The sequence below is a fragment of the Hydra vulgaris genome, chromosome 08 (genome assembly GCF_038396675.1).
Source record: "Hydra vulgaris chromosome 08, alternate assembly HydraT2T_AEP".
NCBI lineage: Eukaryota > Metazoa > Cnidaria > Hydrozoa > Anthoathecata > Hydridae > Hydra > Hydra vulgaris.
This window is the reverse complement of record NC_088927.1, coordinates 34,970,078-35,114,256: the sequence shown is the minus strand read 5'-3', so window position 1 is coordinate 35,114,256 and position 144,179 is coordinate 34,970,078. Positions and strand designations below refer to the sequence as shown.

Genomic DNA, 144,179 nt, shown 5'->3' with positions numbered 1-144,179 from the left:
GCCGTTGCGCAGTGGTTAACGCGCCTCAGAAGCTCAAGAGATCTGAAGAGATCCGTGGTTCAACGCCACCTCTGGGCAAGTTTTATAATATTGGCAAGGAAGGAGAAGTGAACTTCTTTTCAAATGCTCTTCCACAGTACTCTGTGATAAGACCGTAAGGACTTCTTGAGGCACCTAAAGTGAAAATTTAAAAAAAAAATGATAGTATTTTTGAAAATCACAAGGATAGAACAGTGGGTCAGATTATAATAAAAAATGGAAAACGTCTAAATATAATTATTTTATACATCTAATTATATGCTTTTGGGGTCTGGGAATCCATTTCTAACATCAAAATTAGGTTTTGACCACTCTGAACGACGGGCTAATTAATGGGGCAGTTTTGATTTTTTAGTTTTACAGAGTTGACATTTTAAGACGTCGCAAAAACACCAAATTTAAGTATGTTTATAGTATATTTAGTATATTTAGTTTATGTAGTATATATTATGTTTATAGTATATTAAGTATGTTTATAGTATAGTATAAGTATGTATAAGTATAGTTATGTAAAATGATAACGTTTCGCAAAAATTCCAGTGATTGGAGCCTGAGAACAAAATACCCCAAAAAGTTATCCCCCTAACCCCAAAAGTGAGGGCAATGAGTTAATGATATAGTTTTGTTACAATTTTATACTAAATTTAACTTAATTAGCAGGATTTAATAAAAAGGGTTTAAAAACGTATTTTAGACATCTATTATAGGATTGTAATACGTAGAGCATTTAGATTTGATCTAATTTATGTTTAAATCTAGTTTAATTAACGTATATAAAGTGTTTAGCTTTAGTCTAAGTAAACTTGTATTAAACTTTTAAATCTTGTCTAATAGTTTCTTTAATTTAGTTGACGTAATTTTAATTTATATAAGTTTAAAAACTTATATAAATTAAAACTACTTTAAAACTTTTTAAATTTGTGTAAGCAATATGAGCTATATAGGTCTTAAAATTTATAAATAAGATATAGTTATAAAAGCAATGAACTTTATGAACAAGATATACAGTAGTGTGAAAAATATTAAGACCACCGAGAAAAAAGGCTTTTTTATTAGTTGATACCACTTTTTAGATTCTAAAAAAGTGGCAGCACTGCTTTATTTTATCATCAACATCCTGTGGGTGTGGCTGAGTATTGAAATTATTGATTTGAATTTGAATCTGTTAACTTTTATTGTAGAATTATGTGTTTTAGAGAACATTTGGCATATTTTGCCTTGTGAAATGTAAGTTGCGGACAAGTGAATATGTATGGTTCAAACAACCTTTAAGTGAATATTTGTTAGATTATTGCTGTTGATAGTGATACAGTTTAATATTTTTCTGATTTTAAATATGTGATTTTGATTATTTAAGAATTTTTTGTTGTCAGATTATATTTTCAAAGTAAGGGTAATGTTGCTGACTCTTGTCCCGGAAAGCGAGGCAAAGTTGAAGCATTATTAAAGTTAGAAACATTTTCAAAACGGGAAATCGCCAAGAAATATGGACTAAGTAAAACAGCAGTTTTTACCATCAAGAAACGATTGGACTTTAGTTTTACGTCCTCTCCAAGACGTTCCACTTCAGGATGAAAACCAGTCATGACGCCACGCGCAAGACTTTGGTTTTACTTGCAAACTGTCGAAAAAACAGAAGAATGACCAGCAAGCAGCTCCAGGGTGTGCTGCAGGAGCACTATATCAATGTCTAAACAACTTGTGTTCGGAGATGTCTGATACAAGATGGATTTTGTAGCACGTTGACCACGCAAAAAACCGCTCTTGACCAATGCTCAACAAACGCGACGGTTGCAGTGGGCCATGAATCACAAAGATTGGTGCAATTGTTTTATGTCCATAGGTATCGAGCATTGTAGCAATGCTTATGTTTATTGCATGAATGAAAAATGAAGTGAATATGTAACCAGTGATTACAGAATGTTAATCTAATGTATGCTCAAGTCTTTTACAGGGTGTCTGTATTTTTTGGTTTGCTTCAGTGACGAGTGTATGTTTGAAATACTCGACGATAAATGTCAGTGTACGTGCGCCATCGTTCTGGGGAATTTCAACCGCAATATCTGATGAAGAATGACAAGCTTCCTACCTTAGTAATGGTATGGTTGATGATAAGTTCTCATGGTGCAGAACCCCTTAGAACTGTTGAAGGCAGAATGAATTAACATCAATACATCAACATATTGGAGAAAAAACTTCTACGTCAACTTCCAATTCATTTTCCTGATGTGGTTTCATCTTCCAACAAGACGGCGCACCGTGTCATATGGCACGCTCTGTTACAAACTTTTTGACCCGTAATAATGTTCCTATCCTACCATGGACTGGTAATTCAACTGATATGAACCCGATTGAAAACTTGTGGATGATAGTCAAAAAGAGAATTGCCGACAGAAAGCCAGCAACAAAAGTCGCATTGATTGAGGCGCTCATAGAGGTTTGGACACATGATCCAGAAATACAAGACATGTGTCCAAGACCAATTGATGAGATGTCTAAGAGGGTTGAAAAACTTATTGCAGCTAGAGGAGCATCCACAAAATACTGAACTAGGCTCATTTTATGACATTGTGTGTATGTCTTTATAAGAAATATTAGAAAAATTCACTTTTTTGACAATGGTCGAACTGACCAATAAGATTCCAATGACGCAAGCTATATTTAGTGATTTTCTAGTATCGATGAATGAAAACAAAGCATTGAAAACTTTTTATCATTTGAAGAGTTTGAAATAGCGTTTAAAACTCTGAAGAAAAAAAAAGCTACTGGAGCAGATGACATTAATGGAGCAGATGACATTAATGGAGCAGATGACATTAATGGTAATACAATTCTAAACTGTTTTAAACAGTTAAAAGATATTATGTTTAAAGTTTTTAGAGCGTCAATTGATCAAGGAATTTTTCCTGAACAACTAAAAATTGCAAAAATTACCCCATTTTTTAAAGAAGACGATAGGGCTAGTATTAGCAACTACCAACCCATTTCTATCTTACCTATATTTTCAAAAATAATAGCAAGAATTATGAATAATAGAGTCTATGATTATTTTCAATGCAATAATCTACCATATAACAACCAATTTGGCATTTAAAAACACAACTTCACTGAACATGCAATTATTCAATTTGTACGCAAAATTTCAGTTTCCTTTGAAAATTCCCAATACACACTAGGTATCTTTATTGACCTATCTAAGGCTTTTGATACAGTAGATTACACTATCTTACTCCATAAGCTTAAATATTATAGTATAAACGGAAAAACTCAAAAGTGATTTGAAAGTTACATGTCAAACCGTAAACAATTTGTTTCTTGTAATGATGATTATCAATAAGATTTATTAGATATATCTTGCGGTGATCCTCAAGGCTCTATATTGGGGCCCCTCTTATTCTTGATTTACATTAATAACTTATATAAAGCTTCAAACCTACTTGGTATTATGTTCGCTGATGATACTAACCTATTCCTTTCTAATACTGACATCTGCAAATTGTTTTGTAATATGAATGACGAACGTAAAAAAATAAATATAGCTAGTTCAAGTATAGAAAATTAACTCTAAATGTTAATAAAACAAAATGAATCATTTTCCAGCCGCTTCAAAAAAAACTTTATCTACCCATAAATCTGTCTAAAATATTTATTAACCAAATTGAGATTAAGAGGGACTCTTTCATAAAGTTTTTATGAGTTTACCTTGATGAGCACATTACATGGAAACAGCATATTGATTACGTATGTACCGAGATTTCTAAAATAATTGGAATTTAATATAAATCTAGAGATTATCTAAGTAAAAACTCAGTGGCGGATCCAGTACTTTTTGATCTTTGAGATAGCTAACTTCCAGACATGAAGCTAACTCCAAACATTTATATGTTTATACTTATGTCAAATAATGAGGGTTTGCAAAAAATTGCGATGATTGGAGGCTAGGAATAAATAAGCCCCAAAATTTTTGCAACACCTGCCCCAAAAGTGAGAGCAACAAGTTGATGAAATATTTTTTTTACTATTCTCAACTAGACTTATATTCATTGATAATTTTTAAGTTTCATAGTATTATCTCTAAGCGTTCAAAAATGATGACCATATAAAGTTTAAACCTCCTCAATTTTAGGGGGTTGTAATTTTTATATGATCATAACTTTTGAACGCTGAGAGATAATGCTATGAAACTTAAAAATTATCGATGAATATAAGTCTAGTTGAGAATAGTACAAAAAATATTTCATCAACTTGTTGCTCTCACGTTTGGGGCAGGTGTTGCAAAAATTTGGGGGCCTATTTGTTCCCAGCCTCCAATCATCACAATTTTTTGCAAAGCATCCTTATTTCAAAGATTAAAAAATGCTGGATCCGCCACTGCAACTCTATCATTTGTTTATTTATAATTATACATAAATTACATAAAATATATATAATAATTATATAACTATATAAAAACAGATCCTTGTGGCACACCGCTAGAGACTGATTCCCAATCGGATTTATTGTTTCCAATGGTTACGCGTTGTTGGCGTTCAGTCAGCCAGCTCTCGATCCATTTGTAAAGTTGTCGGACACTCCGTAAGATTTCAGCTTGTGTAGCAGGCGTCGATGCGGAACTTTGTCGAATGTTTTTGCAAAATCTGTAAATATGATGTCGGTTGGGTAACTTTTGTGGGCAGCTTCGGTCAGGATGTCGTAAGTTTCGAGTAGGTTTGTGACGCAACCTTTTCCATTTTGGAACCCGTGTTGAGCAGAGCTGATGAATTTATTTTTGTTCAAGTGTTCAGTTTTGTTTTTGTGTACAAGGCTTTCCATGACCTTGCAAGGAACAGAAGTACGTGAGATAGGTCGATAGTTTGAGGGGTTCAACTTGCAGCCTTTTTTGAAGATGGGAGTTATTTCAGCTTTCTTCCACTGAAACGGTACTTCGCCAGCTTCAAGCGATTCAGAGAATATAATTGTTAGTGGGGTAGCAAAACCTGAAGCACAGTACTTACAGAACGCGAGGGTGAATTCCGTCAAAGCCGATTGATTTGGTTTTGTTCAGGTCTGAAAGTTTTTCTTAACGGATTCGTATGATGCGGGTGTGGTCGGTTGGTGTAGCCTTGTGGAACGAAGGTTGAATGCTGGAAGAGGTCCTAGCGGCTCGATTTCGAAAACTGATTGAAAATAATTGTTAAGTGTGTTGCATATTACTTTAGGATCTGTTGTAGTTTGATTATTAGTTGTTTTAAGTTGACGGATGCGGTCGTGTGTATCTTGTTTGCTTTTGACGTATAAGTGGATGATTTTTGGGTCACGTCTGCTGTTATTTACCAGTTCTTCTTCGTAAGCAAGAACAACTGATTTGACTAGTTTTTTCACTACTTTGCTTGCATTTTTATGCTGTTCGTGTAGAGTTGGCTTGTTTGTTCGGCTAGCAGCGATAAATTTGCCCCAGAGTTCACTTTTCAGTTTGACAGCGTTTGCAACATCTTGGTCATCCATGTTTTGTGCTTATTAGTGTAAGGAGTAGTCGTTGGCGGGACGTTTAACGAGGTTGCTTTGTTGTATTTGTTGATAAATATTTGATATTTTTCGGAAATTGTTAAACCTTCAAAAGCCGAATGCCAGTCGAATGTTTCAATATGCGTAGAAATAAGGTTGTAGTCGGCTTTGCACCAGATGAGACGTTTCTTATAGAGGTTAGAGGAGTCGTTTGTTTCGGGTTCTCTAATTTTTAGGCCAGAGAGAGCTATACTTCCCTCGATAAAACAGTGTGATTGACCTTTGGCTGTAAAGTCGAGAGGACTAGCTTCTTTTATTTCGATTGATCGGTCTGGTTTGTTTGGTCAGGATCAAGTCTAGTGTATTTTTTGGAGGTTCCTCACGAGTGCTGCGATAGGTTGGAAAAGTTATTAGCTGATTCAGATGATACATTATGTTTATAGAATTGGCCTAAATACCTAAACTCGAATAATAAAACAATGGACAATAATATACTAACAGAAACAGAATTGCTTGATGCCATGTGCTTACTTAAACCAAATAAAGGTAATGGAGTTGATGATGTAAGCAGTATTGTAGTAATTAAATCAATGCCTTATTTAAAAATTCCGCTTTTGCATATATTTACATTCTCTTTAAACTAAGGAATCTTTCCCGATAAACTTAAAATTGAAAGGTTAATACCTATACTAAATTCAGGAGAGGAGACCAGTGTCTCCAATTAAAGGCCTCAATACTATCATACTTTTCAAAGTTATTAGAACGCATTATGTATAAAAGATTGTATTACTTTTTAGATGTAAACAAAATTCTCTGTAGTAAGCAATTTGAGTTTAAAAAGAGCCACTCTACTTATCAGGCTATTGTTCATCTTGTTTATGATATCTTAAATCATTTGATGAAAATAAATATACATTTGATGTATTTATTGATCTCAGTAAGGCTTTTGACACTGTCGATCATTACATTTTATTAACAAAATTAGAAAACTATGGTATTAAACATATAGATATTGCGTGGTTTAAAAGCTATTTGTTAAATAGAAAACAATACATTTCTTATAATGAAGGTAAATATGAACATAACATGTGGGGTTCCTCAGGGATCTATATTAGCGCCACTCCTATTTCTCATTTTTATTAATGATTTAAGCAAAGCTTGTACTGAACTAGATACAATTTTATTTGCAAATGACACAAATCTATTTTATGCACATAATGATACAATTATTCTGTTTAAGTCAGTAAACAAAGACCTATTAAATCTTACTGAATGGTTTAATGCAAACAAATTATCTCTAAATGTAACCAAAACAAAATATACTTTTTTCCATCGTTTTCATGACCGAGATAAAATTCCTTTGAAACTTCCAAAATTTTGTATTGCCAATCAGAACATAAAAAGAGAAACCACTTTAAAATTTCTCGGCGTGCTTCTTGATGAAAATGTGACGTGGAGAGATCACATACAATATCTCGAAAATACAATCTCAAGGAACATAGGCCTGTTATGCAGAGCTAAGCCTTTTTTTAAATCCAACTTGCTTAAAGCTTTTATATTTCTCGTTCATTCATTGCCATCTTAATTATGCAAATATTGCTTGGTGCAGTACAAATAAAAATAAAATAAAAAAACTATTTGATAAACAAAAGCATGCAATCAGAATCATTTCCAATGTGGGCCGTTATACACACTTCCAAACATTATTTGTTAATTCAAATATAATGGATGTTTATCAATTAAATGTCTATCAAATTCTTATATTTATCTTCAAAATTAATAAAAATATATCTCCTAAAATATTTTACCGATTATTCAAAATAAATCAGAATAGATATCTCACCAGATTTTCAAATAACAGTTATATTAAACCCAAAAGTTGTTTTGCGGCGACCAAATTTTCAATTTCTACTAGAGAGCCGAAATTATGGAATAAAATATCAACTAATGAACTTAAAACAATTGCTACGCTTAATGAGTTTAAGAACAAATTGAAGCAAAAACTACTGATGAACGACGTAACGCTCAGCTTTTTCTGAAGTTTTAATGATTGCTGTTGTTAAACTTACCCAACAATTAGAGGTTTGTCATTATGGGCTTGACGATCTTAGAAAAGGATTGTGCCACTTGTTATTGCTTAAATTCTTCTTTTTTTAAAAAAAAAAAAAAATATATATATATATAAAAAATTATGGTTTATAAGAATTATTCACATATTTCAAGGAATATGCTTAATGTGTTAAAGGAAAGGTTCAGGATAATGCGTATTTGCTTGCTTGCTTTTTAGTAATATACAGTGGCGGCACAAAGTAAGGACGAATCCAACAGAATCTAGCATTTTTTACATTTAAGAGGTTCTAACGAAAGAGATTTTAAGAGATGTATGTTTTCTTATCTAAATTATTGAACACTACATACAGAGTGAACACATATGTAAAATAAACATTGTTTTATTAATATTTGGTATGGTATCCACGAGCTTTAATCACACACCTCATACGGCTAGGCATTGAGGCAAAAAGACCATCGATTGTTGTCTGTGGGATATTGTTCCACGCGCTTTGTAACAATACCCACAGGTCATCCAAATTGGATGGTTTCTTTTCCTAAATACTCTTAGACATGACACTCCATAAATTCTCGATGGGGTTCATGTCTAGACTCTGAGCAGGCCAGTCGAGCACGTCCACTCCATTTTGACGAAGGAAATTGGTTATCTTCTTTGCTTTATGACATGGCGCATTGTCATGCTGGAAGATAAACCGATTTCCTTGTCCAAACAGAGTATCAGCAGATGGTAGCATTGAGTCCTGAAGCACCCCAATGTATTGGCCTTGGTTCATGGACCCAATGCACTGATACAACTGCCCTACCCCATGTCCAGACATGCACCCCCAAATCATAACACTACCACCGCCATGCTTCACAGTTGGTGCAATACAGTCTTTTTTAAACTTTTCACCAACTCTTTTTCTAACAATCAGTCTCTTTGCCCCACAGAATAGTTGAAATAAACTTTCATCGGAAAAAATAACGTTTTTCCAGTCCTCGACATTGGCAGCAGATAGCAAAGGTTTCTTTGCTGCCACACACACTCTTAATCCGGCTTTTTGTAGTCTCTTCCGCACAGTTCTGGAGGCCAAATTAACTCCATGTTCCTCCGACAGTCTCTGGCTTAGTTGTGGTGCAGTCAGGCGATGATCCTGAAGTGACATGCGGACCAGCACCAGATCGGTATGAGCCGTCGTCTTCTTTTGCCTTCCGGAACGTGCCTTGTCTGCTGTAGAACCTGAATTCTGATACTTCTTAACAATTTTCCTGATGCCGCTTGCAGTAGAACCTAGAATTGTTGCAATTTTACTATAATTTTCATCATTTTCTGCCTTGAAAACAGCACGGAGGCGCTCTTCCTGGGACAAGCGACAATATTTTACCATTTTTTCTACAACGAAAAATACTGATATCAGATCATTAAATTAAACTAAAACAGACAAAATAATATTAATACTGATAGTGAAGCTGTCAAAATGGAAGCAGATGCTAGTAGTTTCTTAATGCTAACTCATTTTTTTCTTTTTTTTAAATTTTTCTAAATACAAAATACAATACCAATACAAAAACAAAAAGTTAAAGTAGAACTTTAGGACCGATGATTTTTATTTTATTAAGTCTATAGAAAAACGTTTTATACTATATAGTGTTTTATAGTGTTACGTTTTTTAATTTTTGTTGTCTTATATTTACGGTTTAGACTAAGGGGCTTAGTGATAAGACCAATTATGTCTTCTTCTTGCCCCTGCTATTTGTATTTATATTATGCTTTACGACTTTAATAAATTTATATGGCAAAAAAAAAAAAAAAGAAAAAAAGAAAATCAATACAGTCAATAATAACTTTTGTTTTAGGATAAGCCTCTCTGAAACATTACGGCATATTAAGTTTTAGGTGATTTAAATTAGGTCAAAATAGTATTGCACCAAGTTTAAGGTATATCAAATTTGACCAAATAATGAGATCTTGACACAGTAGATTTTGGTGTCTTAAATAAAAAGGAAGTAAAATTTAAATAAAAGTCTAAGTCATCTTAAAAACATGAATAGTCAGTTGATTTTATCTTTGACCTATAACCAGATTCTTGTGTAAAGTATGAAGGATATGTAAACAATTCTTTGAATAACTTTTCCTCAGATCAGTAATAATACTTCATATTTTCGCGTTCTTTTCTAGGATTTAAATATTCAAATGAAATGTCAATTTTTTTTTCTTGTGCCAATGAACGAGTTAAAACATTTATTATCTTTTTCGTAGCTAAAAATATTACTTTTCAATTGGTTGTTGATTTTTTTTGAAGTTTTATTTTCTTCAAGCAAGCTTGAAGAAAATAAAACTTTAAAAAAAAGCTTTCAAAAACTAATCTTTTACATGATTATTTTTTCGGATGGTAACAGCTTACCATCCGAAAAAATATGGTAACTTACAGCTTACAGTTTTCACTATTTGTGAAATCCAGTAATGTATCTAAGTTCTTTATCGATTCACTTAGTTGTGAACTCTGAATATTTTGACTTTTTACATGATTTTCTATGTAACTTTTTTTATGTTGTTTTGAATGAATACAAGTTTGGAATTTCATTTCCTTTTTTTAAAATTTTTTTACCGCAATCTGAACTAATTTTTATCTCCTCAAGCCTAAAGTGAAACTTATAAAATAAATTTCAACACCATGATATCAATATTTTTCTCTTCCACCTTTTTTCATCGTTTTCGGTCTGATAATGCTAGAGTTATAATGAGACATTTTTATTTAGGAGCAAAACTACTAACTTAGTTTGTTCCATACTGGCCTCTTTTTTAAGCTGAGAAATTAATTGCGCAATTTTTGAGAAACCAATTGCACAATATTTTTGAGAAACCAATTTTTGAGAAACCAATTGCACATACATTTTTGAGTTTTTGAGAAACTTTTTTGAATTTTTGAGAAACCAATTGCACATACATTGTGCAATTTTTGAGAAATTAATTGCGCATTTTGAAGCTGAGAAACCAATTGCGCAATTGAATTGAAGAAATGTCTATTAAATGGTTAATTGTTAAGTGTTAATGAATTAATTATACAGGGCCCTGTTTAATTAATTCGTAACCCTTTACGCTGAAATATAAACTAAATTATGCGGAAACATTAAGTTATGCGGTAATATGTAAATTAAAACAAGAAAATCAAAATAAGAAAATATGAAATTAAAAAAAAACCCTGCAATTTATCAATTTTCTGTTTTTAAATGCATAATACAGTTTAGATTACGGTTACAAATTTTCACATCAAATAAACTTCAGTAACTTTTTGAAAATAAAAAAATAGAAACATATCTGTAAAATCAAAAAGGTACCAACTCTTATTTAAATACAAAATTTTGTATTTTCTTTTTGTTTGGAGCAAACTGAAACTATTTTTAGCATTTTATTTATATGTCCAACTTGTTTGTAGTAACAACATGTGGACGGCTTTCTTTTAACCGGAGGCAAACCAAATCTAGATTGCCAACCGTTTCTTGAACTGTTTTGCGAACATTTGCTGCTTTGACCTTGAAATAAAAAATAATTTAAGATAGTTAGTGATGTTTTCATTGTTCAAAGTCTAAATATTAAGTCAAATTTATCCGTATTTTAATTCTCGTAATGATGGTAGGTTAAAAAATAAAAAACCTGAGCAAACGTTATCCTGTTAACTTTTTATTTGTGTTTTAACTGTAATATTTGTGGGATGGTAATTTTTGAGATGATTTGGTGTTGCCATATTTTGAATTCTACCTCCGCACTGTCCGAATCAATCTTACAAGTAATCACTCCAGGTTTATCAAATTGAAATGTGAAAGAGTACCATTGCTTGATGTTAGGAATCGTTTTAAAATTAGGTGAAAGCTGTTCTTGCCAATCATATGTTGGAAAAAAAGTTGAACCATTCTCGTCACCGACAATGACTGATTTATTCAATTTTGAAATTAGAGTATTTGCACTTGGAAACTTGGATTTCAGAATCCCAAATCCTGCATCTGGAGAAAATTTCGTGTGACCGAAAGGCAAAAACATAATAGTTATTTTTTGGTTTAACCTAATAGCTACTCTCTAAGAAAAATACTGCATTACAATGTTGTTTTTATTTTTCCCGACGCAGTTGTCAGCGTGGCAATACAGGGCATCTTTGATACAACATTTATGTTCAGCAAGGTAGTGATGAATCATACTCAAAATACAGTTTGCACCTTTTCCGATTAACATGTTTTCAGGTATCACATAATTGTGCTGAACACAGGCCAATTCATTTGTAATACCAAAAATCCCAACTTTAAACGGAGTTAAAAAATAGATAGGTCCAGGTTGATCTGGTAAGTTTGGTAGAAAGATTTGCAGTGCATAGTCAAAAGAAATGTGTGAAATTTCATTTTTTTTGCCAGTTTGATACAATCATGATAAACGGAACGCTCTTTCTCAACTGACTTTAGATGTTTTAACATCTCAGTTATACGCTCTTTTTTGACTACTAGATAAACCATTTTAGACATTTTTATAGTGTTATTCTGACGCACACTGCATATGTCTGAGCGCGGACGTTAGATAACAATAAAAGGAAAGGTCATTCTCCAAATCTTTGAGAAAGCTATAATTTGCAGCGAATGTATTCCAGACAATTCACATGCGGATTTATATTTTTCATGTACGCTTTTCTTTGTCTCCCACGACGGAAGAAGCATCATCCGATGATCTCATATTCCTCGAGTTTTTCCGGGTAGAACTAGTGCATTGTTTTCAGCATAATTCATTATAAATTGAACAACTGCTGTGGCATCTACTTTTGTACAAGTATTTTTGGGTTGTCTTCCAGTATTGCCATGTCTACGAGGAGCAATTCCAAACTTAATTACTCGCCTGCGTAGTAGACGGAGACGTTTACGGCCAATCCCATGCAAAAACAGAAATGTTTTCAAACATATCTTGTATCCGTGAAACCGATAATCCATCATTGTCTTTGATCGAACTTCATTTTGATCTTAATAGCGATTACAACACATTAGCCTTTCACTCGTGTGAAGCAGAGCACTTAACTGGGCAACAATATTGTCATTCAGTTTATTTTCATGATCAAACATCCCATAAATCTCAAAACATTGTAGTCTGTGTTCGCGTATTTCTGAATGTGAGAAGCACGCCATACAGTTTTTATTTTTTACTCCTTGATTACATCCACAACCAGATTTTATAAGTTTTTGTATTTTTTCCTCATCTTTATTTTCAAATAACTGTGAGTAAAGTGAACTGAGAGGAATTGTTGTTATTGATGTTATCAAGAACAATAATGTCATTTTGGATCGTCAGTTTATCCTGTGAAGTTGAAGCCAAAGGTGCATTCTCACTCATTGGTTCATCGTGCAGAGTCGAGGTTAAAGGTTGATTTTTATCTATCGCCGCTAGATGCTTGGTTATCAGATGAATCAGACATTAAAAAATCATCATCGAAATCATTTTCACGATCTCTATATTCAAAGAAATCGTGCAGGGCATCGTTGACTTCTAATGGATCTAAACCATCAGTTCCACAACTATTCTAAAGCTTTGCTATATCAGCATTTTTAGAATTACTGGATTCCGCTTCATAAAAACTAAAAACCATCAATATTAAACGAGTCATTAAAATTAAACTTAAAGTTTAATTTTATCTGAACTTTTTCAATCAATCAGTAATTGTTGGTACTACGATTAAAAACATAACAAAAAATTTAATAAAGTATTTGGTCAACATACTCGGTTTAAAGGGTTAATAAATAACATACAAATAAGTTATATTTTCAATAACCTCTTAGGATTTTTAACGATTATTGATCAAAAATAAAAAGTATTGTATACTGGCACGCTAAAACGTTAATAATACAGCATAAAAAAATAATTAACAAAGAGTTCTTTACTTCTAGAGGAGAGAACATTATCTAAACAGTTCTGATGAAGAGTTGGTACCTTTTCCACATTTAAAAAAAATCCTTTTTTGCAACTACCAAAAAATTTTTTTCACAAAAAAACACCTAATATGTATTGTATTATGATAAAACTATAAAAAAAAACAATAATCTCGTTTTTGAATTTTTCGACCTGACTAACTATTATGTCAAATATCTCTGTAACTAGAAACTAAGACCTTTTCCTGTGAGGCGCCTCATTTATATATACTTTTTGATTTTCTCATTTTAATTTGTATTTCCGCATATTTTAATTTATATTTCCGCATAACTTAATTTATATTGATGCATAAACTAATTTATACTTTTGCATAATTTAATATATATTTCCACTTAACCCTGTAATATCTCTAAAAATATGAAGAAGTGGGATCTTAATTAAAACTAAATTATCTTTTTGCAATTAATACAAACACAACCAATAAATAATAATAATCCAATGAATGATTATTTAAAAATAGTTCATTATAAACAAAGTCAAACATATACCAAAAAGTCAATAAAAAAACCATTTTTTTTTTTGTTATTTCACCTCCCCAAGGCCCAGAAGGCCACTACAGATAAGGAGGCTACTTAATTGTGGTTATAACCCTCTCTCAACTCTATAACTCCGAAACACGAACCTTGACGAACAAGGCCGCTGCGCGGAGAAACAAGTTGAGCGCGGTGCTACCAGGGACGTGGTGGGGATCGAACTCGGAACCTCTCGCTTATAAAGCGAGCGCTCTACCACTACACCACTACCGCATGACATTTACATGTTAAAAAAAAAATATATATATATATAAATACTTTTTGATTTTCTCATTTTAATTTATATTTCCGCATATTTTATTTATATTTCTCATAACTTAATTTATATTGATGCATAAACTAATTTATACTTTTGCATAATTTAATATATATTTCCACATAACCCTATAATATCTCTAAAAATATGAAGTAGTGGGATCTTAATTAAAACTAAATTATCTTTTTGCATTTAATACAAACACAACCAATAAATAATAATAATCCAATGAATGATTATTTAAAAATAGTTCATATAAACAAAGTCAAACATATAAAAGTCAATAAAAACAACCATTTACATGTTAAAAAAATAAAAAAAATAAAAAATCACAGAGTCTGTATGTATGTATGTATATATGTATGTATGCATGTATGTATGTATGTATGTATGTATGTATGTATGTATGTATGTATGTATGTATGTATGTATGTATGTATGTATGTATGTATGTATGTATGTATGTATGTATGTATGTATGTATGTATGAATGTATATATGTATGTATATACAAATACACAGAGTATTTATACATTTAAAAAGTGTAAAAAATTCTAAATCAAAAGTATTGTAGAAATTCTGAGTAAAAATGGCTTTTAAAAAACCTTTAAAATGGGTATTTAACAAAAATTATGTAGCTAAACATAAAGGTATTTTGTCAAACTTTGAACCTCGCACAATTTGAGTAATATGACTGTCTGGAACAACTCCAAGCGGATTTTTTGTAGAATGGTCTTCATACCATATAGACACCTTACTTGTGACTATACGAATATATTGCCTATAAGTTTTATTAGACAACGGCAACGATTCATGAGGAGTGCAATCTGTTATCCAGTACAATGCATTTTCTTTCATAACTTCAGATTCAGGCAAAAACTCTCTTAAATGTTCTATATCTCCTAATTCACTAATTACACATTTTCCATCTTCACCTGGAAGTATTTGACAGTTCCAAACTTTGCAAGAACCAGCAATGTTTGAAGCCATATATATACCACCTGAAAAAACATCCTCAAAATTTACTCCACCACCCCATTCAATAAAGTAAGGAGAAATTTCAGAATGACCTCCTCCAATTTGAACTTTTTTATTACATGCTTTTTCATTTTCCAAAATGTCTTTACTACTTGACAGACTGTCATTTTTAATATAAACAAATCCAGGGCTTTCAGTGTGAAGCCCCGGTCTCCGTTGGGAAGTACCTTGATCAACAATACTCTCTTGAATTGTCAAAAACCATATTTTTCCTATTTCATCTTTAGAATTTCTAGATTGCTCATCAATACATAATTTAATAATATCCCAATAGCGCTTTGTATTTTTAGGTAATTTACAATTGCGGAAACTGGAACTCATCACAAATGGCATCATATTAATATTTAAGTTATTTGGTGAAGGAAATTTCAAACTATCTTGTATAAGTGAATATGGTAGTGAATCAATTTCAATCTCATTATTTCCATTAATAAAAGAATTCTTATTTATTCCAACTTTTATATGTTCTTTCCAGAATGCTTTAATATTGTTCCATATAAAAATAAGAATATGTGGCATGCCATGTAGTAATGATAATGGGCTTTCAACATCGTATACACCTTGTAAAACAACACATATAATAGGATTCAATCGATTTTCTGCTGCTAAGTCATTGCATTGTGTAGCCATCTGAAAATTATTTACATATATTTATATTTATATTTGTATCAAAAACAAACAATAAGATTTATTTTTATTAACAATATAACAACAACAACAACAACAACAACAACAACAGTAATAAGAATAAGAATAAGAGGAAGATAAGAAAAAGAAGAGAGAAAAAAAAAAAGAGAAGAAAATGAAAAAGGTAAAGAAGAAAGAGAAGAAATCAAGAGTAATAATAACAATTATAGTTGTATCAATATAATTAACTTTAATAATTTATTATTAATGAATATAATAACTCAATAATGTTAAAGGAGGTGTCACTCATAGAAAATTCTGATCTGTTGATGTGATATCTCCAAGTAATTGTGATAGAATATCACAATTACTTGGAGATATCACATCAACCATAGAAAAAAAAAGAGAGAGATTGCGTTTTTTAGTCGCATTTTATTGTATTTAAGCGTATTTAATACAGCCAAAATATTCTTGTACATAAACAATATAAAAACAAGATATGTATTACATATCTTATTTTTATATTGCTTATGTACAAGAATATTATTATTTAATTTATTTAATTATTTAGTACATATGTAATACATATCTTGTTTTTATATTATGTACAAGAATATTTTGGATTATTATTTAATTATTTAGTAGAGCACTTAACATATATTACCGTGTTATGCATACTATGTTTAGAGTATATTTATTTATAATTTATAAATAAATATACTCTAAACATGGTATGCATAACACGGTAATATATGTTAAGTGCTCTACTGCCCCCTTCTCCACCCAATCCCTCTTTAAATTATTATTATGGTAGAAAGTTTTATTCTGATTAAGAATCGTTACAAAAACAAAGGTCTAAAAATCAAGAGGAAGTGCTCTAATTTGATGTTGAAGTTTAAAAAATTACATTAAAAAACGTTAATACTCGTCAATTTTAAAAACTTTAATTACCTATAGTCTGGACGCTACGTGTAATTTTTTCTTGGAAATGAAGTGGACATTACAAAAACTAATTAAATAGTTTAAGATTGATGTCTTGAGTAAGAAAAACTTTACGTGCCTTTCTGAAAGTGCTTAAAGGGTCAAATTTGGGCCCTTATTTAAGACTGATGACGTCACGCTCATACGTATATTTTTTTATCAAAGTAAAAAATACAGATTTACGTTAAAAGTTAGATAACCTCTTGAGAAAACCTTATAATAAATAACAACATCTTAAGAAAAACTTACGAGCAATTCTAAAAGTGCTTAAAGGGTCAAATTTGGGCCCTCTTTTGGTACTGATGACGCCACACTAATCGTTTTTTCAAATATATATATATATATATATATATATATTTACGTTAAACGAAAGGTAATTTCTTCCTAAAAAAACATTTCGTGAACAGGTTTTTAAGAGAGAAAATATTACAAGAGGCGAAGTTCTTGATTGATGACTTCATTTACATCAAGGATAAATACATTTTCGATTTTTTTGCATGCGTGTGTGTTTGTGTGCGTATATATATATATATATAGGGCTACCACAGTTCTGATTTTAACGGAGGAACGCCCAGCGCTATACTAATTAAAATTAAAACTTTTATCGCGTTCTCCAGCAAAAAGATCAGGGCAATGGCTATATATATATATATATATATATATATATATATATATATATATATATATATATATATATATATATATATATATATATATATATATATATATATATATATATATATATATATATATATATATATATATATATATATATGTATATGTATATATATGTATATATATATATACATATATATGTTTGTGTAACACACACACACACATATATATATATATATATATATATATATATATATATATATATATATATATATATGAAGAAATTTTTGTACAAATATCAGAAAAATAAAAAAAAAAATGAGAGAGAGAAAAAGGCAGTTATATAAGCCCCCCTCACGAATAAAGAGTATGAGGCCCCCCTCCCCTTCATTATAACGATGACATGACGTCAACGGCATCACGGCAACGGCAACGGTGCGATGGCATCGGTGCGATGGCATCAGTGCGATGGCATCAGAGCGATGGCATGAGAGCAGTGCGGTGACAGCACAGCGGTTACGTCATAGCGGTTACGTCATAGCGGCGGTGCCATGTCAGTGGCACCATATGGGAGGGCACTTTAACGGCGATAAATGGACAATAACGGTAATGGGTAATTAATTAGACCGTTTTTAGTGCTTTATATTGTAGTGCCTAAACGTTTACTGTTGGGCGCTATATAATATAGGAAGATATGCGTATAATAGGATTGAGGCGTATCGTTCACATATATATTTAAATCATATATGAAAAAATATTAAGAAACGAAACATATAATAATATAAAGTGATATTATATAGAATGGCCATAACAAAACAAACAAAAAGACGCCTAGATTCCGATATTGATTTTCAAATCGAACGGTCCTCTGTAGATAGAAAGTACGGATATATGTGCAAAAGAAAAACCAAACAACGTTATAAACGAAACAAAGTGAATATAAGAAAAAAGCGAGTCGGAAAACATATTATAAAATGGGTTCTAACAAAAGGATCAAAAATGCGGTAAGTAATATAAATAGATATATTATAGTGATATTCATATTATGTAATAAAAAAGAAAAAAAAAAAAATGGTCAGAAGTAAAAAAATAACGAGAACTAATATAAAAAAGAATAACGGCAAGGCTAAATATAACGCTTATACAATGAAGTTATTAAATGATCTAGGTCCTCAGCCTAAAGTAGTAGTTAATAAAATGCCATGTGTGCGGGTTACATACGAGAAAAAGGCAACCCGTCAAAAATATAAAAATATACCAAAAAATATTAAAAAAAGAATAGTAGGCAATGTCGTGCATAGATGGGTATTAATAAAAAGGTAATATATACTAAGGTAATATAAACTCTATATATGTTGTTATATAATAATTGTAATAGTGCAATATATTATTTATTTAGAACCGCAATAGAACTGCCATAATATGACCTCAACGTAACGCCACGTCCATATATGACACCAGTGACGTTATATATATATATCCGCCTTTTTATTTTTTTTTATCGCTGCAGCATATTTATTGGTTGCGGTCATTTATCGCCGCTCCTGGGGGTGTCCCTTTTATCGCCGTTAAAGTGCCCTCCCATATGGTGCCACTGACATGGCACCGCCGCTATGACGTAACCGCTATGACGTAACCGCTGTGCTGTCACCGCACTGCTCTCATGCCATCGCTCTGATGCCATCGCACTGATGCCATCGCACCGATGCCATCGCACCGTTGCCGTTGCCGTGATGCCGTTGACGTCATGTCATCGTTATAATGAAGGGGAGGGGGGCCTCATACTCTTTATTCGTGAGGGGGGCTTATATAACTGCCTTTTTCTCTTACTTATTTTTTTTTTTATTATTATCAAATGTGTACCAACATGTCATCATATATATATATATATATATATATATATATATATATATATATATATATATATATATATACAGAGGCATATACAGTATATGCACACAAACACACATATATATATATGTCTTTGTGTGCGTATATATATATATATATATATATATATATATATATATATATATATATATATATATTATATACATAGAGAGGGAGAAAAAGTATCTGAATATATACATATACAGGGGCGCACAGTGTGTGGGTCAGTTTCCCTTAGGCAGCACGTTTATGGGGCATCATTAGTGGACAAAAAATACTAGAAGTGTTTTATTATTTTTAATTTAGTGATGCTAAGGTAGAGGCATTCAGTAAATTAATAATGACCTACCCCGGGCATCATGAAGTCTTATGAGCCCCTGTACATATACATATACATACATATATATATATATATATATATATATATATATATATATATATATATATATATATATATATATATATATATATATATATATATATATTTATATATATATATCATAAATAGATATTCAATCAGTTTCAGTAAATCCTGAAACTGCATCGGAATCAGTCAAATAATATTCTATTAAAGTGCCGTCCCAATCATTTGTGTTTTCACAGTTTCAACAGTTGCACAAAACCGTACAATTCAATCAGTGCTATCGACAAAGACAAACCCGTGTTTCACATTTTGACTTTTTACATGCACAGGAAATTAACTGTAAAGCATTATCAACTTGAGGTTGAATGGAATGAGCATCCATTCAACCTCAAGTTGATAAGCTCCTTCAGATGTACTATAACCTTTTATTCCTTCTTGGCATTTCTGATCTCGATTTATAGTTTGTTCAATGCATTGGTCATATGGAACTTTGTTTAACGTACCGCTTGTTCTTCTTACGGAGAAGTTTCCATCCCTTCAAAAAGATAATAAATTATAAAGATTTAATTTGAAGCTAATTTTAAAACTAAAACTTGTTGAAATCCACATAAAATATTTTGGAGTACAAGCTTACATAACCTATTGATAAATACTTGGATGAGTTTTAGGAGTTTGCATCATTTCGGTCCAATAGAAAGTTAAAAAGCGAGAATAATTCGGACAACCATATGCAAAAAACTACGGTAGCATTTGGTGTGTTGTCTCCAAATGAAGTGTCCAGTTACTAACCTTCGTTGAACGGAACAAAGCAAAAAAAAAATTTAATATTTCAATAAAGAAAAACCAAAAGGCGGATGTTGGTCCGGAAATATCAATATCATTTAACATATTTGAGTAATCATCTAAAGTTTTGAAGAAATCATTATCAAACAAGGATTTTAAATTGTCATAATACGTCTTGAAATAATCAAAGTGTAATTTTAATATCATCATTAAATTGAATGAACTATATAAACTGAATGCGGTAGTGGTGTAGTGGTAGAGCACTCGCCTCATAAGCGAGAAGTTTCGAGTTCGATCCCCACCACGTTCCTAGTAGTACCGCGCTCAATTTGTTTCTCCGCGCAGTGGCCTTGTTCGTCGAGGTTCGTGTTTCGGAGTTATAGAGTTGAGAGAGGGTTATAACTACAAAAAGTAGCCTTCCCGACTGTAGTGGTCATCTCGGCCTTGAGGAGGTGAACAAAAAAAAAAAACAGTTCACAGACTTGAGGCATATTAAGGCAAACTTATTTACTTCCGTTAAACGGTTAACGAAATCAGGTGAGGAATATGATTTAAACGGCAAAGAAACCACCCACTGGCTATATCAGCTTCAGTTATCCAGTCTTGTAATCTGGCATCATGGGTGAAATGCATCCATTCGGAGGACAACAAATCTTTTAAGATCAATATGTTTAGGTTCATCAGGATTTCAATCGCTTTTGCATATATAGCTTGATCCATTGCAACGTCAGTTTCTGAGAGACCAAGATTCTCGGCTTAGGCTTTTGACTGGAGCAGAACTTCAAGCAGTGTGATCAAGTTTGTAGGCGATGAGTTAATAGCAGGAAGATAGCTAATAGTGCGGACATCTTTTGAAAATATTCTGGAAATATTCTGGTATCCTTTTTTGGTAACAAAACCAATGATAATATATGATTAAGGAAATTATGGTTTGCCATTCTGTGCCCGATATACTAGCCATGAGTCAAGGGATGTCAGCTTTACTTACAGTGTTTCCTTTCAACATGTTTGATGCACTTTCCGTAGCGCATTTTGCAAGCGTTTCACATCCGTTCCTATCTTTATTAGTCTTTTTGCGATAGCAAACGCAACATTCTTTATCCGCATTAATTTTTCCTGAAACACTGGAGTTATTTTAAGTTTGAAGTTGCTCATAAAACAATAAAAAAACGTGAAAACCAATTAAAAAAACGTGAAAACTGAGGGTAATTTTCTTTGGTTTGCATTTCCCACCCAAGGGATTTTAATTTACTTGATCTATCTCTTTTCCGAGCTGAGATTCTGCGCTCAGATGAGGATGCATCATCCACGCTTACACTCTCTTTTTCTGCTCTATTTTTCCGATATTGTAGAATGTTTAATGTTTTTATATTCAAATACTTATCGTAACATCTGTAATGAAACAAGAGACCTGTTGGGCACGTATCAGGTAGAATGTTTATGATTTTAAAGTCATTTCGAGTTTGACAAAAGTAAAAAAAATATTATTATCAAATCCATGCTATTTATTGTTTTTTCTGTACCATTGTTTTAGGCATATATAAAGAAATAAATTGAGTTGGACATGAAGGTTGTGGCTTACCAAGCATTCTTTACTTTCGCAAGCGCATTTTCAGTAAAACACACAGTTTGTTATTATTACGACCAACTTCTCCTTGATGAAGTATGCAAGCATTTTTAATTTCTTTTTTTAGAACTAGATTAAGATGCTGCGTTTTTTTGCTACTCGTCATTATTTACTTTAATAATAATAAATAAAATACATTTCTTTAGTAAACATGTAAAATTCCGCACGTATATTCCGCGCTAAATTTTTCATAATGGTTTATTAATGAATCGAGTAGTAGTCGCTTTTGTTTTTTATCTTCATTTCTGTTACAGTCTGTTTCTTTCCACTTGTTATTCTGTAATTGTCATCACGTGTAAGAAACTCTCTGATCAAATCCTGTGTTTCAGCATCAAGCGATGCATTACCATGATGGCATTCGCTACTTGGAGTTGTACTTTTGATGAAAAAGAAAAGTTTGGGGTTTTATTACCTGCTAATAAATTTGACATTCTGCTTGTTTCATTTGTAAGAAAACCGTTTTCTATAGAAGAAGTACATGATCTATCAGTGGTTGTAGGTGAATTTGCTTGTAAACCAGGCAGGAAACTTTTAAGCCTTAACCAACGTTTTTTGTATTTTTGGGTTGAATAATTAGCCATTTCCAACTCGTCCGTTAATGTTTGTATTTTTCTATGCGCCTTTGTTTTTCGGTAAGCAACCTTTGCTCTACCTCTTTGTTTGCGTTCGTTATTCCTACTTAACTCGCGTTCCGGTGACTCTGATTACGATGTTTCCATCTTTCTTTTTGCAGCTCTAAATTTTGCTTTCTGGACGCCCCAACAGCGACGATCAATTCGATTTTTTTTTCTGATAATTCTGATATCACTTTAACCTTCTTCAGCTCACGCCGCATATGCCAACGTTTGCGTTCTTTTTCACGAAATATGTCTGCATTTTTTTTTAATTGTCTGTCCCGAAACGCTTTCTGAATTTCGGCACGAGATTTTTGACAAGAGCTACAACAGGATAAGGTGTAAAATAATACATGTGTTAAAATACCATATATTAGCATGTCTAAAGCACCAAATTATGTCCCCGACTAGCCTTAATACAAAAGAAAAAAAATTATTGAGTATAACAATATAGTCCTAGATGCAGGACATCTACGGAGTGGACATTTTTGATTAACAATTGTGCACACAAAATTTTAAATTTTAGTTGGAAATATCCGATAAAACGCTATTTTATATTAACGATAAGTATTACTACCCACGGTGCTGTTTTTTATGTTACTTGTACAAGAATTGCGTTTTTACAGCTGTAGGACAAAATTTCAGTAACAGAGTTGACGGAATGAGAAAATGACTCTTATATTCATTTTCTTATAATAATTTGCGATAGATAAAAGTTTAATATGTTTATTATATTTTTAATATATTGTAGAAAATTTGTTATAACTTTTCTCTATTAAAAACGAATCCGATATTCAAGCAATATTATATTCGGGTCAGGATTTTATAAAAAACTCTTAACCTGGATTTGCTCATTGGAATTTAGTTTCAACTGTTTGTTGTCATTTCGTGTATAAGAATCATAAAAAAATAATAACTCTCATTAAAATGATATTTGTTTTTGTTTTGTTTTTAATTTTATTTAGGTGCCCCAAGAAGTCCTTACGGTCTTGTCACAGAACACCGCGAATGAGCATTCAATTGGAAGTTTACAACCTCCTTCCTAACTGATGTCGCAAAACTTGCCCAGAGGTGGGGTTTGAACCACAGGGATCTTTTGTTTCTGATGCAAGTACGCTACCACTGCGTCTTGGCTGCTAAACGAGAATTTTAAAATTATGCCTAACATTGAAATGTAAAACATGCAAAGTATTGAATAAAATGATTAAATTTAGCACGAGTATTATTAAGAGTCACTAAGTTATTTGAAAAAAAAAGTTTTTGATTTGCAACCCACTAAACATTCTATAGTGAAATTTCAGTGGACCTATATAGGTCCACGGAAATTCTATACTATTACCTAATATATTCAATATATTACCTATATAGGCATTTTGAGCGGACCACTGCTCATCGATTACTTAGCTGACCATTTAGTAACCGTTTAAATAATACCTATATAGGTCCACTGCAAATCCGCAAAAATAATGTTTGATGGAAAATTCTAAGTAGGGTTTTTTTTTAAAAAATTAGTAAAATTTTTATATACTATAACTTCGGTCACTTATGCGCAACGCGTCACTAAAACAATAAAAACAACAATTATCAGGAATGTTGTGAAATTGTTGATTATAAAAAATATGACTTTACTAAACGGTGTGGCAAAATAGTGTCGCAAAATTTTGATTGTCACAAATTTTTATTGTCGCAAATTTGATTGTCGAAAATGTGAAAAAGGAAAAGTGTCGTGAGTTGTCGCATGATTGATTGTCGAATAACAGAATAAGGAATAATGTCGCAAATGAATTTAAGGAATAGTATCGAAAATAGAAAAAATAATAATGTCGCAAAGAAGTTTAATGAATAGTGTCGAAAACAAAAAAATGGAATAGTGTCGCAAATGAATTTAAGGAATAGTGTCGAAAACAAAAAAATGGAGAATACTGTCACAAATGAATTTCAGGAATAATATTTATTAGAAGCCTCTTAATCTATACCGTAATACAAAATAATAAAAAATAGAAGTTGTAAAACTACAACATATAAAACGTTTTTATATAAAAAAACAATCAAAAAAAGATAAAAGCCGTAAGTCCTTAATGATGAAAAAGAATCCATTTAGTTTTATCAATATTTAATAATAGTTTGTTTAATCTAAACCATTCGGAAATTTTGGCTAGTTCAATGTTTATGTTCTCAACGCGGTTAATGCATGTACTGGAAAATACACGAATTTTGCGTTTTTATAATAAGGTTATGTTTCGCTGCATTTTTTTAACCCGAATAATTTTTAGAAAAAAAAGTTTTTTTTTCTCCTAGCGCTTTAGTTTGTCTAAAATCAAACAAAGTTAAATTTTTTTTTAATTACTCAAGTTCAGATATAAAATTTTGCTTTATAGTTGATGGACCATATCTTGGTATAAAATAGTGCTGCTCTCAATGAAGATAAATCATTAAACTGAGTAAACAACTTTTTCAAACAAGTTTTAAGTTATATGTTTAATTTCTAACCAGTCATATGTCTGCAAACATATTAAAGGTCGAAAAAAATTAGTTATTTCAAGTTTAAAATCTGTTTTTTCCATTTTATATGAAAGTTTTTATTAGTATGAGTGTGAAGAACACACAAATTGACATACGACTAGTTAGACTTTTAAAGTTAAACCTCTTAAGGTTTATTTAAAAGTCTAAGCTCAAAATTCAAACATTACTGTGATATGAGCCATCCCTATTTTATAATGCCATAAAACTATTTAACTAAAATTCCGGTCTTTAAATTATCATAGATTAATATATATTTTTTATTTGAATATACATATTTTTTATTTTTTTGTAAAAAATATATATACATATTTTCATACTCCATCGCAAAAGATATGTTAAGTTTTAAACAATATATATAGATATTGCTTAAACTTAACATATCTTTTAAAACTTAACATATCATATTGTTTAAAAAACAAATGTTGCAGACCGGAAAAAAAATATGTTTGTTATCACCGAGAACAAACAAGACAAAAAAGTTTGAGAACTTGCATTAACGGCGTTGAGTTGCTAAAAAGTGTAAAAAATTTTTTATGAGAAAGAAATAAGTTAGAATCATCAGCAAACATAATTGTCATTAGGTTAGAAGCTTTTGGTAGATCATTAATATATATTAGAAATAGGAGGGTTCCTAATATGGATCCTTGAGGAATTCCACATGAAATATTTAACAAATTAGATGATACGTTATCATCCGCATAAACAAATTGTTTCCGATTATTTAGGTAACTTTTAAGCCAAATTAATATATTTCCATTAATTCCGTACCACTCCAACTTTTTAAAAAGAATTTTGTGATCAATAGTATCAAAATCTTTTGCCAAGTCAATAAAAACACCTAAAGTAAATTGAGAATTTTCAAATGAGTCAAATATATTTCTTGTAAATTGTAAAATGGCATGTTCAGTGGAATTGTTTTTTTGGAATTCATATTGATTGCTGTATAATAAATTGTTTGTAGAATGATGATTATAAATTTTATTGTACAAAAATCTTTCTAAGACTTTAGAGAATACAGAAAGTAGTGAAATTGGACGATAGTTACTTATATTCTCAATGTCACCACCTTTTAATATTGGTATGACTTTTGCTAATTTTAGAGCTTGCGGAAAATTTCCACAATTCAATTGTTTAATTGATATTGAAAAAATCTTAAAGAGTATATCTTTTAAAAAATCAAATGAACTTATAATAATGTTGCCGTTAATACCATCAGGGCCTACTGCTTTGTTAGATTTCAACATTTTAAATACAATTTTAAACTTTTCAAAAGATAATTCAAAAGAGTTCAAGTAAGAGTTTAGAGGGAAACATAGATCATTCATTAAACTGTTTGCTATAGGAATGTTTTTGCAAGATTTGGTCCTACAGATACAAAACATTTATTAAACTCTTCCATAATTTGATAAAATCATATAAAAATTCATTATTATGTTTAACCATGTTTGGCAAAGGGTGAGATGTACTTTTTTTGCTGCCAGTAATTTCTCTTATTATAAACTTTTACATTTTCCTATAATGGTAAAACTTGTTGTATACATATCGGAGTACAGGTTTTGTATCGAAAATTAAGTAAAATTGTATATAAATATGTAATTATCTAATTTATGTAAATTTAAAAATTAATTTTTATATAACGTCATACAAAAAGAATTTTTTGATTAACATAATGTTAAATTTACATAACTAGATAATTACATTTTTATGTAAATTTTCAATAAATTACCGATACGACACTCGTATTCAAAGCTGAAGATATATATGCGCGTGTGTAATCAATTACACACACATGGGCCATGTTTGAATAAAAAACATTTATTTTATACAATGTTATTTATTTCATATAATTTTATTTATTGGATGAACTTAAACACGATTTTAAAATTATATCTGACAAAACTTGGCATTAATGCGGTGAAACAAATTAAGGAACTTGATTTGCTTGAGTTTAATGCAGCGCGCTTTCATCCAAAATTTATATTTATTTGGTCGGGGATTAGAAAACATATTTATTTAGTCGGGGATTTTAGTATCAACCTGATCAATAATGCTTCAAATAAGATTTAATAATACGATGTGATTTCCTTGAGATATTTGTATAAAAAAAAAAAAAAAAAAGCTTGATACAATTTATTTATTAGAGAAACTGAATCAATTTTACAGCTTTAAAACATCTATAAAACTGATATTTAAAGCCAATCAAAAGAATTAATGGATTATGTCAAACATCAGCCTTCTAGTCCTTTGTTTGTCTGATTCCATAAACAGCAGTAAAATAAAAAAATGTAAACAGCACTATGTGACAATGTTTTTTGACTCTTTTTAAAAATGGTGTAATAAGTTATCAAAAATTAAGCCAATTACGAGCTCTTTTTTATAATTGTTATCACTGACAACACAATTATAAAAAAAAACCTCTTAAGTTGTTCATTCTTTGTATACAATTAATTTGTATCCTAAAACTCTAAACGACATCATGACATGAACCGATTTTGACAATTTTATTAAATAAATTGAAAAGATTTTTCATAATTATTTATAAAAAAATATTATATAAAAAATTCCTAAAAATTATCTTATATCCGTTATTAACTGCAGTAATTCAGGAAATCCTGAAAAGTCTCGTAATGCACGAAATTCTATTGTTTTTCGCAATCGTTTCTATAAAATAAAACAAAATAAGTATATAAAATATCTATTAAGAGAACATTTTATTTATTACTGCAAAATATAAATTCTAATTTTAGGGCTTTAATTTTTTGTATATTCGACTCACATTACTCACATTATTCACAAAAAGAACTTTAATCGAATATATTTAATCGACTTTTTTTTTCAACATCTTCGCTTTTAACAAGGCTGGAAGCAACCATTATTAGAGTTGAAAGTTACTTAACGAGAAAATATTAAGTTTATAGAGCAGCACAACGATTAACAGACAACTTAAAAGATTACAAATTTTATGAATCAGGAAAGCCAGATAGAGGAAGCGAATTCCAAAGAACTGATATTCGAGGAAAAAAACTAGACGAATAAGAGTTCTTTGAGCACTTCGAAACAGCCACAGAAAAAGGATGAGATTTAACTGAATGACGAGTAACACGAGAATGAATTTTAGTAGATGGCACAAGAGACACTAGCTCTTCAGAGCAGTGCCCATTATAGTGGTGATAGAGGTTGGCTGCAAGAGCAGGTCCAACTATGTTTACAACATGCGTTTTTGCACATTGTCTAAAAGAAAAAAGACAACATTCGAAGATCCGCCCCAGATATGGCAACAGTATTCCATACAAAGACGGATTTGAGATTTATAGAGATAAAGAATAGAATCTGGAGTAAAAAAGTGTTGAACTTGATAAAGAGATGCAACCTTAGCAGATGCTAGTTTTGTTACGGATTTGATATATGGTTTCCAAGAAATATCGGAAGTAAGAATAAATCCTAGAAGATCAAGGGTAGATGACTAATCGAGTACATTACCGTTCATAATGCTGTAGCAGAAGTGAGATCTTTTTCAAGCTCAAATGCCCCCTCCAAGCAATCAGAGAGTGTTGGCTTCTTGTCAAGACAAGAATAAATGGTAGTATTATCAGCGAACAATGCCACCTTACATGTGAGAATATCTGGAAAATCGTTAATGTAAAATTAAAAAGAGTATACTCTTTTTAATTTTACATTAACGGCCAAGGACAGAACCTTGGGTAACCCCTGAAGTTACAGTATATGAAAAAGAGTGCTGTCCATAGAGGATAACTTTTACACTAAGATTAGAAAGGAAGGATTCAATAATCTCAAAGATGTTACCTGATTCACTGTAAAAAGAAAGCTTATGGAGAAGACCAGCATACCAAACTTTATCAAAAGCTTTAGAAATATCAAGAGAATAGCCTTAACCTCTCCACCTCTCTCTAATGCACAATAAAACCTATCGATTATAACTGTTAGCAAATCAGCTGTAGAACGAGAAGATTGAAATCCATATTGATGATCAGAAAATAAGTTATTAGATTCAAGATGAGAGATTAGGTGTTTGCTAATTAAAGATTCAAAAACCTTGCTTATGATAGAAAGAAGACTAATGGGACGATAATTAGACGAGTCAAATTTTTAACAGTATTTATTTTATTTAAAAGTCTTTTTTCTACTTCATCTCTGTTTTTTAAGCTATATTTTCTTTTATTTTCAAGCTTTATTTTAATTTATGTGTTTTCAATTTCTACTAATCTACTATTAACTTCCAAATGATTAACAAATAGTAAAAACTAGAATGACTTATAAAAAAGATGTCAAGTATTCAGTCAGTCGAAAAATTGTAATAAACTATTAAAGGTAATAAAAAATTGTTATGCATAAAAAATACTTCATAGCAAGATATTACTACAAATGCAGTAGTTAAGTCTTATAACATTCAGAGTATTAGCACATAACAATGAAAATAAAACTTCATAGCAGTCAAACTAACATACCATTAAAATCAACACCTCATAGTATAGTTAATAGCACCTAATAACATTGAAAATTATTCAAGTCAAATAGAACATACCATAAAATTTTGATCAACATTAGTGTTTTTAATAGCCAGTAACCACAGATTTTGAGCAAATTTACACATTGATATAGATGATAAATCCCCATGAGCTACGATTCTACCAAAAGAAATAAATAAATGTAAATTTTTTAATTCTCTTTGAACTAAACAATTTAAACAGGCGAAAAAAAAAAAAAAAGTTAAAACCTATTCAAAGATGCTGCACAAATAAAATATTGTAACTTTTTGTTCTAAATAAAATAAAAAACTTAAATATTGAAATTTTAAAAATATAGAAATATAGAATAACAAATTGTTTAAGAAAAATAATGCACTTAAAAAAAAAACGAATATATACATGGAAGATAAACATGTATATCATACTAATACAAGTTTACTTTTTATTCAGTCATTTTTTTTAAGTCGTAAAATATAAGGTATTTATAAGGTATACTTTATACACAAAATATAAGGTATTTATAAGGTATACTTTATACACAAAATATAAGGTATTTATAAGGTATACTTTATACACAAAATAGTATGAAAAATAAAAACATGTTATCCTACTGAAGCATAAGGTAAAACAATTTTAAATAGTTATACTAAACATTTAACATAACTTCTTTGGAGAATATTGTGTTTTTCACCTAAATGCTAAATATTTAAATATTTAGGTTATAAATGTTTAGTATAACTATTTAAAATTGTTTTACCTTATGCTTCAGTAGGATAACATGTTTTTATTTTTCATATTATTTTGTGTATAAAGTATACCTTATAAATACCTTATATTTTGTGTATAAAGTATACCTTAAGTTATACCTTATAAGTATGATTATAATTATTAAAGGTTTAATTTCATATTATTTGTTATTATTAATGAATACCAGCAATTTTAACTTTCAGATTTATAATATATTCAAAAAAGAATAAAGAACATTATTAGTTGTTTTATAAACACTATGCAAATTTATAAACACTAAACAAATTGAGTTTCTTGGAGTTCCTAGAAAGTTCCTCCAGACCGAATTTTATTAACAAAGCTGCCAATGCCTTTGTCAGATTTCGTCATTGACTGATACTGCTTTTGATGCGTCATTGACCACTTACTGCTTAATGGTCTACTAAAAGATATAATGAAGACATAAAAAGGTGTTGAAGATGAAAACAATCTTATTTGTAATAGGATGTTTCTTTTTGTGTCAAAGAGTGTGTTTTGAAGTATTCTGGAGTTGTGAATGAGTGCAATGATAAAGTATAAAAGTATAATAACATTTATATAATAACACAAAGTATAATAACATTGAAATATGGTATAATTGCCAGATGTATATGTTAAAAAAAGACTTGTTATTCATGCATATATTTTTTCTTGCGTGCTTAGTACAAGGAAAAGGGAGTAGTAAGAAAAGGGTGGGTGGGAATTTTTTATAGAATACACAATAAACAATTTTTTACAGAACACGCATGAAGCAATTTAGTTCAAGTGTCAATAAAGATTTACAAGATTTTTTATAGGTTGATGATTATTAAAGCCTAAAAGTTTTATTTTTATCAGTGACTGATATACTTTCTAATTTTTATGACCAGTTTACACTGACTTTTTTTTAGTTCTGATATATCATTTTTTTGTTGATAATAACTAAAAATTAGAAAACCGTAGGGTAAGGGAGGGTCTTAATAAGTTTGGTGGGTGAGAAAATTTTTCTGAAAATTAATAAACACCCCATCCCATGTATTAAGTACACAAGTGTGTATGTATATACATAAATATATATATATATATATATATATATATATATATAATATATATATATATATATATATATATATATAGTGCTCAAAATGGAGAAAAAAAAGTAACGGGATAGTATTCGGTAAATTAAAATTACCATCCCATCTAATCATTGTTACATATAGAGATTTATAAAAAGGTGGGTTGATGGTCCAAAAAACCAAGTCATTGGATGCTTCAAATTTCTTGAATCTACCACCAAAGAACAGAGAGAGAGAATCGATGTAATTGTTGTTGACCTTAAAGCTCTATGGAGCAAAACATTGAACTTTCCACATGTATCTGATCAAGTCATTTGTACAAAATTAGCAAAACTTTTGAAAGACTATGAGCGCTGTAGAAAGAAAGAAAACTTTAATGCATTGATTGAACTGTTTGACATCACTAAGATTAAAGATAAATAGTTGTGCAAAGAGGATAAGAGCATGTGTAAACAGAAAATTGAGAGCAAAGGCCAGGTTGGTTATTCCACTGGCAAACTTGCTAGTACCACGACCATACACCCATTCAAGCAAAAGATGGTAATCAAAGCAACATTGTCCACAGTTACCAGCTCAACGCCACCTGATTGGTCTAAAAGTAGGTCTAGAATCCAGCTTATAAGAAAACAGCAAAGACACTTCTTGAGATAATAATATTGCAGCATTAACAAGCAAAAGTAAACATAATCTAACATGCATTGCAAGACACCCATGCTAGTCAGCAATATACACAGCTATATACATAAAAGCTGCTCAGGTGAAGAAACACTTAGTAAGCACGCTGGAGAAATGGAGCATACAATTTGGTGACAAACACATTGATGGCTTTAAATATCAGGCAGTGGTCCTCAAGAATTGAAGCAAAAAAAATTAAGTTGACTGCGCTGAAATTGAAAGTGGGGAAAGCTCAAACAATCACAGAAGGACTTCATGATGTGTTAGAGGAATTCAACCTGTGGGGATCAATTGTTATTATTGTTGCTGATATAACTAGTGGGAATACTGGAAAGAAGACAGGCTTTGTTTTTCGGCTGCTCTGAATGTTTGAAGATAAAGGTTACCATAAACCTAAGTTCATCAGTTGCTAACACCATGTGCTGGATTGTATTCTTTGCATTCTCATGTACAATGAGCTGAATGGATTGACTAAATCACCAAACATTGAGTACTTCTTTGTAAAGGATTTGATGAGCAATTATGATAAATTGAAACCAGCCTTTAGCAAAAGTAAAAATGAGATTAAGGAATGATGTTTCTTTACCATCTCAGTTGTGTTTTCTGTCACCACACTGAGATGAATGAGATACTCTTTGTAAAACTTCAACAGATTTTAAACATCAGCAATGCACGCTGGAACTCTCGAGCCATTCTAGCCCTTCTTGCGTTTATTCTGATGCCTGAAACCTGTAACAGGCTGCATAAAATCTGTTCAATCATTTTCTACTTATGAGCTGTCCATTGGTTTAGTGGTCAATTGTTCTATGCTGAAGATTTTGATGAACTATCTGCAGTGCTAAATGACTATCCAAAAGGTCTCAGATGCTTGAAAAACCACTGGAAAACATACGAACCTCCAATCAACATTAATCAAAGCAACCAGTGCTGTGAACATGCAATCAAAGTTTTGCAAGACCTGTATGACTCCTATCGCAACAAGGTCAACCTCCAACTTAAATTCATCATGTACATGATGAATTTAATGACATTATATAAATAATGACATTAATGTAAATTATTGACTTCCTTTTGAGATTGATGACCCTATAAAATGTTGCATATACGACTCTGAAGCTTGTGTTCGTTTTTGTAACTGCTTAAAGCAACCTCAAAAATTAGGCAAAAAAGCTAATAAATGAAAATTTTTAAACCATTTTGTGTGTAACATTTTTTTTATCAAATCACCTTGAAAGTAAGATTTTATCTTATCTTTAGTAAAAGTTCATCAAACTATGATACAAGGAAACAAGGTTGTAAAAAGCCATATATATATATATATATATATATATATATATATATATATATATATTCATTTCAAATCATGCAAATTATATTCATTTTAAATCATGCAAATATAAAATTTATCATTAAATCATAAAAATGCATAATTGATTATTTATCTGTAATTAAATAAATAATTATTTTTTAATTACATCTAAACTAATATTAAAATGTTTCACTGGATGATAACGTCTTAATTACATAAAGCACATGAAAATAATTTATTTTTATTAATATAATTAACTGCTAAATAGTAATTACAATGTTACAAAATCAGGGAATCAGTGACCTGGGTAATTATATATAGGATTTTTCAGAAATTATTATCAAACAGAATTCCCCATATATAAATAAATTGGTATCCTAGCATGCTAGTCAATATTCTAAAAGTTTAAATTTTGACTCATATGATAATTATATAAATATAGACTTAAAAAATGCATACATGAAATATACACATTTAAAAAAAAATGCGCACACTGATAAATAAATAATTTTAATATCAAAAAATAGAAATTCAAAACAGAATACACAAGTGACAACCTTTTCACCAGCCTCATTGATTTTTTTTAATATTTCAATAATAAGAACATTAATGATCTTGTTCACTTCTTCAACAAACTTTGAACCAGCACCATATAACTTATCATTGGATTCAACTAAATTTTAATATGAACTTAATTTATAAATTAAAAACAACATAGTTTTTAAGAATGTTATAGTTTATAAATGACTATATATAAATGATTACATTGTTATAAATGAATATATGGTTCCCTAGTTAAAAACTACACAATTTTTAACTAAGGAATCATATAGTCATATATACTTCACATAGTCATGGAATCACATGGCTATATAAATTCATGAAACTACCAATAGAAATTCATGAAACTACTAATAGAAATTCATTAAACTACCAATAGAAATTCATGAAACTACCAATAGAAATTCATGAAACTACCAATAGAAATTCATGACTCTACCAATAGAAATTCATGAAACTACCAATAGATTTAAATGTCTCTTAAGTATTTTTGTTCTGACTTTTTGATTTTATATGGATACGATCTTCACTTTTATTAATGCTTGAATTAAAAACATTGATGTCTAAGTCTAAGTTAAAAACATTTATGTCTGAGAAAGAATATATAACAAATTTTTTTAACTTTTTGTGAAAACCTAAACAAAAACTTAAAAGCCTATAAAAAAATTGAGGAACATTTTTATGACTCTATTGGTAACTTTATGTCTTGTGAAGAATGCAAAAAAAAAAATGAAAAAATTACATTTATGACAATGATGCTAAACAATCTTTTTGTGGTTATGTAAGTGAAACTAAACATGTGTAATTATGTTAATATTTTATTTGTGATTTTGTAAGTGAGATTATGCAAGTGCAATCATGTTAATAATTTATTTGTGATTTTGTAAGTGAGATTATGCATGTGTAATTATGTTAATATTTTATTTGTGATTTTGTAAGTGAGATTATGCATGTGTAATTATGTTAATATTTTATTTGTGATTTTGTAAGTGAGATTATGCATGTGTAATTATGTTAATATTTTATTTGTTATTTTGTAAGTGAGATTATGCATGTGTAATTATGTTATTATTTTATTTGTGATTTTGTAAGTGAGATTATGCATGTGTAATCATGTTAATATTTTATTTGTGATTTTGTAAGTGAGATTATGCATGTGTAATCATGTTAATATTTTATTTGTGATTTTGTAAGTGAGATTATGCATGTGTAATTATGTTAATATTTTATTTCTGATTTTGTAAGTGAGATTATGCATGTGTAATCATGTTAATATTTTATTTCTGATTTTGTAAGTGAGATAATGCATGTGTAATCATGTTAATAGTTTATTTGTGACTTTGTAAGTAAGATTGTGCAAGTGTAATCATGTTAATATTTTATCTGTGATTTTGTAAGTGAGATTATGCAAGTGTAATCATGTTAATATTTTATTTATGATTTTGTAAGTGAGATTATGCTTGTGTAATTATGTTTATAATTTATTTGTGATATTGTAAATGAAATTATGTTTTGTATAAATATTATCAAAATAACAATTTTTTGATTACCTTTTTCCACTTTAAAGATATACGATTCCTAAAATCATAAAAATATATTAAAATATTAAACATGAGCTTAAGACATTGACATTTTAAAAGAGCTAGCAATTTATTGTATTAAAGATAAAACTTCTTTTTATGTACAAACTCTTTGTATAAATTTTAAACGACTCTTCAAAGGATTGCAGATACCCTTTATCTAAAGTTATAGTATATAATATATAAAAATGACTATAAAAACAAAAACAAATCAGTGTATTAATTTCTTTTGATGTAAAAATCAGAACATTTGTTTCTGAAATAATGTTGCATAACTATAGTCACCCTGATTCACATATCTTTAGGCATGCATTCATGTCTGAACTGAAGCATGCATTCATGTCTGAACTGAAGCAAACATTTATGTCTGAACTATTCACTTTCACTTTGTGAACTTTTTACTAATCCATTCAATATTTTTCTAATTCATTCATTATTTTACTGTATTATTCATTATTTTGAATTGACTGTGAAAACTTTGACAATTGACTGTGAAAAATTTAAGAATGTTTTATTTTCAAAACAAACTTTCCCATTCAACTTTTTTACATTTTTGATTTGTATTTTTTTTAAAACTAATTCACTACCAACAACACAGTAAGCAACCACTATTTATCAGAGAACAAGGAAGTTGAACAGAGAGAAATCAGAGAACAAGGAATATTGTTAAAGAGAAAGAAAGCAATAAAGATGACTTATCTGTAAATTGTATGAAAACATAAAGATGGAGATTCTAAAGCATTGATGTAAGAAGAAAAAATATGAAGGTAGAGATTCTAAAGCATTGATGTGAGAAGAGTAAAACATGAAGATGGAGATTCTAAAGCATTGATGTGAGAAGAAAAAAACTACAATAAAAGTTTTTAAAACATTAGGAGATTAAAACAAAGGAAAAAAAAAAGTAAAAAGGACTAAATGATGATTTAAAAGGCAAACAGGATAGTATTTGTAGAATAGAGAAAAAGATGCAACCTTGTGACAATGGAATAATGGCTCAAAGAGAGAAATCAGAGAACAAGGAATATTGTTAAAGAGAAAGAAAACAATAAAGATGACTTATCTGTAAATTGCATGAAAACATAAAGATAGAGATTCTAAAGCATTGATGTGAGAAGAAAAAATATGAAGGTGGAGATTCTAAAGCATTGATGTGAGAAGAGTAAAACATGAAGATGGAGATTCTAAAGCATTGATGTGAGAAGAAAAAAACTGCAATAAAAGTTTTTAAAACATTAGGAGATTAAAACAAAGGAAAAAAAAAAGTAAAAAGGACTAAATGATGATTTAAAAGGCAAACAGGATAGTATTTGTAGAATAGAGAAAAAGATGCAACCTTGTGACAATGGAATAATGGCTCAAAGAGAGAAATCAGAGAACAAGGAATATTGTTAAAGAGAAAGAAAACAATAAAAATGACTTATCTGTAAATTGTATGAAAACATAAAGATGGAGATTCTAAAGCATTGATGTGAGAAAAAAAAAAATGAAGGTGGAGATTCTAAAGCATTGATGTGAGAAGAAAAACATGAAGATGGAGATTCTAAAGCATTGATGTGAGAAGAAAAACATGAAGATGGAGATTCTAAAGCATTGATGTGAGAAGAAAAACATGAAAATGGAGATTCTAAAGCATTGATGTGAGAAGAAAAAACATAAAGATGGAGATTCTAAAGCATTGATGTGACAAGAAAAAACATGAAGGTGGAGATTCTAAAGCATTGATGTGAGAAGAAAAAACATGAAGATGGAGATTCTAAATCATTGATGTGAGAAGAAAAAATATGAAGGTGGAGATTCTTAAGCATTGATGTGAGAAAAAAAACATGAAGATGGAGATTCTAAAGCATTGATGTGAGAAGAAAAAACATGAAGATAAAGATTCTAAAGCATTGATGTGAGAAGAAAAAACATGAAGATGGAGATTCTAAAGCATTGGCTACTTTTACTATACAGGTCAAGAAGAAAAAAGAAAAAAAAGATAAAAGAAAAAAAAGATAAAAGAAAAAAAAAAATATAAAAATGTAAGCATCATTAGAAGAAACAGCCCAGATATGAAAACAGTATTCTATACAAGCACAAATAAAAGATTTGCAGAAGTAGAAAATGAAATCGGGAGTGAGAAAGTGGCAAACTTGATAAAGAGAAGCAACCTTAGCAGATGATAACTTTGTAATAGATTGTATAGTTTCCATGAGAGGTCTGTAATGAATAATAATTTGTAAAGATGTAAAGTAGAGTCTATTAACTGATCATATGCTGTTGTTACAGAAAAGAGATCATATTCAAGATTTGCTACCTGTTATAAGCAATCAAAAAAGGATAACTTGTTTTGCTTGTTGTCAGCAAATAGAGCTACTTTAGATGTAACAATGATCATCTAGGTCTTATTTAAAAAATTCAGAAAACATTTTGCAAAATAAAATCCAGAAAAAATCCAGAATTATTTTCCTTAAAATTGTTTTAAGTTAGCTTTAAGCGGATGGATTTCTCAGTTTTTTGAAACATTTCTTATTTTTGGTATGGCTAATGACTGAAAAAGGTAAAAAACAAATATATTGCAAAAAAATATTTTTAAATTTGTATTTACGGAAAATATTTTGGGAATCTAGAAAATCTGAAAGTTAAAAATTATATCCGGAAAGTTGTAAATAAATATCTAGAAAGTTATAAAAAGTTGAAAGAAATATAAGGAATTCTGGATATCTGCATAAAAAAAAGGCATTTAGAAAGAATCAAAAATTACATTATAACAAATTCTGACGTAATGAAAGAAAGACATAATCATTAGAACCTTGGGTTTAAAAAGAGGAATAGAGAGATGTTAGAATGTTGATACAGGCAATATTTTATCTTTCAAAATCTATGAACAATTAATGTTGTTTTCCATTTAAATAAAATTTTTATATATGTGTGCGTGTGTTTGTGTGTGAGTGTGTGTGTGTGTGTGTGTGCATGTGTGTGTGTGTGTGTGTGCGTGTGCGTGTGTGTGTGTGTGTGTAACATATAGATATTCAGTTTTAACTAAAGATGACTAGTGATAATGGAAATATTTTTATTAGTAAAGTGGCTTTAAAAATTAAAAAGTTTGTTTTGTTTATTAAAATATAACCCTAACTAAAAAGTAATAGAACAGATAAATAATTAAATATAACTAAACCAATTGCTATTTCAGTTTAAATTACCAATCAAATCAAAACTCAACCAAATCTTACTAATACACACCTAATTTAGGTAGTTTATAGGTTCAAATCATTAGAAACAATTGAAACTTTATATTAATGAATAAAGAGAACAAATCTAGTGATTAACTCATATTTTTGATTTGATAATTTTATGTGAATGTAATTGTAAACTGATGTAGTGAAATGTGAAGATAATTAAAGAAAAAAGTTATACAAATAATTTTCAAGTTTTTTACCATAAAGATGAAGACAAATGAAAAACACAAAAAAATTCACTCTGATTCATATGCTTATTAAGTGACTCATATGATTATAAGGGGTGACTCATATGATTATAAAAGGTGACTCATGCTTATACGAAGTGACTCATATACTTATAAGGGGTGACACATATGCATCTAAGGTGTGACTAATATGTTTATAAAGGGTGACTAATATGCTTATAAGGGGTGACTCATATACTTATAAGGTTTAGCCTTTATGCACTTAACTGAAGTAAAAAATGTTGGTCTTAAAAAATTGTCAAATCAATCAATGCAAATGCTTTTTTAAAAATTGATAAGTAGGTAAACTAAATAAAAAACATTTAATAGCAGAAAGATGTATTTTAAACATAAAATACATCTTTAAGATTCTCTAAAAGAAATAAAATAACTATCTACCATTCCTAAAAGTCAAAAAGCGGACATGTACTCTAATATCTCCTAGACAAATAAATATTTTATAGCTATCTAAAATAATTTTATTTTTTCACTTTATTTTTCAAAAACACTTTAATAACTTTGCCTTAACACTTCATTAACATACACCATTAAAATTTCTTATTGACAAATTCTTACAACACTTCATTAACATACATAATTAAAATTTTTTATTAACAAATCTTTACAATATCTCATTGACTAATCTTTAATAAATTTTTCTTGCATAAAAGTTCTTTATTATTTAATGCAAGCTTAATGTAATCAGACTTTTACATTTTTTCTTAAATATTAAAGTTTAATTATTTTTATATTTAAATCAGAAAATTATTATTAATAAATATAAACTGAAAAAAAATCTTAAATCTGACTTGATTTTTAGAGGTCATTTTTTCTGTGAAAGAAATTACTTTAATCTTTAGTAATAGTTACATTATTAATAAAAAAACTTTTCCTCAATATTTAATAAAATATTTTAAAAACTTAGTAAAACCTAGAGACTAAAACTAAAAAAAAAACTTTAAACTTTACCTAGGCAACAACTATTTTACCTGGGCAAAAACTAATTTACCTGGGCAGCAGCAGAGAGTATACAAATTGCATTTAGATAAAGTTTGCATTTAGCATCACTAGAGTCATCCCATATTATCTCTTCAAGAACATTCATTAAACCTCTGACCAAATACAACACACTATGGTCAGGATGATCCTGTAATCAGATATTTTTGGAGCATTACAACACTTTTACTTTAAAACTATTTTTAAGTATAAAGATGTTAAAATTACATACATACATAAAGAGTATACATATAAACACACATATTTATATATATATATATATATATATACATATATATATATATATATATATTTTTGCATACTTTTATTGCATGAAATGCCATTGATAACATATACTGAAACAGCCATCTTTAGGGAAAAAGAAAGAGGGGAGTTCAGAACATACATACATACATACATACATACATACATACATACATACATACATACTGATTTTTTACTATAGCGTACATAGATATACTGAATTTGTACTGGCGACACTTGGATATTAATTTTTTTGTTTAATAATTCTTTGGGATTTTTATGCAATAAAATTATTAGTTTTTTGTATAAGCATGTAAATGCACCCCCGCCTATATGTTGTAGGCATTTTATGCTATACCATATTAAATTCCGTGTTGTTTTTAACTTATCCTTTGTATCCCATAGGTATTTTGAAAGCCTGGTTGTGTTTTAAACTCTTTGTTTTTAAACAATTGCTTGTGGTTTGCCTATCTAATTTTTTACATGCACTCTGTTGAACCTATAATTTTTTGTTGAGTGTGTTTGGGAATGTATTTATAAATTACATTTGCTTTTTGGCAATCTCTGTTCATAGGGCAGATTTATTTGATAAAAATATATGTACTGTATGAAATTGGTAACTAATTTATCTGCATATGTATTTTAGCAAGATACAAGTTGAAATTGGATGAAGAAAACTCCAAAAAGATTTTTTTCATGAACTTGCAAGCTGTTTTAACCCCAATATCCAATATTTCTTTACTACAAAACAAAACTGATTCTTCATAACTTTTTCATTTATAACTAGGAGAAAAATGATGGTCATTGCTATCTATGGAATGAGAGGGAGTGAGGAGTAAATGCTAAAGTGTTTGCATCACTTATTGCTAAATTTATTACTAGTGCATTTTTTTCTTTAATGTGTCAATTTACAGTTATAGATGCCCATATCAAAACAGGAATACAACAATTGGCTAATTACTCAATTATTATTTTAAATGGATTACAATATTGCAATTATGGAAATGTTTTTTGAAAAAGGGCACAAGCAAAGATCATAAACTCTGTGTATTCCACAATTAAGTGGCACATTAAAGACAGAGATGTAAATGTCTCTGCAGAATATGTAAACACGTGCAAGCTTGCACATAAAAACTCTCAAACCCTGTTTGCTTTAAATACAATTTAAATCGTGTTTGCTTTAAATATAATTATAATTGTATTTGTTTTGAATACAATTAAAATCGCGTTTGCTTTAAATATAATTAAAACTGTGTTGCTGAAAACAAGTCCTGTGAAACCTCACAAAACAAAAATAAAAGTTTATAAGCATCTATCAGAAAAAAATTAAAATGCCATAATGATGAATCAAAATCAAACATCAAAGCTGGGGAAGTAGATAAAGCAGATGAACAAAACTTAATTTGAAAAAACTAATGATATCAGAGGTGTAAATTCATGGTCGCCTGACGGTACCAAGCAACCAAAAAAAGTAACTTTCTAAAATAATAATAAAAGTATATTTTGAAAGTCACAATGCCAAAGTTTTCTTTCTGCATTTTTCTATTATTAATTAGAACATAAGATAATTGTACGAGCGCTTAAATTAAAATTAAATAAAATTAATTAAAAACTAAGAGATTTTATCATTTAAACAAAAATACTATTTTATTTTTATACAAATTTTATATATAGATATAAAGTAGTAAAACTAAATTTGTTAAATAAAAAAAACTTTGACTTGTTAAGAAGTGCTACACAGCTCGCATTTTGACAGGTTTGTTAAGAAGTGCTACACAGCTCGCATTTTGACAGGCTTGTTAAGAAGTGCTACACAGCTCGCATTTTATATAGGTGTTCAGTAGTTTTACGTTAAGCAAAAACTTTTTAATTCTATTCTTATTTTAAATTATCTTTTAAAATTGTTTATGTAAAGTTTATTAAAAAAACATTAGGTTGATAAAAATAATAATATTACAATAACTTACACTACACTAATTTACACTATACTAGCCAACACTACAATTAACCTACAATAAATAACTGTGAACTTTTTAAAGAAACAAATTATTTTATAAAAATATGTTTTAATTAAAAGATTTTAAATTAAGTATGATTTAAAAAATTTAAATTAAGTTTTAAAGGAATGTAAAATAGTTTTGCAATTTTTATTAAAGAACTTTTTTTCAAATCATCTGCTAATAGACAGATTCCAAGTTCCAATGATGTTATGTTACAGCTATCTGACAATGACAAAATATAAAATTTCAAAATAAAACATAACTTCTATTGCTTTTTCTGGTACAAAATTTTTTTTTGCTTTGGAACATGAAAATTTTTATGTTTGTTTGCTTGTTGTTGTTAATCGTAATGTTTTTTTTTCTTTACTTAACAAAACAAAATTAAAAAATACAGATGTAAGTCTTGCAGTTGCAGAAAAGGTTTATATTGGTTTGACTAAAGCTCTTTTTAAGCAGCTGGAAAATGATGGTAGAGGTCAATACTGCTGTGTACCAATATGTAAAAATTTTAGGTATTAAACATAAAAATAAGACAAACACTAGCTTACTTACTTTTCGTAAAAGCAACCCTCAATTGTTAAAAAATTGGATTAGTGTATTTACGGGCAAGCTCAATTTTGTAATTAACTTTAATAAGTTGTTTTTGCAATTCTAATACTTTTAAGTTCATGTATTGTTTATTAAAAAGGAGTCTAGGGTCATACAATGGAGAGTATATATCACATTTTTTTAATTTCTCTCTTAACAATTGAACTCGTTATAGGAGCTTTACTTATATTTTATCACCAGGTAAGCCCCATTGTCATTGTTTACTTGTACAAGAAATTCAGTTAGGTCTTTTATAAGAAATTGCATAGAGTAATCAGCTAACTATAACAACAAAGCCATTACATGGTTAGAACTATAACAACAAAGCCATTACATGGTTTCCACCCAATCCTGTTGGGCAAGAACAGTAAGCAATCATAAATTGGGAGGAAATTTTTGATATGTGTGCAATAACGTTGATATGTGTGCAATAACGTTGATATGTGCAATAACGTTGATATGTGTGCAATAATGTTGATATGTGTGCAATAACGTTGATATGTGTGCAATAACGCTGATATGTCGCAATAACGTTGATATGTGTGCAATAACGTTTTTCTTTTTTCATATTAGCTGTACACAATCTTTTCGAAATTTTTTTGGAAAACTTTTTTTGCAGAATATGTAGATATTGTGTCTGATGAAATAAAACGCTCCTCTTGGAATTTTCTACCACTTAATTTACAATAATTTTAAATTTCCTTTATGGTAAATAAAGGCATTTCATTCAAGCTTTTGCCCAATTTGTTTTGTAACAGATACTTTTGATTTATAACTTTGTAACTTTATATGGTATAAAAACATTCCTTTTATCTAAACAACCATTTTCATATAAATCTTGAGACAAAACAAGAGGAATTGCTTCTTCAGTATTTAAAATATCATTTAAAGTAACGGTTGACATCTTTTTTTAAATTATGATAGCAAATAACTTTTTTACCATCTAAAATTTTTGTCATGATTCGTCTCGGTTTCAGGTAGCCGTAACATTACATCGTTGGAATTCAGGATCTGTCTATTCATAAGGTAAAACATAAATCTCTCCATCATAGATTATAATATGCAAAAGCATATTAAAACTTTTTTTTACTTATAAAAAGGGAGAAGTGTTTTTGTTTAAAAGATTTCTTTTCACAAATATTTTATATTGTGAAAAGAAGTCTTTTAAACAAAAACACTTCTCCCTTATATATAACTTATCTTATAAATATTGATATTGAATTAATAAGAAACAAAAAATATATTTTTTGTTTCTTATTAATTCAATATCTTGTAAGTTCTTTTGACGTAATATATTTATGAATGTTTACAAATATCTTATTGGCAACTGATAGATTATATCTATATCTATTGTTTATAATCCTTATTAGTACTACATTAAATACATAAAAATTAAAATAAATATATAAATTGCGATAAACAAACAAAAGATTATGTTAAGTATAAGATTGTTTTAAGAAATAAATTGTAAGGAAACATAAACTTTTTCAAAAACCGAATTTAGATTCTATCAATAACTTTTGTTATATTAGTTTAAATAATTTTTAACACGGTTTAAAATTAAATTTAACAATAATGCGGTACTTTAAAGTACTTCTAAAACATCAATAGTTTTCAGGGTCCTGTAACAAATAAGATCTTAACAATTACAACATTTTAAAAGCAATTGTAAACTGCTTTTTATACTTGTCAATACGTTGTCATTGTAAAAAAGAGCGCTTATTTTAATAAAATAATCGCTCAATTCATGTTAAAAAACAAATGACGTATATATCAGCATGTGCATTATCTGAAAGTAGAAAAGTGAATGTTATCAATAGTTTACAATATTTTATTTACGCAAATAATTTCTATCATACACTTAACCCTTTATTTTTTTATTTATTTTATCTAATTGCTTCTAGTCTATGATTAGCTAAGTAAGAAATGACTAGAATATGCAAAAATCTGCTGAACGCGATAAATGATTTAATAGTTTAAAAAAAAAAAGGTTTTGACAAACTTTAAAAGAAAATTGTTTTTTGCTCAGATGGTGTAGTGTGAATTAGCGTAGTCTACATCAGTGTAAATTAGCGTAGTCTACATCAGTCTGAATTAGCGTAGTCTACATTAGTGTGAATTAGCGCAGTCTACATCAGTGTAGTGTAGATTTGTGTAGTGTAGGTTAGTATAGTGTAGGTTAGTGCAGTGTAGATTAGTGTAGTGTAGGTTGGTGTAGTGTAGGTTAGTATAGAGTAGGTTAGTGAAGTTTTTTGTTAGTGTAGTGTAGGTTAGTGTAGTGTTGGTTAGTATAATGTAAGTTATTGTAATAAAAGGCACACATGAACTAGTGAAAAAGGGGACACATGAAAGGAGCAAAAAAATATTGCATATACTGAAAAAAAAGCCAATAGTCTGTTTAAAGTGGGGGGAAATAACTTGCTTATTGTTCAACAATAAAATCAATATTATAATTATCTTTTAAATTTTTTTTATCAGCCTGACAAAATGATATAAATACAGTGACATACAAACTTATTTATAACCAGTTTTTTACAGATAATTTCAAAATTTTTCTTAACTATTCATTTTTGGATTTTATTTCATATCAGATAAAGAAAAAAACAGAATGAATAATGTAAAATTTGCAGATTTTACATCATTTTAAATCTGTAAAAGTTAAGAGGGAAAAATTTAGAACAACTAAGTTGAGGTCAACCAGGATATTTTTTTTGTTAAGTCACACATAGGTTTTCTTTTTTCAAAATTGAGGGAAAATATATTCATACATTGCTGAGAATTTATATTGACTCAGGGGGGTGGATTATTTAAAGTTATTTTAAATCTCTTTGAATGCGAAAAAAAAAGGAATGTTAATAATAAAATATATTGTTTAGAAACACATTTTTTACTTAGGTACTGTTCTGCAACTTCTACCATCGCATCCAGTCAAACTTGCCACAAATCTCTGAATACTCTTTCATGAATAAAGATCTCTGAATGAAATCTTCTTAAAGTTTTGTATGTTTTATAATTATTATCAATAAAAAATGTTAAGATGCATGTTAATTAATTAAGTAAAAAAACTTATTTCAAGCGGAAAACAAAAAAAAACAGAAAAAAGTTATGTTTGGTATAAGTATAAAAGTTGAAGTTTGAACTCTTTAAAATTTTTGATTATTATATTGCTGAATAATAAATTACAAATAATTTATTCAAAAAAGATATGCATTATAAGGTTTCTTGAGCTCAAATGTATAAAAGATGATTTATTTATATGCTTTAAATTATGCATATTTTGGTTTGTACCAATAAAAGTTTTTTGAAATTAACAATAATAATTATATGCGTGCTAATCCTTATGTAAAATAAAGCAACAATGTCAACTCAATAATATATAAGAAATGCAAGCAACAATGTCAACTCAATATTATAAGAAACGCAAGCAACAATGTCAACTCAATATTTCTAATAAGTAACCCAAGTCAACGCAAATATTTTTCTTAACAAGTTACTAATCTCAAGAATAGACTGACATCAGAAACTGCCAATAAAAAAGAATCTGTAACTGCCAATAGTATTTGTATGTTTAAGAATGCAATCAAACCCTCCATTTTTGATAAACACTGCTAATATAAAGTTAGATAAAATCTATCTGTTTAAATTGTAAACTATATTTGTTTATTATGTATATATATATTTTTTACTTATTTAGCCAAATTATGTGTCCTGTAGAACATTTATTCCTGTTCTAATAAATTTTATCTTATCTTAAGGTACTAACTATAACAAACGAAAGTATTAGTATAAAATAAACCTACATAAAAGAAATATACATAAAAGAAATCTACATAAATTTTAGTTATTCTATCGATTTGATCTATAAAAGACATTTATCATTTTTAAAGTTCAATAACAACAGCAACATATCATTTTTATTATTTTTAAGTATTTCTTTATTACTTTGGTAATGTTTAACAATGTATAACAATTTTTTTCAATGTAAGTATAACAACATTTTGCAATACAATAAAAATAAAAAATTTTAATTAAATATATTTACTAATTTATCATCAAAAACTAAAAAGTTGTGTAAAAATTTTGTTTTATATAATAAATGTGCAGGCAAAGGCCTTCTGGTAAAACATATAACACAGAATACTTACAGGAACAAAAAGTATAACAGAAAGCAAATGATTAATATATTCAACAATATACAGCTCTGCTGAAACATTTTTGGTTTCAACAACTAAAGAAAAAAAAATATATATGCATTTTATTTTATTAATAACAAAAATAATTTAAATAGGTAAAGTATTACATCCTGTTTCTTAAATTAATTATATCCTGGAGAATGTGCGACTCTTTAGCTGTTAAGGCATATGTAGTTTGCTAGTTTGCCACAGAAGGAGAAGGAAAAGTCTGATATAAAACCCCAATTAACACTTAATTAATTGTGGTTAAGTGCAAAAAGAGCTCGAATTTTTAAAATGGTCTCAGTGGTAAAGAGAATGTTTTCAGTGGTAGTACTGTAATAAAAATTCATAGTTCTGGTCTGCAAAATAAGTCAAGAAGGCTGTAAATTGCACACTTGTTTGATTAACCCAAATAATCAACTACACAAGTGTGAAACCACGGATGATAAACATAAAAAAAAAAAAAAAATTTAAAATAATCAAACACCTATAGTTTTTGGGACTTCTGCCAATAGATGAATAGCTGCTCTTAACAGACCATCAGCTATAATAATAAAAAATAGTGTTATATTTTAGATATCTATGTGATTTTTATATATATTTATATATATATATATATATATATATATATATATATATATATATATATATATATATATATAATAAATACATAATATATATATATATAATAAATACATAATATATATATATATATATATATATATATATATATATATATATATATATATATATATATATATATATATATATATATATATATATATATATATATATATATATATATATATATATATATATATAATAAATACATACATACATAAATCAAAAAACACTTTTGATTTCTGAATGTCTCCATTAAATTTTTAGTGCCTGGAAATGAGTATACAGAGAAAAGTATGTAAATTTTAAATGTTTTTTAGTACTTTTACCTTTCATCTTTTTAAATTTGCAGATTTTTCTGGGAAATTTTTATGTTTTATATAACACCATCTTAATTTGCACAGTAAATCATAGCATTGTGTTGAAAATAAGAAGCAATGACAGAGAATGCCCACATTTTATTAAGGAATGCCCACATTTTATTAACTCCATCAATACTTTACTAAATACTGGAAACACCCAGATTTTATTAGGGAATACCCAAATTTTATTAACTCCATCAATACTTTACTAAATACTGGAAACACCCAGATTTTATTAGGGAATGCCCACATTTTATTAGGGAACACTCAGATTTTATCAATTCGATCAATAAATTATAGTAGTCTTAATTATATGAAAAACAAAAAAAAAAAATTATTTTATTGTTTTTTTTAATTATTGAATATAAAAAGTCAAATTTATTTAATATAAAAATCAATTTTTTAGTTTATTGAATATAAAAAGGTTTACTCAAATACTTTACTAATAGCAACTAATTCATATTTAAAATTTAATATTTAATATTCAAATTACAAATCCTAAAGTATTTAAAATACACTCAATCACTAATAAATAATATATGCAACATGTTGAGTAAAAGTTTTAAAAGTTCAACAAGTTTTAACTGTTTTATCACAGAGCACCATAGAAGAGCATTTAACCAGGAATATCTCTCTTTGCAATGTTGCTTATGTGACCAGATCTGGCATTGAACTTTGACCCTCTTGATTTCGAGCCATAACTATAACTGCTGGGTATATGTTTCTTTATATGACTCTGGAATGATTAACTGAACAGCTTTTTAACAACACTTTATCTAACTTTAGGCAACAGTTTGTCATCAGTTATGAAGAAAATTGTTAATATTTCAGTTAATTTATCGTCAGTTAATATTTCCTTTGTCTTCAGACAATTTATCTTCAGTTAATACTTCCTTTGTCTTCAGTTAACTTACCTTCAGTTAATATTTCCTTTGTCTTCAGTTAATTTATCTTTAGTTAATATTTCCTTTGTCTTCAGTTAATTTATCTTCAGTTAATACTTCCTTTGTCTTCAGTTAATTTATCTTCAGTTAATATTTCCTTTGTCTTCAGTTAATTTATCTTCAGTTAATACTTCCTTTGTCCTCAGTTAATTTATCTTTAGTTAATATTTTCTTTGTGACCAGGTATGTGGAGTGGTGTCCAGAAGCTCTAAACATGTTGCTTGATTTATGATCTGTTATAAGAAAGAAATTCATTAAATTTAATGACTTGGAACTTATTGGTTTTTTTGTTCATAAGCTTTTTTATACTTTTTAGAGCTTCCTGGATACAAAAAACTAAAAAAACTAGGAACTAGGAAAAAGTCTTTTTGTGACTTTCAAATCTGGAGTCCTTTTTGGGAATTCACATCCCTGTTTGTGTCTAAGATGTCTTAATAAAATTCATATCATACCTTATTTCTAAAAAATGCTGTAAACTTTTTCAATAAAACTTCTTGTTATTTATTTCATTGCAAGTATGTTTGGTTATCAAACCTCTGTAAGGTTTCAAATTTCTTTTGTAACTATAGCTTTGTAATTATAGTAACCTGTAGTAGAATTTTTTGCAACTATAGATGATGGTTGGACTATATTTTGAGTGATTGGGCTATATCTTGATTGGTTGGACTGTATCTTGAGGCAAAGAAACTGCTGAAATACGCCAATCCTTTTTTTTTCCTTTCAAAATCAGGATCTATTTCTGGAAATATTTGGCAATATTGTTAGCCTTTGTTTTATGTTTTATCTTTTTTACTTGAAATTGATTTGCTTTTGATTTGTATCTAATTTATTTATGACAATATTGGAATCAAAGCCTTTTCCCCATATGTTAACCAGGACTTTAGTAACATACATTTATATATATATATATATATATATATATATATATATATATATATATATATATATATATATATATATATATATATATATATATATATATATTAGGGTGGTCCTTAAAACAACTTTTTTTTTAAACGTCTGCTCTCACTCTTTAAATATGTTCTATATAATAAATACTAGAATTAAAAAATTAAAAAAAAAAATTATTTTTAGGAGTAGCCCAAGACCCTTAAACATCAGACGGGTCCCTATAATTATCAAAAAAATAGTTCTTCAAAAGTATATCATGTAAGGTCTCAAAAGAAACGAAATTATATATAAACTTCAAAAATAATAATCATTTAAAAAAAAACATTAAGAAAAAAAAATCATAACAACTTTTTGTAAAAACGCATATTTTTAGTTCTTAGTTTAAAAATATAACTTTCTAGGCAGTGAAATCTAAAATAATATTTTATTTATAAAATGATGATTATTGAAGAACTATTTTTTTGATAATTATAGGAACCTGTCTGATGTTTAAGGGTCTTAGGCTACCGTTAAAAATTTCTTTTTTTCGAAAACTTTTGTGAGAGTCATAAATAAAATATCAGTTTGACGGAAACCAGTTTACAATCATTTTTAATAAATGAGTAAACCTTCTGTTTAATACGAATTGGGTACATATTTTGCTTATCTTTGATCATTATTGTTAGAATAAAAACTAAAAGAAATTTTATTTTAAATAATTAAGCATTCAGTTCTTTACAATTTAAATAGTCAATTAAGCATTCATTTCTTTACAATTTAAATGCAAAAGAATTATTTTTGTACTGTTGTTTGGAAGTTACTACACACATGAAATTTGGTATTCCGTTGTGTTTAATTAGCTTTAAATATTATATTTAGCATTAAATATTAAATGTTAAAAAGGATATCGATGTTATATATTTGCAGTTACCTTGCCCAACAGCTTGATTAGATAGAGCTGTTTGCCCTACCAAAAGATAAAGCTTCAACCGAGCAAATATGTCCATTAAAGATGGAATAGTAATAAAACAATAAGCCATGCAAGCCTAAACAACAATTATTAAATATTTCTTTACTTTAGAATGTAATTTTTTTTTTTAATTTGACTTCGATTTATACAATAACAAAACATAGATTTTGTTTAGAAGAATAATTGGTTTTTACCCTAATATAAAACTTTTACCCCAAATAAATTTATTAAAACTTAAAATAGCAAAACTCAAAATTTATATCAACAAAAAAAAGCTGAGAAATACTCTGATAAATGCTGCCGTCTTTTGAGTGTGGTTTCCTTTTACAACTTGCTGTGTTTGAACTGCCAACCGATTTACGCACTTAAAAAATAATTTTTAAAAAATATAGATAATAATAAATGTAATGACAAATAAAATTTTACCTATTTAGTATTTTTGTGATAATAAAAAGTGTCAATAAAACAGCCATGACTTTTTATATATTAAAAATTGTTCAGTTATTATTTCTAAAAAATTTTTATTATTTAAATCTATATTTAATAAAAAATTTCATTGATTTTATATAAACCTTTTTAAATAAAAAAGTTTGGTTGATTTTATATGAATTTTTTTTAAATAAAAATGTTTCATTGATTTTATATGAACTTTTTAAAATAATAAATTATTATTTAACACCGTAAATTCTTATAAGATATTTTAAATTCTTATGTGATATCGTAAATTCTCATATGACACCTTAAATTCTTAAGGGACCAGTTAAAAAAAAAACACTTAGTTATAAAAATACTATGATTGCTGAAATACTTGATTCCTATAAATTTTCTGAGGCTACGATTCAAGTAAATAATTTTCACCAGGCTATGAGTAGAGTAAACAATTTCAGTGCTGATGAGAAGTTCCTGAAGTTTCATGATGATGAGAAGTTTGCTGATGAGAAGTTCCTGGTGCATAGTAAGTTAAATGTGATAAATTAATGTCTTTAAATGTTATAATTATGAAATATTATGTTATAAAATAATAGATATGATATTGTTTTAAAAAATAGTAGGAAAAGAAGTTTGAGGGTTGGCGGTCCAAAATCTATATTTTTTGTTAAACCAGTTATTCTTATTTAATCATCACTATATATTATTGCTGAATTTAGTAGTATCAATGCTCATTTGTGCTTGTTTGACACAAAACTATTGGCAGCCATTGCAACTGAGGTAATAGCAAGAAAGAGTTGCAGCACTTTGTTTTATAAGAAAAAGTGAACGAAAGTGTATGCAAAAATCTAATGTATGCAAACTTTATTAAACTATGTTAAAACATAGTTAAGCATATATCAGTTTTTACAGCTTGACTTTCACTTGAAAATTGCATTGTGTCAACCTCTCTTTGATTTTGATCTATTTTGATTTATAGCATTTATTTCCATTAAAAAAAAAATTTTTATAGTTCTAAAACTTCATTAGTCAACGCATTAACCAGTGTGGCCAAGTGGTTAGTGCGCAGAGCTCCTGAACAATAAAGCCGTGGTTCGAGTCCTACCACTAGCAAATTTCTTTTTTTAGTTTTTTAGATTTTTTAAATTAAAAAATACTTTCGAAGTTTTATAGACATTATATACAAACATATGTAATGTTATTATACACTTTAACAAACAAAAAGATTTTAAAAAAGCTAAAAACTCTAAAAACATCAAAAAACGGAGAGGAAATTTGTTGCGTATTTGTCATGATTGAGATACTTATGTTATTTTAGTTATACATTTCAAGTTTTTTCTACAACTAAGTTGAGTTTGTGTATGGGAAATGGGTATACAACATGTTTATATGTAGAATATGAAATCTATAGAACTATAACGTTTTTTTTGATATAGTCAGTTGTGTAACGTAGTTATCATCATACCGGTTTTGACAGTGCTTTGTAAAGAATAAGTTTTTAATCTTTTTTTTTTAAAAGTATATCAGTATTTTTTTTACCTCATAAAAAATGTTTTTTGTTTCTCCTTAAATTTTTTTTTTTTTCTCTTGGAAATTATTAATTTGTATAGATACATTCTTTACAGAAGAGTTTCTATAAAATAAAATCAGAGTTTTAAATTGATTTTCTGCTATTTATTAAAGTTCATTGATTGATGTAAGAAGATCAAATTAAAAACAAGTTTAGATATAGTAGGGTGTGGAACAGATTTACCATGACCTGTATTGTATAGGTCATGACAGCTAGTTCTTTTATGAAAAGTTCAAAAAACAATGGAGTTTTTGCTATATTTTTGCAGTTAGCCTTCTACTTCTATTTTTAACATTTTAAAGTTATTAAAAAACTTAAAAATTAAAAATCTTTGCAGCGCATTCTTTGCAGGTAAAGTTATGCAACTTTATATTGAAATTTGTGCAATTTAAATTTTGATTGAATAAATTCAAATTAAAATGAACAAAGGTTGCATTTAAACAAAAATAAGTTTCATATAAGGTTAACATTTCCTATACTTTACTTTGCTATTAATATTGTAAACTAAATTTAGATACCAATTAAAATGAAAAATATTGCAACAAGAAGTAACAAACTAGTTAAATTAAAATGAATAAACTTCTTTAGAAATCTCCCAGCAGTTGACAAATTTTATCATGCAGTTACTCAAGGTTGTTCTTGTACTTGTCTTCAATGAAGTCAACAATAAACTATCTTTTTGAAATTTTCATTAAATAAGATTACTGCTCTGTAGTCATAAAAGCAGTACGTAAATACGCATTAAAGAACTTGGATGATTGTATCATTCTTGCAAATACAGTTTTGCAATATTGAGCACTCATTGCAATCAGCTTTGAAAATACTGAATGATAATGTAAATTTTAACAATTCCTTGAGGTTTTTCCATCCAAAAACTTAAATATCCAATCTATTTGAGAAATGAAGGTTCAGGTAAATAAGATATATTTCAGGAAATGTGTTAAAAAATTAGCAAATATAAAATAAAGTTGGAACCAGCAACAGACAGAGTAGGTTAGCAAAAAAAGAACAGTAAGCTTTACATCTGGCAAAACAAATTCTGTCTTAAAAATTGTTTAAAACTACAAGGTGACTCTTTTAATTATGAATCAGAAGTCAATGAATATATTGAAAAAGAAAAAGATCGGTTAAATGCAAAAAATGATTTGAGAATGAGTTTATTTATTTTATGGATACAAGTAGATCATTGCCTCAAAGATCCACTCTATTTAAAATCATAACTGTTAATAAAAATACAAAAAAATGCTGCCTTATGTCTACAAAAGAATAAGCAAATAATTTTAAGTTCCTACTTCTAAAGTTCTTACAACTTACAATCATCTATGATGATTGTGCATTTTTGTTGTTGTTATTAACGACTTGTTGTTGTTATTAACAACTTGTTGTTGTTATTAACGACTTGTTGTTGTTATTAACGACTAACGACTAAAAAGAACCAAGCGTCTTATCACAGAGCACCGCAGAATTTTTTTTTTCAACTTTTTTAACTGGAAGAGAAAAGATTAAGTTTATAAAGCAAGATAACAATTAACAGGAAACTTAAAAGTTTGGAAATTTTTTGAATCAAGAAAACAAGATAAAGGAAGCTATTTCCAAAGAACTGATGCTCGAGGAAAAAAACTAGACAAATAAGAGTTTTTCAATCTTACTATAAAGATGAGACTTTATTAAATGACAAGAAACACAAGAATGAATTTTAGTATATGGCACAAGAGATATTAGCTCTTTAGAGCAGCGCCTATTATAGTATTTATGGAAAAGAGAAAAAGAAGCAACATTACGACGATGTGACAATGGTTGAAGGTTGGCAGCAAGAGCAGATCCATCTATGTTTACAATGCATTTTTGCACATTGTCTAAAAGAAAGAGCATCATTTGAAGATGCACTCAATATATGGCAACAGCATTCCATAAAAGGACGGATTTGAGATTTATAGAGATAAAGAATAGAACCCAGAACAAGAAAGTTGTGAGCATGATGTAATATTAACAGATCCTTATTTTGCAAAGGATTTGATATATGGTTTTGAAGAAAAATTGAAGTAGGAGTTAATCCTGGAAGACAAAAGGTAGGTTACTCATCAAGTACAATACTTTCACAAATAAAGGAAAATCTAGTTTGTTACAATAACAATTAGCTGAAAAATCTTAGATGTGAAAATTTCTGGGAGATCATTAATGTAAATTAAAACTATAGGGACAAGGATAGAACCTTGAGGAACCTCTGAAGTTACAGAAAATGGAGAAGAGTGCTTTCCATCGAGGACAACTGATATGATAGTAGTAAGAGTAATGAGGCGGTAGTTAGATAAGTCAAATCGCTCTCCTGAATTTTTGGAATAAGGTTAACATATTTGAAATAAGATAAGGTGGAATAATAGATTTGCCCTTATTATAGACATTATTAAAGATTCTCCAGAAGTCTCAAGAGCCTAAATTTAGAGATGAAATATTAGATTTTGTGACCTGAGAATAGCGGGCTTAAGCATTAGATAAAACCTTTTAACAATGGTTTTTAGCAATAGTAAATAGACCTCTGTTTTCTGGAGAATTGTTTTGGTGATAGATATGGAAGTAATGGTTATGATTGGAAATTGTAGCAGCTCAATGAAAGGAAAACCATGGAGAAGAGTGAGGCTTGACTTGGAGTTGTTGATAGGGAATAAAAGATTCTATACCAGCCTGAATTCAAGAAGTTACATAAGAAGCACATTTGTCCGCAGAAAGTGGAAAAATTTCTACCCAAAGACCACCAAAAAGAAAATCACAGAAAGAGTCCCAATCAGCTTTAAGGTAGTTGTAAGAGGTGCAATGATAGGATTCCGATGATAGAGAGAAATGAGATAATAGTTTTAGAGAGATAAAATCGTGATCAGAAGCACCTAAAGGTGAATGAGGAGAAATTGAGCACTTACTAGGATCAGAAACAAGACATAAGTCAAGTAAGGAAGGTTTGTCTGGAAGTTGACTATTGGTGTTAGAGATTAATAAAGACAAAAGTTGTGGGCCTTAACACGGGTAGAGTCACTGACACTAGAGCCAAGACATTCATTGTGATGAGCATTATAGTCACCAACTACAATGATATTGGCTGAAGGATAAAAACAAAGGGCTTGGTAAATTTGATCAGAAATAACATCAAAAAGAGTGTAATCTTGAGATGAAGGAGAGCGATATAGAACAAAGAGAAAGGTAATAGAGGGAAGTGATGCTAAACAAAAGCACATAAAAGAAAGTCTGTGGATTCAAACCCAGTTTCCTGACAAATTAGTGAATTCTTATAAATGTAGATGCCCAGGCCATGTGACTATTGGAGTCTTTACGAATTACAGGAAGATAACCATCAACACTAAGATCACAAGATGAGACAGCTGAACTCAAATTAGTCTCACAAAAAGCAAGTAGGTCTAGTGAACTTTGCAACCAATTGTCTCATTAGTATAAATAAACCCTAAGCTGAAACAAAGGGCTCCAAATGTGGCCTCAACAATGCACATCAAAAGTACGAACAAAAACACCATACATGCACAGCATGGTACTGTTAGTACTCTGATACCTAATAGCTGTTGATGGAAACAGTCTCTCTGAGAGCTACCATAGAGTTTGGGAAACCTGACTACCAGATAAAGAAGGGATGCAAAGCTGGTCAACAGATAGAATCTATTTACCTCTTGAATTTAACCAGGAATTTCACACCTCCTTTCTGACCTTTGTGTCACTTATCTTGCCAGAGCCAACATTGAAGCTCAGACCTCTTGATTCTGAACAAGAACTTCAATCTCTGCACCACGGCTGCTATATAATATATAAGTTATTTCGCATTTATCCTTGTATTCCTCACAAATTGTTCCTTAAATGGACTAATTTTATGAAATATGCTGATTGCATATTTTATTGATAAAATGAAAAGAAAAATATTTACCATGGATTTTACTTTAATAACAATGATGATTTCATTTAATATAACAACTTTTCGTTTTATCAAAATAATTGCTTTTATGAAATTGAAGTAGAAGGCTAAATATTTATAATGAAAAACAAAGTATTAAGTAAATCAGCATAAAAAATTAGTTAAGAAAAAGTGATTAAACTACACAAAATCTAAAACAAGGTAATTTTCTACCTCCATCTATCCACTAGAAATAGCTACTCCAATATTTTTACTTTTTAATCCACACCTGCACCTACAATGTATTTGGTTTGAACTTAACACCAGTCAGAATACAACTTTAGTTTTTTATGAAAGTTTAAATGTTGGAAAAAAAAGAAAAATTTCCAAAATAACAAAGATCAAAATTGCTTTGCTTATTCCCATTTCTAGGTAAGGAAGCAACAACTAACAACAGACACGTTATTAAATTTGGAAAAAAAAACTGTGAAAAAAATTTAAAAAACATTTTATAAACATTTAAAAAAAAAAAATAATAAGTTTATTTGAACAAAACTAAATAAAAAAGTAAATAAAAGTTTACTTGAACAAAACTAAATAAAAAAGTAAATAAAAGTTTACTTGAATAAAACTAAATAAAAAAGTAAATAAAAGTTTACTTGAATAAAACTAAATAAAAAAGTAAATAAAAGTTTACTTGAATAAGAACAATAAGCACTGTATCCATGTTAGAAAATGAAGCTCGTGCATCAACATAAAATTCAAGTTGCTTTTCAAAATCTCTTTCATATGTTACCTAAAAGCATAAGAAATATTTTCCAAGTTTTTATTGAGTTGATAAGCTTAATTGTCATATAGTTGATAGTGTTAAGTCAATAGACTTAACATTTCAACTATATATAAATAGATAGCTTGTATTAGTGTTTATTAAGTCTAATTTGCTTTGTGTACTTTTATTTTAAATACTTTTTTAAATTGGTTTATTATGTACAAAAAGTGACTAGTGACTAGCATGCAATTGCTTTTTTTTTTTTCAAATCATTACTCTAAATTTAGTTTAAATTGAATGATGAAATTGTTTTAATAAATAATAATTTTTTTTTTTCCTTATTTCAAATGGATAAAATAGCCACTAAATAAATATATTTAAATTTGCGAGTGCTTTCACCACCTATTTGAAAATCTATATAAATTTAGTTTTAGGTGTGCATAAAACATCACTGATTACATCATATAAAACAGTCATTTTTCGTGACTTTACATACTGAGGGTTTGGTTTTCATTATATACAGTGCTCAAAGTGGAATAGCAGGATGTCTTCTGTTTTCATCCCACCTGTATTCCCTTTCATGCAGTACAAGTTTTCCTAAAAACTTGTACTGCAAACATTTATAATCTCTTATTTTCTCAAATAAGGGATTATAAATGCCTATAGTAAAAATAAGAATTCGGGGTGGTTGGTGGTCGCATTTATATTCTTAAGAGAATGTCACCATTAAATAAAGAGTCAAATTTAAAATCAAGAGTCGCTAAAAAGTCGAAAAACAATTGTAAAAAAATCAAATAACAATTACCATATGGTAAGTATTACTTACAATTGTTTTTTGGTTTATTGTTTTTTAGCAACTCTTGATTTTACATTAATTTATTAATATACTAAGTATATTATTACAATTAATGTAAATTTCATTTATGTGTACCAATATTGAAAGTTAATCAAATTTTTGTCAAAATATCCTCCAAAATGTTTCACTTTCATTAAAGGACTTTAATTTTGGGATTCACAATTCCTAAAATTAGCATCACGTCCGTGTCCGTTTCCAAACAACTTTATTACATAATCCTTTAAATAAAAAATAATACCTGGTGGACCAATGAAATAAACATTAAACTCTATACAACTTTTACTATCAAAGAGTTTTGCAAAGAAGACAAGATTATATTCATAGTAGAAAAAGCATGCTTGCATTTAGCTGTAGAAACAATCAAGGTAAAAACAATAGCATTGCTCAGAGGCTGAAAATCATTAGAAATTTTATTACAGTCACAAGGGGCAAAATACCCACGAAATCCTTGAACTCCTGTGCTTTCACAAATATTGAAAGTTTTAACTAATTGTCTGTTACTGACTCCAAAGCATAGAGCTTGTTCTGCAAATTATTGTGGTTTATCAAAAATTTGCACATTCTTTATCAAACACTTGTATTTTTCTTTGTTTGGATCATTTTCTTTGTCCTGTCGCAACTTATGTGCAGCTCTAGTAGTAAACATTCTAGAATCAAGATTTTCATACTAAAAATTCTGTTTGATTAGTTTTAAAAACTTTGCTTATCTGCTCTTTATTTGTTCTTTAAATTCAAACTTTTCTGCTTGTGAATAACTAGAATAACACTGGAATAACACTGGAACAACACTTCTTATAGATTAAAATACATGGTATTTAAAGGTAATTAATCAATGTACCTCTAGTAAAGAAGTTTGTCTATCTTGTAATTTTTTAGTAAGATGTTTTAGTTCTATTAAAGCATTCAGCATATTTAGTACAAAATTGATGTTACACAATTTCTTTTTAAGGCCTGCGTATTAGGCAATGTCTCCTCAATTACATTTTAGATCGAATAAAGATTCACTAAAATGTTGATACAATGCTGCATAGTTATTTCAAACAACCAAACATTACAAACATTACAGATTGTGCGCTAGACAACACCCATCAGAATTGGTCCAATAGAATTTAATTTCACACTTAAAGACATCGAAACAATCAGTTCTTTTTTATTTTTAGGAGATGCACTGTAAACAGAATACAACTTATCAAAAAACTTTTTCATTTGACAAATCACGTGAAAATCGCAATCTCACAGTATCATTCAGTACTAACACTAGATGATGTCATAAAATTAAATTGGGAAACTGATTCAAAAGTAAATGAGCCACACCTGCCTTTTTGCCAAGCATACTAAAAGCATCATCAAAATCAAAAGAGACCCAATTACATAATAAACAATTATTGCCAAAACCTAAACAATGTAAAGCACTTAACGGGTGATGTGGAAGTTATCGGACAAAATAAAAACGTCAATAGCTTATTTATGAATAAAAAAACAAACTACTATTATATTTTTTTTAAATAAAGCATTTATCTTTTAATAAAAATATATTATTTTTTATATGAAAAAATACCACCATCTGCAATTGATCTCAATTTTGCTCTGACGCCTTTCATATACGACTGTAAAAAGTTTAAATCAATTTCTTGTAGTTTTAGTTTAATGCGATCAATCAAAACTTGCTTTGTTGAAGCTTTCCAATCTCCCTTGTAAACCTTCTGTGCCAAATGTCCCCAAAAATTTTCAATTGGTCGTGCTTGAGGCACATTTGGGGGATTGGATTCTTTATCAACGTAATAGACATATTGGTCCATCCAATTTATAGAATCTTAAGAATAATGAGAACTTGCTAAATCTGGCCAAAATAAATAGTTAAAGTCTCCATAATACTTGTGAATAAATAGAAGAAGTCGTTTTTCTAAACATTCATTAATATAGATTGATGAATTGATCCCTACAGCCTTGGAAGTGCGAAACAATGGCTCGGACATACCACGATCAGATATGGCTATCCACATTAATAGTTTTTTTGGAAATTTCTCTTTTCCTATAAAACGAACACTTTCTGGGCATGTCTTTTTGTTGTTTGTGTAATATCCAGAATTTCCAGGCATGTTGTCCCCAGCAAAACAAAAGTATTCATCGTCATCGATGAATACTTTTGTTTTGCTTCTTGCAATCGCTTCTAGTCATCGTCATCGATGACTAGAAGCGATTATGTGTTATAGCTAGTTAGCTAGTTTCCTGCTTCTTTTCTTTGCCTTTATTTGTTGTTCTATAGTGTATTTTGGAGTCTTTTCACGTTTTCTATATTTAATATTCATTTTTTTTAACTGATGACCAATTGTCTATTGATTTACACCGAATTTAATACCTATTTTTCTCTGACTGACCCCTTTTCGATTGTTGACAAGTCTCTTTAATTTGGCTTTCTTTTCTCTAGTCCAGGATGTCGGACGACCGGGGTGCTTTCTATCAGAAAATGATTGAACAGTTTCGAGTCTTTTTAGGTTATCATATATTGTACTTCGAGCAAATCCTTCTTTTTTAAAATGATTTACGATTATTTTTTTTTTATATTAGGTTTATTTACAAAAAACATTTTTAGCCGCTTTCAAAAAGATTCTCGTTCAGCTGCATTTAACCTCATTTTAAATAATTGTGTTTCAAATAATAAAGTTTATATTTTATAGAACGTTTATGCGTACGCATAAAACCACAAAAACTAATTATATCCGCATCACCCGTTATCAAAGATTTTTCTTTAGAAGAGGCTTTTGTATTTATTAATTCGATAAGGTCAAAAAATGTACTATTAATGATATTTATTTCTAGGGTGTTCACTCACAAGCAGATTGACAGAGCAATTTTTTGCTAATCATGGTAGATTCATCCTACCATAAATTTGATTTTACTATTGTTATAGTAACTTGTAACTATATATGTAATATATAGTTTATAAGTTTTGTACGTATTTCATTAGAATTATGATGGACAATATCAGCACAGGATCTAATTGTTAAACATTTCTAAATTTTCTACCTGCAAAGATATTAATTGATGTATGTATATATATATATACATATATATATTCATATACATATATATATATATATATATATATATATATATATATATATATATATATATATATATATACACATGTATATTTATATATATATATATATATATATATATATATATATATATATATATATATATATATATATATATATATATACATGTATATATATATATACATATATATATCGAAGCTAAGTGGTACCGTAACTTGGTCTGCTACTCCCCAACTCCACTAGATGCAGACTTTCCATTTGGTAGTGGAGTTTTGAAAGCACTAAAAATAATTTGGTAGCAGTCTATGGTCACTACCAAAAAATATATAAAGGTCTACTCCACTACCATTTAAATTTAGAAGTACCATTTGAAGTTGTTTAAGTTACAGACTTTTCATTAACTGAAAGTGAAGTGAAAGAAAAATGTATCTTTTAAAATATCAAAATTTCCTGTGTTATCAAAATAAACACAGATATGTGCAATTTGATTTTAAAACTTTGAAGCGACAATAGTACTTCATATAAAATGTCTGCACTAACTCAATGTGCTATTTTATTTATTATGCATACATATGCTTTAATATAAATTTTTCTATCATTTTATTAAAGTAATCTTTATCTAAAGTTGAACAACAACTTTTAAAAATATAATTAAATTTTAATATAATAAAAATTTTAATATAATAAAAATATAATTAAATTTTAAAAATATTTGCACAACAACTGCTATTATCTTATATCGACAAATTATAAACAATGCAATGTGTTCTTTGTTCTTATGTCCTTTACATTTGAAATTTCTTCATGTAAAATAATGCTCATCTTCAGGTTGATGCAACAACTACATACAATGGTTCAAACTATGTTAGTGTCTTCAACCAGTTTTGTTTAGTAGAATAGAAAAAACAAAAAGAGAAAGTGGATATGGTCAACTCCTTTCTTTGGTCGACGCCTTTCTTTTTGGAGAAAGTTGCATTAAATTATTTATTAAATACTGGCATATATTTATATATTTTTAAACTCTAATTTACTTCCAACAATATTGCAAGCAACCACTATTAAGTTATGAGTTACTTTAAAATAGAGAATATGTTTAAATACTAGGAAACTGAATACTTAAAAAGTTGTAATAAATTGGTTGTAAGTTGTATAAAAAAAGGTAACATGAAGAAGGTTTTTTTGATGTTCAAGGAAAAAAACTGGGTTAATAAAAGTTGTTATAGCATGAAGGGACAGATACAGTAAAAAAATCCAACTTGTTGAATAATAAACAAGTAAGAATAAGTTTTGATTTTTTTTTTTTTTTTTTTTTGTTAATTCACCTCCCCAAGGCCCGAAGGCCACTAAAGACGAGGAGGCTACTTAATTGTGGTTATAACCCTCTCTCAACTGCTAACATTAATGCATTTTTATTTTACAGCAAATAAATGAGTTTTGTTGTTTAACAAAAATTGTGAATTTTAAGTACAGAATTTAAATCCATAAGCCACTGCAAGCCTTAGGCTGTTACCTAACATTTTTGTTTTGTTTCCTATATAAATAATATTTATATAAGAAACAAAAGAAAAATTTAAAGAAACACCTGAGATAAAAAGGTCTGTCCTAAAAAATGACCCTCTAACAACAAATCATTTCAAATCAACAAATTATAAAAATCATGTAACTTTATTTTTGATACATCATATCATTTTTATATGATACATCATATCATTTTTAGTACATATGTATCATATCATTTTAGTACATATGTATCATATCATTCTTAGTACATATGTATCATATCATTTTTAGTACATATGTATCATATCATTTTTAGTACATATGTATCATATCATTTTCAGTACATATGTATCATATCATTTTTAGTACATATGTATCATATCATTTTTAGTACATATGTATCATATCATTTTTAGTACATATGTATCATATCATTTTTAGTACATATGTATCATGGCTCTAACTTAGTAATATATATGAACCTAATAAAGCACAAGTGGTGCAAGTCACATTATTTAAGTGGTGAAGTCAGATTATGTTACTTGAAAATCAGTAGCATAGTAGTAGTGAGTGCTACTATTTATGTGGTTGCTATGGGAACTAGAACACCGTTACACCACTAGTGCATTAAAAAAAAAAACATTTTTTCCTACACAATAGCATGCCTAACTTAAAAGGCATTGGAGTTACACCACTTGTGTTTTAATGGGCTTATCTATTTAAATTTAAATAAAATATATATATAAACTTTACTGTTAGCACAAAAGAAGATATGAGATTTCCAATTATTCTTTTATCATCATCCAATGATAATTCACTGAAAAAGAAAAAATTTAAAAAAAATCAAACAACTAATAGTAATAAATAAAAAAATAAATAAAAAAAATCAAACATAGTTTTAAATCACACAGTTTTTAATGTAAAAAATAACCTGACAGAATTGTGCATAGTTTTACAAATTAACATAAGGGAATTTATTTTTGCTGGATCAGAAAGTACAGAATTGCTCCTATATAAAAGGTTTTTTAAAAACAATTTTTTAAAAATGTAATGTATAATAAAATGAATTTTTTTAAAATAAAAACAATTTTATAAAAATAAAAAGTACAATGAAATGATACAAAAATTTAAACAGCACATAGCACAACATACTTTTAGTAACACAACTTTTTAGCACAACTTTTAGTAAACAACCTACTTAATAAAACCATTCATGACTATTTTAGAGGCTTCAACTTTTACCGAATCTTTTTGAAACATATCAAGAAATGGAAAGAAGTTATTCTAAATATAAACTTTGTTACAAAAGGTTCACCACTCACTTTTAATTTTAAACTTTTCTTTTTTTTAAATTAAATAATAGTAAAAGATAATTTAAATAAATTTCCCTCACCATTGTTATTACCATGTTGAAATCTTCGATTGTAAAAACAACTTTTGACAAAATAGAGAGAAGCTATAAACCGATGATATAATATAAGAGTACAGATAAAATATGATATAATATAAGAGTAAACCGATAGAAAAGTGAAAATAATATTGTAAAGAGAAAATTATGTAACAATGTGACAATTATGTAATTACTTCTGTGTAGTGATTTTCGAAACTATGATCTGGCATCATATTTTTTATAATATTTCCAAGCAATATGTTCACTTCTTGTGCACTCAAATACTTTAATGGGTATTCAATCCATACTTCTGCACAGGATATGTATTTCTAAAAAATTTTTTAGAACTGTTTCAGTATTTTTAGTTAAGAATCTAGTTTTTAAAAAAATACAGCAATAAACAATACATTGAATACATATCAATGCAAGTGTGTGTCACCATTTACAAAGTAATAATAAACCAATTTTAAACAAACAAAGTTAGTTTAAATTATTTTTAGTTGTACTTAAAGATGTCTCACTATATCTCACTTAATTAGAGGTTATACCTCAGTGGCTTAATTAGAGGTTATACCTTAGTGGCTTAATTAGATGTTATACTATGGAATATAAAAAAATAAAAAAAATAAAAAACTCATATACAATATCTCCAGATTTTTAGAAATTTTAATTTTATTTCAGTAAATCTAAAATAACTCTTAAATAGTCAAAACTTATAGAATATATTATAGCATAATTTATGCAATACAATAATAAATCAATAATGGCTATTATAAATAAATTTATAAAAATAACTTTGCAATAAATTTTAATAATCAGACTGCTCAACATTACAACCACCCATCACAGCTTTAAATTTTTCAATACAAACCATTTGATTAGATACAATTGAAAGTAATGTAAATTAGGCATTTAGATAATAATTAAAGAATAAATTTATATCAAATATACATTAAAAACTAAAAAATATAGCAAATATAATTAATGCATACAGCAGGTTCTTTGATTTTCATAACAACTTTCCAAACTTCATTAAGCAAGACTATTTTTTCTTCTTCAAGTGGCTTTTCTGAGCAAAGAATAATTCCCAATAACTTATATAACAAATGCTAAAATAAATAATTTATGCATGTATTACTAAAATTTTCTTTACTGTTAAAATTTAATTTACTGTTACATTAAAATGTATAGGATTAAAGTTTTCTTTCTGAAACATCTTGATGTGTTTAATAAATATCAGTAAAACTAAAAAAAAGTTTGACACTCTATTTTATGAATGACATAAAAGTTGAACTGAGTTTATTAATTATATCATTTTGAGACCTAATAACTAAATATTTTAATGTTAATAATTGATACATACAATAATAATGATATACAAATTATTTTAACTACTAAAAAATATCAAATTTACTTACAGTATTTCAAATTTTATGTGAAGTGTCGGTTCACATAAGTAAGAACATAAGAACAAATAGGTCAAAAATCAGTGAGAGTCTAAAATTGCTTTTCAAATAAAAAAAACCATTGTAGCATTAAAATAGACAAGCTTGTGGATGTTTCTAAATTTTCCACTCAAAAGCAGTGAAAACCTAGACAGCTAACTGACAGGTGAAGTTGTTAAGCCCCTTTGTTCCAAAAGACTGTTAAAGTTTTGTGACTGTGGCAAAACTGCTGAACAAATTCTCAATAAAAACATGACTCAACAATAAAAAGTTCAAACATTTAGCTAATCTCATATTGGTTTCATATCAGGGTCCCATATTGCCACAAGAAAACCTATCCTAGCAACCATAAATTTACGCAAAAGATGCTTTGATCAAAGTTTTAATAAACAAGATACAAGTGAAATTAAAATGATATTCATAAATAATACGATTGTAACAGTTTTTTGATAGTTAAGATTTGTACAGTTTTTTTTTTTTCAGCTTGTAATTATTTCCAATTATTTTGCTATTCTTTTTCTACATTACTGTTACTATTTTTTTCTTTTGTTGTTTGTGAATAAAATGTTAAAGAATAAAAATGTTTAAAAAACTACACTGAAATAACTTCAAGCAAATGATATACTAATTACTTGAAATGACTTCTGTTAACTATACCATGAGCAAACGGGATACATTTAGGCATTTCCATATCTGTGTGTGATGCTTTTTTTCTTCTTAGTTTTTACAATTAGAAACTGGAACATAATATTAATGCATACTATTATGATTATCTTAAAAAATAACAAAAATATTTTAATCATATTTCAGACTTCCTTAATGTTTAAATATATGTCAGTTACTTTCAAAGAGATTTAAGCACCTATTTGTGAACACAGAATGTATATTTAGCACCATTACGATATTAAATACTTAGTGTATATTTTACTCTTTTTTTTTTTTTTTTAATTACTTTATAATTGGGTAAATGTAATATTAACTATTTAAATAAATAAGAAATTTTTTTTTTACTGTCTTTATTTGTAGTTTTTTTATACAGAAAGGTAATTGAAACATATTTTGTTAAATATCGTAATGTTTATAGAATAACTGTCAGTTGAAATAATTCAAAGAATATTTCCCTAATGTTTCCCTAACATTTAAATATTCCTCCAAAAAAATTGACTATTAATTTGTCAATGAACAAGAATTCAGAGCATTTTTCAATTGCCAATCTTTAAGTTTTTATGCAACAAATAAAAAATTTTCCTTAAGTTAGGTCTTTTCTTCAAATTTCAATTTTGGAAAAATTATTTGAATTATTTTAATTTGCATGACAATTATTCTATAAACATTACGATATTTAACAAAATATTTTTTTATTTTTATTTTTGTTATATTTATTCCTTAATCATAATAGTATGCATTTTTTAATATTACGTTCCAGTGTCAGTAAATAACTGCCCACATTTTATCAATATTATTGATTCAATATTTTCGCATTATTACTTTTTATTTAATTTTTTATTTATATTATATTAATAATTCATAAATAAAAATCACAATTAATAAATCCAATTAATTGATGCTGTTGCATAGTTGTATATTCAAAAAAAAAAGATGTAAAAATTCTTATTTTTTTAATCTAATATACCTTTTTATATGTTAGGTTTGGTCAGTAGTAACCTGACAATACCCTAACATGTCAGTTAATGTATCTACGTCCTCTTACTTTATACTTTTCAGTATTGAGTCATTAGTTACATAAAAAACAGGCTAAAATCTGAAGTATTTGATACTACTGCTGATTAAGTGTCACACAAAACTGATTTCATATAAAATCTTTGTTCCCTTTTTTTTAATGGTTAAACCTTTATTGCTTATATACAAACAATTTAAGAAGTTAAATATTCCAGATATGGCAAATCGTTACAAATCATTACAATAAAAAAATAATTTGCTAATGATAAATAAAATTATATGAAGCTATTAAAATAACAGAAAATAATAATACATAAAAATTATATTTACTATTTTGAATGCAAATTTAGTGAGTTAACTTATCCTACTTTGTAACATAAACTTTGCCAAACCTTTACCTTGGAATAACCATTATCTTCACATTCTTTTATATATTTGATAAACTCTAATGCTCTGTAAAAATTAGAAAAATATTTTTGAAAACATCATTAAAGTAAATAAAAAATTACAGTAAAATGATGCTGTAAAAAATAATGCATTTTAAAGCTATTTGTTACAGCAATTATATATTTTTTAATAAATTCACCTCCTAAAGGTTACAATACTACTACAGTAAATGAGGCAACTTGTTTTTTTGTTTAAATGTTTACACTTTTTTTAACCCTCAGTTCTGAAAAACAAACCTTAACAAGGTTGTTGCACTGAGAAACAGGTTAAGCGCGGTACTTCTCAAGGTGTAGGTAGATTTGAACTCCAAACTTCTTGAATGTTCATTAGTCTACTACCGCATTATATGTATAAGATTAAAAAGTAAGAAAGGAGAAGAGGAAGAAGTAAGAAGAAGTAAGAAAAGAGAGAGATGAGGAGATAAAAAGTAAAGATAAGAAGAATAAGACTTAAAACAGAAACTAAAAAAATGATGGAGAAACTAGAAGGATAATGTTGGAGAACAAGAAGAATTATGTTAGAGAAATTTAAAGATTAATGTTGCAGAAACTAAAGTTTAAACTGTGGAGAGATAAAAATGCGAGTTTGATTTTAAGATGTTCATAAAAATGTGAGTTTTTCTATAATTACTAATTTAAGATAATTAACTTAATTTAATAATAATTAACAGAAAAGAAAAAGAGCAAGTTAGGAAAATATGCAACAGACTTTCAGAGCAACAATGTTTGTTGGAAAAACAAAATGAATAAAAAAACAATTATAGCAAAAACTTACAGTAGCGTGTATAAGTTTAGAAACATCAAATTTTTTCAGTTTTTAATGCATAACTTTTCATAAACTTAAAATAGATCGAAATTTTTACCAAATGTTCTTTATAATATTTTGATTAATTTCCAAATACAAAAATTATATTGAAAAAATAATAAAAACTTAGTATATACTAAGTTTACTGTTCTTTTTGATCTTCTGTTATTTTTATTTTTGGATTAGAGATTCTTAATTATCAATTAGTTTATTCAACATTTTAAAATATGATGAAAATTTTGAACTGTTTGGACTAACAAAAATATCTTAATAGTTAATTGATCACTCAACCACTGTTGTTATGACAATGACTAAAAAGGTTGATTTTTTTTCAGAGTATATATGCTAAAGTTTCTTAACATGAAATATATACAATATTTCAAAGAAGTGCAGAGATTAAGCGCACATTGTACTGATTAACTTGTATCTCTATGTGATATTGATTAAGAAATGAAATATTAAACGGTTTGTTCGTATTAAATTTTAAATATACTAAATCATTAATCTTGCAATTATAAATTTATAAAAAACGATACATGTTATTTGAATGACAAAAACTCTGTTTTTGTTAACTTAATTACATAAAGGTAGAAATGGAAGCTTGTTATCTTTTTTTATCAAACTTTGTAAGGGCTAATTCATCAAAACAGTTCTACAAGTAAAGAGGAGGGGGAAAGAGAATGTGCTCCCAAAGGTATTTTTTTGTTTGAAAAAAAATATTTAACAATATAAGATTACTTATGACTTTTACAATTTAAATTTAAAATTTTTTTAGCATACCTGTTAGCAATGTATTTGGGCTGAAAAGCTGATAAAACTGAATGAAGAAGAAGAGAACTTTTACATGATTTGCATTCATTAAGTATTTCTGTTAAAGAAACCTAAATTAATAGTAAAATTTAGTTCATAAAAACATATTCTTATATAAATATATATATATATATATATATATATTTGTTTATAAATGTATATATATATATATACATATATATATACATATGGAAAAAAACACATACTGAAACTTTTTAGTCCCTGTGTAATAAGCTAACTATTAAACTTAAATATTTCACGACCCGGAGGTAATCCACTGATGTAGTGTGGTAGCCCTCCTATTGAAAACTTGTTTAAAGAATTGTTTTTGGTTTATCAAAATGATTACAGAACTTCTACAAGAGAAAAATTGGCCAAAACTTGATGGCCGAGCTAGTGAATCAAGTAAACAGCTACATGAGTGGTGTGGGAATATATCAAAGTTTCTGATGACCCTTGCTGATCGATTAAATCTACTCGAGCACAACAAAAATTAGAAGTGCAAAGAAATAGCAAAACTTCAAGTAGATTTAGAAACAGCAAAAAAAGTAGTAAAACCTTCAAACATCAGCAGCAACTGGGTTCAAGTAATAAAACAAGGTGCTAAAAATGCTAAAAAACCAGCTGACCAGCTTGCTGTAGCAAATGCAACTATAAGTGAGTTAAATGAAAGAGAAAGAAGAAAAAAGAACGTAATTATCTATGGAATACCTGAATCCGAAAAGGAATTTTTAACAGATAAAAAAGCAGATGATAGCAAAATAATCAAAGAGATATTTAATGTAATTGGCAAAAGCAGTGTTTCACCAGTTTATGCAAGAAGACTAAAATCTAAAGATACAACTAAACCAGGTCCAATAATAGGTGATCTAAGTGATGTTTCGTTAAGAAATCCACTTCTTCTAGCAGCAAAAAATTTGAGAGAGAAAGAAGGTTACAAATCAATTTACATAAGTCCAGATTTAACTGAAGCACAAAGAAGTCTTGATTACGATTTAAGAAAGAAAAGAAACGAAGCAAACAGTACACTTGCTGAAGACTCGCCCTTTCGATATGGCATTCGTGGAAATCAGATCGTCAAAATTAAATCTCAACAGTACTAACTCAACAGAATCTTTTCAGCCATTATCTATAAACGGACTAAATGCTTTAAAATGTATGTATTTAAATGCGACCTCTTTAGAAAATAAATTTGATGAATTTAAGGTATAGTAGACACTTACCGTCCACAAATCATAGCTGTTAGTGAAACATGGTTCAAAAGCATCTCGGTTGTAAATCTAAATGGCTATAATCTATATAGAAGAGACAGAAATGATGGGCGCAGAGGTGGTGGTGTGTGTCTATACATTACTGAAACTATTAAATCATTAGAGCTAAACGATTCTGTTTTTAACTTAAGTAAAATTGAACAAATCTGGGCTACAGTGTACCTTGAAAACAATAAATATTTAGTTGGTTGTATCTACAGACCCAACGATTTTGTTGACATGAGCGACTTGGATTTGGTTTTTAAAAAGACTAAAGACTATATTGATATAAAAGGATACAAAGACTTACTTATTACAGGAGACTTTAATTTCCCGTCAATTGTATGGTCAAATGGATACATTACAAACATTAAAAATGAAAATGGTACCGAGCATAACTTTAGTGAAACTCGTACCAGAACCTATCTGTATCAACATGTAAATGTTCCAACATTTCAAATGTCAAATAATTCTGCCACTAACACTCTTGATCTAATCTTCACAACTCAGTCGGGAAGCATCTGCGCTATTGACCCAAGATCTGTCCTTGGTAACATAAATAAAAGTCATTTGGTCATCTTTTTTGATTTTATTATTAAAAGTATGGTTAATAACTTATCGCACAGTTACTTAAAATTTAATTACAAAAAGGCTAACACCAATAAAATTTCTGACTTTATTACAAATATTGATTGGGTAATGATGTTTGAAACTTTATCTGTTCAGGAAATGTATGACAATCTAATTCACTTTTCAAATGTATCATGTAATCAATTCATTCCAGTGCTTGACGTATCTCGAATAAAAAAGCAAATTGCTCCATGGATCAAAAATGATCTTAAAACTCTAATTAAAAAAAAGCAAAATCTTAGATACCTGAATTGTGCTTGTAAATGGAGAGATCTTACTCTGTCTAAAGAGTACAAACTGACTTGCAAGTTAGTGAAAAAAGAAATTAAAATAGCTCGTCTTGCATATGAAAATGTTTTAGTTAAAAGATCCAAAACAAACCCGAAGCTTCTGTATAAATACCTGAACAGCCAACAACTAATCAAAGAATCAATCAGAGCATTAAAAACAACTAATGGTGATCTAACTCAAGAACCTAGAGAGATAGCTAATCTACTCAATAAATGTTTCCAAGATGTTTTCGTAATTGAAGAAGAAGGGGAACTTCCACATTTCACAGTTGAATTTAACGAGAATCATTCAAAGTTTGTTGGTCTAGAACCAAATGATATCAGCTACGAAATGATATTAGATAAACTTAAAAATCTTAATCAAAATAAAGCATGTGGTCCTGATAATATGCATCCATTTCTTCTAAAAAACTGTGGAGAAGCATTTGCTATTCCTCTAACATTAATTATTAGGGCATCTTTAACTAATAGTCAGCTTCCAGTTCAATTTAAATCAGCGAATGTAACACCTCTATTCAAAAAAGGTGATAAGACTCTTCCCAGCAACTATCGCCCAGTTTCATTGACTTCTATTCCATGTAAAATTATGGAAAGTATAATTAGAGCTAAAATGGAAGAGTACCTGTATAAAAATAATCTACTAGCAAAAGCGCAACATGGTTTCGTTAGAAACAAATCATGTACCACCAACCTTTTAGAAAGCATAGACTACATTTCATCAAGCTTAGATGTTGGTATTCCAGTTGATGTAATTTTGTTAGATTTTGCTAAAGCCTTTGACACCGTTCCACACAAAAGACTGTTAGCCAAACTAAAAGCATACGGCTTTGATGGTCTGATACTTAAATGGATCAAAGCCTTTTTAGAAAACAGAAGACAAAGAGTTGTTCAAGGTGAAATCATTTCTGACTGGGTTAATATTTTTAGTGGTGTACCGCAAGGGTCTGTAATTGCAGCACTTTTATTTGCTTTATACATTAATGATCTTCCAAAAAAATTGCATAATGTAACCAAACTATATGCCGATGATACAAAAGTGCTTTCTCAGTTATCTTCAGAACAATGCGCTACTAATCTTCAAAATGATCTAGATATTGTCTACAGATGGTCTCAAACTTGGCTTCTTTTATTTAACATACCAAAATGTGTAGTTATGCATTATGGTTATAATAACAAAAAATATTTATATAATTTAAACAGTATTCAACTGAAAGAGTCAGATACAGAAAGAGATCTTGGAGTGCTTTTTAATGCAAATTTAAAATGGAAAAATCATGTGATGAATGCTTCTAACAAAGCAAATGCTTGGTCGTATCAAAAAGTCATTTGCCTGTTTCGATTATAAATTACTTCGTTTGCTTTATGTTACTTTTATTCGCCCATTACTAGAGTTTGCAGTTCCGGTATGGTCTCCATATTATAAATCTGATTGTGACTATATCATAAAAATCCAGCACAAAGCTACTAAACTAGTATCATCAATCAGAAATCTTTCCTATACAAAAAGACTTGAAAAATTAAACCTAACTACTCTAGTGGAAAGGAGACAAAGAGGAGATCTAATACAAATGTATAAAATTATGAATAATATTGACATATTAGAAAAATGCAATCGTTTTCCAATAGTTAATAATCATACGAGAGGTCACTGCTTTAAATATTTCAAGGAAATGACAAAACATAAGCACAGAGAAAACTTCTTTTTTAATCGAGTAGCGAATGTATGGAACTCTCTGCCAGAAGAAGTTGTTAAATCGCCTTCAGTCAACAGCTTTAAAGCAGCAATTGATTGCTGGATGAGCAGCAATCGATCAATTCGGCTGTCAAAGTGTGCCTGATAACACACTCACTGGCTCTGCCAGTTACAGCGTTTCCTACTAACTAACTAACATATTTATATATATATATATATACATTTATTTATATGTATATATATATACATACATACATACAAAATAAATAGTTCTAAGTTTGTTCTAATTTTAAATCATTTTATTTTATAAGTAACTTGTTTATTTGCAATTTATTTAAAGTATTGTAGCGTTGTTTTAATTCATTGCCAATAACGGCTGGGCCGATTTTAACTGTCCCTATTTAATTTGTTTGTAGTAATATAATTTTTGATGCGCGCGCAGAATTTATTGTGCTTTTAGATGGGACGAAAAAGCGCACCACAGGGCCTCATTGAACCACTGGCCCGAGAAGAAAAGAAGTTTAATAACATCGCTAAGCTGTTAAATTTCATCCACCATTTTTAATTCTCGATTTAAAGAGTGAAGAATTTACTGCTGCAAAAACTCAGAAGTTTTGTTGACTTTATAAGGTACAGTAATATTAGAAAACTTTATAACATTAAATGTAAACATTTATTTGTAAAAATAATGTTGTAAACATACATTTGTTAATATTGCAATTTTACTGTGAATATTAACAGTGTTAATATTACAATATTAACAGTGTTAATATTGGTTTCTTCAATTGGGTATGTAGATATACAATTTTCCATGTAGTTATTAGGAGTATAAATTAATAGGAATAGGAACATGGCAAAAACATGATATTTAAAATAATGTACCAGAAATTACTGGTATAAATGTTGGTTTGACATAAACATTTAAAGAGATGCAGTTAGGTAAAAAAAAATTAACTTTTATTAATTTTCAGAAATAAGTGTAGTGGCTTTCATGACCTTGAGGAGGTGAATTGAAATATATATATATATATATATATATTATATATATATATATATATATATATATATATATATATATATATATATATATATATATATTTCAATTCACCTCCTCAAGGTCATGAAAGCCACTACAGTCAAGGAGGCTACTTTAATTGTGGTTACAACTCTCTCTCAACATTATAATTCTGAAACGCAAACCCTGACAAACAAGGCCGCTGCGCAGAGAAACAAGTCGAGAGCGGTTCTACCAGGGACGTGGTGGGGAATGAACTTGGAACTTTTCCCTTATGAGGCAAGCATTTTACCACTACACCACTACCGCATTATATGTATATATAGGTACATATTTATATAAATATGCCTATATATAATTATTGATTTTGATCATTAAAATTTCATTTTTTTATTATTATTTAAAAAATTAAATAAGCTTTATTTTAGTAACTACAGAATGTTAATAGCAATAAAAACTTACATAAAAAAAAATATTTCATTATTATTTAAAATATATAATATAATTTTCTAATTCAATACATTATTCTTAAAAATAAGATAAAATAATATTTTTGTAAATTAAGATTATAATTTTTTTTTTAATTTCTTTTTTTTAGGTATTGGCAGGCAGTACTTGTTTTTCTTTCTCTGCTGCCTGCTGTTATAATTGATTTTAAAAAGAAATTAACTAATGTGATGTAGTTTTTTGCTATATATGCTGTACACTAAAAACCAACACATTACCAAAAGCAAGCATAAGCAAAAAGATTATTGATAGATAAATTTGTATTTTACTATATTTTATATACAGAAAGTTGAACCTTTTCCTGCCATTTTCAAATCAATATTCTAGAATGTTATCATTATATATATATACATATATATATATATATATATATATATATATATATATATATATATATATATATATATATATATATATATATATATATATATATATATATATATATATATATATATATATATTATCCATTACCTGCATCATAAACTTTTGGTTATTTAGTACAAAACATGTCACATGACCTTATTAATCATGACCACGATGTCATGTATGTATATACATATGTATATACATGTATGTATGTATGTATATATATAATATATATATATATATATATATATATATATACATACATACATACATGTATGTATGTATGTATGTATGTGTATATATATATATATATATATATATATATATATATATATATATATATATATATATATGTATGTATATATATATATTTATATATATATATTTATATATATATATATATATATATATATATATATATATATATATATATATATATATATATATATAATGACATTATTTTTTATTGATACCACTATCTTTTATTTTTTGACATAATTATTAGGGATGTGCCAAAGCTTCGGTTGAAGTCACTTTGCCAAAGCTGAAGCTTTTGCACTTACATAGGTAAAATTTGCAGATCTAATCTATCTAGGGATAATAATAATAGTTGAAAAACATTTTTTAGCAATTTACTGCAATTATAATATGTGCTGCATATTGCAAAATATATGTACTGCAATTATATGTATTTTAATACATATAATAATGCAAGGTATTTCACTACCACTCAAATCATCAAATTTTTTTTTTTTAATAATGCAATGTCATAGGATTTTAGGATGCAGTTATGCCGTGTTTGAACAAGTTTAATGTTATTTGAAAAAAATGACTAGCTAATTAGTAATTACTAATTACAAAATAGTAATTGAATCAGGGTGTGAATTATAAAACTAGTTTGGCTTATTATCAACATAATCAAGTCTAAATTTTAAAATTATATTATAAACAATGTTTAGTATACATTAGTTTGTACTTTAAAGTATAATAAAATTACTATTTAGTAGTTACTAATTACAAATGAGGAAAGTTATTGTTATTATATTTATTAGTTTATTGCATTTAAATTAATTACCTATTGTTAGAAATCAGGCAAATTATAATTTAAAAGCGCAATCCATGCTCAAGCAACAGCATGTTTCTTTTGGCTTCAAATATGTTTCTCGTTATGCTGAACGTTTTTAACGGATGAAGGAGATATGCACAATATTTTCTTTGAGAACGTTGCCAAATCCCACTTTTTAGTGTCGTTATCAGAGCAGGTGTAATTGTAAGCACCTCACCAATTATAAGGGCATTCATTTTATGGTAATGTTGGAAGACTAAAGTAGAAGTTGACTTCTTCCATGTTGAAACAAAAAAGTATGAATCAAATCAAAATTTAAACTAATATTTTAAATCTTTAATCAAGTAAGGAAAAAAGAATTTTCTTTTTCTACTTATAAACATTAAAGAACAAACATTTATAGTTGATAAATAATTATGTGGCGCATTGAAAATTAAATATATTAAATGCAACCAGACCCAAAACTACAGGAAGACATGACCTGCTTGTGTATAGTTTGTGCCTACTTGAAGTCATCTTTACATAATATAAATATAATATAACTAAATTATATAATTTTGTCTGCAGGCAATTCTGGCATGGATATCAAAGAAAAAACAGAGAAAATAGAAAATAATTAGTTTGAAAATTGATTGATTTGAAAATTAACATCAATTTTCAGTTAAATTTGTAATAAGTAAACGAAATAACAATTTTATTTAGATATTTTTTATTTGTGTCATTTTCTTTTCAGAATTTGAGTTTTTCCTCATGGATTTGTACTATTATACTTTCATTTGGTCAAAGAAGCTGTATATATCCATGCTTACTAGGTTTCTTTTTTTGATTTGATCATCACAATCAGAAACTTTAATGAATTAAACTACTTTTGATTGTTGTGAATGATACTCTGAATGAAAGTGGTAGTACTCTTGATATAAAATTTCCTTAAACATATTATGATCTGTTTCTTTAAAAAATTTAATTTAAAACAGTTTCGAGCATCATTGCAACTTTTAGACAAACATTATCTTTGCATCTATGAAGATTTCTGGTTCTTTTTTTTTCTTTTATAAATGCCTCCAGAAATAGACAAACAAACATTTTTTCATTCCGTGAAAAAATGACAGAAAAACAATTTTCACACTATATTACATTTCCTTATTTAAGCATCCTGACGCCTTATGCAACCTGATGATTTTTTGAAAACTATTAAAATCATTGCATAAAGATAAAATGTTAAAAATTTTATTGTACTTTTTTAATTACAAAGTGTTTCTCTTGTTGTTTGTAAATAAAAACATTGTTAGATATGAAAATTTGTCAAAAATACAATTCGAACCGAAATAACTTCAAACAAAAGCGCAACAAATAAAATAACTTTTACATTTAAACAAATATTTTTAGAATTTTGTAACTTAAACAAACAAGTTTAAAGCTGTTTACAATAAACAGATTTTATTAAAGTTAATAAAAACTATTATTTCATTTTTAGTTTAGTCATATTTTTATATAATTTAACTAATAAAAAAAAACTATTTTATTGCATATTAAAAAGTTTTTAACTAAAAAAACTCTTTTTTTTTGCTTTTCACAGTTGCATAATTAAACTTTTCACAGTTGCATAATTAAACTTTTCTCAGGTGCTTTTTAACTTTAAATATACAAAGTTTTTATACTTTTGTGTTTATATAAATAAAATACAACCTAAAGAACATTAATACTTTTTTTATTATTACATTATCCATTTTTCTTATATTTAAGCTGATTTACACAGATATGGACAGAGGCAAGCTAAAGCTCACTGAAAGCAAAGAATATTAAATTTGTTATATTACTTGTTTAACAATAACATTGCTTTATACCTCTGAAGCTTTGTAGACAACACACTGCAATATCCAATTTAAAGCTGGTAGAAACAAGTCCATGTAAGTAGGCATATCTACATAAACAAAGTATTTAACTATTTAGTATATGCAACAACCACAGTCTCAAAACAGACACAAAAAATTGAGTTTCAACAATTTTTTTATAAGCAACAAAGCGATTTCAATAAGTGATTTTTCAGAAAAAAATTGAGGATTTCTTGAGGCCTAACAATTTATTTTTCAAAGCGTATTTTCTAATTTTAAAATGAATGAAATCATTTCAATATTTCACATTTAAATGAAATCTACATTTACATAAAATACAAATATATATATGTATATATATATATATATATATATATATATATATATATATATATATATATATATATATATATATATATATATATATAGATATATATATATATATAAATATATATATATATGTATATATATATATATATGTATATATATATATATGTATATATATATATATATATTATATATATATATATATATGTATATATATATATATACACACATATATATATACATATATATATATACATACATATATATATATATATATATATATATATACATACATATATATATGTATATATATATATATATGTATATATATATATATACACACATATATATATACATATATATATATACATACATATATATATATATATACATACATATATATATGTATATATATATATATATATATGTATATATATATATATATATATATATATATATATATATGTATGTATATATATATATGTATATATATATATATATATTTATGTATATAAATATATATATACACATATATATATATTTATGTGTATATATATATATATATAAACATAATACATATACATACAGATATATACAAAGGAAAAAAACATACATATAAAAACATGCCAAATATACATACATATAGAAACATAGGAAAAATACATACATATATAGAAAAAGGAAATATACATACATATATATACATAGGAAATATACATACATATATATAAATAGGAAATATACATACATATATATATACATACAAAATATACATACATATATATACATAGGAAATATACATACATATATATGCATAGGAAAATATTTTACTTATTGCATTTCTTTCAGATTCTAAGAAATTCTGATACCAATTATAAAGTATTTAAATACAGTTACTAAATTAAACTTAAAGAAAACTAGAGCATAGCTTTGTATTTGAAGAAATATTAAGAAAAACATTTGGAAGGATGCATTAAAATGACTACAAATCAATTTTTTTTAAAGATATTATAAAAAATATATATCTAGATATAAAATGAATAAAAATTGTGAAAACTGTATGTTTAATAACAATTTCTTCTTTTATTTAAATATATATATATATATATATATATATATATATATATATATATATATATATATATATATATATATATATACATATATATATACATATATATATATATATATATATATATTTATATATACATAGTGGGTGGCCAAATTATTAGTTACACTTGCAAAAAATATCATATTAACCATCATATTTTCTTTTACGTAATCTTATGTTAAATTTTAAAATAAATATTGGTGGTACTACCTTAAATAAATGTTTTTCTTTAAAAAGTAAAACACTATTTTAAACATTATTACTATTTTTAAGCATATAAGAAAACTCATAATACAAAATGTTTTTTAGTATTTGATCAGGCTGCCTTTTGGATCAATTACTGCTTGTATCCTTCTTAGTGCATTTTAGATGAAATTCTTTACATTTGCTTTTAATTCCTGATCAAATATGCCAGGCATTATTTAGTGCCGCTATGAAATTTTTTTATGTTTCTTATAATTTCATGCCCAATTATTTGCTTTAAAAGTTCCCAGACATTCTCTATTGGGTTTAAGTTGGAAGATTTTCCAGGCAGTAAGTAACAGTAACATTTTTTTACTTTAAATATCTTGTCACTAACATAAGAATCAGAATCATGAAGATGCATTTGGATGGATCAGGAAACCAATCATATAACTGAGGAAATAATTTGGTATCTAATACTTTTTTATATTTATCTTGGTTCATCATCCCTTCAACTATAAATAAAAGGCCACTGCCCTTATAACTTATAACTGATCACGCCATTACCTTTAGTAGATGTTTTACCTTATCCATAACAAAGTCTGGGTTATATTTTTCTTCTTTCCTTTGTCTAACAAAAGAAGACTTATCCTTTAATATTTCAAATTGGGACTTATTTGAGAAACACACCTGAAAACATTTAAAAATAATAATATAAAACTCATATAAATGTTTTAATCAGTGATGATGTTGCAATAAACAATTAAATAAGTAGTTACTTAAAGATTTTCCCAATCTTCAACAGAGATATGTAGGTGTTGTTTAGCCTAAGAGAGGCGTTTTATTGTTTTTAATTTTATTTTAAGGATAAGTTTAGGTTTCCCTGCATAAATACTACAACTTCATTAAAAACTTATTTATAAATACTACAACTCCATTAAAAACTTATTTATAAATACTACAACTTCATTAAAAACTTATTTATAAATACTACAACTTCATTAAAAACTTATTTATAAATACTACAACTTCATTAAAAACTTATTTATAAATTTACAACTTCATTAAAAAAATGTAGAAAACTAAAATATTAAAATATTAAAGAATGTAAGAGTAGAAGCAAATTTATACATTCAAAATTGATATTTAATTGTAGTTTTTGTAAAAAAACAAATTGTAACTAATAATTTGGACCCCACTGTATATACATACATACATACATACATAAATATATATATATATATATATATATATATATATATATATATATATATATATATATATATATATATATATATATATATATATATATATATATATATATATATATATATATATATCCTTATATAGTAGATATTTGACTGGGGCCAGGGCCAGGTTTGGGACTGGGGCTGCATAAACATTTGTACATCCTAAAGTATAATTTTTTTGTTCAAAATTCATATTATATTTTGTATATATATGCATATATAAACATCATTATGATCAACATTATCATCATAATCATCATTACCATCATCATTACCATCATCATCATCATCATCATCATCATCATCATCATCATCATCATCATCATCATCATCATCATCATCATCATCATCATCATCATCATCATCATCATCATCATCATCATCATCATCATCATCATCATCATCATCATCATATCATCATCATCATCATCATCATCATCATATCATCATCATCATCATCATCATATCATCATCATCATCATCATCATCTTCTCTTTCGGCATATACTACACCATAAAAATACTAAAGCTTATATAAATATGAAAGGATATTGATGCCAGCATCTAAATAAATAGCAAACATATATGTTTATATCCATAATATGTATGTATAAAGCACATCTTAGAAGCTTTTATTCCTTCTGGACTTAAGGTTTGGAACCTTTTATTCCTACTCTTCAAGTCAAACCTCATTCTACTCCATATTTTTTTCACCATTTTGAGCAGTTGCTTTATTAATCATTTATTTCATCTTTTTTACAAGAACATCTCTCTTAGGAACAAATGTCCTTTTATTATTCCAAAAAGCCAATGTAAAAAGGTCCCGCCTGATGTTAAGCTCTGTTATTCTCAGTTTACTAAAACTTGTATCTTATATGTCTTATATGTTAGGTTCAAGAGACTTTTGGTTAGTCTTCAACAATGTCATTAACTAAAGTAAGTCTAACATATAATCTTATTAATTATATAACATTCAATAATATTTAATTTTTAAAAAGTGCTAAATAAGTAATTCCAATTTTTCAAAGCTCTAGAAAATACTTTGACCTCTCCAACTATCCTACAATTAGTCTTCACTCTGTTATTAGTTTCTTTATATTAAGGTTTTGAGATTATTAAATTATTTCTTACTAACTGCAGTAATAAAGTTATTCTTGAAGGCCTACACTCTTTTTTATTTCAAGTAACTTTAAGGGTACCAAAAGGTTCTATTCTGGGTATTTAAGGGTATTCACAAGGTTTTGCTCATGTATTACTTCTTATCTACAATATTGATCTTCATGAAAATTTTAAATCTGAAACGGCTATATTTGTTAACAACTTAACTTTATATTCTTTGTCTTGACAAAAAATCTTCACAAGCAGCTGATCTTTAATCTGATCTCTCTTCTGTAACAGTCTAAGGCTTGCTGAGGCTTATAGATTTAAATTTTGGACTTAAAATCTACAATTCTTGTTAGACAACAAAACTCATTTATTTACTGCAAAAAAATATTGTAATAATGTTGGTATTCCTAAATTGATGAATAACAACCCTCTTACTCTCAGACAAAGTCTAAAAGCACATTGTAAATGTAATGCAGTTGTGGTGTAGAAGAGATACTGAGTTCAGAGTTACTGAGTTTGATCCCACCACATCCCTGGTAGTATCATGCTCAACTTGTTTCTCTGCACAGTGGCCTTGGTTGTCAAGGTTTGTGTTTCGGAGTTATATAGTTGAGAGAGATATAGCAGATTTAGAGAGTAGATATAGAGATTTTGTTGTAATTAAAAAAAAGTTTAACAAAGTATTATTTAACTTTTTTTTAATTACAACAATATAGACAATAGCAAAAAAAGCAATAAATATTTAACAAAAGGTTAACAACTTATAAAATGGTAATTATTATCTGAAAAGAGATATCTTATAATGGTTCAACTCTTTGTTTATTTATGGATGTTTGTTCATACCTAGATCTGAACAAACAGTTGAATCATTATAAGATCTCTTTTTACATAATAGTTACCATTTTATGTTGTTAACCGTTTTTTAAATACTTTAATATCTTTATTATTCTTTATTTTTCACTATTGTCTATTTTGTCATAATTTAAAAAATATTAATTATATTTTATTACCGTAGAATATTTGAACAGGGCGCGGCAGCGATTTGCAAACTAATTTTTAGCTAGGTTTTGTGATTAAATAAAATGCTTCCGCAATTTGCTTTTGTTGATTAATGTTCAATGACCATCTTAGATTTTAATAAAATAGTGAATAAAAAACATTTTAGTTAAAAGTTTTATAATGGAAGTCAAAAGAACCGAAGTTTTAAATTTGATTTAGGCGGGTTTGTCTGCATGTGAAGTGATTTGTGTTTCTGGAGTATCTAAAACTAAATTTTACAAAGTGGTTAAATGTGGCAGTGCTGAAAGAGCCAAAATGCCTTCTCCAATGAATAAAAAAGTTAATAAAAAGTTCACAGAAAAGCTTAAAGAGCATATTGAAAAGAACCCTACTGTATCCATGAGAAAGACAGCAAAATTATTCAATGTTGATGAAAGGACAGTCAGAAGAACTCCAAAAACACTTGGAAAAGTCAGTGCAGCCTGACCTTCATATCAACTTTTAACAGAAAGACTAAAAACTTTATGATTGGAACAACCAAAGAAGCTTCTAAATCAGCTAAAATGCCATGCTTTGTAAACAGTTAAAGTTTTCTCAGATGAAAAACTTTTCAGTGTTGACTGTGTGATAAATAGGCGAAATGACAGATTCATTGTGCAGAAGGGTGAAAAAGCACCACCTCTGTGTCACACCAAGCACCCTCAGTCCATCATGATGCTAGGAATCATTGCTTCTAACGGAGAGTATTGTCCACCAATCTACATCAAAGAGAAAGAAAAAGTTACCTCTGATGTGTATATTAGCTTACTAAAACATTATGTGGTGCCATGGCTGAAGAAGACATTCCCAGAAAACAATTACATTTTTCAACAGGACAATGCACCTTGTCATGGGTTAAGAAAAACTCAACAATATCTTGAGGACAATATGGCTAATTTCTGGCCCAAACACTTATGGCCACCATCCAGCCCTGACTTAAATCCCCTTGACTGTAGTGTGTGGAGCATAGTTGAGAGTAAGGGTTGCAAAAAGACCCACTCAAGTATCAAGTCACTGAAGTCATCAATTACCGGTGCTTGGAAATCAATGTCAAGGGACTATATAATAACCACCTGCCAGTCCCTCCGTCCTAGGCTTGAGGCAGTGATAAAAAAAAAGGAGACTTAATAAATGTTAAGGTGGAAAATGTATTTATCTTCAACTTTTCTTCTATTAATATTCCATGAATACAATTTTTTAGCGCTTTAAAAATTCATTTTGAAAAATGTTCTAAAAACTTCGCAAATCGCTGCCGCACCCTGTATATAAGATTAAATAAGTTTTTAAACTCAACTGAAGATGACTAGAAACTAGTTAAAACATTTGTTTTATTTATTAAAAATATGGTTTTTATTACTAAGTGGAAAAAATTAGCCTCTCAATTGTTTTACTTATCTTGTGCTGAAAAGTAATCATCATTAGGTTCCAGGACCCACCAAAAAAATTTTTAGACTTCTAAGTACATGGGTTCAGGTAGAAGCAGGTTTCATATGAGAGGTTGCGTGATTATTGAAAAAAATATCGCAAACATCTTCATTTTTCAATCATTTTTGATCTAAAAAAAATATTTCCTTAATTTTTAGCTTTTTAAAAAATCACAAATGAGTATTTATCACAAAATAGCAACAATAAAAAGGTCGAAATCTTTAAAAAATCACATAAAATCAGTTTTTTTTATATCTTTTCCAACTTCTTTTCTGTTTTTAGTTACAACTTGCATTGTGTCTTGTAGTAATCCTTCATCATGGGTTTGAGCGACAAAATCTTGAACAAGTCAAATGTGGCGCTCAGCCCTATCATTGACCACTGCAAGGTTTGCTACTTGATTTTGAAAATTTGTATATGAAACATTTGAAACATTAAAGTTATCATCTATCCATGTTTTTATCATTTCTCTAGAAATACCTAAGTAAGTAAATATCAGCCAGGACTCCTCTGTAACAAAATCAGACAAAACTGACATGGGAAGTATATGCGTTGGTGAATCTGGTTGTTCTGTACTGAACTCATCAAGTGATGGAGGATCAAAGCTTATCAGCTTTAGAGCTATTTCAGCTCTTTCCTTTGAATCTAGATCACCATTTGCTATTGAAAGAATAACCAACTGAGGGGTCAGGTACCAACTATGACGAACCAGGCTTGAATGGAGCTTTTTTGCCAGAGGACCATACTTGGATTTATATAGCTCATTTGACATCATTTCTAAAGACAGTTTGAAAGCATCCAAATCATTTGATGGTGCCTGGGCTGCATGATCCATAAAATATGACAATAAAGTCAGTTGACATTTGCAACATATCTTTCTCACTTTTATTCAATTTTGAATTTATCTTCGAAGTCAGCTGCATGGTCAGCAAGTATAGGCAGTTAGCCATGAATCTGGCATGATGATGTGCACCTGGTTGCTTGAATTGGAAACCAGGTACATGGCCCCCAAGGTAAATGACCAGTAGTTCACATAGAGCTTTATAGTCTCCTCTTTGAAAACAATCTCTTTTCAAGGCTGTTTCACAAAAACTCTTAGTATCTACTACTCTTGTATGAAAAGTAGTACCTACTTTAAACTCATCTCTGTCATAGTTAAAAAAAAAGCAATTGATCCATATTTTTAGCTCCTTCTTGTATTACTCGCCAGTTATTTTGGAAATCTTTATATATTGCTCTTGATGGCGATTTTGTTGTTCCTTGAATATAATCCATTGCATGTAATATGTGCCTTTCAGATATGTGGTGCCTGAAAAAATTTAAATATAAAAAACTGAACATTGTACAATGTAAATGTATGTGACAAAATAAATGATTTTTATAAATATTTTAGTACCTACAGAGGAGCCAAAGCACTGGTCGTTGAAGCACATGATCCACCAGGAACTTTATAGTCCCATTGTACTTTCCAGTGTTAGAGGCAGTTGTATCTGCACTACAACCAATGATTTGGTCAGTGAGCTCATAGTATTCTAAAATGTTCTGAATAGCAATAGCTTGATCCTGTCCTTTAGATGACTCAATTTCTAAAACTCCGAGCAAGAAATCTAGGGGTTCATTGACCTGGGGTGATGAAAGACTGAGAGCTAGCCTTTCTACAGTTTCAGACATTTTTTTTTCAGTTCTATAATGCTTGATAAGTTTTGTATCAAAGTGAAGGACAACCTTTAAATCTCGTACTTTGTCTAGATTTTCTTCTCTGACCATTTCTGCTTCATTTTCAATAACAATCTTTCTGTTTCTATGCAGACCACTCTTTGATACAGGAACTGTATTGAGATCAACACCAGCGATACTGAAAAGCGAGGCCAGGAGTGAGGTTTCTGCTCTAACGCTTACCTTACACCTGGTCAAGAATGGAACCCATTTGTCAAGAATGTCATTTATTGAAAGCTGCAGGCAAACTCTATCTTTACTAATCTTCTGTTTTTTTGGTGAAAGCTCAAAATCACTATCATTATCAGTTGCACTTGTTCCACTTGATGAAAATGATACTTCCATCTCAAAATTTTTCATTTTTTCCTTTTCCTCTATTGTTTTCTTCTTTGACCTTTCCTGTCTCTCTTTTTCCCGTTCATCTTCTCTATGCATTCTCTCTATCATATCAAACATTCTTTTTTCTCCATCTTTAATTCTATCATGATAAGATTTGTCTTTACTGTTGTCAAACTTTACCATTTCACCTCTAAATGCTTTCTTCAGGAACTCAATGTCCTCTCTTTTTTGCATCTTTGTCTCTATTTTCATCATTTTTGATCAGATTTAAGATATCTGTTTTATAAACTTGAAATGTAAAGTTTGCCTCATTTACAAAATCCTGTTTTTTTAATTGCTCCTGTTTCTCTCTATTTTCATAAAGGGTTCTAACTTTGCATAGTTTCTGGTAGCGATCATAAGATTGTACAAGCTTTTCCTTGACTACTTGCTCTGTTAACCGAAATTTTGAATCAAAACCACCCCTGTCCCAAAGATTTAACAGTTCTCTGAGTATACATACAGGGGAGTGTGCATTTCACACTCCCATGTATGTATACTCAGTGAACTGTTAAATATTGTATTGCAGTATGTATTGCAGTGAAGGGGAGTGTGAATTTCACACTCCCCTTCACTGCAAACCATAAATCTTGACCTTGACATTTGTGCACAGGATAAGTTTTGTTTATTGTTCTTTGATCTTAGCCAATATATTCGACGACAAACTTCTCCCATTGTGGGTAGTCTTAAAAAATTATAAGTAGGTTTACATTGTTTTTCTACATACAACTATTTTTGATAAACAATTTTACTCAGCTTTTTCTAATACTTTTTAAAAGTAAATAAAAAATATAACCTGTTTGGTGCAAACATATGAAGGGGATGCTGAAGTAAGTATAGTGTTCTTCTACTCCTGTTGGTTTGCTGAGGAGCTGGACTTCTGCTTTGGGATGTATATGAGGATCCTGGCTGATGGTCCCTGCTAGTTCTAGGAGAGGTATTTCTCAAAGAAGAATGACTTTGGCATAAGGAAGGCTCTTTGGAACTCTCCTCAGTTCTCTCTCTTGCTGCACTCTGACCCAGGCTTGGACAGGAAGGCGTGCGATTTCACGCGATAGTATGACCACACAAACAGTTTTTATTTTTAAATCATTTTGAAAGCTTGACCGTGGCTGTTAAAATGCTTTGTTTACATTTTAAAAATGCGCCAAAAAAAAAAGTATCTAAGCTATGAGGAAACTTAAAAAAAAACTTACATGATTATTTTATATTTAACTTATTATTTTATATTTAATATATATACATATATATATATTAATATACCTATATAATATATTTATTTTTTTAATTTATAAAGTTATGCATATTTTATGATTATAAACGCTTATAAACTAATTCTATAATTTATTCTATAAACGTCGTTCATAGAAAATGTAAACGTTTTTTTTAATGTAACAAACTTTGTTGAAAAGATTGTAACGTTTTTAACTAATGTTACAGACCAATGAATAATTAAAAAAAGTTGTTACGTAAGTATATTTATTTAAAAACATTAGTTTTTATAGAAAATCAGAAATGACAATGAATAAAAAACTAAATAAATTATCATGTATATTGATAAAAATTGTAATAAGCATATATAAAAACTTGCCTGCGTAAATAAAAAAAGAATTCTCTAGAAAAAAAAACGCTTGTAACGTCGATTAAAATAAGGTCGATTAAAATAAGTTTATTTTCTCTTTCGTTCAATTGTTTTCTTCTATACATTTTTTTTTTAACTTTCTCTTCGGTAAATGTATTTTTTCTAGCTAATTTTTGAAGATATTTATAAATCAAGATTTAAAATTAACAAAAATAAAGATTTCAATCTTCTCTAATGTTTTTAGAGCAAAATGCTTTTAAATAAATTAAGAAATCAGGACCGTCGACACGACCTTCAAAGTGTGTATGTGTGTTTGGGGGGGGGGGGGGGTAACAATACTTAAATTTTTAAAAATATTACATTTCTCAATAACAAAAAACGGGCCTCGAAAAAAACAGGTGGGGGTCATGGACCCTCAGTGTTGACGGTCATGTTTATTGCTAATAATGCTTTTATTTAAAGTAAAAATTCAAGTTTTCAATTTTTATAAATAAATAAATATAATTAAAAAATTATTTAAATTTTATAAAGGACGACTTTAATCATTATTGTCTGTTTAATGAATTAGTTATAAGAATGACAAAGTTAATATATTTAAAAAGATAACAATTTTTGTTGTAAGAACGTAAGTAAAAAGAAATATAAAATATTTAGTAGTCCGATTCCGAAGTTGAAGTAAAACTGCCATCATTACTGCTTTCGTCGCTACTAGCTTCCTCCGTCGAATCAAGGCGAACAATTCTTCTCTTATCTAAATAGATATCGGCGGCACTGTTCAAAATCTCGTCTCGTTTAAGACCGGTAAAATTGGGGTCATTCCCAGCTATCATAATAGAGTTCTCCATTGTCTCGTGGTTCACCTTTAAACGAAGATTGGTTAATAATACAGTTAAAATACTAAATACACGTTCCACTGAAGAATTTGAGCAAGACATGCACATTACAAGCTCAACTATAAGAAGCAGGTTTGGGAACTCTATTTTATGATATAAAAACATTTTCGGCCATAGTAGTGAAGCTGGTACTCCTTTGTAATTTGAATTTATTTTTAGTTTTGCAGCTTTCCATTCGGAACTAACCAGTTTAAAGTCCAACTTTGCTACTTCTAAAGGAATTTTGAATTCGGTTAGCAATAAAGATATGCTGACATCGCCATACGTACTATCTTCTGTCCAAAGTTCTGGATCTAACCATACCATTGCTTCGATAATTGGGTTTAGCAAAGAGCTAAATCTAACGTCTATCAATGGCAAAATGACGTCTATTGCAGATTTTCTTACTTTAATAGCATAATTGATATTTTCCAAGTTAACGTTAGCAATATTATCAAGCTTAATCTCTACAAACTCTGGATTAGATTTTTTCAACTCATGGCCACTTTTAAAGTAAGAAGAAGTAAGAGTGGCCAAACTATCTATTTCAATGATTCTAAATTTCATTAAATAGGAATCAAAAATATCATTAATTCCTTCATTTTGAAATTCCACTAAATTGGCCTTGGTTAAATCTACAGCTGGTTTTAGTTCATGCACCATTAACGCATTCTTTTCAAAAACCAGCGATAATGGACTCAAATTCTCTAAAACGTCTAAATAACTACAAACCATACATAATAGTTTGTAGTCATGAAGACGTTTAGAGATGCCCGAAAGTTTAGCACGCATTTCGGCTTTAATTCCATGATCTGCAAGAGCGTTATCAAAACCTACAATAAGCGAAGGCCAGTTATGCAATAATTTAGTAAATCCGCGTCTCCTATGACTAACGAAGCGTGTACCGGATATTTTTGGCAAGGTGCAGTGCGTGATGTTCAATGCCTCTGCGGCTTTTTTAATTTTGCCTTTAATTTTGCCTGAATTGCGAAGTAAATTGAATAAAGTTATATAAAAACGTTCGCATTCTTTATACTGAACAATTTCTTCTATAGCACTTTTTATAGCTAGTTCTAATCTGTGGTTAACGCAGTGAATCTTTGAGAGCCACACTCTATCACTTTTCATCTTAGTTAATACCCCATTATAAATTCCAAAATTCACGCTAGCTCCGTCTGAAGTAGCGCTGACAACTTTGTATTTGTAGGCTTCTTCAGTTAGAGGAATATTCCCTGTTTCATTGAAAATGCTATCAATTGCCTTTTTGATAGCATTAGCGCCCATACCACCAAAATTATTCATCTCTAGCAGAGATACAACAAAATAAGCCGGGGCCCCCTTTCGTTCCACTCGCACAAGAACTAACTCTTTTTCGTCCTTTGTTTTCCGGGCTTGAGATCCATCAGATAGAATTGAAAAAAAGTTTTTCTCGTTGACAATTTTAGCAACTTTATCTCTTACTGCATCGGCTATGCATGAGATAAATACACGTGCTAAAAAAATAAATATTTATATATATATATATATATAAGCACAATTTAAAAACACAATTTAAAAACAAAACACAATTTAAAAAATGAAAATTTAATACTATTTTTGACAATTCTATTAGTAATTTTTAAACTGAACCCTGAAAATCAATTACCTGCTTGATTGTTGGTTTTTCCTTCTACAAGACATACGCCGTTAAGTTTTTGGCATTTAACTAGGGTCTCAAAGCTGCTATGGGGCATATTTGGTTTCAAAGCCATTTTATATGCTGTTCGAATCATCTTTAAATACGCTTCACGGATGTTTTGTGCAGTAGTTAATGAGTTTCGGATACTAGACAGTCATTTGCAGTTTCTTCAGAAGATTTTCGATTATTGATTACTACCGCTAATTTGTGAATTCGTCCTTTAAGATGACGATCGACCTTTATTAAAGTTTAAAAATATATAATTAAAATTTATGATTCTAATCTATAGGCATGGCCGTAGAGAGGGGGTATATTGTCCTGGGCCCCAGCTATGTTTAAGGCCCCGTAAGGAAAAAGAGGGAGCAAAAAAGGCAAATTGAGTCAATTTGGCATTAGAAGGTGGGTATTTTCAGCCAAAGTAGGGCTTGAAAATAAATTAAGGAGCGTGCCCACGGAGTTAGTGTGTGTGTAGGGGGTGAAGAGGTAACAAAAAAATCTAAAATAAAAAAAATACTACGAATAAAAACGAATTATATTATATAATTTTTACCTGATGTTTTGTTACTACATGAGTTCCCTCTGTAAACCCCTTCAAAGAATCAATCGCAGCTCCGCTAACTGAGGATTCACTTAAAACAGCTGTTTTGCTTCTTGAACAAATCTTGCACCATATTTTTATAACTAAACCGTTTTCTTCCTCATATCCAATAATGTTATCGTTCCCCCATGAAAGAAACGTTTTTAATTACTTAGATATAGGTTTATTAACTGTTTTTGCATTAGATGCCATTTTTAAAAACTCGTGATACTAACTATTATATTTTATTCCATATAAAAGCTTTCCTCATTTATAAACTTTTAAGAAACCCACGCACTAAACATTATAAGGGGTATTGTGAAGTAGTTCCGCTTCCTCCTCTTTTTATTAGGTTATTATTTTATTTTAGATTTAAAATTTAAGTTTTATAGTTAGTAGAAGTTTTGTATAAATATTATTTGTGCATTTAAAACTTTTTGAAAGAAAAAAAAAATTATTCCGAATATAATCTGCTTATATTTACTTATAATATATAAAACAACAAATCGCAATATTCTAAATATTATATTATGAGTTTGGCATTCATTTTAAATTGTGACGATTGCAAAGAAATTGTAGCTGTCGCATAATTTTTTCTAGGCGATGGCAATGTATTTTTGACAAAAGAAATGCGTCGACCCTTTTAAACAAAAAAAAGTAATTTAATTTGAATAAAATCTGCTTATATTTATTTATAATATATTAATATATAATATATTTATAATATATATTATATATAAATATAAGAACAAATTTAAATTTTTAAAATAAATTATCATTCAGAAAAATTGTGGCTACTTAGTTTCAGTTTTTTTTTTTTTCTAACTTTACAAAGGTGACGTATTTCTCACAAAAGAAACAATTTAGTTATTTTTGTTTTTGTTTTTACTACGAAGAATTGTTAAGAATCTTTTTTTGTTAAATGCGCGTATTTATTAAACAATCATTAGAAGTAAGTTGTTACTTTTTTTAAAAGAGTTTCGTATAATATTATAAAAACATTAGCAACGATAAAAGTTTAAAAGTTCCAAACGTAATTATAAACTTATTTTAGCGTTACAGTTTATATACAGTTAGTATTTTAGTCAAGTATTTTTTCGGTTTTTTTTATTTTAGTTTCAGTTAAGTTTTTTTTATTTTTCATTATTTTCTTCTACGAAGATTTCTTTTCTTTTTTCAAAATAAATTTTGTTTAAGTTTATTTATTTAAGATAAAAATTTCTTAAGTTAAGATAAAAGTTTTTTGGCGCATTTTTAAAATGAAAACAAACTAATGTAAATGTAAACAAAGTCTTAACAGCCGCGGTCAATTTTTCAAAATAATTTAAAAACAACAAATATTTGCGTGGTCATATTCGCACTCCCAATCGCACGCTTTCCTGTCCAAGCCTGAAAACCAGAAAAGGTCAGAGTCTGACCTTTTCTGGTCCTAGAGGTTCTGCGGAGGGTTCCATCACCATCACTATCCATTATATATATTTTTTAATTTAGATATTTCTGAAAAATCAAATGTAATAGAAATCAATCAAGTCACATCAAATAAAAAAGAATATAAAAAAAAACATATTAATTAGTAAAATTGCAGATGTTTTAATATTTAATATGATAGGATACAATTTTATAATAAGTATTGGTATTTTTTTGTTTTCAGCAGGCCTAAAAATTAAAATTTTATTAAAAAAAACATGTTTAAGGTCATTTTAATGCATTAAAATTACATTATAGTTTAGAACATAATATTGTTTTCTCCATTTGATGTTTTGAAATATTTTTTTAGACCAAAAATGTCTAAAAATTGAAAGAATTCTGTAAAATTTATGAATAATCACGCAAACTCTCATATGAAACCTGCTTCTACCTGAACCAATGTATTTAGAAGTCTAAAATTTTTTTGGTGGGTCCTGGGACCTAATGATGATGATTAAGAATGAGTGCTAACAAAAATATTTTGGTCAGTTTAAAAGTGGGACACCCTAATATATATATATATATATATATATATATATAGTTCAATAGTTTGTTGCATTTGAGAAGCACAGAAGGAAAAAAATGATTCTTACGCCAACACATACGCCACTTTTAATTACTTTTGACTTTCGTGTTGGACAAAACCATTAATTTAATTACAAATTATTCGTTTTTTAAAAAAACCACAAAAATGCAAATTTAATTGACCAGAATGTTTTTAAAAACATTCTGAATGTTTTTAAAAATATAAACAATGTTTTTATTTTTATTTTTTTTAATAAAATGTTTTTATTTTTAATTTTTCTAATAAAATGTTTTTATTTTTATTTTTTTTACTGTAAATCATGCGCGGAGTGTTGTTACATTGAATATCTTATAGCCTGACTCGCAAGGAAGTGCTGCTATATCAACTGACAAATAGCCTGACTCACATCTACTATCTTTTAGCCTGACCCGCAAGGGAGTGCTGCTACATTGAATGAGGGTTTGGTTGGGGCAGGCAGTCTATCAATTATTAAAATAAAAAAATTCCGGTCTTGCATTTTAATTTTTACTTTTTGTCAACAAAATATGGAAAAAACTTTCGGACAACATATAAGAGTTCTATATATATATATATATATATATATATATATATATATATATATATATATATATATATATAACCACTACCAACATAGTAGTACTGGATAGTGAAGTCAACTGATAGAATACCCATATTTATAGTGAAAAAACAATTTTGTACTGTATAGAGTACACATTTATTATTACAAAACATTTTATTTTAAGAAAAAACATACAAGAAGTCAAAGTATAAAACATGTATTGCACTTTGTATAGACATCTTGAACTTTTTTTTTTTTTGCAACAAGAGACTCACAATATTCAGGCATTGTTTTATGACACTTTGTATAGACATCTTGAACTTATTTATTATAAACACTTGTCTTAGACATCTTTAAACATGCAGCAATTAATAATTCAAAAATTTTTTGACCATAACTGTAATAATAGTGGAAAGAAATGATAGTGTGTTAGTAATTTGGAGATTAGTTGGATCAACTGCAAGAAAGATACCATTAAAAACTTAAAAAAGGTTATGAACAACATGTGTTCAGAGTGGCATGATATATAGTAGTGAAACATGGACAATAATATTATGAGATACATCCTACCTGTGTAAGTGCAAAAATAAGGACACTAAAACAATGATAACATCAGAGCAAAAATAAGGACACTAAAACAATCATTACATGACGTATTAAAGTCAGTTGGGTGCACAAGTATACCAACAGATGCAACCAAACTTATTTGCTTAAACTCTGGCTTGCCATTATTTACAAACACAAATACTTTTCATATTCATTAATTTAAAAGATTTTTTATAACAAAAACTACATTTTCTTATGCACATTAGCACTTAAATAAGTAATCAATTGCAGACAATATATTACAGTCATTCAAATATTTAAATCAAGTATTTTTTTTAAATTTTTATTTTTAGGATAATGCAGTTGCCTAATAACTATTAATCAAGTTGAAAGCTATTAATCAAGCTATTAATCATGAAGCTATTAATCATGAAAACTATTAATCATGAAAACTATTAATCATGAAAACTATTAATCATGAAAACTATTAATCAAGTTGAAAGTTTAATAACTATTAATCAAGTTGATTTTAAACCAGATGTGATAAAAATTTAAAATGTTGTACTAAATAAAATTTAAAATATTTTACGAAATGTTGTTCAAAAAGCAACACTTTCTATATAAAAACGTTTTAAGTATTATAAATATGGTCTCACCAATATTCTGAACTTTATCTTTCATATGAGGTAGAGTTAACTAAAGAAAATTCAATATTATATGTTAATATTTTAATATTTCAAAAATGTTTCCAAATAGAAAAAGAAAATTTTTTATAACCTGTTTATAGGTATTAAGAAAATCACTCCAACATGGTTTCAAATGATTTTTGACAGTAGGAGCTACAAGAACTCCAACCTTAAGCATAAAAAGAAATTAAAGTAAATTAAATTTATTAAAAAAAAAAAAAAGTAAAATATTATGAAAATCAATTATTTAATTCAAAAATTTGATTACTCGACAAAGATAAGCTCGTGCATAAACAGCTACCAATGGATCAGCAATGCCACGAATTTGATGAGCTAATCGTGATAATGCTTGAGCATACTCACTAGTATTTTAAAAATGATAACTTAATGAATTTGTGTTATAATTTTTAACCTTATGCCACTACAAAATTACCATACCTTGCTGTTAAAAAACTATAGCATTTCAGTATTGCCATCTCCACATACCTTGTGTAACCAGTTAAAGTTTATATTAAAACTGTTTTTTTTGGAAAAAAAGTTCTTTTAAACTTAATCACACACAATGCTTAAATAACACACACATACTTTTTTGTACCTTGGTCTCACTGAAAGTTAATTTTCATTGAAAACTGTGCTTTACTTTTGACATATTTTCTTACAATATTGTGTAATAAAACCTATACTATTTGTTATAGCCTTTAGCTTTTTTTTTTTTTAATTTTATTTACCTCCCCAAGGCCAAAAATGCCACTACAGTTGAGAAGGCTACTTTATTGTAGTTGCAACCCTCTCTTAACTCTTTAACTCAAAAAATTGAACCTTGACATACAAGGCCGCTGTGCGGGGAAACATGTTGAGAGCATTACTACCAGGGATGTGTTGGGGATCAAACTTTGAACTTCTTGTTTATGAAGCGAGTGCTTTACCACTACCGCATAGCTAAAAGAAGTTAAACTTGTTATAACCTATAATCTAGCTTTTTAGGTCATGAAAAAGAAACTACTTTAGCAATGTTTTTACTACTATTTTTTTTATGAACCTTCAATCATGTAATCTAGTTTAGTTACATAAAGTTACAAAGTAACTTTTACTGAAGGTAATTTGTAACTTTGTTTAACAAAGAACTAACTTTGTGTAACAAATACATAACTGTGTAATCAAAAAAAAAAACTGAAAAACATGTCAGAAATATAAGCTTTTTATTTCTAAGGCATGCTCTACAAAAACATTTTTGATGTAAATAATAGAAAAACATGCATGTATGTATGTATGTATGTTTGTATGCATGTATGCATGTATGTATGTTTGTATGCATGCATGTATGTATGTATGTTTGTATGAGTGTATCAAAAAAAAAGCATCTAAAAAAGCATGAATTGTAAACATTTAGGATATCAAGCGAAAAAAAGGTCTTGCTCAGACAGACTAGTTATACAGAAAAAGATACAATCTTGGAATCAACTCTCGTATGGAAGCAACTTTGTAAAACCAATTTTGGCAAGTTTCTTTAGCTGAAACAGGAACCTCTTCAGGAGTGAAATTATTTGAGAGAGTCTTTGGAGTATTGCTTCCAGCAGTATATACAACAGACTTCTCACGAATTCTATCAAATACCAAACAACCTATAAAATATCACATTAATTTAAGTGCAATTTTTTTAAAATAACCTGTTACCCTCTTAACTGGTTAAATCTAACTTTTATCTATTTATTTGTTGGTGGTAATACCATATTGGGATGGGGACCCAGGTTATAATTTATCCATTTTTCTAAACTCAATCTTGGCTAAATTTTAAAATTATAAAAGTTTAATACTGCCTATAACTGTTTTTATCTACAATAAAAATAAAATTAAATAAATGCAGCTTAGCAGAGGTTAGCATAGAAGGTAACATTGAAAGATGCTATATTGATATAACTTTAAAGGGATCCCAAACCTCTGAGACATGTTGTGTTCATAATAAATGATAAAAAAAATGTTTGGGCTAAATTTTTTTGATTAAAACAAAATAATAAATGCATACTTTAAAAAAAAACTAACTTTTTTTTTTAGTTGAAGCTCGCTTTCTCCATTTTGTTGGCCAAAAGTTGTAGGCCAAAAAGTCAGCATAATATATGCTACAATCTACAGACTTGATAATTATTCAAGCACGTTTTAATTCTATGAGTTTTAGAAAATGACTTCATTGACTTTTTTGTTTGTTTACATAATCGATCTTTTACACATACAAAAAAAAAATCAATGTTGTCATGTACTGAAACTCTTAGAAATAAAACGCGCTTGAATAAATTATCAAGTCTGTAGATTGCGGCGTATATTATGCTGATCATTTAGCCTACAACTAAACAGAGAAGACAAACTTCGACTAAAATAAAAAAGTTAGTTTTTCTTGCTATGCATTTATTCTTTTGTTTTAATCAAAAAAATTTAGCCCAAACATTTTTTTTATCATTCTCTTTAACATGAACCCAACATGTCTGGGAGGTTTGGGATCCCTATAAGGAAATGGTCTATTAGACAATTTTTCCTTATTATTTATGATTTTTACAATGCTAGACCAAAGCTCAAGTAGTATGACAACATGATAAATTTCAATTCATCTGAAATATAAAAAATAAAAATAAAACAAAATAAAAATAAAACAAAATAAGAGGAAACTCCATATCAGCTAGAAAAATCATGTATCATTAAATTGTTTTTGAACATCTATTAATGTTTCACAATCAAAAACTTACGCATTATAAATCAAACTTTAACTTGCTCCCTAACCTCACAGAATTAATTTATTATTTATACTAATCAAATAACGTTATGCAACATTAATTCTCCTGAAATCTCTTAATTAACAGAGATTTAAAATAGGGTGCTACTCTAAAATTGTTAGGTATTTCAACTTGATTAACATTTTTGTTTCAGCTCTTTCAAAATGTTAAACACATTTTATGCTTAAAACTTGCAGTTGACTTTTACGCTAAAAGTCACTTTTAAGATTTTTTCTAAGATACTAAAACTATTTATGAAAAAAATAATGAAATATCTCTGCATGTATATGTAAAGATACTTAAATATCTGTACATGTACATGTAAAAATAATGAAATATTTGTGCATGTAGTGCTGAGAGTATTTAAAATACTATTTTAAATACTTTATATTAAGATTATATTACTGAAGAGATGCGTCCTTTGGTTGCAGTTGAAAAACCAGCTTTTCATTGACTGCTTCGTGGGTTTAATCCTAACGTAAGTATTATGTGTCACAAGACTCTTAACAAACATTTAAATTCAAAGTTTTCTAGGTTGCATGAAAAAATAAAAAGCATACTGAAAAAAGCATAATTTGTTTGCACTACTGCTGATATCTGGTCAGTCAATGGAAAAAGTTATCTTGGCATGACTGCGCATTATATTAAAATGCTACTAGATGATTCTAGCTTGGTTTCTCGAGCATCTGTACCCTTGCTTGCCATTGATTTTATGGTAATCACACATATGAGACAATTACTGTAATGATTTCTAAAATTCATTGTCAATATGACCATAACGTAGAAAAAATCTCAGCAACTGTCACCAACAATGCGTTAAGTTTTGGAAAAGCATTCAGAGAGTTTTTTGTAGAGTCATCTACAAGTGCAGCAGCAACTAATGTAAGTGTGACTATCACACCTAATACTTTTGAAGAGCAAGAGGACATGGAAGAGGATGAAGTTAATGAGGATGAAGTTAATGAGGATGAAGTTAATGAGGATGAAATTGATGTAATTAATATTGGAGACATTCTTTCAGTTTCACCAAAACATAATGATGATGATGAGTCCATAGCCAAGAGTATTTCTTTGCCATCTCATGAAACATGTATCAGCCATTTGCTGAATTTATTAGCAACTAATGATTCTAAGAAGGCATGTGATACAGACAGTATGTTTAAGCGTACCTACTGTGCAGGTCTGGCAAAATACACTTCAATATGGAATGCAACTCGACGAAGTAATAAAGCATCAGATGCTGTGTCAAATATTACAGACAAAGCAATACTCTGCCCCATGGCAACATGTTGGAATTCTCAGTACGATGCTATCAAGCGATTATTTAAACTATGTGACAAACTTAATGATACATGTAATGCTTTTGAATGTGCCAAAGTTTAAAAAGCAAAAATATGGTCATGAAACCTGTTGCTACAACATTGGATACTTTGCAAGGGGATAATATGTATTATGGCCATCTGTTTCCATATTTGCATAGCTTACAGGTAAAATTTAAAAGCATTTCGAAGTTGCCAGTTAAAACATGCTAAAATATGCTAAAGTTATCAGTTAAAATTTGCTGCAGCATTGTTAGCAAGCATGAAAATTCATTTTGAAAAGGAACTGAGATTCAATGTGAGTAATTCATACAGGATTGTTGCAACAGTTTCGCACCCATTCTTCAAGTTACAGTGGATGCCAACAAATAAACAAGCTATCTGTAGAGAGATATTTGAAAATGCCTTACTAGCTGCCTGAGAACCGCAACAGCTGCCTGAGACACCAACTGATCTCAATGTGAACACTGACACTCCAAATGCTGGTGCAGCAAATGGTCCTCAGTAAGAATGCATGCTGTATCTGAATTATAAAGATATAAGTTTAAATGCTCTGAATAAGTATAGGACTGTTTGGTCACTGTTTGTCAAATTCAATACCACTGTACGATCGTCGGCTCCAGTTGAACGACTATTTAGCACAGCGGGACAAATACAAACACCTAGGCATAATTGTCTAAGTGATATAATGTTCGAATGACTGCTGCTGCTAAAAAAAAATGTGAATGACTGAATGAATGATATTTAAATATAAATGTAGTATAAATGACTAATAAATACTTTTGACCAATGAGAGTGCATAAAAATAAACTTTGAAAATGGCATATTTTTTAGTTGTAAGTTTTAAAAGTTGTAAAGTATTTTGTATTTATTATTTAAAATACTTTTTAAAAATATTTTTAAATTAAATGTTTTGAAGTATTTGTATTTTTATTTAAAATACTTTTTTGTTCCAGTATTTGTATTTGCATTATAAATACTTTTATAAAGTATTTTACCCACCACTGCGTGCATGTACATGTAAAAATAATTAAATATCTGAGCATATACATGTGAGTAATTGTGTATGTGTGGTCTTCATTATTTTTATTATCAAAGTTATTCCTTCAAACTTCTTTTTTAAAATTAAGAAAAACTTTGTTTTTAATTTGATTTAAAATGTATAATATCAAGGGGCAAATTAATTAAAATTTACCAGTTCGCAAAAATATTTGCGAAAAAAACAACAAATTTAACGAGTAAGTTTGTATGTAAGGAATTCATTTTTTTTATTATAACCAAAATTATTTCTTCAATTTTTTTTTCAAAGTTAAGGAAAAGTTTGTTTTTAATTTGTTTTAAAATGTATATGTCAAGGGGTAAAATTAATTAAAATTTACAAGATTGCGAAAATTTTTGTAACAAAAAAAAACAACAACAAATTTACTGCAACAAAAATAGCTTTAAATATGTTTCAAATATTACTTTTATAAAACAGATGTTAATCCAAGTAATACAAATACAGGATAAAAATACTTATTGTTATATGGCAAAACTTAAAAAAAGTAGAAATGAGATACTCATGGTCCAAAATATTTTTATTTTAAACACTTTAATTTTAAAATTTACTTTGCCTGACCTGACAGGCAAGTAACCAAAGTTAATATTGGTCTGATCAGGCTATTTTATATCAACATAAAATAGCCTGATCAGACCATAAAAACTTTTACCAAGAATTTTAAAAATTAACAATTAAGATTGCTTCAAATAATATCCTTTCCAGATTGCTAAATAGATTTAGCCCATTGCAATTTGCGATTCGCAATTGCTTAATTTGCCATTTGAATGATATTTATATATTATGTTAAAAAATTATTTTCTAAAAGAGTTTTGCAACTCAAGTTTATTTTATAAATACTAATACGTAATAATAAACTAATGTTGAAGTAAACTCCTGATACTAATGATGAAATAAACACCTGAAACTAATGATGTAGTAAACACCTGATACTAATGATGAAGTAAACACCTGATATTTCTCTATCATTTAGTTCTATAAATAACTTCTTATAATTGTTTTTTCAGCCATAGTCACAGAAAAACTTCAACAAGCAATTTTTTAAACTAGAAGCTTTAGATAAATGTTTTGGAAAATTTTTTTTTTGTAAAAAACTTTTTCAATATTGATGCTGCGGAAATGCTCCTCATTCGCAAGACTTCTTGCTATAAATAGAAAATTTATGGTTCCACAACATTAAATAGCTTTAGTTCTTATCTAAAATTCCCTTTAAATGGTCCTATATCACAACTATCATCATTAAGTAAGTACTTAATATTATAAGTTGCTGTGTTAGCAGTGGTGAAAGTAGAAGATATATTGTTTAAAGGAATAAAAAATAAATTATGAAACATATATAGCGGATAAAAATAACTGAGATTAAATTATTTGATGAGAAAAAGAAAAAAAAAAAGTATGGATGTGAGACAAAGTAAGACCTTTAATGATTGCATCACATTTACAACTTTGTCAATGTATATGTAACTAAACTATATTAGCTTTCATTCATTTATAAGTTTATTTATAAATTACTTGATTAATAATTTATAATAATTACAAAAATTCAAATAAATAATATAAATAAACAAATTAAACTACTAATGAAATAGTTAAATAATAATTTAAAATTCTTGGTTGATATATGATGAGATATATGAAAAGTATTCTTACCAAAGTTGTCCAATATATCTGTTATAAGTACAAACTTGCTTGGATAAAATAAAATAACATCTGTATCACCCAACATTTTAGCACACTGAAAAATTAGTTTGATTATTTTAAATTGTAACCAATTAAAAATTAGTTTGATCATTTTATAATGTGACTAATTATATTTACTGTCAATTGAACAAAAAATAATTGAAACTAAAAGATATTAGTTGAAATAAAAAACAAAAATAACTGAAACAAAAAACAATTGAAAAAAATACTTGTATAGCTATCTTTAATGCTTTAACTCGTTGCTCAGAACTCCATGCCGAAAGTAAACCCTTTGTAAAAAGTTTAAAAACCAAAAATATGAAGTAAAAAAAAAACTTTATCATAAAAATGCCATTATTAAAATCATTTTTATTTTTTAAACTTAATTAATCTTTATTAAAATTTTCTTTTTTCAAAAAAAAAAAAGAATTAATGTATCACGCTGATATAGTGAAGATTAATTTCTAAATATTTTTGTATAAGATTCAAAATGTGAAAGTATACAAAGTATTACCTCACTTTTACCCTAAAAAATACTGTGTAAACAATTTAAAGTGAAGTGAACCTAGACATCACTGATGTCACTAGTTTTATAATTTCTAATAACATTTACTAATATATTTTGTTGAATATTTAATACCTTAATACATAATTCATTTTTTTTTTTAAACATCATTACTTCCAACAAGGCTGCATGCAACCACTAATTAGAGTTGGAAGTTACTGGAAGAGTAAGAATGAAAATTGTAGAGCAAGATAACGATTGACAGATGATTTAAAGGATTGCAAATTATATGAATCAAGAAAGCAAGATGATGGAAGCGAATTCCAAAGAACTGATGTTTGAAGAAAAAAACTAGATGAATAAGAGTTTTTAGAGCATTTAGGAACAGAAAAAAGATGAGACTTAATTGAATGACGAGCAACACAAGAATAAATTTTAGTAGATGGCACAAGAGACGCTAGCTCTTTAGAGCAGTGCCCATCATAGTATTTGTAGAAAAGAGAAAGAGAAGCAACGTTACAACGATGTGATAATGGTTGGAGGTTCACTGTTAGAGCAGGTCCAAGTATGTTTTCAATGCGTTTTTGCAACTTTTCTAAAAGAGAAAGGGCATCATTAGAAGATCCACCTTAGATATGGCAACAGTATTCCATACAAGGATGGATTTGAGATTTATAGAGGTAGAGAATAGAATCTGGAGTAAAAAAAAAAAAAGCTCCATAAAGAGATGCAACCTTAGCAGATGCTAGTTTTGCAACGGATTTGATATATGGTTTCCAAGAAAGATTGGAAGTAAGAGTTAATCCTAGAAGATGAAGGTTAGATGACTAATTGAGTACATTAGCGTTCATAAATGTAGAAAGATCTAAATTATTGCAATAACAATTGGCTAAAAAAAATTGGGTTTTATCTGAACTAAAGTTCACCAGCCACTGTGACCCCCATGCTGTAGTAGAAGTGAGATCCTTTTCAAGCTCAAATGCCCCCTCCAAGCAATCAGAGAGTGTTGGCTTCTTATTATGACAAGAATATACGGTTGTATCATCAGCGAACAATGCCACTTTAGATGTCAGAATATCTGGAAGATGTTTAATGTAAATTAAAAAGAGTGTAGGGCCAAGGATAGAACGTTAGGAAACCCTGAAGTTAAAGTATATGAAAAAGAGTGTCCGTAGACAACTTGTCCGTAGACAACTTGTCCGTAGATGTCAACTGTCCGTCAACTTTTACACTACGATAGAAAGAAAGGATCTCAAATCAATCTCAAAGATGTTACCAGATACACTATTAGAAGAAGGCTTATGGTAAAGACCAGCATGCCAAACTTTATCAAAAGTTTTAGAAATGTCAAGAGCGATGGCCTTAACCTCTCCACCTTTATCTAATGCTCGATAAAACCTATCGGTTACTATTTTTAGCAAATCAGCTGTAGAACGAGAAGATCGAAATCCATATTGATGATCAGAAAGTAAGTTATTAGATTCAAGATAAGGGATTAAGTGTTTGTTAATTAAAGATTCAAAAACCTATCTTATGATAGGAAGAAGACTAATGGGTTGGTAGTTAGACAAACCAGATTATTCTCCAGAATTTTTGAAAATAGGGATAACAGATGCTGTTTTCCAGAATGCTGGAAAACAAGACTCTGATAAGCACTTGCTGAATAGTTTTGAAAGTATAGACGATAGCTTCAGAGAACACTTCTAACAGGTATAAATAACAGGTATGTTGTCAGAGCCACAAGCTGTAGAAGTGTCTAAGCAGGAAATCACTTTAGGTACAGAAGCTGGAGTGATACAAATGTCAAGTAATGGACCATCCTGTTTGACGGCTATATCAGGCAGAACGCAACTAGTAGAATTAGAGATGATATTGATGAAAAGTTCTTAACAAACAATTCAGCTTTGTCTTTAGGTGAAGTGACAAAGTCTGAACCATACAAGAGTGGTGGAATTACAGAATTGCCCTTATTATTGATACTATTAAAGATTCTCCAGATGTCACAAGAGCCTAATTTTTGTAATACAAACTTTCATGACCTGAGAATAGCGGGCTTTGGCATTAGACAAAACCTTTTTACAATGGTTTCTAGCAGTGATAAACAGACGTCTGTTTTCTGAAGAATTGTTTTGCTGATATGATATGGAAGTAATGGTTTGGATTGGCAATTGCAGTAACACAACGAAATACCATGGAAAAGGGTGAGGCTTGACCTGGAATCATTGAGAGGGAATAAAAGATTCCATGCCAGCCTGAATCCACAAAGTTATGTGAGAAGCACATTTGTCAACAGGAAGATGAAAGATTTCTAGCCAAGGGCCATCACGAAGAAAATCACGGAAAGAGTCCCAGTCAGCTTTAAGGTAGTTGTAAGAGATACGATGATGACGACATCTCTCTCTCTATCCATCAGCTAATATTGTTGTTGTCGGTGAATTTAATGCTCATCACACTGACACTAGAGCCAAGCCATTCAGTGTGATGAGCATTAAAATCACCGGCAACAACAATATTAGCTGATGGATAGAGAGAGGGCTTGGTCAATATGATCAGAACTTACAAACTCGGTTTTAACTTTTATTTGACATTTGAAAAAAAATCATAAAAAAAAATCATAGGCCATGATAACAAGTTTAATATGGGAATTAAAATATCATAAATATTACTTATTTTTCTTTTTTATTGGTATTTTTAAATATACAAAGAGCCTAACTATTGAAATGAAAACATAAATAACTAGGTGCAACTTTAATATCAATTTTATATAATATTGTTAGTAACACTATTTACAGAATAAATTTCTCATCCATTCAGAATAGTCATGAGTACCAAATTGGCAGCGCTGCAGAACATCAAAATTGTAATTACTTGCCTTTTGTTTTGATGCTCATATGGTCATGTTTTTATTTTGTAAAGATTGAGGTTATGTTTATGTTATGCTATGAGATTGTGCAGTGCATTTTGTGAAAGTTAGCTTTTGTGAGTATGAGTCAATCGAGTTTATGTTCAAATGCCAAATTTTATTGTTGGGGAATTGTCAGGAACAACTACCTTTAAACCAAGTATAAATTAAACGCAAGGTATTGCAAAACCTTTCTCTTTTTGAAAGAAAGGCTTATGAAACATGATAAGTACTCTATTATTAATACAATATATGTAGTAAAATAACTGACAAGCTGTATGCTATATGGAATACAGGCTATACAGGAATAAAAACAAAGAGAACAAGATAAAGAAAAACTTATAAATTTGAAACAGAAACTTATAAATTTGTTTGAATCATACAGAACCTTAAACATAAAAGTAGAAATGATTCCAGCTATTGCTCAGTGTGACAAATTAATGAACACAAAACAAAAAGAAAATACAAGTTTTTAGATGTTTTAAAGGATAGGGAAAAATTTAGGTTCTGCTGACAAAGATTATACAAGAAAATTGCAAAGTTATAAAAAAAGGAAACAAGTGAAAAGTAAGCGAAAAAAAAGTGTCACAGAGCAATCAACACAAGTGATTTTAGAAAATTCCAGAGAAGATCTCAATTAAATCAGTTTTTTTTAAAAAGGCGAACTTGCTCAAAACTTCTTAAGGAAATTCGCCCTTTTAAAAAACACTGATTCAATTATTCAGATGAAGATTTTTTTCCTGTTCATAAAACCACTAATCCTTTAAAAATTAAAATTTGTCAAATAATTGCTTGAATCTATCCCTTAATGTTTGTTAAGAAACTCTAATCCTACCAATGTGGTAAGTTAAAAAAAGGTACATCCACCTTTCTTGTAGTAACAAAAAATACAATTATTCCATCAATGATTGGACAAAACTCTTGGCTTCTGTTCGAAACCTGTTCTGTTCTGTTGCAAGTAGTTAAAAACCGCAGAAAGTTTTTTACTGATTTCAGAAAACTTGATTAACCTTAAACTTTTACTAATATTACTATTTTTCATTAATTTTTAATATTTATATTTATATATATATATATATATATTATATATATATATATATATATATATAAATATATATATAAATATATAAATATACATATATATATATATAAATATATATATATATATATATATATATATATATATATATATATATATATATATATATATATATATATATTGATTTAATGATTTTTACATAAAGTATACTTGCTTTATCTTACACACAGAGTTGTAAAAAGCCGCTTTTTACCACAAACAGTAAATTTATATGTCAAACTATAGAAATATATATATATATATATATATATATATATATATATATATATATATATATATATATATATATGAACTAAAAATTGCATTTACTGAGCAATTACTTCAAAAAGTTTAGTTTAAAACCTGATAGAATTATTATTTATTATTTAAAATTTTTTCTTTTTTTTATTATAATAACTTTTTCATTCATAACTTGTGGTTTTTAGATAGATCAAAGAAACTATGTTTTTTAGACAAGCATATAAGGCCTGATCATATTCCTGATATCCAGAGGGATATGACATCAGAACATTCTATCTCCTTCTAATATTTAGAGGGTTATGCTATTGCAGCTTTCTGCCATAAAATACCCTATCACCTACCTACCTATATATCTACTAATTTTTGTATGAAGTAAGATCTTAGAGTAAGTAAGATATGAAGATTTAATAAAAAGTTATTAAAATCTCATTACTTCACATTTAAAAAACAAAAACAAACTCCTTTTACGCAAAAAATAATTAAAGTTAATTACCTTATTTAGCTCATCAATTCTCGTTACATATTCTGTCTGACTCAAATTGAGTGTCTCTTTTATTGAGCCCTAATATTTAAAAGATATTTTAATATTAAAATTAAAAAAAAAAATAATCGTGTGCTGCAGATATTATAAATATTTATTAATTATCAAACATTTTTATTAAAACAAAATATAAAGCAAAAATAAAGTTACCTCGTCTAAATCATTCAGTTGTTCTAAGCGTGATTTAACTTTTTCCGTAGGTAATAAACTCTGTTTTACGGCTACTATAAAAGTCATAATAATGAATATATAGCATCAGTTGAGTATAGTTGTAGACTAAAACATCTTATTTTTAATTATATCTTTATCACTAAACATATTAAATTATATATTATATTATTATATTATATATAATATTATACTATTTGTTACTTAAAACGTATGTTTTACTCCAGCAATGAGCAGTTCAACTGCAGTTGTTAAAACTTTTTTTTAAGTATTACCCTGCATAAAGGTTTAAGTATTACCCTGCATAAAGGTTTAATTATTACCCTATATAAAGGTTGAGGTATTACCCTACATGGAAGTTTAAGTATTACCCAGCATAAAGGTTAAGAAAAAAACAAAAACCATTTGTTATTACATAATAATTAATATAATCATAACAGTATACATGGTAAGTATGTAATGATAAACTAACAGTATACATGGTAAGTATGTAATGATAAACTAACAGTATACATGGTAAGTATATATTAATAAAAAATAAGTTAAAGTTACATTACAAATACAAAAGTATTCCATGCTCAACTCTATAGTCTCAAAAGTATTGCATGATTAATATGGTGTCAAAATAATATATTTAAATCACTTTAAAAAAATATTTACTAGATTAATGCTAAAAAAATATTTGTAAAAACTTAAAAATGGAAAATGAAAATTGGATAAAAATCAAAGGTATTTGAAAAATATAGAATTATACTAAAGTAACATAAAATTCATTTAGCCCAAAACTCAATTCTTATGAAATCAAGTCCAGACTAACTAAAAGGTTCCTACTTCTTAGTGAACTATTTTACAGCCAATATAGTTGCTGTAGTTCAAAGTTTGTAAAGTTTAAAAATTTGTCAGAGAAATTATCAGAGAAAATTGTATCAGATGCTTTACATTTAGAAAAATTTAACAAATTCAACACAATTTATTTAAAAAATTAAATTATAACTTTTAGCATCATAAAATTAAAATTTAAGTAGTTAGTACCCAGATCACAGATAACTTATTACACTTTATCATTAATATAACAGTAGTAGTGTAGTGGTAGAGTGCTCGCCTCATAAGCAAGAAGTTCAGAGTTTGATCTTCACCCCGTGGCAGTACAACACTTAACTTGTTTCTCTGTGCAGTTGCCTTGTTTGTCAAGGTTGGTGTTTCAGAGTCATAGAGTTAAGAGAGGGTTGTAACAACAACTAAAGTAGCCTCCTCAGCTGCAGTGGCCTTTTTGGCCTTGGGAAGTGAATCAACTTAAAAAAAATAAGAAAAAAATAAGAAAAAAAAAAAAAGAAAAAAAAAATTAAAATAATAAAAGTTATTAAAAACATCTTAGCTGTATAAATAGTTAACAACTTACATTTTTCAACTTCTCCATCTGACAAAAAGCTCTAAATGATTTCAAGTTATCATTTTACAAAATCAAATAGCAATATAAAGGAATAAAAAGAAATCTACTTTAATATATACTAGCAATAATATCAAATGTAAATTGTATACATAAGATAAAGAGGTTATGCAACATAATTTGATGCTTTCACAAACTTTATTATATCATATCATATATTATTATATTTTAATTTCATGAATACAAAGTCAAAGTTTTGAGCCTGGGGTCTGGTGTCTCAAAGTCCTTATTTCTTTCAAGAATGCGGAATCTCACCTGTCTTTCAAAATTTTCAGAACTCCAAGGTTTTTTAAACTTCTGAAGAAAAAAAGACAATGCACCATAAAAACGTTTCTTAACAAATTTCAATTTTAGTTTTGTCAACAGTAACTTTTCACTAGTGAAAGCACAAACATTATACTAACATATGTACTTAATTACACTGCATAGAATTTGCCAAATAACTTCCCAACATTCCAGAATATAGAACTTGCTGCAATTTTCTTTTTTCTTTTTTTTAATATTTATTGTCATCATACATTTTGCATATAATATAATTTAACTTTATCAGATTACACTTCTTGTCTAGTCTTATTCTGTTGCAGCTGAGAATTTTTTTTTGCTTATGGTCACAGCTTTTTGTTGTGCTGTAATCCTGAGCACAACAAAAAGCTGTGATCATCAGCAAGATTTTAGTTCACAGGAGGAATGGGAATCAAAAAGTAAGAAAAAGGTTAAGTTTGATACTGCTATAGGGGGATTTTGCCAGTCAAATTGAAAAGTGTTCCAAAACACTGCATTTCTAACAATAACTTAAAGAAATATCATGATCTAGACATTTCAATGTACAAAATCAAAAAGAAAACTTCTGTAATTGACTGTTATTGCCAAACTTCTTTAACAAGCAAACAGTACCATTTATAACAACATGTTAAAGAAAGATTATCAGCTAGACATTTTATTGTATGACATCAAAAAAAAAATTTCACCATAAAGTTCAACTATTTACATTTGCACTAGAATCATGGACAAAAAAATATCAAGTTACATTAAAGTGTCTGATTATCTTGTTCAAATTTCAAGACATGGTAAAAATGAGCAAGGGATTCTATCATTGCCAGTTTTTGCCTATATTTTTGCCTATATTTTTTCTCAAACAAAAATTTTTTTTTTACCTTTCACAAGATGTTAATAATGACCCCAGATTTTTTTATAAGATTCAAGAAGATATATTAGAGAAAATCCGTGCCAGATAGTTAGACCTACAAAAATCTCAACCTACTAATTTACTCTACAAAAAGAACATCTACTAAAAAGTGGAACTAATTTTCAGATAACCTACTGAAGCCTAAATTGTTTTCAATCAATTATAGTCTTTTTTATTTTCAACCGATTTATGGCAGTTTCATTTTCAACCAATTTATTTTTCGACCTATTTTATAGATTTTCATTTTCAACCGATTTGAGATAAATTAATTTTCAACCCATTATCTGGTCTGTGTTTTTAATGTTTGTTTTTTTAAACTAGAAATTTTTTATTACCAATCAATAAGTTTTCCAAGCATTCATTGAACTTTATACCTCCCAATTCTGAAGACAGCCCTTCAACTACTGCACCAAGGCTGATCAAATTTGACTCGTATTCAAATCAGCAACAAAACATACAAAATACATACTGGAAAGATGAAGTTGTAAAATTGAAAATACAGCAGGTTGAATATTTAGTAGGTTAAAAATTCAGTAGGCTTAAAATACAGTAGGGAACGATTTGGTAGATTAAAATGGAAAAAATGAAAAATTATTAGTACATGTTTTGATTAGGTGTAAATATAAAAATCAAAAAACAAAATAAAAACTTCATATTCTATGATTTACAAAATTTCAAAATTAGGTTGGGCTATAGGCCACCAAAAAATCTACCAGATGTATCATTAGAAAAGTAGTTTGTCAAGAAAGTCAAAAATAAATAACTAATGGGGAGATTTTGGATGTTAATTTAATATACTCTTTTTGTAAACCCAAAATAACAGGCAATTGTTTTAAACTATTTTCAAAGGAGGAAATTTATCAAACTTTAGCACACTTAAAAAAAAAAATTTACATGGACACAAGTACAAAGTAAATACCAGTACAATGTATCACCATTTTATTCCTCCTAGGTGGAATACAATAAGTTATAAAAAAAAAATGCAGATACACATACTCAAGTATTTGATATAATTCTAAAAAACAAAAATAATAAAAAGATTTCATTAAACATTAAAATAATTGCATGCTGTTATGATTAATTTTGGTGGATTGCTGAAGAGTAAGTGAAGTTAATATTAAAGTCAGATTCATGCATCCACATGGACCAGTTAAAATATTTTGGGCCAATGAGAAAAGATAAAGTTTTATGCATAACTTTTACACCCACAACAATATCAGGACATATGTAAAACATATCTGATTTCGATTTAAAGAATGTAAGCAGTTGGTTAAGAAATAATAATAATAAATAAACATTTAAAGTAATGTTGTTGTATTTTTATTTACATATTTTTTGTGATTTAATATTTGCTTTTTTATTTTGTCTTTTCCAAATCCGGTAAAAAATAAATCTAAAAAGATTTTTTGAGTACTTTGATCAAGCATTACAGAGACAATGAATTTTTTTCAGTAAAGTATTATCAGTAAAGATTAATTAATGATATACAATCAATATTTTTTCCAGGAATTTGGGGTGACAGCTCCCATTTTAATTCCAAAAATCAATAATTCCAAAAGTCAGCAATTTTGAATTAAATTGGACAAATGAGGCAGTTCTTGAAACTATCAAGTCTTGTGAGTAGTATTTTTAATTTTCTTTAGCAAAAATCTACTTGGATTCAAAATTTTTCTCCTAAACCATTATCGATTTATATCAAAGTTGCTTTATTGACTCTTCAGATATCCACAAAAATGCTGAATCTGCATTATTTTAACTGGGGATATCTCAACAACCCATATATATTTTTAGCTAATATTTCCACAGTTATCATCCTATTTAGTATGGACTGCAAATAATGAAAAAATAAAACAATACTTAGACATTCTGAGTATGGTTGAAAAAACTTTCTTTTTTTGGATAATTTAATACAGAATGACCCTGAATAAATATGAAATACTAAATAAATGAAAAAACCACTACAAAATAAAAAACAAATTTTTTTGATGAGTATCAATTAAGTTAAATTAGTTTCAATGAATGTCAATTATGTTCAAAGTAAAAATAAAATAAAGTTTGAAGTAATTTAATTTTACAACCCAAAAGTTTTTCATCATTCAGCATAACAGAAAGAATTATTTTTATAACATCAATTGTTTAGTGGAAAACCTTTTTTTTCTTGCATAATTACCTGAGCATTTACTAAAAATTCATTAGACATTAAGATTCTGAACTTTACTGGTAAGTTTCTCTAACAAATATTCATAGTTAGGAATTATTTACCTATGTTCATAGTTCCTAATTATGGTCAAGTCAAAGTATCATTGGCATGATACTTTGATTTGATCAATTTCATAGTGGAGAATTAAAATTCCAACCAAAATTTAAAATAAGTTTTATATCAATCCTTTTCAGTTTTAACCTTTTTCTGAAGAAAATCCTGAAGAAAGTTAGTGTTTTTTGCAGATTTTGAAGATTTACACAATCTAGGTTCAGCCACATCTAGAGTTTGCAACGTGATTATTGAACGTGTTTAACATGATGCTAGGAAAATTTTTGACTCACTTAAGCATTATGAATTTATTACAACTATGAAAAAAGATAACAAATTCTTAAGCTCACTACTTTGAAAGACAGAAGACGTAGACTGCATACAACAGTACAAACTTGAGAATAATTTAGATCATGTTAACTGCTCAACCAGAAGTTATTGTTCCAAAACAAGGACATCATAAACTTTTACATTGTGAAATTGTCAAAAACTGCGCTCAGAGACAGTAAATTTTCCCTAACAGAGTTGTCAATCAATGGAATAATTTAGATGATTCAACAGTACTTCAAAAAAGTATAGGTAGTTTCAAAAACAACTTTGACAGAAAGAAAAATAGACATTATTATTGCAATTAACAGTAGCCAATATTATAAGCCTTGGCTGCTAATAGCAGAACTTGTACTCATGTTCCGCTCCAGGAGGTTTTTCTCTATGCAGTGTAAATAAGTAAATAAATAATAAATCTTTTTATCAAAATGTCACGCTTTTCTCAATCAGGAAACATGGTTGAGAAAAGTGTGACATTTTCTCAATCATGTTTTCTGGAATTGAACAACTATCACTAATAATATCAATTAAAAATTTACTAAAAATGCTAAAGAAGATTTAAGAGTACATTAAAACTTGTGTTAAAAGTCCTCTAATAAGCTCTATAGTTTATTAGAAGTATTCGACTTTATGATCAAAATTTAGATTTTATAAGAGTTGCATCAGTTAAAAACAAAAGATCTTGCAAAAAATTCATTGTGGAATGTCTTTTGCTATTTAATTTAAAAAGGCCTAATTTAAAAGTTCTATAAATCTATAAAAAAACATCTTGAAAATCACTTTAATGCACAGTAAAATGACAAGTCACTTGGTTTGTCAGCAAGATTCAATTCAATAATGAAAATTTTAAACATGTGATTTTTTGCATTTGATCCAACATAATTTTCCAGCACAGGTAAAAAAAAATGAAAAAATGTTTTGCTGCTCAATGTTCTCAATGAATCACACAATGAACTTGAATAAACTCTGGATACGTTTTTTAATAAAATTGTAATTTTTGTAGCAAGACTATGCAACACTTATTTAATATCATGCTCAGTTTGTTTCTCTCGTTTCGTGTTTTAAAATTTGAATTTTCAAACTTTAAAACACGAGCAAAGAAATATTAACCAACACTTTTGTTGTTTATTTGTTTGATTTAGATTCTGAAAATGAAGCAAATAGCTTGCTATAACCAAAAAGAGACCTGAGATATAATTACTGTGTCAAAAATTAAATAAAAGATAATTTTTTAACAGAATAAGAAACCAACTTGATGTAATTGAAAGAGAGTTTTGAGAAGATAAAAGTATTTCTGTAAATAAGTTCTCAAAACAAAACAAATAAACCTGGTCAGGCAAGGTGTGCAAATGCATGTGTCTCTTGTAAAAGCCTGATATATTTAAAAAAAATTAGGAGTTTGATGTCTAATCATTTTTGAAACCTAAATCAAGAGTCTTAGAGTCCCAAAAATTAAAAGGAATTTACATCCCTTATAAGTATTAATTATTAAACATAATTAAAAAAAAAAAAAAACTTACTGAGGTTATTGAAATTTTTTCTGATGTTGTGTACTTGGAAAGAATGCTAGTTCTTTTAGCTTGCCAGGGCTCAAAAGAACCATCAATGTATCCATCTTCATTCCCAAACTTCTTTTTGTCCTCATCCTATTTGATTACAATTCAATCAACAAAACAATTTTTTTTAAATTTGATTACAATTTAGCCAACAAAACAATTTTTTTTGTCTGATTACAATTTAACATTCTTAACCAATCAAAAAGGTTTTAAACTTGCATAACACTCTTAACCAATCAAAAAAGGTTTTACACTTGCATAACATTCTTCACCAATCAAAAAAAGTTTAAACTTGAATAACATTCTTCACCAATCAAAAAAAGTTTTTAACTTGCATAGCCAATGAAACTTGCTTAACCAATCAAAAAAGGTTCTACACTTGTATAACATTTGCTAGGATAACTATAACTATACTTAAATCTTAAAGATTTTTTTGTAAAATTCAAACCCTAGCATAATCTATAATAACTTTCTATATCTGTTTCGCATTTTTTACATAAGTTAGCAATTTTATATTTTACTAACGTAAAATAACAGAGTATCTTTAGTGTAACTTATCTAAAAAATAATCTAAAAACTTATCTAAAAAGAAATAATAATGTAAAAAATAAACTAAACAAAGTTGTTACCTTAAATTTTTGGTTATTTAATAGAGAAGCGTCTTTTTGTAATAATGCAGAGAGCGGATCAAAAAGTAGATCAGAGAGTGGATCTGTTTCAACATTTTTAGATTTACCAGTTGCACTCGACTTCATATTTTTTTCTCGCATATTGCCTAAGGTTACATTCTAAAAGAAAAATAGTATCTTTAACGTATTTAAAATTTATTTTATGAAAATCTTTAAATGAAATGTTTTGAATGATACGTATGGTTCTTAAGAATACTTCAAAAAAATTTTCCCCTGACTTGTAAACTTAATTTTTCTTAAAAATTTTAACTTTTCTCTAACTATTAACTGTTAGAGAAATGAAATGTTGTGTATAATTGTTAAACAACATGAAAAGAGAATCTGTTTGAACACTTGATTTATTGTCATAGATTCACTGTTTAAAATGTCAATGGCATGTCACTGTTAGTGTCAATTATTCAAATTAACACCACAAGCAATCTTAACATTCCACAATTGAAATTTTTAACAGAGATCAATTTTTTATGAGAAAATGAAAGCTAAGAAATCAAGGGTATTTACGAAAAATATTTTTTAAGTAAACCTTAAGTAACTATTACCTTAAGTAACTGACCTTTTTTATACTTAATAACTTTTAAAAGAACATTTAATATTTTTCAAACAATAAATTTTCATTAAACAAATTTCATTTTCATTTAACATATTAAAATAATTGAAAATGATTTACTTTTACAAAGTCTCATATTGAAAAAATAACACAACGCTTTTCCAAATCAATCTTTCTACTCTTATTTTATTTCAACTACTTATTATTACTTGGTTCATCTCCAACCAACCAACTTGGTTCATCTCCAACTAAAGTAAGTAGTATAGAAAACATTACTATTTTTTGTTGACTGTGGCTCAACTATTGTGCAATAAGTCAAATAATTATTTTAGGATTTCCTAAAACTTCCAGCCAGTTGATACAGTACCTTTTTGGAAGCGGCATTGATAATATGCACTGCTGTCAATATCAATGATTGTGAAAAGTCTTCTTTCTTTCAATTTTTTTCTAGGCCCAGCTTGTTTTAGAAATGTCCATGCAATGAAAATTTCTAAAATTCCAAAGAACTGCAGCCGTATTCACATTCCTCCATTAAACCCTGCAATAAGCTATCGGCTGGTTAAAAGTAAAACGGCAGTTTTGAACTCCAGCGATAAAACAAACTCATATTCTTATGTCTCCGTTTAGTTAACGACAGGAAAAAAATTAGTTATCGGAAGGCTGTTAATGCCAAAATCTAACCCTGCTCTACCCTTCTGTAAAAACTGCTGTTAGAGGAATTTTCTATTAAATTATGAAAAATAAAAAATGGTATCCAATCAAAACAAGAGTAAACAAATAAGTTTACTTTTATAACAAATAGGCTATACTATTTATATTACAAAACTTATATGATTTATCTCCAAATAAATGTTATTATAAAATGAAATGTATTTTGCATTTGATTATAATGCATCCACTGCTACAAACAATGTAAGTTATGTATGCTAAATACATGCGCATCTGTATGACATATATTTATTTATGTATAAAAGCAAATATACATGTACTTGATTTTATATATATATATCGTACACCCAGATCAAGAGTGCCACATATCAAAAAGTGTCAAACTGAGAAAATCAGGGTTTGTATCTGTCATTTTGTAAACATTCGTTTTAGACTTGTGGTATTTTGTCACTATGCACAACGCATAACATACTATCAAATGACATTCATAATTCAATATCCATAATTTTTGACTTGTGACACCCTTGATCTGGGTGTTGGTTTTTGTGTGTAATTAGTAGTGTATATATATATATATATATATATATATATATATATATATATATATATATATATATATATATATATATATATATATATAATAATAATAATAATAATAACAATAATTAGAGATTAAAGTGCCATTATTTACAACAATCACAATAGTGATAAAGTAATTCAGAAGCACTAAAACAAGTTAGCTATGAGTTTGAAAAAGCCAATAAAAAGTTCATATTTTAGTCTTTTTTTAAATGTTTCTAAAGAGGTTGAGTTTCGCATGTTCATAGATAAACCATTCCAAATTCGAGGTGCAGTCATACAAAAAAAATTTGAGCTCAGAAAAGTTTTTTGTTGACAACGTGTAAGTTAACAACTGTCTAATGATCTAGTATTTTGATTTGAAGTTCGGACTTCTAGGAGTTCAAATAAATATGCAGGAGATTTAGATAATAAAATTTTATGTGATAGCATATACATACATACATATATATTTATATAATATATATATATATATATATATATATATATATATATATATATATATATATATATATATATATATATATATATATGTATGGATATACTCATATATTTATCTATTTATGAATCAAAGTGCAAATTGACAGAGTTGGTATTAGATTGTTAATTGAGACTTGTTGTCGTAATCATGATGCTCGCAAATTTATAACTACTGCCTGAGGTGAGGATGCAACTTCCATTCAAACAGTATACAAGTACTATCAAAAGTAATCTACATCAAACATAAGTGATTATAGTCAGTTTTCAGATGAATCAAGGTCAGGTAGACCCAGCACCTCAACAACTATAGACAACATTGAGATCATTCAACAACTGCTTGATGAAGACAAATTTTTAACAATAGAGCAAATTTGTGATGTCGTAAACATTTCTTTTGGTTCAGTTTATTCAATAATCACCGAAAAATTTATGAAAAGATCAATTTGTTCACAATGGATCCCATATGGACTCACCCCAGCAAATCACAAAATCGGGTTGAACTTGCACATAAATTTCTGACCATCCTACGAAATGAATTGAATCTTGAACGACGTCTAGTTGTTGTGGATGAGAAGTGGATTTACCACAGATCGATCGGGTGCAAACACAGTAATCGTGCTTGGATTTCAAAGGGTGAAGAAGCTTCCAAACGTATCAGAAGATCACAATTTGATACAAAAAGTATCTCATTCGATGGCAAGGCCTATGTTGAGGTACTTCCAAATGGACAATCGGTCAATTCAGAAGTGTACATGCTTTTCCTATCAAATATGCATTTTAATTTTGTCAACAATGGCTTGAAAAGAGTAACATGGAACACAATGCTCCTTCAGCACGATAATGCCAGGCCATATGTGTCTGCTGCAGTCAGAGACTTTCTTGCTGAGAAAAAAGTCACCCATGTCATTCAACCTCCATATAGTCCCGACTTTAACTTGTTGGACAGACATGCTTTCTCTTCATTTGAATTTTATTGCAAGGATTTGGATTTTCAGACAAAGGAAGAGGTTCTAGAAGCCATGGAGGCAAACTTAAGATCACATTCACATGATCAAACTTAAGATCACATTCACATGATCAGCAACTGGAAAAACTGAAAACAGATTATAAACATAAACCTGATACAGATACACATGCATTTAATTGCATACAGATATGCATGTATTATATGCATATATATATACATCTATTAATAAATGTACATATACTTTATATATATATTATATATATATATATAATATATATATATATATATATATATATATATATATATATATATATATATATATATATATATATATATATATATATATATATATATATATATATAAGCATAATATTTAAAGTAGTTAAAATAACTACTAGTTAAAATAAGACAATGAGGTGACATAATTCAATTGTATAAAATTTTCATATGTTATGATAAACTTGAATTTAAAGTAAATAAGTCCTTCAAATCTAATTGTACTCATGGAAAGAAAAAGTAGATAAAAAGTGAAGTAAGAAAACAATTTAAAGGTTGTAAGAGTCCATTAGGAAACAAACAATGGTTGATACCTAAAAAATTTGAGGAGACAATAAAACGTTTAGATACTTGCGATAATGGAGATAATAAGATAGACAGTATCTCCAGCCTTTTAGAAAATTTAAAAAGTATACTGTTCCTATTTTTATTCAATATCTGTAAAGTAATTACATAAATTAGCTCTTGAATTAACTCAAACAGAAAAGTTTGCACGTTATACAATAATTAAAGATTTTTTGGACCTGAAAACTAATTTTTCTTTGATTTGTTAAAAATTACATTACTTTAGACAGAATGGCTGAAAACCAGTTCATCAAACTGGAACTTATTGTGGCTATGTGCTATGTGTATATATCACTATATATTATATACTTATTTCCAGATTATAAAAGATTTTAAAAAAATTTGTTACTGGCTTTTTTGTTCTACAGTGCAGAACGTGCTTCTAATTTTAGTCAAGACCTCATTGAAACTTTTAGAAACAAAAGTAGACAGAGAAGTAAACTTAATAGTTTATGATTGTTTAAAATTTAAAACAAATAATAAAAAATATTGGATAAAAACCAGAAAATAGTCTTTCTTTAAGTAAAAAATGTTCAATTACAAAAATGTTATATATTTAAAGTACATGGAAAAAAAATTAAGCCCCCGCCCTCCAACCTCTCAAATATACACATGATGGTTGAGATCAACTCTTCATATTATTTTTACCAAAAAACAAAACATAATTTAAAAGTAGATAGATCAAGCTATAAAAATAACTCTCATGGTATTTTTGAAATTTTGTTAAGTGACCCTGCCCCTACTATATATGCAAAAACTTGAATTTTTTGCATTTTTAGACAGCTGGGACCAAATTTTCATCTGCACTGGTGGAGGAGTTTTTTTTCAATTTGGAATGAAGAATTACTATTTTAAGTTAATTCAAGTAAAAGCTCATCTCTTGCCATTATGCCATTTCCAAAAAAAATGAAATGTACTTTTAGTCATATTCCTAATATATACACACACACAGATGCATTTTATTGTCAATAAAATGTTTTCAGATGAATATGTCAGATTTCAAAAATTGTATTATAAGGTTCTCACTGCTTTGCAACAATAACAATGGGAAGTATTGTTACTTACAAATTATCACAGAAGTTAATAGGTGCCATGTTTCACTAATAGCTTACAAGCACTGGTCCATTATGAATACTTTAAATTTAGATAAATGCATTCTTATGTAGATTAAATAAAAATATAGATCCTGAAGCGAGTCTTTTTGAAAAAATTACAGTAACTGATAACCATGTAATAACAATTATTTTATTAGCCAAATTGATTAATAAGATATTACTCTAATTAAGCTAAACTTTTTAAGAATGTTATTGATTGAAAATATATTACTTTTCAATGCATGACTTAAGCATAAGTCAAGTAAATTTTGAAAATCTTTGGTTATGGTGCACATGACAATAGCATCAGCATCATATATATATATATATATATATATATATATATATATATATATATATATATATATATATATATATATATATATATATATACATATATATATATATATATATATATATATATATATATATATATATATATATATATATATATATATATATATATCAGGGATGCGGAGTCCCAAAAGTACTCCGGCTTTATATCTCTACTTTTTCCAAGTCTGTAGTGTCCAGAAGCTCTAAACATGTTTGTTGACTTATGATCTGGTATAACAAAAAAATTCATGAGATTTAATGACTTGAAACTTATTGTTTTTAAGCCCGGAATCCTAGAGTCCCGGAGTCCTGGAGTCCCAGAGTCCTTGCCGCCATTATACCTACAGACTTCGGGTTCAAAAAATGATTGTTCCTTTAACCTAAAAGTCTTAATTTTTTTCCAATCAGTAGTTCATAAACTTATTTATATTTTTAGAGCTCCTGGATACCAAAAACTATTATGAAGTAATCTTTTTGTGACTTTCAAATCCAGAGTCCTTTTTGGGACTATATATATATATATATATATATATGTATATATATGTGTATATATATATATATATATATATATATATATATATATATATATATATATATATATATATATATATATATATATATATATATATATATATATATATATATATATATATATATGTATATATATATATATATATATATATATATATATATATATATATATATATATATATATGTGTGTATATATATATATATATATATATATATATATATATAATATATATTATATATAGAAACTCTTGAATAGTAATGACTAATAAGTTAAATTTTTCCTTTTGCAAGATTTTTTGGCTTTATAAGTTCCCATTTAGTTTTATAATAAATGATATAAGCTGAATATATATAACTTTTTTTAGCTTGTATGTGAATTCAATTAAATTAAATTAAATAATTAACAGTATCAACTTTATAACAGACACGTGCTAAAGGGTATTTTATAACAAACGCATTGTAAAATCTCTATGCTGCAGCCAAAGTGGCATCATGGATTTTTGCCTTCCACCCTTTAATAATTATTTTACAAAATGATCTTAAAAATATAATTTTTTAGTTAAATATATCAAGTGCTACTTAAAAAAAACCATTTTGATATTTCGAACTTGTTTTTGCCTTTCTTTTTTTAATTACATAAATATTACACTGTATGATTGTATCGTATCACTGTATTGTATGTACACAGTCCTGTATTACAGCACTGTGTACATACCATACAGTGTATGTACACAGTCCTGTAGCAACAAAATATGGATTAGGTGGGCAATAAAGGTTTCTATATGCTCTAATGCAAATCCCTGTATAGGTTACATGAAACTTTCTCTGTTGAAACCATACCAAGCATAATTAGAAGAATTTGGGCACAATTTTTAACAAAAATATCCTTGTTTTTTTTTTGTGTAGCACTTTGTATTAAATATTATTTAAGAGTTATTTTTAGATGTTTTTGAAATAAATTTTTTTTTGGGTTTTTTAAGAATATTTAAATGTTATAATTAAAAACTATAATTAAAAAAATATAATTAAATGTTATAATTAATAACATTTTTTGTATGTTTTCTACTATAGATTCATTTTAGCATAAGAAAAATTCATTTTAAAAGTTTTTTTTGTTTTAGTCTAAGAAAAGCTGATTTTAAAAAAGAAAAAATCTTTTTAGCCTAAGAAAAGTTCTTTAACCTTCTTTTTCAACCTAACCCTTTATTCTTCTTCTTTAACCTAAGAAAAGTTCAATTTAAAAGTACATTTTAAAATATTTTCTGAATAATTAGTTGTCAATTTCTAAAATAGAAAGACAGTAAAAGACATAACTCATTTTGGAGTTAATATATAGTTTAAACACTAGGAGAATAAAACCTCCATTTTGGTGCGAAAAAGAAGATCACGATTTATTAAAATGTGTCACAATAAATTTACTCAGTTTTAATATTTGAATCCGTTTGCAAAATTTGAAAAAAAGAGTTATGAGAAAATGCGTAATCCATAAGAGTTGGATCCATAAGCATAAAATTTAAAAAAATCAAACAAAAAAGTGTTAAATAGATACAAACTCTTTGAATTTTTCTTATTGTTGCATGTTATATTTAAATTTAAAAAATTACTCAGCAATCATTATTTAAACAATCAACTGTTGCAATTTACCAAATAAACAAAATCACCATCTTTTGGCATCGCAACGCTTAGATGCGATGACAAAAACAGCACAAAAAATAGTTTATGAAGCTGGCTGACGGAGTAACTTTAACTGAAAAAATTATCAGAGCAGTTAATAAACGGAGCCTAAACAAAAGGATTAGAATACCATTTACTTTCCTCCGTTTTATAACCAGCCGTTTAAAGTTTTTTTGTTAACGGACGCTCAAATTCTTTGTTAGTTTAACGGAGAGATGTGAATACGGCTGCTGACGTTTGAGGAAAAAAACTTAATTGAATTAATTGAATGACAAGTAACACGAGGATGAATTTTAGTAGATAGCACAAGAGACGCTAGCTCTTTGGAACAGTGCCCATTATAGTATTTGTAGAAAAGAGAAAGAGAAGCAACACTACAAAAATGTGATAATTTGGAGGTTGGTTGCAAAAGCAGGTCCAATAATGTTTACAATGCATTTTTGCACCTTGTCTAAATGAGAAAGGGCATCATCGAAAGATCTGCCACAGATATGGCAACACTATTCCATAGAAGGAAGGAATTATATGAATAAATCAAATCAAATCTTAAAAATTAAAGAAAGCATCAAGTCTTCAGTGTAAAAAAAGTTTTTTAACTTTTAGTTAACATTCACTCTAAATTTACTGAATGGACCTTGTACATTTCAAACTAATCAAGTTTCAAAACTAAATATTTGTATTAAAGCTTTTGTAAATAATGACAACTCTTTAATATTTTACATTAAATTTATTTAAAAGAATGCAAAAGCTTAGTAGCCTTCTGTTTAATTGCAATTTATTTTTTTTAGTATTAAAAAATTTTAATTTACAAGATATTTAAAAACCTTCTAAAACTTAAATAAGTTAGCAAAAATCTGTTGAATATCATTGAAAACAAAATGACAAATGATTTTTTAAAGTTTTTTTTTTAATAAAAAATGAATTTAAAATTTGTTATTAAAATAAGAATCAAGAATATTTTGATTGCAAATATAGGTTTTAATTCCCCAACAGGAACAAAGTGTTTTGTTTCCACTTTTAAAAAAATAACTGTAATTGCAAATAACTGTAAATACTAAAATAATAAAAGAAGAAAAAAATCAGAATAAAACAGGGTCATTTGAAACTTTTTTTTACAGGAAAAAGACTATATTTTTTTAATTAGTTGGTTCAAATCATCATCATCTGAACAAAATGAATAAGCAGTTGAATAAACAAATTAAGTATAATAAATGAATTATAATCAAAATTACACTGATCTAGAATCTTTATCCTCCTACTTAAAACTTCTACTGTTTCTTTCTTAAAACTAAACAGTACAGGCCAACAGTACATAGTTTAAGATGGTTTTGGCCATAAGCCAAACAATATTTTTTGTGACCCATCAATTTGATCAATTCCAAAGGAACAATATAAGTAAGAAAAAAATTCTAGTTTAAATATTCTTAGACTTGGACAATTTACAAAACGATTTTTTAGGTTTTCAAAAAGAAAATCTTCCACTAACTAGTACCATCTATCTTATTACTTTCAAATTAACTTTCACTTTCAGTTTTAGTTTTACCTTCATTTCAAAAAACTCAAAACTAAAATACTTTACACATTTTTTAATTTCATACAAAAAAAAAATCACCAATTTTGATTTCAATCCAGTGCTACAAGTCGAATTTTCTGTTTTTTCATGAGGAGGAAGCATATATTATATTGCTTGTAAACTGATAAAAATCAACTTTATGGAGTAGTGTAAACTTTTTTATGTTAGACCTATGAAGTAAATAATTTTTTGGCCTATAAAATTACCATTTTTTTCAGCAAAACTAGAAAAGCACCAGTATGGTTTAACAGAACTAGATCAACAGAAGCTAACCAATCAGCTACACTTATATTGCCTTTATTATTTGACATTTTTTTCTTTTGCATCTTGAACAGCATTGTAATGAGGATACAGTTTACAGCCTGCTTCAACTGCACTCAAATGAGTTCGCTGATATGAATCCTTAAACAGTCTACCATTAGTTATTGTTCCTTATATACCAGAGTTTTTTCTGGTATATAAAGAACAATAGAATAGTTTGACTCATTATATTTTGATAACTATAAAACAGCTTTAGCTTCTTTTTTTCTACTATTTTGGCACAAACTGCAACCTGATGCAAACAATAGTTCTGAAGATTAAAAAAATGTCATTAATGTGACCAAATTTATTTATTCTTTATTAATTTAAAAGTTTTAAAATTTAATAAGATCAGAATGTTTAATATAAAAGTTTAGTCCAAGTATAATTTGATATAATTTGATAACTACAATTTGATTCATTGGTAAGTTAAGACTTGACTTGAGTTTTATGCCTATCTTTTTTTTTTAAAGAAAAAAAACATCCTCCAGACCTTTTTTAAGCCTGCAGCATTTCATTGTATTTTCATTAACTGGTGGCTCAAAAACAATAGATTTAATGTCTTAAAAACCTGGTAGTTTTTTTGTCAGTGAAGTTTTGAAAATCGCTAATTTCTTGTAAAAAACAAAAACTTACTAAATCCAGATAAAATTAATAGTTTTTTTTTTTATTAGTGTTAAATAAAAATTACAATAACCTCTTTTGTAGACTAGATATGTTAGAGTAGTAAAAACCTATTTTTGAATTTTGAATTGGATATGAGACTTAAAAATAACTTATTGAAAAAATAATAATATACAAAAAAAAAATTTATTTGTAAACCTTTAATATTTTTTTGCTGTTTATAGTAAGTGACAAACATTAAGATATTGCCCAAATAAATTTGAAAAAAAGGAAAGGAGATAAAAACCCCCTTCTTTTTTTGATTACTAATAATAGACATTAGGATATTGCCATGAAAAAAATAAAAGATGCATATAAAAATTACTTTTAAAAATTTTGAAAAAAATTCTTAAATAATTCTAAATTGTTTTTACTAACGTATTTTTACTAGTTTTTACTAACATATTTTTACTAATGTAACTTTAGCTTTTGAAATTTAAAAAAAAATTAGTGAATTAAATAATAGTAAATAAACATATGGAAACAGCACAGGTTTTTTTTTAAAATATAAAAGTTTAATCTAAATTATTTTTTAATAAAAACTACTGAATTTTTTTTTTAATTATTAAAACCTACATTAACAATTGTTCTTTGCAATGGGTGATCAGAAGTTGCTTTAAGTGAAACAGCAAAACTTTTTTGTTCTTCTTTGTAATCTCTTTTTCGAAAAGACCTAAGGTAAAAAAAAAAAAGAAGTTAACCAAATCTAAAATAAAAAAACTGAATAAATAATCTATTATAACACAGTATTTAATTAATATGTAAATTAAATTTTTTTTTTATATACAGGTTATTCAACGCTCTGAGAAAACACTTTCCCAATATATTCACTACCCCAAAACCAAGAGTGCAATAAAGTCAAGTAAATATAATATATTAAATAGCATTACAATCCACACTCATTTTTTTAACTTTAAAACAGAAACATTATCAATCCTCAGCCTTATTCACTTCTCACTGTTAAGTCCAGTCACAAGCTATTGGCTGTCATAAGCTATCGGCTGTCATAAGCCATTGGCTGGTTAAAAGTAAAACTGCAGTTTTTAATGTCAGCGTTTTTTAACTCCAGCGATAAAATAAACTCATTTTCTAATGCCTGTTCGGTTAACCAGAATAGCAAATTTAGTTATCAGAAGGCTGTTAATGCCAAAATCTAACCTTGCTATACCATACAGTTAAAACTGTTATCAGAGAAATTTTCTCTAGTTTTAAAAATAATAAAAAATGTTTACTTTTATGCTAAAAAAGCAATATTATATAATATATCATATTTAAATGATTTTTTAACTGTAAAAAATTTTTATGTTTTATACGCTTATTAAAACAAAAAACATCAAAACAGAAGACAATAAACTACAACTAGACATAGATCATGCAGTCAAATGGCCTAAGAAGTGGCTTATGTTTTTAACCTTGACAAATGTAAAGTCATGCATGCTGGTCACTCAAATAAGTTAGTGTGCCTTTATTCAATGCTTAACATAGACAACAATTGAATAGAACTAGGAACAACAATTATTGAACATTAAGTCATGTTCAATATTTGTTGTTCCTAATTGTGTCCTAACATCAAACAACCTCAAGTCAGATTGACGTTAGGAAACCTAGGTTAAGCATGAAGTAGAAGCTGCAGCAGCTAGATCAAACCAAGTATTCGGCAGACTAAAAAAATCATTTTGCACTAAAGGGATAGTGTTATAGAGGGTACTCTACAAAACATAAATTAAACCTCATCCCGAGTATGCAATCCAAACCTGCTCATTTACCAGCAAGCAACCAAAACAATAAGCGTGATAAAGCACAAAAAATGAGGATAGACTGGCGGTACTCAATCTTACCACTCTAGATGAGTGATAAAAAAGGGGCGACCTGATTCAGTAGTATAAAATTGCAAATGAAATAGAAAAAGTCTTTGTAGTTCTGCTAGTATGTGGGCAATCACAATCAGAGAATAATCTGCATGGACATAATCAACGACTAACATGGCAAATTGTGAAAATCTGCCAAGAACGGGGCAACTTTTTTACTAATCAAGTTGTTAACAACTGGAATGGGCTACCAGTGAACATAAATAGGATATATTATGTGTCCCGAAATACATCATTATAGTGGTGCTTGAAGCTACACATCAGAGTTTACAACTATAACTTTATTTTTATGATGGTTTTGCTTGTTAAATTTTGATTTATGAATAAATAATTTCAAAATCAAATTCATTTAAAAGTATATATATTTACTTTTCAAATGTCTGTTGTTCTCACACTTTTTTACTTGAAATTTTAGCATGATTATTATTTTATTAAGTTTAAAAATCTAGTATTAATTTATTTTATTTGTTAAAACCATTCATTTACATGTTTACGATCTTTTTAATATTATTTAGGATCAGAAAGTCTATTAAGTTTAGTTTTGGTATAGCTATGTTAAACACATATTAATAAAAAAAATTTTTAATTTGATTCAAGTTTTTCATTAAGGTTTTGATTAAATCCATTCAAAATAAGAAACGCGACAGTCTTATCCAAAGCAAACTAAAAAAATTGCACAGAAACATTGCTTATAAATAAGAAAAAATAACTATTTTTAGTATTATTTTTTTTTAGATTCTCTTTTTTCCCCTCCACGTTCCCTCCCTGTAGAGTTTAGAACAACCGTATATAAACTGTAAACAGGTGTAAACTGTCTACTCATTTTTTTTTTAATAATTTGTGGTTAACAAAATCTTTGCCTACAGCATATAAACTAAATTTGTATTTCTAAATGGCATTCTTTCTATGATCGATCTTAAAAATCAACAAAAATCTAATAAATAAACGATGCTTTTTTTTTAAAAAAAACAACAACTTCGAAACTAAAAAAATCACTAATTCATAAATTTACTAAAAACTTAAATAAAGTTTAATTGCAACATTTATTATTATATCACTATTATTGTCTAAAGCTATGCTCCTATAAAGTAATGCTTTTATAATCAAATATTCATTACCCCTTATATTATAAGCATGTATATATACATGCTTATAATATAAGGGGTAATGATTATTTGACGAATGCCGACCCTAATTCCTTAAATTAAAATTAAAGGTTGTATATATATATATATATATATATATATATATATATATATATATATATATATATATATTGCGCAAAAATATTTCTAATAATTACGTAAAACCCCCGAAAAACTTAGAAAATTCAATTAATTTAGAAGGCCAAAACATTGTTAAAACTATTAATTTAGAAGCTAGAATTGAATCAGTTGCACGAGCGCAAGCGTAAAGATCATAAACCGAATTTTAAAAATAAACTCCCTTGTAGGTTACTAGTACCTTCAAAAAGTGAACTAGGGCACATTAGTAAAATTAAATCAGATGAAATAAATATTATTCAAAAAAAATTAAATTTGCAACAGTGAAAAAATACCACTGGCGTTATAAATTGGTTTTATAATATTGGTAATAAAAATTAATGCACATTTATATAATTCAATATTAATAATTTTTACCCCTCAATTACAGCTGAAATTTTAGATAAAACAATAGAATTTGGAAAAATCCACACTGAAATTACAGACGACACTATTTGTCTAATTAAACATTGCAGAAAAACCTTACTCTATTTTAATAACGAGACGTGGAAGAAAAAAACCATGCACGAGTGCTTTGATGTAACAATGGGAAGTTACGACAGAGGAAAAATTTACGAATTTGTCAGATTATATATTTTAAATTCCCTAGCTAATATAGTTCATTTTAATCAATTAGGCTTGTATCGCAATAATGGTGTAATTATAATGCAAAAAAAAATCAGGGCCTCAACTTGACAAAATCAGAAAAAATATTATACAAATTTTCAAAAACATTGGCCTCCAAATTGAAATTAACATTAATTTAAAAATTGTGAATTTTCTTGATGTCACATTTAACCTCTTGGAAAATTCTTATAGGCCTTATAAAAAACCTAATGATGAATTATGGTATATTAATATAAATTCAAATCATCCTCCTCAAATCTTAAAACAAACTCCTATTTCAATAAACAATAGGCTAAATCAAAACTATTCTAATGAAAATATTTTTAACTCTTCCAAACACGTGTATGAAGATGCTCTTAAAAAAAGCGGATTTAAAAATTTCAAGCTAAAATTTGAAACAAAAAATTGCAAAAGAGCAAAATAGAAATATAAATATAATTTGGTTCAACCCTCCGTACAGCAAAAATGTTTCAACAAGTATTGGAAAAGCGTTTTTAAAATTAGTTGATATACATTTCCCTCCCTCTAATAAATTGTACAACATTTTTAACAGAAACACTATTAAGGTAAGCTATAGCTGCACAAAAAATATTGAAAGAATTATAAAAGGCCATAATTTTGCATTGATTAATAAAACAACCCTGATAAACAATATATTAGCTTAACCGAGGGCAAATGGAAAAAACATTATGTTAACCACAAACAATCTTTTAAACATAAAAAATACTCAAAAGCGCCTGCCTATAATAAAATTTCCAAAAAATGTATACTATGTTTACAAGAAAAATTTGAAATTGTTACTCATTTAGATCAAGAAAATTTACTGAATAAAAAATCTGAATTAATTTTTAAATGCAGACATGAAAATAAGTTTCTTTTAAAAAATTATAAAAACAAATGACCAGTCTAAAATTATCCCAATTCTAAAGAATTCTTTTCATGATTTTTTAATTATCTAATGTAGATGCAACTTCCTGGTTGCAAAACACTACAGTTATTTCATAATTAATTATAACAATTCCCAACTTCCTGTGAAGTAATTTTTCTATAATTTGAACTTTTTGATGTTTAGACATTCTTCCTGATGAACCTACTGATGGAGAAATATGATGTTGAAGATAAAAGATAAGGGTTTTTACTAATTTATTATTGCTCTGTTCTTTAAGAACATTGAGCAATCTATTTGTAGAATACACTGACATAATTTATATATATATATATATATATATATATATATATATATATATATATATATATATACATATATATATATATATATATATATATATATATATATATATATATTAGGGTGGTGGTAAAAACAACTTATTTTAAAAATGTCAGCTGACAACCCCTAAATGTGTTTTATATAATAAAATAATACTGGATTTAAAAAATTTTTGAATAAAAAATATTTTTACGGGTGCCACAAGGCCCTTATACATCAAACAGGTTCCTAATATTATAAAAAAAAAAGTTTTTCAAAAGTATGTCATGTTGGGTCTCAAATGATGCAAAAATATATAAAAATTTCAAAAATATGAATCATTTTATAAATATATTATTATTTTAGATTTTAGTGAATAGAAAATGACATTTTTTAATTTAAAACCAAAAAAGGGGAATTTAACAAGATTTTTTTAATTATAATTTTTTTATTTCGGCTTTTTATAAAACAATTATTATTTTTGAAATTTTTACATAATTTTGCTTCATTTGAGCCCCAACATGATATACTTTTGAAAAACTTTTTTTTTTATAATATTAGGAACCTGTTTGATGTATAAGGGCCTTGTGGCACCCGTAAAAATATTTTTTATTCAAAAATTTTTTAAATCCAGTATTATTTTATTATATAAAACACATTTAGGGGTTGTCAGCTGACATTTTTAAAATAAGTTGTTTTTACCACCACCCTAATATATATATATATATATATATATATATATATATATATATATATATATATATATATAATATATATATATATATATATATATATATATATATATATTAGTAGAAAATCACTTAACATATATATATATGTATATATATATATATATATATATATATATATATATATATATATATATATATTTATATATATATGTATATATATATGTATATATATATATATATATATATATATATATACATATATATATATATTAGTAGAAAATCACTTAACATATATATATATATATATATATATATATATATATATATATATATATATATATATATATATATAAATACAATATATAATATATTTTTATATAAATACAATATATAATATATTTTTATATATATACACATATAATATATATATATACACAGGGCTTGTGATGAAGCGAGCGCGATCGCGCACTACTCGTAAAATGCGCCCGTAAACGGTATTTTCAAACATTCTAGGCGCGATAAATAACGCGCGTTCAGCTTATAACGAGCAAATAAAATAACGGTCATCCAATAGTTCGGGATTATTTTTTTATTTTCATAAAATATTTAAAAAAGATTTTTTATTAAAGATATTCTGTTATCAAAGCACTGATATAAAATATAAAAAGCACAACGTCGTTCTCTTTTGCACTAACGTAATGAATGAGCCGTTTAAAGTCGTTATAATCGCTTATTTCAATAATGGAATGTGCACGTGGAAACACAATGTGAATACAAAAATGCGCAAATAAAATAAGAATAGAAAATTAGAAAACCATTATAAGAAAATTAAAACTGCAGAGTATTTTTAATCTTGTGAAAATATCAAGTAAGATTTATTTGATTTATTGTTTGTAATATTCCACACACCGTTTATAATAAAAATAAATATTAATAATAGAGTAATTTTTAAAATTAGTTTTTGTTCATAGTATAGGTTTTTTATTAACTATTATTTATTGCAACTCAAATTTAAAACGATTCTGTTGTTTAGAATGTTCGCAATCAAGGACATTCGAAAAGGAAACAAAGTAATGACGCCAATATTTATTAAATAGAAAGTTCTTATTTATTATTATTTCAAATTATTCTTGTGTTATTTTTTTAAGATAAAAAAACGTAATTTAAAAAAGAAATTTTAGAAAAAAATTAAATAATTAATTTGAATAAAAAATATCAAGAAATATAAAAACCGTTAATTAAGTTTACTGCGTAACATTTTAAAATACATATATCAAAACAACGAAGCAAAACTAAGTCACTAAATTATACTTCAATACTTAAATCAATAAGAAGTTGCGTTTTTGTTTGATATTATTTTTTTATAACATAAATAGTTAAAAATAAAATCGCGATTTGACAATATACAAGAAGTATAAAAATCTACTTCGTTGAAGTAGTTTTATGAGTGTGATACTAATTAAAACATTTTTTGACGAAAGAATTATGTAACAAATAAAAAAAGAAATAAAAAATAAAAAGCTTTTTATGAGCATCGCCTTTCAATTTTCATGGTTGCGCTCGCCAACGTTATCTCGAGCGCACATAATCACGCTCTATGAAAACATATTCTAATTTTACAAGCGCGATATAACACGCTTGACGATTTTCTTCATCACAAGCCCTGTATACATTATATTTTTATATATAATGTATATTAAATGTATGTATGTATATATATATATCTATGTGTGTATATATATATATATATATATATATATATATATATATATATTATATATATATATATATATATATATATATATTTATAGTGCATGTGATGAATAAAATTCGCAAGCGCGATATTTTGCACTCTTAATACTGAAACATGTTATCAACAAGCGCGATTATGGGCGCTCGGCATTATGTCTTTGAGAGCAATATTCTGTATGGAGACAAGGTCACTCAAAAGCATACCAGTACGTACAAGGAAAAAGATGGACAATTTTTTTCAAATTTCAATCAAGTTTTAATTTTTTAATTTAAACTTTCTATACTCATTGGGACGAAACGTTTTGAAAATAGTAAACATTCCATTCTATCTATTAGTAATTACTTCATAACTTTCCATTCATTGTTTGTACGACACAGAAAACTGCATTCTAATTTAAACTGAATGCGCAATTTAATTATTATTATTAAGTGAATAATTTTTTATATGCTTGATTATATAATTAATAATGTGCGTTTAATTGATTCATAGAATAATGTTAACATGCAAATATGTTTAGAATAAATCATGTCTAAAAATAGAAACTGTGTTATATGATATACAGGTGACTCATGCTTGTAATTGTCGTTTTTCTGTTTTAGTATCATTTGGGTACATTGTTTTATAACACAGTTTTGATATGGCATCTCATGAAATCGCAAACAATATCTTGAAAAGTACTGAGTAAGAAAGATCGCTTACAGGCTTTGCAAAATGCAGGTTATTGCAAATCTGGTGCATACAAGGTCCTCGGACAAGCAGAGAAGATAGTGGGTGTCACTGATGGTCGTAGAAACAATGGAGCTGCTAGAAAGATAACTGGTGCTGCACTTGGAGATCTTATACATGAATTAAACAACACAACAAACAAAAGTTTAAGAAGAGCTGCCTCAAAATACAATGTTTGCCACAAGTCTTAAATACTTTGAACAGACATGGTATTTATTGTCACAAACGAAAACTAGCACCATTTTACCATCCAGCTGAGAAAGGTGAAATACAAAAAGCCCTTGGAAGACTTTATCGACAGCATTTAACAAAGGGGAAAGGTGGATTTGCGATCATCATAATGGATGATGAAACATATATAAGAATAATGGGGCCGAGTTTTCAAGTAAAACTTTTTATGCCAAAGATGCCTCAACAACTCCAGAAGAGATTCGCTTCTCAGGTCGCACCAAGTTTCCCTTTAAGGTAGGTGTTTGGTATGCATTGTGTGATCATGGTGTTTCTGATTACTTTATCTGGAACCAGGGAATGGCCATTGATGCCCAGATGTACAAATTTGAATGCCTTCAACGAAGACTAATCCCCTACATTGAGAAGCACTGCTCTGATAAAGCTTGCATCTTTTGGCCAGACAAAGCTTCATCACATTATTCTTCAAAAGTAGTTAAGTATTTAAACAACAAACAAATTCCATTTTGTTATGAAGCAAAATAACCCCACCAATGTCCCTCAATGTCGGCCTATCAAGCTCCTTCATGTTGAAATTAAAAGACAAGTGTTTGCTGATTCCTTTCAACCAGAGAATATTGATCAATTAAAATTAAGAGTATGTTAAATCATGAATGAACTTGTAAGGCATGCTTTAAAAATGTGTACTAACTTTTCATCTCGAGTCCATGCTCTTGTTGACAAAGCTTATCGCTATGGATTATTATCTGTTCAAAAGTAACTTGTAAACTTGTATAATGAATATAAATCTTTTATTGGAATGAATACTTTGTCTTTCTTTTACAAGTTTTTCAAAATTTTATTACATGAACTTTAAAGCAAATCAAAGTAAAAGTTCTAGTTAAGCAAAGTTTTTTGTCAAATGGACAGTAAAAAACTGCACGAGTTGGCGAATGGTTCGACTTAACCAGGGTACAATTAAGCAGATAATATGATAACGTTCAACTGGAATTAAAAAAAAAACAACATGCTGAATATAGCTTTCAAATAGAAGAAATAGATCATTTTTATTTTAAATTATGCCGCATAAATTAAAATTAAAGTACATCACACATAAATTATATGTGACCCACTTATTAGGAATATAACTTCTATATTGAACAATATGCAAACTCTACTGTTTAAACATATTTTGACTTTTTACTAAATATCTTTTCTTTAAAATCAACTTGTATTTTCTCCATTGCAAGTTTTTCAGATGACTGGGACTTTTTGCTTTTGTAACAAAACTACCAAGCGCTCTTTGTCGCTCCCGGAAGGCCATTTATAGGCGTGTTTCACGTGCACACCCGCTTCATCACAACCCCTTTATATATATATATATATATATATATATATATATATATATATATATATATATATATATATATATATATATATATATATATATATATATATACATATATATATATATATACATATATATATATATATATATATATATATATATATATATATATATATATATATATATATATGTATATGTATATATATATATATATATATATTTATATATATATATATATACATATATATATATATATATATATATATATATATATATATATATATATATATATATATATATATATATATATATATATATATATGTATATGTATACATATATATATACATACATATATACATATATACAAACATACATACATACATACATATATACATACATACATACATACATACATATATACATACATACATACATACATACATACATACATACATACATACATACATACATACATACATACATACATACATACATACATACATACATACATACATACATACATACATACATACATACATACATACATACATATATACATATATACAAACATACATACATACATACATATATACATACATACATACATACATACATACATACATACATACATACATACATACATACATACATACATACATACATACATACATACATACATACATACATACATACATACATACATACATACATACATGCATACATATTGTATATAATGTTCCTGTATATAATGAGTAGTTAGGAAGTACAACTTGACAAATAGACATTCCAATACAGTATATCTATATTTGTAATTAACTTATAGCTAATTAAATTTTTATTAAAAATATAAATTAAAAATGGTGTTTATACATGTTGTTGTGTTTATAATGATCATATACTAAAAATATGCTTGAATAAAAAAAACAAGCTTTGTTTTTTTTTGGAATAAATTCCAAAATTTTTGCCAAAAAAAAACTAAAAAATATTTAAAAAAAGAAAAAAATTCCTAAAAACAAAAAAAAACACCAAAAAAACGGAAGAGGAAAAAAACTTGTTTTTTTTTTTGCAACTCTTCATAGAACTCTACATTTCTATTTCACTATTGATATTATTATATTCGGTATTCCTGTTACACCCAAGTATTCCTACTACTAGTAGTAATAATATACAATATTTATTAATCCATTGGACCTAGTGCTTCCAGTCTGATGCCAAAAACTACTTGAAATATCTAAATCAATTTTTGAACTCTGTACAAAAGGTCCAGAGTTTAAAAAATTATTAAAAATTCAAAAGATGATTGGTACAGCGCAGTGTGTTGCTTTAAGTGTGTTGCTTTGTGTAATTTAAGCTTGTATTGAGAAGCTTGCAGTCGTGGACAGGAAAGGAATGCTACCACACTCAACTCCTGACCATGCATATAATTATTTTATTTGAAAGTTTGACCACAGCTTTTTAGATGTTTGGAAACGCTTCAAAAGCGCACTGAAAAAAACCAATAAAAGAAAGAAAATCGGAGTGGAGGAATAGTGTCACAAAATTTTTATTGTTGCAAATTTGATTGTTAAAAATGTAAAAAAGGAATAACGTTGCAAGTTGTTGCATGATTGATTGTCAAATAACAGAATAAGGAATAATGTTGCAAATAAATTTAATGAATAGTGAGGAGAATAGAAAAAGAAATCATGTCGAAAATGAATTTAATGAACAGTGTCGAAAACAAAAAAACAGAATAGTGTTGCAAATAAATTAAAGGAATAGTGTCAAACAACAGAATAAGAAATAATGTCGCAAATGAATTTAATGAATAGTGCGGAAAATAGAAAAAGGAATAATGTTGAAAAGAAGTTTAATGAATAGTGTCCAAAACAAAAAAACGGAATAGAGTTGCAAATGAACTTAAAACAAAAAAGCGGAATAGTGTCGCAAATGAATTTAAGGTATTATCTTTGATTTTCAAATAGTTTTACATTTTTTTTGTTTTAAGGTATTAAATAACTTTTGAGGATTTTTTAAAATCTTTTGTTATCCATAGTTATTCTAGACTTTTGTTTGTTTTATAATTGTTACATTTTACTGTCCATTTGACAAAGTTTTTATCATAAACTTCAAATAAATGTTCCTTAAATGATGAAACATTTGTATCGTTTGTATCATTTATATAGAGCGTTTGATAGCAACCTGTTTTTCCTGTAGTATTGAATCGGTATTATTATTTGAGGGGTTCAGTGGAAAAGTGGTTGAACCCACATTTTAAAATTTTCCAGATAATCACTGCCAACAACACATTAAGTATGTAGTTTGTTGTGGAAAAAGTACCAAACCTAAAAACCCATCCATACAGTGCTGCTACCCAGTCCACCCACTAAAGCTGGCACTGCTGCTACCTATAATCATATTTACTTTAACAGAAAAATTAATTTTGAATTGTGAAAAAGTTGCCTATCACACAATTTTGCATTTTTGATGACTTATTGATGACTTTTGCAATTTTGCATTTTCATTTAGCTGCTATCCTTTTTCCAAAATTTGAATTTACAGTTTTTCTATTTTGGATTTTGTAAAACTTTACGATACAAAGAAAGTAAAATACAGACACATTTTTGTGCTAACAAAAATAATGTTTAATATTATAAACTTTTACTTCAGATTTGTATGAGTATAATCATAACAATAGTTTTACTAACAACAATAGATTTATTAAAGCAAAAATATCAGGATGCAAAGACTAGCGCCACTTTTTACCCAGTGGCTATGGTGAAGAGTCTTGAGTAAACAATGTAAAAACTGCAAAAAGTGAATTACCTAGATTCTAATTGCATCAAGTCTGGATCCACGAAATCTAAAAAATCTAAAAATCACCCTCCCTTTCTACATGGTCTGGATCCGCCCTTGAAGCCCATTCAATTCAAAAGAAAATGGTTTTTAGTACTTTTGGTTTGTATTTTCTTGAAGGTGAAATAAAGTTTCACACTTCCATGAACAAAGTATTACCACGTATTTTTCCTTTGGTAATACATGTGCGTGACATTTTAGTAGGGAAGGGGAGGCAAAGGACCAACAAAACATACCAAAGATTACCAAAAAGAAGTAATGCTTAAAACTACTCTATTTAAACAAACAAAAAAAGTCATCAAAAAATTAAGAGGGGGGGTCTTGGTCATAAGTTGCCATGGCCCTATTGCTCAAGTCTTTTAGAAAAAAAAGGCTTAAGAAAAATATCATTATTTGGCAAAATTTATGGTTCATAAGTTGGTCTTCGAAATTCTAAAAGTTAAAACAACTTAGAAAATGTCATCATTTGTGCCTATGCCTCATATACAATAAGAACTTGTATTTTCTAAAAAGCCAGAAACCCCTATAATTTTAATTACCTGTTATCTTCTCAATGAATAAATAAATACTTTTTAAATTAATTGTAAAAACATTATAATATTTATCTATTCCGTAAAAAAATAAAAATTAAAAAACTGTTTAAAAAACAACAAGTGTTTTACAATTAAATAGTTTTAAACTTTGTGTTCTGTTATCTCATTTCAATATAAGTGTTGTATAGGTCGGTTCGACGCTAAGTCGTCCATTTCTAAAAGCTTTGAAAAAATAAAGAATAAGAAATAACTTCAAACTTTTTTTTTCTTCAGACCATATTCAATATCACATATATATCTTCTAGTGATGCATATAAAAGTTTACTGAAATCTTGATTTTGCTTGTAATTATCCCTACAACAGTTGTTATAAAGTACATTTGTAGTAAGACCTTTTTTGATATAATAAAAATCTGTAAAATACACTAAATTATACTTACCAGATTATTCTTTAAAAAAAATTTTGTTTAAAAAGATTTAGTAGAGTATATAGTGGATAAACATTACTAAGCTTTTACTGTGCAAATCGGAAAGTATAAATAGTTCACTATCTCTTCATCGCTAGAAACAACATAAAATTTTCTATCCAAAAATATAAAGTTTTTAGGTATCAAAATGGACCTCACCCAAAGGCACTTTCTCTTTGTCGAATTTCAGCTTTATACTATTTTTGTCTGGGTTTGACCCTATTTCTCTCTAACTCTCTCCGACTACAATTCCGTTCTTACTATTTTTGACACTTTTCTGATTTTACTATTTGTGACACTATTCTGTTTTTACTATTTGCAACATTATTCCAATTGTACTATTTGTGACATTATTCCGCTTTTACTATTTGCGACACTATTCCATTTTTACTATTTGCAACATTATTCTATTTTTATGTTTTCGACACTAATCCGATTTTACTATTTGCAACACTATTCCTTTTATTATTTGCAACACTATTCCTTTTTTTTGTTTTCGACACTATTCATTAAATTAATTTGCGATATTATTCCTTTTTTATGTTTTAGTCACTATTCCGATTTTACTATTTGTGACACTATTCCTTTTTTTTGTTTTCGACACTATTCAATAAATTCTTTTGTGACACTATTCCTTTTATATGCGACATTGGGTCTTTTTAATATATTCGACACTACTCCGAAATTCATTTTTCAACATTATTTCTATCACCCAAAAAATCATTAACATAAAAAACTAATAAAAAAAACCTAAACTATAAAAAAGGAAAAAAATCTTAACAAAGGAGAAATATAAAAAAAAATTAAAACTTATAGCTCTTAAAAAAAAAATTAACTAATAAAAAATGGAAAAATAAAAGCTCTAATAGAAAACTACTTTTAATCATGTTTATTTTGGTCTGGAAAAAGATCAAAGTTTATCAACTTTGATCTTTTCTCAGACCTGTCTTTGATTGTGGCAACGGTTGTGGCTCTGCAGCCTCTCCTTCCCTTTCTTTCACTCACACACTAAAAACAGTACATAAACACTATTTTTTTTATATGTTTTACATAATAAATTACTGTACAAGATTAGAGACCAACAAGTAAATATGGTAATTATAACAAGGTAATCCAAAATTTGGAAAGCAGATCTTTGTTTTCTATTTATACAACTTGTAGCAGCAAAAAGAAACATCCTTAAAATAACATTAACATTAGGAAATATGATACAAGTTTATTTGGTCACCAGAACAAATATCAATTAAAGTAGAAACGAAGCTCTAGAAATGCAGACACACATTTGGAAATTAAATGTCCACTTTGTTTGTGTATATCTTTAAAAGCTCTAGGATGTGCAAAGTAAATGCGACAGAATCCATTTCTGGAAGATGAACTACAACTAGCTTACTAGCTTATACTAACTTGTTCGGCCGATGCATTTTGCCATTGTTCAGTTCTTTTAATACTCTTTTGAAGTTTATACGCATATTTTAAATATACAAATATATAAGTACTATTGACAAATAAGAACTTAAAAAAACTGATTCTAATAATTATACCTTGTAACTCATAAAAACAGAAAACAGAAAGAAAGTTATCTAGCTGTTGAAGATTGCCAAACAAAACTCAGCTGCTGCAACATTAACCAGATTCAAAGAATGGCTGGTGCATAACACATATTTAGCTAGTGGATTCAACTACTTAAAATGGGCTTGCAACCCAGTGTTAACTCCACAGATATTGGAGACATTATCATACGACTACCCACAGCAATCACTAATGTTGATGTCCTGCATCTTTAATGTCTTTTTGACAAGATTAAACATATCATATAATAACTATCAATTATTTGAAAAAAAAGAATCGCCAAGTTGCTGGATGAATTCTTCACAAATGTGAGCTGAGAGATAGGAAGTGCTACCTTTACCTTGGTTTACTTGAGTGTTTATATGTTTAGCTAAAAATGAGTCATATTTAGCTTGTAACTCTAATGATTTGAAAAAAATTCCATCATAGAATAATTAAATTTTCTGGTCTGGTCCACAAAATGCCCATAACATTTTTTAAATCTTTAAATTTTTAAATTAAAACTTACTAGACTTTAGTTATTAGGCCTTAATATATATATATATATATATATATATATATATATATATATATATATATATATATATATATATATATATATATATAATAGACCAATAGTTTAAAAAAATAGATAAATAAAAAATATCTCTTGCCAGTATATACAAATCGATTGCGTTCTTTCTTTTTTCCATTTACTAGTTTTTAAAAAAATAACTCTTACGTTTCAGCATTGTCACGGGTATCAGATTTTAAAAAATTAATAGTCTCTTTTAGCTGATTTGTTGTGGTAAACTTAATCAGTCTATTATTTTGCCTCCACTTTTTCTCTTGCTAGACTTATCCATGTTAATGTTATTTGTTGATCACTTCTGACTGATTTTTTTGTTCTGAAAGTTCTGATGATTTTTCACTATTATTTTCACTTATAAAAACTATTTGAATAATTTTACTTTTAAAAAAAGAATTCAGAAGAAAATATTTTTTTTTTAATTTGTTTTGTCATTCCTAGTGTAAACAATATAGCAGATAAATTTTTGTTTCTCCAATATGTATACAAAAGAAATACTTGTTTTTTTGTTTGTTTTTTTCAATAGAATAAAATTTTCGATATATTAATTATTATTTATAAAATAAATTGATTTCTCACTGGCTGGCCTCTCCAAATGCATTGGCTCCGCAGTGGCTGCCTAGGCTGAATATGTGTAAAGACGGAGCTGTCTTTTTTTATGTTTTTATAATATTAGGCAAACTCTTTGAAAAAGAAAAAAACTTAGATCTAATAATCATTTAATACAAAAAACTTCAATTAAATTATCAAAAAGTATTATATAATAGTGATTAAATTGTAATAAAAAGTATTCTATATGTGAGCAAGTCATTTGTACTGTATTTTATATAGAATAAAAAAGATAGTATTTAGCAATCTACTTAAATTACCCCAGAGAAAAAAATTATAAGTTTGGCCTATTTTTGGTAAACAACTTTACTCAATTGCCTTTCTCTTTGCTCATTCTTTTTCTTTGTCTAACATACTGATTTTGCTATTTTTTATATTTTAGAAGATTTTTTTATTTTTTAGATTTTGTTATATGATTTTTTATATGATACATACGAGAAGATGTATGAGATTAAACATTTCTCACAAACCAAAGTGATAATATGTAACAATAATAACGCTTGTAATCAAAAACAAACAAAAAATAACTCTAAATTACAAAATGTACATACCATTGATAACTTTCAGTTGAGAGCATGGTACAAAAAGGTTTTGCATAAAACACAACAAAATATTATAAATTTTTTCTAAATTATATAAAGAAAATTAGATTTCTGGATAGTCTTTATTCAAAAAACATTGTGTAAAATCAAAAAAAATTTAAATGTTTTCTACTAATTATTTTACTAATTATTACTCTGTTCTTTTAAGAATATTGAACATTTTGTAGAATACATTTTAAGAACATTGAACACTATATTCTGTAGAATACATTTTAAGAACATTGAACACTATATTTTGTAGAATACATTTTAAGAACATTGAACACTATATTTTGTAGAATATATTTAAACTTCTTAAATCAGTATGACATCAGATTGTAGATTTAAAAGTGCTTTTTTAGTTGTATATATATGTGTGTGTAACATAAATAAGTGTATATATATATATATATATATATATATATATATATATATATATATATATATATATATATATATATATATATATATATATATATAAATCATCAAATATATAAACATAATTAAAATAGTTATATAATTTAGTGCTTTTAATAGACTACTAATTATACAAGCTTACAATGATGATAAATGCACCTAGACCATTGACAATAATGAAAATATTTGTGTTTTATTTATGCTATTAGTTTTTATTTGCAATATATAATTTTACTATATATAAAATTAAATTAAAATATTATTTTTAACTTAAAGAATTGTTGCTTTGTTTTTTATTCCATATTATAAAAGATTGAAAATTTTCTTCAAAAAAATTTTTATTTTATGTTTTAATTTTTTTTGTTTTTTTTTTACATTTTTTGATTTAGTTTCAATCATGATTAACTTAAAAAGAAGATTTAAATAAAACAATATTATAAAATCACAAATCAATTAAATCATAAAATATGAAATTATGGTGCAGCTTCTAAGTTAATAGGATTCTTTGAAGCTGCAAAATTCATTTCAATCTCTACTTCTTTGTTAGTTTAATCTCTACTTCTGTATTTAAAATTAACATATTAGCTTAGTTAAGGTCATTGTCATTATGGGGTCAATATATGATGATTTATTTTGCTTAACTACTTCTTAGCACCTAAACTTTGGTGTTAATTCCTTCTGAATGTTTTTCCAAATTATTAGAATGTCATTAACAGTACAAGTGTGTCTTTCTGCATCAGGTGCTTCACTTTGTACCAGGGTTAATTACAATATTTGTAATATTCTTATATATCAAAGTATGATATATAGGAACATTAAAAATATTGTAATTTACTTTGGTATAAACTTATTTTTTCAGAAACTGTAAATGGAATAGGCCAGATAGGATTTAAGGTAATCAGCCAATGTTCTGACATCTTGAGATATTATAAGTTGTAATCCACTTTTGTTACAAGTTTTTTTTTAAAAAGGAAGAAAAACATTAATCTGCTTATAGTGCCAAAAGTTGAATTAAAAAAAACAGAATCAAATCATGAATTTGTTTGATGGATGAGATTTCTAGCAGAGGATAAGCTAGGATAAAAATCATGAAAAGGATAAAGAAGACTAAATCTTTTTGAAGAACCAAAGGAATAGAGAAAGTGATGATTTTACAGGAAGACAAGAATTAAATGAAAAAGTTTCATATATTATTTAGAATGTAATACACATTTTCATTAATTTTGCAGTTGTTAATTTATTTACAGTTTTGTATATGTTCATCATAGTTTGTATGTGTTCATCATTCACAACTAGTTTTGGTAAATAGTTGTTGTAAATCCATTTGTCAAATATCTTATTCATAAAAAATGTCAACCATAAGTTTTTATACTTTGTTGTCTACATATTCTTTTATTGATTAACTTCCATTATATCACCTCTTAATCTTCTATTTTCATTGTTGAGAGAATTATTTTATATAATATATTGTGGATACAAGTTGCTTTATGCTGGACTTGTTTAATCATATTAATATGTTTTTGTAAATGCGGGTTTCATAATCGGGTTCCATATTCAAGAAGAGGTCTAACTAATTATGTAAATTGTAATTTTATGTAATTTTATATTTCTTTTATCTAAATATTTAGAGTGCTTAATTAGGCCTAATTTTTAGCATAGCTAATGTGGTAACAGTTTATGTCAATTAACTTTTGTAAATCTTTTATACTATTGTTATGATCTAGTAAAGCCGTTAATTCTGTACCCATCTGCAAATATATAACAGGAT

The 144,179-nt window shown here is 27.7% G+C and overlaps 2 protein-coding genes across 4 annotated transcripts; both read right to left on the bottom strand.

The window, feature by feature from the left end:
* Positions 1 to 14,535: 14,535 nt before the first annotated feature.
* Positions 14,536 to 17,420, bottom strand: LOC101236717 (uncharacterized). 3 transcript variants are annotated; one of them, XM_065803545.1, is made up of 2 exons: positions 17,397 to 17,420; positions 14,536 to 15,988 (listed from the first exon to the last, which is right to left on the bottom strand). In XM_065803545.1, the coding sequence occupies exon 2, from the start codon at positions 15,986 to 15,988 to the stop codon at positions 14,951 to 14,953; it is 1,038 nt and encodes a 345-aa protein (XP_065659617.1). In that variant the 5' UTR covers positions 17,397 to 17,420; the 3' UTR covers positions 14,536 to 14,950. The 3 variants fall into 3 exon arrangements, with proteins under 3 accessions (XP_065659617.1, XP_065659616.1, XP_065659615.1); XM_065803544.1 differs by lacking the exon at positions 17,397 to 17,420 and adding an exon at positions 17,216 to 17,364; XM_065803543.1 differs by lacking the exon at positions 17,397 to 17,420 and adding an exon at positions 16,937 to 17,250.
* Positions 17,421 to 27,864: 10,444 nt separating this feature from the next.
* Positions 27,865 to 142,058, bottom strand: LOC101234303 (VPS35 endosomal protein-sorting factor-like). Its single transcript, XM_065803542.1, has 34 exons — positions 141,965 to 142,058; positions 125,758 to 125,854; positions 115,088 to 115,246; positions 114,423 to 114,548; positions 109,091 to 109,121; positions 107,674 to 107,747; positions 107,476 to 107,544; positions 102,467 to 102,526; positions 102,207 to 102,291; positions 96,866 to 97,040; positions 95,857 to 95,904; positions 95,687 to 95,780; positions 95,510 to 95,587; positions 95,389 to 95,428; positions 78,383 to 78,459; positions 69,692 to 69,792; positions 68,059 to 68,113; positions 65,528 to 65,644; positions 64,730 to 64,864; positions 64,539 to 64,601; positions 64,344 to 64,429; positions 64,077 to 64,154; positions 63,899 to 63,962; positions 57,656 to 57,754; positions 51,357 to 51,434; positions 51,032 to 51,146; positions 47,770 to 47,826; positions 47,253 to 47,335; positions 40,269 to 40,406; positions 35,785 to 35,812; positions 34,231 to 34,346; positions 30,118 to 30,161; positions 29,926 to 30,028; positions 27,865 to 28,043 (listed from the first exon to the last, which is right to left on the bottom strand). Exons 1-34 carry the CDS (start codon positions 141,988 to 141,990, stop codon positions 27,954 to 27,956), a joined length of 2,889 nt encoding a protein of 962 aa, XP_065659614.1. The 5' UTR covers positions 141,991 to 142,058; the 3' UTR covers positions 27,865 to 27,953.
* Positions 142,059 to 144,179: the final 2,121 nt, after the last annotated feature.

Bases quoted from the DNA above. Each gene is read 5' to 3' on its own strand.
- LOC101236717 (XM_065803545.1), bottom strand. From the start codon at position 15,988: ATGGCTACACAATGCAATGACTTAGCAGCAGAAAATCGATTGAATCCT.
- LOC101234303 (XM_065803542.1), bottom strand. From the start codon at position 141,990: ATGCTCTCAACTGAAAGTTATCAATG. The intron at 69,793-78,382 runs GTATAAAGCAAT...CTATTAATTTAG, and splicing joins TTGTCTACAAAGCTTCAGAG to GTTTCTTTAACAGAAATACT. The intron at 63,963-64,076 runs GTTATTTTTTAC...TTTCTTTTTCAG, and splicing joins ACTATGCACAATTCTGTCAG to TGAATTATCATTGGATGATG.